Source organism: Dermacentor albipictus, chromosome 5 (genome assembly GCF_038994185.2).
Source record: "Dermacentor albipictus isolate Rhodes 1998 colony chromosome 5, USDA_Dalb.pri_finalv2, whole genome shotgun sequence".
NCBI classification, from domain to species: domain Eukaryota; kingdom Metazoa; phylum Arthropoda; class Arachnida; order Ixodida; family Ixodidae; genus Dermacentor; species Dermacentor albipictus.
Genome location: NC_091825.1, coordinates 32,945,387 through 33,082,500, shown reverse-complemented (window position 1 = coordinate 33,082,500; position 137,114 = coordinate 32,945,387). Strand labels below are relative to the sequence as shown.

At 49.6% G+C, this 137,114-nt stretch overlaps 1 protein-coding gene across 4 annotated transcripts; it reads right to left on the bottom strand.

Moving 5' to 3' along the window:
- Positions 1-15,421: 15,421 nt before the first annotated feature.
- Positions 15,422-128,723, bottom strand: wts (serine/threonine-protein kinase warts). 4 transcript variants are annotated; one of them, XM_065439822.2, is made up of 10 exons: positions 128,307-128,723; positions 113,282-113,364; positions 69,714-70,012; positions 55,554-55,671; positions 45,366-46,831; positions 43,591-43,875; positions 42,533-42,953; positions 41,334-41,507; positions 37,222-37,328; positions 15,422-26,386 (listed from the first exon to the last, which is right to left on the bottom strand). In XM_065439822.2, exons 3-10 carry the CDS (start codon positions 69,909-69,911, stop codon positions 25,928-25,930), a joined length of 3,228 nt encoding a protein of 1,075 aa, XP_065295894.1. In that variant the 5' UTR covers positions 69,912-70,012; positions 113,282-113,364; positions 128,307-128,723; the 3' UTR covers positions 15,422-25,927. The 4 variants fall into 4 exon arrangements, with proteins under 4 accessions (XP_065295894.1, XP_065295895.1, XP_065295898.1 ...); XM_065439823.2 differs by lacking the exon at positions 128,307-128,723 and adding an exon at positions 126,918-127,368; XM_065439826.2 differs by lacking the exon at positions 69,714-70,012.
- Positions 128,724-137,114: the final 8,391 nt, after the last annotated feature.

Sequence of the window (137,114 nt, the reverse complement as noted above, 5' to 3'; positions counted from 1 at the left end):
CTCAGGCACATACAGTGCGTGTCAGGATGACGTCACACCTCCCACGGAGGGTGCCCATGGACGGTTCGAGAGAGAATTCCTCGACCGTGAGTGCGACCACAGCTGCAAGCTGTGTGTTAGACTGTAGTTTCACCGGAACCTCACGCAACTGAAGAGTGTGCGTAATCCGAAACCGAAGCTCGAATCTAGCAAAACGACGACAACGAGACAAAAGACTTTTATGAAAATCGCGCGAAACACGAGTTCAAATTCGAAAAAAAAACGACCACTAGCTTCGCTGTTTTGAAAGCTCTCACTGCGTGGAACTGGCTTTACCTTTTAGTCGCTTCTTCGCACTCTCAACTTTGGTTTCACTTTTAAGTGTTCTTTAATCATGACCACGTTGTACATTGTCCATTTTTCAGACATGCCATATGGCGAAATTACGCTAAACCTGGTGTCCTGGCGGGACAGACATGGGAGCAGATGTATAACGGCCGCGGCCTCTGCTCGGACCAATTGACGGGAAGGGGCTACGCTGTCGTGGGTCGGCTGTGCCGACTGTTGCAGTGGAAGAGCGGTCCCTGATCGGTGAAGGTAAGGAAAACAAGTTATGAGTGGTTGACAATCTGTGCTTCTGTAGTTCATTATTTTCGCTCAAAAACCACTTGACGGCGCAAGTGTCATGAGCACGGCCAGCGCTGCTTTTTCCTCGTCGTCTGCTACAGCGCCGGGTGCCCTGTGATGCTACGCAGCGAAATGTGCTCCGCATGTGCCAAGAAACCGCGTGCTCGTCTGCGGTGCATGGGTGATATTCCCGATTATAGGCCAAACTAAAAGAACCGAACGGTTTTTCGCTGACAATGCGCGAATTCACGTTCCTAAAGTCGCGTCTCGCTTGGCGCAACACGGCGAAGCCAGTTCTTGCCGCGCGCTGCCTTCTTTCTCCCTGGGCTTGGTTTGCCGCTTTATAGCAGAAATTATTCCGGATCAAAAATTACAACGCTCTAAAAAAAGTTTACACCCTTTGGTGCTTATCTTGTCCCCAAACAATAATCGTCGTCAGCCTTGCTTGCGTTTCCTCTCTTGAAAACTCGGCGCTCACTACTTTCCTGTCGAGAACGCTGTGTCAAGCTGATAACGCGCAAGCCGTTCGTGACTAGGAAGTACCGGGTGAGCAGCGTTAAATAAAGGACTGCGGGCAAAACAGATGACGATTATCGTTCGGGCACAAAATAAAACCCAAAAGGTGTAAACTTTTTAAAGAGTGAACGCTCAGTTGCTCATCACCTTCAGCTATTGGAAGTTTAAAAAATTCTTGTATATATACATATATATATATATATACATATATATATATATATATATATATATATATATATATATATATATATATATATATATATATATATATATATATATGCGCCATGTCATGTACAAATTTGCACTTGCATAAAGACTGCCTTGTGGCCAGCAGAACCGATACGGTGCCACATGTTCGCTGAAATTTTTATAAAAGAGCAAGAGTAACTTCGCAGCGTCCTCTAAACGCGACTTCTTAGCATCTGGCACAATTGCGTTTACAGTAGCTGCTTTAAATACCATCGCATATATGTATGTATATATATATATATATATATATATATATATATATATATATATATATATATATATATATATATATCATCAGCATCATTAGCATGGTTACGCCCACTGCAGGGCAAAGGCCTATCCCATTCTTCTCCAACTACCCCGGTCATGTACTAATTGTGGCCATATTGTCCCTGCAAACTTCTTAATCTCATCCGCCCACCTAACTTTCTGCCGCCCCCTGCTACGCTTCCCTTCACTTGGAATCCAGTCCGTAACCCTTAATGACCATCGGTTATCTTCCCTCCTCATTACATGTCCTGCCCATGCCCATTTCTTTTTCTTGATTTCAACTACGATGTCGTCAACTCGCGTTTGTTCCCTCACCCAATCTGCTCTTTTCTTATCGCTTAACATTACACCCATCATTCTTCTTTCCATAGCTCGTTGCGTCGTTCTCAATTTAAGTAGAACCCTTTTCGTAAGCCTCCAGGTTTCTGCCCCATACGTGAGTACTGGTAAGGCACAGCTGTTATATACTTTTCTCTTGAGGGATAATGGCAACCTGCTGTTCATGATCTCAGAATGCCTGCAAAACGCACTCCAGCTCATTCTTATTCTTCTGATTATTTCAGTCTCATGATCCGGATCCACGGTCACTACCTGTCCTAAGTAGATGTATTCCCTTACCACTTTTAGTGCCTCGCTACGTATCGTATTCCGAGACTGTTAAACATTATTTAGTTTTCTGCAGATTAATTTTTAGACCCACCCTTCTGCTTTGCCTCTCCAGGTCAGTGAGCATGCGCTGCAATTGGTCCCCTGAGTTACTAAGCAAGGCACTATCATCCGTGGATCGCAAGTTACTAAGGTATTCTCCATTAACTCTTATCCCCAATTCTTCCCAATCCAGGTCCGGAATACCTCCTGCAAACACGCTGTGAATAGCATTGGAGAGATCGTATCTCCCTGCCTGACGCCTTTCTTAATTGGGATTTTGTTGCTTTCTTTGTGGAGGACTACGGTGGCTGTGAAGTCGCTACAGATATCTTTCCGTATCTTTACATAAGGCTCGTCCGCACCCTGATTCCGTAATGCCTCCATGACTGCTGAGGTTTCGACTGAATCAAACGCTTTCTCGTAATCAATGAAAGCTATATATAAGGGCTTGTTATATTCCGCACATTTCTCTATCACCTTATTGATAGTGTGAATGTGGTCTATTGTTGAGTAGCCTTTACGGAATCCTGCCTGGTCCTTTGGTTGACAGAAGTCTAAGGTGTTCCTGATTCTATTTGCGATTACCTTAGTAAATAGTTTGTAGGCAACGGAGAGTAAGCTGATCGGTCTATAATTTTTCAAGTCTTTGGCGTCCCCCTTCTTATGATTAGGATTGTGTTAGCGTTCTTCCAAGATGCCGGTACGCTCGAAGTCATGAGGCATTGCGTATACAGGGTGGCCAGTTTTTCTAGAACAATCTGCCCACCATCCTTCAACAAATCAGCTGTTACCTGATCCTCCCCAGCTGCCTTCCCCCTTTGCATAGCTCCCAAGGCTTTCTTTACATCTTCCGGCGTTACTTGTGGGATTTCAAATTCCTCTAGACTATTCTTTCTTCCATAATAGTAGTGGGTGCCACTGGTACTGTATAAGTCTTTATAGAACTCCTCAGCCACTTGAACGATCTCATCCATATTAGTAATGACATTGCCGGCTTTGTCTCTTAACGCATACATCTGATTCTTGCCTATTCCTAGTTTCTTCTTCACTGGTTTTAGGCGTCCTCCGTTTCAGAGAGCATGTTCAATTCTATGCATATTATACTTCCATATGTCAGCTGTCTTACGCTTGTTGATCAACTTCGAAAGTTCTGCCAGTTCTATTCTAGCTGTAGGGTTACAGGCTTTCATACATTGGCGTATCTTGATCAGATGTTTCGTCTCCTGCGATAGTTTACTGGCATCCTGCCTAACGGAGTTACCACCGACTTCCATTGCACACTCCTTAATGATGCCCACAAGATTGGCGTTCATTGCTTCAACACTAAGGTCCTCTTCCTGAGTTAAAGCCTAATACCTGTTCTGTAGCTTGATCTGGAATTCCTCTATCTTTCCTCTTACCACTAACTCATTGGTCGGCTTCTTATGTACCAGTTTCTTCCGTTCCCTCCTCAGGCCTAGGCTAATTCGAGTTCTTACCAGGCACGTACCCAGGGGGGGGCCCGGGGGGGCCCGGGCCCCCCCTGAAATGAAGTGGCATACCCCCCCCCCCCCCCTCCCCACCCACGCCACCTCTCCTCACACATTCCTAAAGCGCCGGCAGATCAATGTTGAGACTTCGCAGCTGATCATCGGTCAGCATTATGCTGCCTTTTTCACTCCTTCCAGATGGCGGTAGTTATCGGCATCTCTTGTAATGTGAAGGACAGTTTTCTCGTAGATTCCGCACCCGCGCGATTAACTCGAGATGCGTTCAGTTGTCACCATCTACTCAACCGTCACGCCCATAGCTGTTGCTTTTGTTAGTTCAACCTTCTTTGTTTAGGCTGATCCTGGGACCAGGAGAGGGATGCGGCTGTTACTCAGCTGGCCTGCACTCTCATGGAACGAGTTGCGGCTGGAGAAAACGCCAATTTCGTTTAACTTATCCCTTTGCTTCATTATTTCCTTGAGTTACGGCTCACCGCGACGCTGGCAGATGTCCGGAACCATACAGACGTGATATGGGTTAGATAAGGTGGGAAATAAAATAATGTGAAAGAGCGTCCATCATGGAACCCTGCAATAACCCTTAAACCCACAAGCAAGATGACTGTCGCCCGTTACCTCGTCTGCTTTTCCCTAACTGTATAGCACTTTTCCTGCAAAATTGGCAACTGGAAACAAAAATCGCAAGGAGTTGAGAAATTAAGCGATCTACTAAGGGAGAGACCCAAGGCAACAACCAAACTGCAAGCAAAAGCGAATAATAAAAAAGTTAACCGATGTTTACGAGAATATTTATGGATCAACATCTTTTTATTTAAAAAGGAAGTAGAGAAAGAACGCCGCCGGAAGTGGAGAACAATTGTTTTGAATGACGCTTCTACAGTTATCGGTCGAACTGCCTCACGTAGCCACTTCTCTGCTGTGCTTATGTGGGTGTTTTTCTAACCTTTCGCGGTGAGCGCAGTACGTCTAGAATCGCAGAGTCCTGCGCTCTACGCGGTTGTATGGAACTGGTGGCCGCACAGCGTTACGCAATTCGCGGAACTGTCAAAACTGATCAACAAGGCGAAAATAACTGATATTCGAAACTATAACATGACAAAGACTGAAGAAGCCGTAAAAAATGAATGCAGCCTGAAATCAGTAAAAAAGAAACCTGGCATAGGACAAACCATGATGTATTCACTAAAAGATAAGAAAGATAATATCATCAGCAATCTCGAAGATACAGTACAATCAGCGGAAAAATTCTAAGCTGACCTGTATACAGTACCCAGAGGAGTCACGATAGTTCACATAGAAACAGTAATGAACAGGATACAGAAACTCTCCTCTAACTAGCGATGAGGTCAGAAGGGCCCTGCAAGACATGAAACGATGAAGAGAGGGAGGATAAGGTGGGATAACAGTCGATTTAATCAAAGATGGAGGAGACATAATGCTTGGAAAACTGGCGGCTCTTTATACGAAGTGTCTATCGACTGCAAGGGTCCCAGAAAACTGGAAGAATGCAGACATTATACTAATTCACAAAAAAAGGAGACGTTAAAGAATTGAACAATTATGGGACCAATAACTTGCTCCCAGTATTATGTAAAATATTTACCAAAATAATCTCCAATAGAATAACGTTGACACTGGATTTTGTCAACCAAGGGAACAGGCTGGCTTCAGGAAGAGATACTTTACAATGGATCACACCCATGTCATCAATCAGGTTATCGCGAAATCTGCAGAGTACAATAAGCCTCTCTATGTGGCTTATATAGATTATGAAAAGGCATTTGATTCAGCAGAGATACCAGCAATCGTAGAGGCACTACGTAATCAAGGAGTACAGAACGCTTACGTAAAAAGCTTGGAAAATATTGCTACATGCGTGAGGTATTTGTTTGTTTGAACGAGGCGCGTGGGCGCCATCATTCCAGAAAAGAGGAGGAAGAACGAACTGGGCTCGCGCTGTGAATCTAACCGGTCAGCGCATCAACCGTTGTAAATATAATCTGTAAATAGTTTCTCGTCTTACTGACTCGTCTTTCGTGTTAGAATATCGATCTACAGCTACCTTAATTCTACACAAGAAAAGCAGGGAGATACCTATAGAGAAAGGGGTCAGACAGGGAGACACAATTTCTACAAAGCTATTTTCTACGTGCTTAGAAGAATTCAAGCTATTGAACTGGGAAGCCTTAGGAGTAAAGATCGACGGCAAATATCTCAGCAACCTTTGGTTTGCCGATGACATTGTTCTATTCAACAACAATGCAGACGAGATACAACAAATGATTGGAGACCTTAACAGAGAGAGTGTAAGAGTGGGGTTGAATATTATTATGCAGAAGATGAAGATAATGATAATTAGCCGGGCAAAGGAACAAGAGATCAGGATGGCCAGTCGGCCACTAGAGACCTTTAAGGAGTACGTTTACCTAGGTCAATTAATCAGAGGGAACCCTGATCATGAGAAGGAAATTCACAGAAGAATAAAAATAGGTTGGATCGCATACGGCAGACATTGCCAGCTCCTGACTGGAAGCTTACCATTATTATTGAAAAGTAAGGTGTGCAATCAGTGCATTTTGCCAGTGCAATATGTCCAGTGCCAATGCATTTGCCAGTGGATTTCCCAGTGCATTTTGCCCGTGCATATGGGGCAGAGACTGGAGAACAAGTTAAGGACCACGCAAAGAGTGACCGAACGAAGATTCCTAGGCATAACGTTAAGAGAGAAAGAGAGTGGTTTGGATCAGAGAGCGAACGGGTATAGACGATATTCTAATTGACATCAAGAGGAAAAAATGTAGCTGGGCAGGTCATGTATAGCGCCGGTTAGATAACCGTTGGACCATAAGGGTTACAAAATGGGTACCAAGAGAAGGGAAACGCAATCGAGGACGACTAGGTGGAGCGATGAAATTAGGAAATTCGCGGGCGCTAGATGAAATCGGTTGGCGCAGGACAGGGGTAATTGGAGATCGCAGGGAGAGGCCTTCGTCCTGCAGTGGACATATAACAGGCTGGTGATGATGATGATGATGGAGGTGGTGGGCCCCCACCCCGAAAAAAAATCCTGGGTACGTGCCTGGTTCTTACCATCCTATGGTCACTGCAGCGCACCTTGCCGAGCACGTCCACATCTTGTATGATGCCACGGTTAGCGCAGAGTATGAAGTCTATTTCATTTCTAGTCTCGCCGTTCGGGCTCTTCCACGTCCACTTTCGTCTATCCCGCTTGCGGAAGAAGGTATTCATTATCCGCATATTATTCTGTTCCGCAAACTCTACTAATAACTCTCCCCTGCCATTCCTAGTGCCTATGCCATATTCCCCCACTGCCTTGTCTCCAGCCTGCTTCTTGCCTACCTTAGCATTAAAGTCGCCCATTAGTATAGTGTATTTAGTTTTTACTCTACCCATCACCGATATTCCACGTCTTCATAGAAGCTTTCGACTTCCTGGTCATCATGACTGGATGTAGGGGCGCAGACCTGTACAATCTTCATTTTGTACCTCTTATTAAGTTTCACAACGAGACCTGCCACCCTCTCGTTAATGCTATAGAATTCCTGTATGTTACCAGCTATATTCTTATTAATCAGGAATCCGACTCCAAGTTCTCTTCTCTCCGATAAGCCCCGGTAGCACAGGACGTGCCCGCTTTTCAGAGCTGCATATGCTTCTTTCGTCCTCCTAACTTCACTGAGCCCTATTATATCTCATTTACTGCCATCTAATTCCTCCAATAGCGCTGCTAGACTCGGCTCACTAGATAACGTTCTAGCTTTAAACGTTGCCAGGTTCAGATTCCAACGGCGGCCTGTCCGATATATACAATACTTGAGGCAATACAAACACCATAAGAATGCACTAGAATACAGATGAAAATTACCAACTGTAATTGCACAACATTATTTGAAAATATTTTCGTTAAAGGTAAGGCAAGCAAGGACGACACCAAATAAACGTGACACTACCAAAAAAAAAAGTACAGTTCTTTATAAGCACGCTAAACATCACAAGAAGAACGAACAAGAGACGAACAACGAAGATTTGCATATCTTGAATTACACTGCTCAGCGTTTCATTGGCAACGCGGAGGCTGGGAGGCGACATAACGAACTTATTGGAACTATTTATGTATAGCGCAAACAGTGCTTTTTTTAAAATGGCATCTTTCGCGCCTTCGCTTAGGCGAAATCAGATGTAGTCTGTTCGAAGGATAGATCACGGAGGAGGTCACTTTCAATGGACATGATAGCAAGCGAGTTCACCTTGTCGTCAAGGAGGCTCGAACGAAAGCGATTTTTTATCAGCGGCAACTTGTAAAACGATCGTTCAGTCTCACAATTTGCCACGGGTATGCTTAAGTACATTCGCAAAGCAATAGAAAGGTTCAGAAACACATCAATAAGCTTTCTTTCGTGCAGCATCTTCATTATTCCCAGGGTACTCGTGTCCTGGCGCACAGAGTTGTGCAGAAAGTTCCCAAACTGAACGATTTCAGCGGAAAATGCTGGCTCCAAATCATTTTTGTAGGTTTTCACCAACTTCTCAACCTGCTGTGCCAGAGAGGCCTCGCTCCCAACTTCTGTCAGCAATTTTAAGAATCCGAACCTTTCGCAGAGTTCAGTGTAGGCAGCCTTTCGCACTCGCAAAGCAGAGCCTAGACTGTCAAGTACAACATTGTAGGTCTCTACGATAAACTTTTTTTCTATCTAGTAGCGCACTATCGCTTTTTCTGTCCGGGTGCTTACTCAAAACGATGCGTTTGTCCTCATCCTGATTACATTGATTGGTACTTAGCGTGCGTGCTCTCTCTTCGAAGGTATCAAAGAGAAGTCGCAAAGAATTAACAGAGCCTTCTAGGGAGATCAACAGGTCTACAGCAGTTGAAATGTCTAGGCCTGGTTTCTGAAGTGCTACGCTCCTTTTGTCAAAGCGCTCCAAGATTTCACTCCAGAAATTCGCCATGAGTGCGGTCTCTAGTTTTATCATTTTCTTGAAGAGAGAGTGCGCATCGTTCATAGTGTCACCGCTTTCTTCCTCGTTCTTTGATATAGCTTCAAGGCAACACAAGACTGCATTGAAATTTTTCAGAATGGCCTTACATGATTCAGCAAGTCTTGACCACCTGGTCTCAGAGAGACTTTTCAAAACAAGCTGCTGGCCAGTTCCGCCCATGCTGTCCAAAAGATACCTCCATCACTTAGGTGGGGCAGCAAAGAACACATACAGTCTCTGAATTACAGTGAAAAATTTGACTGCCTCAAGGCAACTGTCAACGCTACACGCGCCAACTAGGTTCAGTGAATGACCAGCACACGGGACGCAGTCTGCCAATTCGTTCAGGTGCTTGATTTGAGCTTGCAGTCCTTTGTAGTTTCCTGACATATTACTCGCATTATCATAAGCTTGGCCCCTACAATCATCAATTGAGATGCCATAGGTCGTCAAGAGGGACGTCACGGTATCGAAAAGATAGCCGGTATGCGATTCAATTGGAACAAATCCAAGAAAGCGTTCGTACACTTTCCCATTTGAATAGTATCGTAAAACAACTGACAGCTGATCAACGTAAGGTCTGCAGTCGAATCAAATATTAAAGAGAAGTATTTTGCGCGTTTCACTTCGTCAACGAGACGTTCCTTGACAGCCTTTACCATATGCTCGATAAATCCATCACAAATGGTATTTGACAGATACGATGGGTGACCTTTTCCTTTGTTCCCGTAGCATTTGATGTGCTCCTCTAGAAAGGGATCAATCTTGACAATGGCCTTAAGTACTCCCATATTATTGTCATTTCTCGGTGAAACAAAAATCTCCTCACTGCCCCTAAACGATAAGCTGCGCTCAGCTAGAAGCCTAACTACAACGACTACGCGCTTCAACACCTCTGTCCAGTAAGCGGTCTCAGTGACAAGATGCTTAACCAGCTCCTTGTCAACTGCGCTGCTCGTGTTAGAGCGGGCAAGCCATGCTGCGACGTAGTTCCGGTGCTCGACGCTATTTTCGAGTGCGCAAACCTTTTCTTCTGCTTTTTTCCAATCAAAAAAGCCGTCCGTGGTGAAAGCACTGGGGTTGCTTGAAATCGAAAATAGTTTGCACATGAAACAGCAAACGGAACCTTTGGACTCCGAGTACATTAACCAGTGTCGCTGGTACGCCACCCCATTTACAGCCTTTCGCACGAAAATATGAGGCGACATATAGCGTTTCTGAGTTTTGTATTGACTTTCGGAAGACGGAAAATTTTCTGCCCGATTTTGAAACTACAATGGCCCTTTCTCAAGGCATACACTCCAAAAGCTGTCAGTAATAACGTCCGGCCACTTAACAGGGTCACTTCGGAGAATCTCCCAACGTACCTCTGTGGCAGGAGCCCGGCCGAGTAGCATAGACGCTGCTGACTCAGGAACAGGACAGAGCTCGGTTAGCGTCGGTTGCTCAGAAATATGGACGACCGAGGTTGGCATCGTTTTCACAGGATCCAGACAACCAAGATGAGTCAAACCTTGCTTCTTGCCAGGAAACCGCGGTGATGGAGTTGGCAAGTCCTCCACAGAAGCACAGTCGGTACTATTGGAAGTTTGACACGGACTCTGGGTAGAGCGATCACACTGATCCGCGGAAGCTGCATTCAGTAGGTACTTTGTCATCTTTGGTAGCTTCTTTTTACGCTCTTCTCTAACTTCGCCTTTCGTTTAGACGCACCACTTTGACGCTTCTGACCGAGCATTTTCGCATGAATGGATGCTAATTGTTCACCGGGCACTTAGTCAGTCCGATGCGACCGCAAGTGTCCAGCGGTGACCGTCCCGATGACTGGCGTACGCTACCTGGATGGTCCGTGGCTGGCCGAGAGCGGTGCGTCCCCCGGGATCTCCTCAGCGGGTGGGCTTATGCAAGCTCAACCGGCGACTCGGGGCTGAATCCCAGCCTGCGATCAACTTCCTTTTATAGACGCACGCCGCGTCTGTCTGTTACTAGCGCCAAAGCAGGCGTTCACATACGCTTAGTGTTCCTTGTACAAATTCCCTCCTTCTCCGTACAAACTCACTCCTTCTCCCCTTCCGGTCTCGTCTTCCTATTGGCTAGGAGCAATCGTCTGTTCTTGGAGGTTCTCGATTTTTCTTTCGCCCCGTCGACGCCGAGCGCGAGAACGAAGGGGAGAGGGGGACTCCTAGCGCGGGCCAAGTTACGCGCCCTCCGTCGCCTCTGAGTCATCTTTTTCTACTTCTTTCTGGAAAGTTTGGCGGCCAGGTGACCCACTTTTTCCGTCGAGCTCGCGCGAGGGTGCGCAGCCACTAGGCAGGAATGGGCCCTGGAGACAGGCTTTTGTGTCCAGCTCTCCAGCTTCCCCCTTCACTCTTCCACAACCCTAGTCCGAACAGTGAACATTTCATGCCCCACGCCACGCGGACAAATGCACGTGTGACGCCTTCTTTCTTTTCCTGCCTAGACTCTGCCATCAGATTCATCATCATCTGCTACCGGACTCATACACCCCCCCCCCCCACCCAAATTACCATCACGGTAAAGAAAAGTAGAATGGCAGGCACTGTTGAATACTGCAGCACACCCTTTCTATGAGAAGGAAAGCGGCGGAACTATTTGAGAGGTGGAGGGTGGCGTGGTGGTGACGAGGGGCAAGGGAGATTTAGGTCCTCATCTCAGATTACATGTTTTAGGTGTTTCGCCCTTGCCCCTCCTCTCCGGACAGCACTGGACAGACGGATTGACAGGAAACCACGAAAACTCTTCCAAGCAAACGCACGTGCCTCGCTTCGTAAGAAAGAGGGCCCCGCCGGGGTGGCGGGGGATGCCTGTTTTTGCAGCTCGACAAGCTCTCCCCAAATGATCAGGCTAAACGCATGCTGTTACATTAGGCGGGGTGCCGCGTCTGCTCGTTCTGGTTTTCTCACTCCATACGTGTCGCTCGAGGTTCCGTTGCCCATGGTTCCATATACTAAGCAGGTTAGAATAAATGGGCCCGCTTCTCCTACTGTCCGAGGTGAGGCCCTGGGCTGCAGCACCCTTAGCGCCCCCCCCCCCCCTTAATCCATCGCTGCTCGTCTCTAGCACCGTGAAACCAACGAAACGGCGACGCGGTTGAATAGGTTGCACGCTGCGACGCCAACAATGTCCGTCGGGTTACTGCAGCATGCGACACACACAGGAAAGCGTATCCTCCGAGATTTGACCGGTGCAATCTCCGAGGCCATGCCTAGCTGCAGCAGCATGTGCGGTAACGCAGTAAGAGAAGGAATGATGGAAAAAGTAGAGGAGGAAAGGCACGGAGGTTAACCAGTCTAGCTCAACCGGTTTGCTGCCCTACACATGGATGCGGGATGGCGGGGATGAAAGATGGGGAGGTGAGAGTGTAGTGGTATCATGTATCAGTGTATTGGTGTAGTGGTATCATGCAGTGAGAGAAATTCAGATGGCGATAATGAGCCTCTGCTTAGGCGCAGGTACGCGCTGTGATGAGAAGGACCAGTGTTCGACGCCGCATTCAACGCAAATACCCAAAAGTTTTAAACATCGGCACCCTATGTGTGCTCAACCCTGCGGAAAGCGATATATTATAAGCCTGCAAGGGTGGGGCATTTCTTGTTTTGACGACAAATGAAGTTTGGTATATCTACTGGCCGAATAATTTTACTTCGTTGAAACAAGGTTTTAAAAACGTGGCTATATACGGGGACTTCAAGGGGGATTTCATTTTGTTATATCCCATATGTCGTTATGCCCCGTTTCGTTATAACGAAGTTTCACTGTAAAAAATATTCGTTAATATATGTTGTTTTACATTTAATTGCAGGTGCCAAATCTTAGGTCAAGCATCATTAGGCACAAGCTGAATTTTCTGCAGGTGCATCAGCCTGTAGAACTAAGCCAGCTCCCTGAATCGTGAAGTGACCAATGTGTCCAATGACCAGTGCTTTGTGGCTGTAACATACAGCCACAAAGCAAAACTCTTGAAGGTGCATTAGAAACATTTTGCTGATCTACTGGCGTGTTATTGATTTATAAAAAAATTCTTTGAAACCTTTGGCCAATTTAGCGCTTCATTTCTGTGATTAATCATGCTTTGTGTTAAGTGAGGCTCTCACAGGTGTTATCACTTTTGCGGTCTTGCGAATATTTCAGTGATGCTATGGAGGGTAGTAAGAAATGGGCCTTGGTGCTGTCGGTAAAGCCAAGCTCTTTGCAATAATGTGAAGATTAGGAGCATTTCCATTGATTTGTCCATTTATCAGGTGACAGGAGGCACTCAGTTCCTTTATAGCTACTGCTATAATAGAAAGGTGTTTCGTGTTTCCAAATTCAGGTGTGTGCTCATCCATGCAAGAAAACCTTTCGTGATAGTGTTGCTGGAGTCCTTGATATTATTCCATCTGCAAATCTCTATCAGTCTTCAAAAGGTAAGTAAAATGATCTTGGGTCTTCCCAGACCATCGAATATGTGCAGTGCATGCCGTTTCTAGCCAGATAACTGAAGCTAAGCAATATTTCGTTGGATACTTCATATCGGAAGGATATAGATCGTCTGGATGGCAATATGATTGAATTTCAGTGAGCAGAGAATTTTGAACATGTTATCTTTGTGCTAGTCCTTCCCCTGACAATAGAGCTCCCGCTGTAAATTGGCAGGTATCGTAAGCCTTGCTGTCATTGTTGCAACTACTCCCTGACCCAATGAACAAGTCATGCTTTTCGATTCAGTTTTATGGCGCTGACAGTTGCAATGAATGTTAAACAATCCTGACGAGACATTGTGCTGCCACTTTTTAAACAGCTTTGAAATAGCTTGTACGTATGTAACCTTGCGGCCCTAAAGGACCTGCCACACAACAAATTATAGGGCTACGGTACGTAAATGCCGACTAGGTATCATACCTCGCTCTTCAATTTGTTAAAATACGTTACAAGATGGCTATAAAATGTCTCACAAGATTTCTTATAGCTGTTTTTAAAACAACTAATACCTTGCAAAACATTATAGTCGTTATTAAAACGGCTACAAGATGTCTTGCATCCCTTATTTGGCGGTGATTAGACAGTCTTCACGACGGCTACAAGACGTCTTAAGACATCCGACAATTTTGACAAGATGTCTTGAAGCTTTAAACGTCTTGCCAGGATGTCTTAGCAAGACATTAGTAAACATTTACAAGATGTCTCAAAGACGTCTTGCAAACGTTTAAAATGATTTTCAGGACGTCTTGCTGATCTTGTCAAGACGTCTTGTAGACAGCTAATAGACAAATGTGTGTTCAATGGATACCTAGTTGCTCAAGTTGGTGTCAAATGCGTTTGCTGAAGACCGGCACACCTACTGGAATATATCCAGGAACCCAAGATGGCATCATGCAAAGAGGTTCATTGTAGAACAGCACAGGGCGAGTGGCACATACCCAGTACTCCAAGTCAGCATCAGAGATTTTTCAAACAGCGGTCCCTTCCCAGTCCAGCATTTACAGTGACCTATGTCGGTGTGATAAAGGTTGGTTGAAGAGTGACATATATGTACACATTGCCACATACTCAGTGATCCATGTTGGTCCAGTGGTTGGCTTCAAACCCTTTTACCTCTGCAATCCGACGCGCAAGCCATTCTACTGCTGACTATCCAGTGAACTAGGTAGGTGGGAAAACAGATACATAGGGACAAACACTGATACATAGCTCCCGGAAAGTGTGTGAAGTACCCCAAGAATGCTAATGCATAAGGAATCTGGCGATCGCACACCGCCAGTTTCCCAATAGGTGGGTATCTTTCCAAGCATCTGGAACTCCAGTAGTCGCCGGACACCCAACCGGGAGAACGCTTGCACCTATTTTACCTGTAGGTACCCGGCGGCAGCAGTCGTCTGTCTTCCGTTGCAGCGGTGGATTCTAGACTATTTCACCAAAGCTCTGGTGGAGACGGGGTGCGCAGAGACCCTTGCAAATCTCTATGGGCCCCCTAGAGATGAGACCCAATATAAATAACCAATCGCCAGATCGCGCTACATCTCTACCCATTAGAAAAAACTGGTGGGTTCCCGGCGGCGCCCGAATTACCAGGATTCAAACTCGGTACCTCCAGCATACGAGGCATCTGCTGTCTACCATTTCACCGCCGCTGCAGAGACATCACAAGACCATCACATCACGTGACCTCTGACACAAGGCGTGCATGAAGTGACTTGCCCAGTGCACAGGGCTTCTCAGCTCGCCCTCTGCCCTGGTCCGCTCATAAGATAACGTGATTCCCAACCCGCAGTGTGCATCTCGACACCAGCCTTCGCTGTCTTGCCCTGGCATCATGCCTTGCATGCTAGGCTGCAGTCCTGGCGCCCGTGAAGATCACGAGACCTTTAACATGCGGTGCGCTGATCCAGCAGGCTGGGCAGCTAACGCGCTGTCGAATCTTGCACTGCAGCAAATGATGTACACACAAGTGAAGAAAAGCTGAGCCTGAGCTTTTCATGCATTCTTATGTTTGGTCAAGGACTGTGTGACCACTTTTATTTTACCCGGTTGTATGAAACTCCCAGCTCTCATTCTTCCTAGCATTCTCATGGTGGCGAAAAACTGCCACACAACTTTTACACTGTGCACCACAGGCAGCATTGACAACAGACAGAAGTCGATGATTCATAGAAGAGATTTAGTTTTATTGTTACTTCTGTGCCACAGCAACACAAGAGCAGAACAAAGACTTGAAGAAAGAAAAATCTTGTGGTAAGGACAGAGGGAAGGAGCATTGTAAAAAGATGAAGGAAATTCCAAGCACTTGACAGAACGAAAGTGACACAGCAGAATGCGAATCCGGAGAGCACAGAACAAGGAACGAAAACAAAAGCCTTTAAAAAGACATCCTCGCAATAACGTGAGGCTGGAAACTGTACAAGGCTTCTTTCTTTTGACTAAAAGCCCGCCTTCCTATGTACACCATCCTAGAAAAAAAAAATTCGTATTGCCAAAAGAAATACAAAGCAAGAAGCCTATATATGTAAAAACAAGGGAAGCTACAAAGAGAACAGGGAACAACAGTCATATGTCCAACCAAAAATTTACAATATGTACACACGGCACAGAACACGGGGAGGGGGGGGGGAGGGGGAGGGTTTTGGTGCAATAGACAAGGAAAGAAAACAGCAAAATTCTCCGCTTAGCACTTTGTTTCTTTGTCGAGGGGTTGGCAAGGCAGGGCTTGAGCGGAAGGCCTGTTTTCGACACGATCCATGCTCTGGAAACCCATCACTGCACTCTGGTCAACAATGTAGGAAGCAGTGTTATCACCTTTACTTCAGTGCATAAATGGGCAAAACAGCATTTTTCATGCAGGAATTTAGCATAGGAAACAATCCACATTGACAGTGCATACAGAAGTATCGTCAAGTTCTCTGTCTATTGTACAGGCAACACCATTCACCATTCTAACATTGCAAATTATTTGCAAACTTGCATCAACCCTTTTGTACAATTGTGTGCTTACAGCATTTTTGAACATAGCAAAAGAAGTGTTTCTGTCAATGTTTAAATGTCAATGAGATATGCACAGAGCAGACACCTCATCCCCCATGCCCCAGAACAAAATAAGCATCGGTGGTTTTGATTTTTACACACTATGAGGTCTAAGGTGGAGCGGGGACCATTATCCATGGGATGATGTTCGGTGTGGAACCAATTGGATTTGCCTCACAGCAACAGACAGGCATGAATGAATAATATTTTCATGAATACAAAGGGCATGGTCTGAGCATGACTAAAGATTGCTTTGAATTCTATTACAACATTTACATATCAAATGCACTTGGTTCAGCGTGCAGCACAATTCTGTACGGCAGAATGGCCAGGGGAGGTGTTCCAGTGTCAAAATATCCCCCACCTCTCAAATCTTATCCCTATGAAAACACCCTTTTCAAGAGAGAAATAGTCTACAACTGCACTAGAAATAATTCCCTCACCACAACCCCCACAGACGACATAAAGATTTAGCATCACCACACAGTTCGAGCAATTCACATTCACCGGCACTCTGACCACACAAAGCTGTGGACTACAAGCTAACAAGGTACTTCTAGAACTAAGTGCAGCGGCATAATGCGCAAGTCCACGCCTGAATGAGTATCCATAAGTGGTTGTTCTGTAGAAACTACCAGAATTATCAGATGACATTGCCAAGGCACACTGTGTCATACTGGCAGCAACGCACCCGCGTGATTGGATAGCCCCAACATTGTGCCAAAAGACACATAAAGGAGCCCCCACAAAAGGTGAAAAATGGCAATACTACCTAATCGCAACAGTAACCTCCAACAGCTCGCAGGCAACGTCTGTCCAGCTAGCAGCAACGAGTGCGGGCTTTAACAGTAGAGTCAAGACAGAAGGAACAGCAAGACCTATACTTGTAAACTTTAAGTATTCTTCGCTATTTAGGATATCACCAAATTTACAATGTCAAGAAATCGTCATGCTCAAGAACAACATTATAAAGTTGAAGTTTTTTGTTTTTGTCACGCCAAATCTATCCTTGTCTTCCTCAAGCCAATGTTCAAATATAAGAAAGAGTAGTCAGTCCCACACATGTAAACAAGTACAGGATGGCAAAATGGTAGCAATGTACCGCCAGACACTGCTAGAAATGTGTGTGTTTAAACAGACAGATGGACACAACTACTTCAATGCTGCCTCTCTTGAAGTGTAAGGTAAACACCCTAATTAAACAGGGCATGCCCAAACGAATCTGCTTTTAACCTCAAACTGGACAAAAAAAAATTAATGCAGAGTAATAGACTACAAAATAAACCTGTAGAAAGAGTTACAAGTACAATGATCAAGGATGAATGTTCAAGCCTGAGTAAGGAGCTGTAAACAAATTACGGTCACAGCAGTTTCTTATAGTCTTACTTCCCCATTCCACAACACTCTCCTTGTAGGTATTAAGAAGGTTCTATTGTTTTGCAGATTACCAGGATAACCATCAGTCAAGAAGTGCTTTCGTTTTATTTATTGACATTTAAGAGCACTACTTTCAATTGAATTTTTCTTCACCTCGCATTCTTCAGGAGCATAAATGGGTTATACGTAAAAGACAAAAAGAATGAGAGGCCTCGCAACATGCATGAACACAATCTCCCAAGAGACAAAGAAAAAGCACATTGATATCCTGTCTGCCTTGTTTGTGTACACCTCTCCATTTATGCCCACTTTTCTGCTGTCCATGAAGATAACTATCTCAACAGCAAATTGTATTCTGGGTTTCCTGCTTTTTTTTTAAAGAAACATCTAGCCCTAGAATGATATAGTTAACAACCTGAGCCTTGCTTGAAAGAATGGCCCCAAACAGCAGTCTATAACCAGCCCTTTGATTATTTTTTAAACACTGCTGCAGGAAAAGCAGGTAGCAACGAGGTTTAAACTGGCATTTTTTCTATGAGGCACTGAGAAATGTGCAATCGGGGAGTATACTTCAAACAGCATGCTTCAGCAAAACGTTTCAAGTCAAGCATCAAGTGCGACCGTTTTAAAGACTCATTAGATTTCCGTCCATAATACATTGCGCCACAAAGCCAAGCTGACAGAAATTTAAGTCCATCTGTCAAGCTGCAGAGTACAGATATTAATCCAGAAAGCCTAAGAATATTTCAGAAAAAGAAATTGAATTGAACTGGTCGTCAATCAGCTCTCACCCACAGGCACCTTATACACCATTTCATACACAGCAGGCAACAGTGTGGAAGCCATGCAATCTCTCCTGGCTATGAAGGTCAAAGGTACACAAACAAAGAACATACACGACATTGCTGCTGAATACAGTTCCTCAATTTTGCCAACATTTTCTGTCGGGAGAAATATAAACGTGTTATAGCTCTAGTTACCGCACAATTTGAAAAGACATAATAATGATTACGGACTACCTCATTTTTTTTTTTGTTTGCTTGCTTCACAAACTTCTTACAAAAGTGGGATTGTCATATATCTGACACATCTCCCAAAAGCAAAACGGTGACAATTATTCATTCACTGGCCACTCAGCTGCTTGCCTCAGAGACTTGACAAACTTTAAGATGCGAAGCAAATGGTATGTGCAAAGTTAATGCCAATTGAACTGCAGCTGCTTTCGTGAAAGCAAACAAACTGCCCAAGAACAGAGGAACTGAAAGTAGAACCAGAGTTAACTGGATTGCATACTGTGGCATGGTAAAACTTGCATAGGAGCTCTATCCCTATACATTTGTCTTTATAACCAAAAAAATGTTGTTCTCAAGTACAATGCGACTTTCCATATTGGCGCATTTGCAATGAAATAATAGTACGTCAGATATTGGGAGCAAGAAGCATGAAAATATCCAAATGAATGCGTCACTGTCTCCACACATTATGTTTGTAACATACAAAATGTTCTTATATGAAGGAGGCCTAAACTGCACCGCGACAGAACATGCAGAGTGACACATTTTAACAGCCACGTGACCATGCCATTAAAATGTGTACTGCCTGCATTCGCGACCCGAAACCTAGTGTCACAAGAAGGGTGGAAAAACATTACACAACAGGACACAATGTTAAACTACATTCATTACAGTTGCGACAGATAAGTAAGTTGCAGCATGGAGGTAATTTCACAGCTACAAACTTTCCAAGAAAACATGCAGAGTGATAGTTTTATCATGGCACAATTTGCACACCTTCGACACTGTCGCCTACCAAGTATGAGATGGAAAACAGGCAATCTACACAGCACGGCATGAGGATGTGGCAGACGAAGCCTACACAGATTAATCACCTTGCAATTTCTTGCATGTGACCAGGTCTTCATCATAAGTTACTTGACAAAGAGCCAAGATTGGGCAGCACCAATGCTGTCATCTGCTCGTTTTTCCATTTAAATCATGGTACTATGCCTCAAAGCAACACATGGGCTGAGAGACATTGTAGTCTGGGAGTCCAGGTTAATTGTTACCACATGGGGTTGCTTAGTGCATGCCTAGATCTAACTACACAAGCAATCTTGGTGTCTGCCCTTTTTTGAAATGTGTCTGCCACAGCTGAGAACCAAACCTGTGACCTGGTGCTCAGCAGCATACCGCCATAGCTGCTGCGGTGACTTGCCTGCTCTCTTTACCTGCACTATGTTCCTTTGTTTAGAAACCCGCAAGTCATCTACAGGTACACATTCCTTAACCCATTCTTTCACAAGTCAGAGAGTGCAATGATTGACGACCAGCTACCACTCAATCTCTGTTTGGCACGTATGCACACTCACAGTAACGCACACAGGCCTGACATGTGATCGCTTTTATGACAGACGTGATCAGCCTCCACTATGCCAACTTTGCCATTTTCGCACACTGATGGAATTGAAAATGTTGAGCAAGTTCTATCATTAGAGAGATAGCAGCAGTAGGTTGGAAGCCTATAAACGGTTGCCTAACTATCGCCTAAAAATAAATGCTACGTCAGTTGAAGCAACTAATCAAATAATTCAACCAAGCATTGTTCCATTGCACCACCAATGAAATATGGCTAATGTGACTGAATCGAATGCATGACCCAATGCTGAGCATGGAGGTAGCCATAGCCACTAAGCCATCGCACCACTTAAGTTAAATCTGTCATGTCATGGCTGGCGTTGCAGGAGCTGCAGCAGCAGAAAAACAAGCAGTGAAATTTGGCAGTCAGCTCTTCTCGTCAAAAATGCAAACTAGGGTTTCAAAATACTCTACCCATTCAAATCGATTTACTGTGTCACTTTTTGACCACTAAGTTTAAAGTTATCTTCGTAATCCTAGTCACAAAAATCAAGGAACGTGAGAGGCAGAGATCTCCAAACACTGCACGTAGTTAGATTCAGCAATGCTCCTAGCAAGGCTTAGGATTTGTGGCAGCTTGCTTTACAACTTTGAATGCTCTATTCGACCCATTTGCTTTGCTACTGAATGTCTTGATGGCATCAGCTAATAATGAAGCCCATGTTGGTGCAAAGAAAAGACGTTGCGCAGAGGCTCAGCCGAGGTGTTCGCAGTTCAGCTGAAAATGGATGACAAAAATGGAAATTAAAGAGCACTTCACTGCGGTCGCAATAGATCAACTATGAAACTAGACCACCTTCTCCATCTGTGTTAAATTACAATTACTCCAGTACAGCCTGTACAGATTTCTTGAAACGCCAGAAAACCTGCACCAGACTTTTTCTCCCTTCATTGAAAACTTCTGCCAATGCTCAGTCTTTCTTAGTTTCTGTTTTGTACCTTGTCCGATGTCAACTACACTTAGTTTGTCTATTTCCCAGTCTGCGAGAGCCAAAAATCATAATTTCAGTCAAGTAAACTCATGTACTGCATTTCCCGGTGTATAAGTTGAATTTCTGTTCATGAATTTTTGTCGGTGCGTCTTATAAAAGGGTGCGAGTTATATATGCTTTTTTTTTTCTGAAAAAACTGCCGTCAAAATCGGATTGGATGCTATGGCCAGGTGAAGCATGCTGGGTTGACCTCCTCTAGCAATTGCTATGAGTTGTGCGCACACTATGGAGGTATCAGATTCTTGTCGCAATCGAGTTGCCGAGCGCCATGCAAGAAGGACGGAGCAGCAAAGCTAGCTGCAGCAGACCAATCACGAGTCAACCGACTCCAAAGTCGTCACATCTGCAGATCGCTGTCAAGATACGGCATGCGCCGCTGCACAAACTAGGCAGTTGCTACTAAAGTACAAGCCACCCCCTCCTTCTCACAATGCCTTCCTGCTCTCCTCCCTTGGACGCGATTCGGCTCACTGTTGCACGCTTTCCTTCACACATATATCATACGGTGCATGGGGTCAATGCTATCGCCCTTAGACTTTATACAGAACATCGTAGTGACCATGACAGCAGAAATGCGCCTGGAGTGTCCATATAACTGCTATCCAAATTCTAGAAGAATGGCACCGATATGCTTGCACGTGACATGTGTTTGCCAAGTGAAATGTCACTGTATTTTTTTAAATCCCTTGCCAAATGAACAGGTATGTCGTATACAACAGTGTGATTTATATTCATTTTTTTCCCTCTGAAAAAATTGCCATTTTGAGGGAGGTGCAACTGACAGACTGGAAGATACAGTAATTACAGGACCTTATTATTGTGAATCTGCGTGTTGCGAACATACGATTACAGTGAAGAATGAGCTATAGCAAAAAAAGCATTTTTCTATTATTCTGCAAGCGCGTGACTGACTGTACTAACGAAACAATAAAACTGTGAAAGAAGAGGGTAGGGGGCATATTATTAATTTCAGGGGCCGTCCTTAACGTATTCCATTCTTTTTGTCCTTCGCCACTGGATGGCATGATGGCAGCTCTTTGCTGCCGCTGCAAGTGAGGATTGAACCCACGACCCACCGATTTGAGCAAACACGGCACCACAGCCACTAAGCCATTGCACAGGGCAACCTAAATCTGCCATGTCGACGAGCGTCCCTGCTTAATGCAAGTAGGATGTAACAAGTGACCAGTACAGGCCCTTCGCCATGACGGGTGATAGGAAACGAGTAGAACCAAAGGAAAATAATCCTTGCGTAATATGACCCCATGCAAGGCAAAGGCAAGAGTTTCGAGGAACTGACACAATGAGATAGTGCAAGCTGCATCTGGGATGCTGTCAGATGACGACAGAAGCAGCAAAACTGTTACTGCTGTCACCAAAGGTGTGTTTGGTGAATGACGACAAGCCTGTGGCCACAAATAAAGCCCAGATCACCTGAGCTCACCATGCGATTAGAGACACACTAAATGCATGGGAAATGGGGACAAATCACTGCATGCTGCCTGCCTGCCTGCCTGCCTCAAGGTGGTTCTGGCAAGACTTTAACAAAACTACAAAATAACTACAGTGCTCACGATACTAATTTGGAAGTTAAGCAACAACTCTGCACTTCTTGGAAGAAGAATTCATTGAATGCATTTCAGCGGAGTTAACTGAACCGCAAATCGGCGAAATGTTGAGCCACTCTTAAACTAAAGATACTGATACAGTGTTGATTTCTTTTGGTCGCAATGAGTTCTCAACAAAGAGGTTGCACTGTAGAAGGCACACAGATTACAGCAGGCCAAACATATCAATTCAAGAAGCTGCCAGTCATTGATTTTTCACACAAGAAAATAAAGCACATCTAGCAACTGTCATACCAGCACCAACGTGTGCACCTACTACACTGAACATATCAGCTCAACACATCGTGAAATCACTGGACTAACACACAAGCATAGCTGCCCCACAAAGATTTATCGCTGCAAGCTAAATAATTTGTTCCGCACTCGGTGTGCATCTGTGACGAGTCCTACAAACTGTCTTTAATGCTGGCCTCATCTCATCAAATGATAATGGCAAACAAACACCGATTTCACCACGTTCAGAATGCATATGCAGCGACTTTGTCAGCACCACAACAGTAGCTCTCGCCACTTTCCCACAGTACTTGGGTTTGATGTAATAGTTGTGTGGAAACCCGCAAGGTGGAGAGAAGTAATTAATAAAGGGAAAATTAGACATCCACCTAACATGGCTAAGTGCTACAAAGGACACCCATACGGGTTCCCCGTTTCTTTTTTTTTTTTCGAACAACCTGTATGCGTTTCCTTTGTAGCACTTAGCTACATTTGGGTGGATGTCTCATTTTCCCTTTATTAATTATTTCTGTCCACCTTGCGGGTTTCTGCAGAACTATTACGTCAAACTCTAGCCTTTGCTTCGAGTTGTTGATAAATTCGACTTCGTCCTGCCATCTGCTAGCCACTTGGTTAGCTCAGCTGGTGAGCGGCTGCCCCGGAAAGGCGGTGGTCTCGCATTTGAGTCCCGGACCAGGACAAATTTTTCTTCAACTGCGAGGGTTTTCTTTCGAGAAACCCGTGTGGGCTTCCTTTGTAGCACTTAGCTACGTTTGGGTGGATGTCTCATTTTCCCTTGATTAGGTACTTGGGTTGAAGGCAACAATGAAGAGAATGCCGAGGACGCTGACATTGCAGATTTTTTTCAGCAACTTTTAGGTGAATGTCGGGCCCTTCTCCTACCAAATCTTTTTCTTTTCACATCTCCGCCTCTTGACCTCATATGACAAGCGGGCTTATCATGGAACCAACACAACATGCTCCCTACCATAGTTGCCCTTGAACCCACTAAAGACTACTAAAGCAACATTCTTTGCGGCAGCGGTGATGAAGTGAAACCTGTCATGAAATCGATCTATTCGGCCAGCCTGTAAGACTGCGACTCCGACAAATGCTAGAAACACTGAACTGACCATAGCGTTCAAAGGCTTGCTATGGTAATGAGTGAGCAGACAGGCCAGTCACTGTAACTATATCTCCCATAAGGCACACGATAGAGCTGGATTTCGAAAGGGAGTTTCGTTCAGGCTAGAATGCCATGTAAAGAAGGCACAATAGACCACACTGAATGACGTTTTCTGAGAAGGCACTTTGCTTGCACAATGTGTTGCTCTAAATGCTGCGTTCGTGTTTAACATTGGACACAGATGCACTACGTTGGGCGACAGAAGAAAGTGCAAAAAAAGCTGGTCTCCGCCTTGAAATTTTCTGTCCGGGTGGCATCCTCGAGACTACATTTTACTGCTGCACTGCTTAACTCCCCTTCAAAGAAACAAGGAGCTGTGGGTCGTCACATACCAAGACCAAACGCACCTCGAAAGATATTTAAAAGAAAAAAAAAAGAAGAGAAAGAATGAACAATCACACAGAACACGGGAGAGCAAACTGACAAAGGGAGATATAAAGGACAGACACTCACAGACTTCTCCAAAAATCCTTGCAGATCAAATAAATAACACAGAGGGCTTGGACTCCTCAAGAGGAGAGGTAGCTGGTGGAAGCTATGATACAAGAGGTAATAATTATAATAATTAATAATAATAGCGTTATAGAACAACAAGCAACAATCGCGCCTAAGGACGCCAGCTGGCACCCTTCTGTTGTCCCCCCTCTGCCGGGACGTGCACTGGGAAAGAAAAAAAACATTGTCCAGCCACGCCACACACGCAGCAGACGACAGTGTCCTTCACGAGCACCGCCTTGGTACGTATCACAGTCCAGCGCGTCTCCACAGCGACAAAAACAAGCCGCCCCCGTTGAAACAGCTCGGACGGGGGACGCGACGGCGAGGAGTGTGTACACCTTTTTTCTTTCTTTTTCGCGAAATTGAAACAGAGTCTCTTCTTCTCCTAGTAAAGTACCGGGACTTGGCTTTGCTTTGCTCCCAAAGCAAAAAAGGAAAACCTAAAACAAAGAATACAGTAACAGCACAGAAACAGTTGCCACAACTAGAGCTCTTCAAAAATACGGACAGAGGCTTCGACGCAACACAGCGGTGAGACTCTTGTGGCGGCGCTTTGTCAAAGGGCATTAATTTTTCTTTTTGTTCGTTTTTGGTGCAGATGGTCAAGGCACTTGTCGCCGGATCCCATTACAAGGGCTCATTTGGTCGCAGCCGGTGAAATACATCGCCTCATTGCAAGGTTGTCAGTGGCAGGGCCCTCGTATCGCTTTGAACCTATCACTTGGCTTTGGCAGATTCAACGAGCATGTCATCTCAACAGCTGGTCTGCTACGAGGTGATGGAGTAGCCGGAGATCCAAGCAAGTCAACTGATAACAATGGTGTCAAGTGCGAGTTTCTTCCGGCTGGACATTCGAAGACATCTGAAGATTTTTTGCCACCTTTTATTAGTGACAAGCGCTACTTCTGCCCTCGGCCATAAGACATCTCTGCGGCATGTTGCGATGACCAGCATCATTTTGACAGGGTCGTTCCCATGCATGGGCCGTTCCTAGAACATCCCCAGAACCTCATCCACTGCGCCTTTGCAAAGATTGCTCTTCTCGGCAGATGGAGCTGCAGACACAGACCAACCAGAGACGGCTGCGAACTGGGATGCCCACAGCAGCCACAGCAATGGCAAAGCAGCTCACCACAAGCACTTGCGCAAACACCAGGCTCTTAGTTGAATGCTATTTTCGGGCCTGGCCTCGTATACTGCACTGCCTTTCTGACTGCCAACATGAGATGCACAGCCAGACCACTGCTATTCGATGCGCATCGTAACTTCGAACACTGTCTGCCCCTCAAGTTTATCATCAAGACCACGAAGGGCAGGGCCTTGGTCACACGTAAACTGGAGACCCCTGTCCGTCCAGACCGTCCTCACTGGTTTGTGACCCCGTGACCCCCAGGGCGGCCCCCGTCCCCGCTCGGACAGGGTACGCCTGGCCGCCGTCGTCGAAGAACCGTCGGAAGGTGAACTCGAAGAAGGCGTGCTCGGGATGCCGGCCATTGGGCTCGGGCGCTGAGGCCGGGGGCTTGTCGAGAACCATGTCGTCCACGGCATCGAAGTTGGATGTGTCAGCCGGGTAGCGGATGTTGGGAATGTAGGGGGCCGGCTTGTTGCGCAGGCCTCCCTCGAAGTCTATGGAGGCGAAGAACGGGTGCGCCTTGATCTCGTCAGCCCCGTTTCGGCCGAGCCGCTGCTCTGCACCACAGCAGAGCCGCAGGATTAGGTCTGTGCTTTCAGTGGACAGCAGGGCAACCTTGGGGATCTGCAGTGTTGTCTCCCAGTTGAGCACCTGCATGACAGCACACGATTACAGACACATTACAGAATGCCACAAAAGTTATTTCTCACCGCATCACTGCACCTTATCATTTTTCCTTTTGATTTTGCATTTTCAATACAGTAGCCAACCAATTTTTCGGACTCCAAAAAATTCGGACTTGATGGATATTCCAGACTTCATAAATGCACCATCAGGGTTCCCATAAAGCTCCTGCATTTTTGCAACTGATTTTTTGGACAACATAAAGCCAGAAGTTCACAAAATGCACGAAGTGCATTGTGTGAACTTGTGTGAATGTCCGGAAAGTTGTCCTCAACACTTTCCGGACAAAATTTGCCATGACAGACCAGCGCTGAGTCAGGGAGAAAGCCATTTTGAATCTTAAGCCACCTGACTAGCTTTGCATCGGACGTAAAGTGGCTTGGATCAGTATAGTAATCTGATTAGCCAGTATAGGAGGCGTCCAAATCCATGCGGCAACGGTGGCGCCTGCTGTAAGAAACGCCTGCCTTAAAGGCCATGCTTTTGCCTATAGCCTGCAGCAGAAGTGATTTTGAGAGCCAGAAACTGGTCTTGCACAGCCAGTTTTGGACACCACCTATGAACGCCAGGTGATGCTTCTGACAACCACCATCATCATCCGTTTTGCTTTGGTGTCGTAGGTGGTATTGCACACGTTTTCGTCCAGCAGTGACCTGTCGGCTGTTATCCAGTACAGTGCAATTGAAATCATTGCCTGCTATTACTAGTCACCGTACAGCATATCATCGCTATTTCAGTGTGCTGCGGCCGTTCATTCAGCACAATGCTAACATGTTTTCGATGCCATGGCCCTTGCTCTTCACCTGCCCCCACCGAATGTGTCAAAGAACCGTGGAAAATATTCAACTCTGACGCTGGACAAGAAGGCCTACATCACAGGCTTATCGAGAAAGGACGGACCCATGTCGACGCCGCGAAGGAGTTTAATGCATTTGAACCCACTTATAACAATATTCAAGTGCCACGAAAATTCCGTCGTTATAACCAATAACTGCCATACCTGGATTGCATGGAAAAATCGAAATAGAGGGATGGCAGAGCTGATGTGAGAAAACTATAATGGCGGGGAGGCCAGTGCCTCTCCCCAGCACCTTCCTCTGTCCAGCTGCTGATTGTGTTCACTCGTTTAACTGCTTCCAGAGCACTCCAATCGCGTGTAACACGCCGCGGCTGTCGGCGTTGAAGAATGGCACTGCTATAACAACTGCAAAGAAGGGTCACAGGTGGCAAGCGATATGCGAGCACTGCCACTTTACGTCCCAAAAGGGGCCTTTTAGAAGATGCGAGAAGGTTGCCACTGCAGCCTGTCAGCTTGAGAAATCCAGAAGAAACACCGACGAGAGATCGCCACAAGCATCTCGCCCCGTACTTGCCACTGGCTTGCACGAGAAAAGCCTATGTCCGTCAGCCTTGCATGCTTTACGCGAAGCTTGCTGACATACTTCTCCAAGGCATCCAGGTGCTCCACAAGGTGCAGAGAAAGGTTCCTCGCGAGAACGAAGCACCGGAGGGACTGAATCATCTGCCGGACCTCCTGTGAGGACAACGTTGAGGCAGCCTGCCCTACTGCGTCATCGCTGCCGTCGTCGTCGTCGCTATCAGATGCACGCACATTCGTGACGATCGCCTCATCGGTTAGAAGCATTTAGGCTTTCTTTTCACTGGCAACATTGTGCATTGCTGATGATCAGTGGGCACATCAGCCATCTTCCGTTTCGGTGGCGAGTCAAACCAACTGTTGGTCAAACAAGGCTGAGAAACCGTGGCCAGGTACGATTTCGACACAACCAACAAAGACGAACGCAGAACTATGCTGAATGAGGAGCCAGCGAGCAACATGCGAGCAATCTGTGAGCAGTGCATTGGGCGCAGTCCATTCGTGCTTCGGAGGGTGAGGCGGTTTAGAACTATGGGCGCAGCCCATTAGTGTTCGGAGGGGTGAAAGGGCGATGGGAGAAAGGCGCGCGGAGATGGCTGGAAAATGAGCACGTGGCAGCTGATGATGCAGCGGCCCATCGTGTAACGGCTCGAATTTCTCGTTTTATTTTTGTCTATCTTCAAGGATTTCGCATTTCACTACTTTTCGGCTTGGACACCCTGCAGCCAGACTTCATTGTTATAACCAATAAAGCAACACGAGGGCATTGTAGTAAGCGGGTTATTTCCCAATGGAAAACATACAAAAGTTGATGGTGCAGCAGCTTCTCATTGTTATAACCTATATATTGTTAAAACCAGTATCGTTATAAGTGGGTTTGACTATCTCTAAACAGACCTTGTCTGAGTATGTGAAAAAAAAAACATCTTGTCTGCAGTCGACCAGTCGTAGTGTAAGACTACAATATATGACCGGAAAGGACAACACCCGAAGCTTGAAGTGGCCCTGAAGCTGTGGTTGAAAGGAGTCCTCGCAAAGAACCTCCCCGTTTCGTGGAACATGCTCAAGCGGAGGGCAGAGATGCTCGCTTCAAAAATGGGCATTCAGGAGTTCAAGTTCGCTGTTGGGTGGATCCGTGAGTTTAAGAAAAGGCACTAAGTTTCTTTCAAGAAAGTTTGCAGGAAGAGTGGTGCCATGGATCGACCTACTGTCACGGATTATCGGATGAGTAAGTTGAAGGCTCTGCTACAAGAGTATGCTCCTGCAGACATTTTTAATTGTGACGAGACAGGCCTATTCTTCAAAATGCTGCCAGACTGTTCACTTTCCTTTACTAATGAGGCCTGTACTGGTGGGAAGCATAGTAAGGAGAGGGTAACTGTTATGGTCAGGGCTAATGTGGTTGGCACTGAGAAGCAGCCCCTTCCAGTGATGGGGAAGGCAAAAAACCTGCATTGCTTTAAGGGTGCAAAGAACCTGCCTGTGTGGTACAGCAGCAATACAAAGGCCTGCATTACACAAAGCTTGTTCGAAGATTACGTCCGCCATCTGGACCAGATGTTCGAGCACCAGAAGAGGCAAGTGGCAATAGTCGTAAACAACAGCAGGGTGTATAGCGCCGTAAACAACCTGCAAGCTATTCGTCTTGAATTATTGCCACCGAATACCGAATGGCACCGAATGTGCCATCGAATGCCACCGAATGTGCTCCAGCCAATGGACCAAGGATTTTGCAGCTCTGAAGAGACCGTGACCGAAGAGGCAAACAGCACCGCTGAAGACATCGACACCGGCGAGCAGCTGATTGCCGACTAGCACAGCAGTGGGATGGACCTTCCCACTGCTGTTAGTTTTCAGGAGTTTGCTGCGATCAAAAACAACATAGAGTTGTGCACAGAGCTTACAGGCGACGAGATCATGCACCAGGTGACCGCATCACCGCAAAGCGATTCGGACTCTGAAGACGACACCTCTGGCCGCCCGCAACCATTCATGCAAGACGCTGTCAACGCTCTAATATTATTGTCTGGTGTGTACAACGAGAACATGACGCTTGCACAGATGCAAGCAGACGTCGTTACGAAAAGCAGGAACTTAAAACAAGAAACCATCCGCAACTTTTTCAATCCAGTTTAGCTGGAATAAAGTTCGGTTTTGTGACTCACGGATTTTCCGACTGTTCTTTTATTCTGACTATTTTTCAATCCCCTCCAGGTTCGGAAAATCAGTCGGCTACTGTAACATGCATTTTTCCATACAGTAAAACCTTGTTAATTTGAAAATTTGGATGCCCCATCTGGTACCGTCAAACTTGTACATGAATGTATGGCACGAAACTCTCGTTAATACAAACATATTTGATTGTACTTCAGCTCATTCGGACAGTCCGCGGAGCTCAGAGGCACGTGAGGCAGATAAGATCGGGTGGCAATAGGAAGCGCCTGTACAGCTTGAAGATGACCTGGAGGTGACCGACAACAACCCAGGAGACCTGTACAACCAGGAGACCTGTGGACCGAGGCTGTGGAACTGCTGCCCGCCGTCTCTTCCTTCGACGACTACGTGGAGGGCGACAGCGCAGCACTAACGGCGGCGGACCTGACAGCCGAAGAGATTGTTAACTGCGTTCGCGACATCTCCAGTGACGATGACAACCCGAAGGAAGACGACTGTGAGTCATCGAACACAGAAGATGAGATCGTGTCGAACATTGATGTTTTAGTACACGTGAACAAAGTCCGCACTTTCATCGCTCAGTGCAATGACGTACACAATGAGGTATTGCGCAAAGTAGAAGATGACGACACATCCCCAATCGGTCGTGCATGCTGCACGCGCCAGAAGAAATTCACCGATTTCTTCAAATAAGGCAGCTTTGAAGCAAGTGAAACATTTTTATTTGAGAGTATGCTTGTCTGCACGTGCGTCTTCTGCCAAGGTACGTCATTTTCATTCCTAAGTTTGTCCACTGGCTTATAACCGCAAGTTTTTCATTACAGCAATATTTCAAAATAACGAACGATTTTCGGCAGTCCCGCGCGATCCGTTGTATCGAGATTTGACTGTAATTGTTCTAGATAACTGCATCGCACATAACCATGTGTCGGGGCTAACAAACATAGAGTTGCTTTTTATTTGCCTTCGAACAAAACGGCTTCCCTGAAGCCTCTGCATTAGGGAATTATTCAGTACGTAAAAAGCCGATACAGAAGACAAGTGCTTGAGCACACGCTGCTCTGTATGGAGACACGGAAGAGATACGATGCAACTCAGTGCTAAGTACTGAGTTCACGGTGGCACATTTGCGAAGCAACACGCCGCTCACAGTAATGGCGAACTGCTTCCGACACAGTGGCTTTGTCCGTGACGCTGATGCCTTGGAAGCTGGGCATGCGGAGCGTGACGAAAATGGCGAGGAGGACGACAGTCGCTTCAATAGACTCCTGCCTCCGGACATCCCGCTGGATTATCATCATCATCATCATCATCAGCCTGGTTACGCCCACTGCAGGGCAAAGGCCTCTCCCATACTTCTCCAACTACCCCAGTCATGTACTAATTGTGGCCATGTTATCCCTGCAAACTTCTTAATCTCATCCACCATCTAACTTTCTGCCGCCCCCTGCTACACTTCCCTTCACTTGCAATCCAGTCCGTAACCCTTAATGAGCATCGGTTATCTTCCCTCCTCATTACATGTCCTGCCCAAGCCCATTTCTTTTTCTTGATTTCAACTAAGATGTCGTTAACTCGCGTTTGTTCCCTCACCCAATTTGCTCTTTTCTTATCACTTAACACTACACCCATCATTCTTCTTTCCATAGCTCGTTGCGTCGACCTCAATTTAAGTAGAACCCTTTTCGTAAGCCTCCAGGTTTCTGCCCCATACGTGAGTACTGGTAAGACACAGCTGTTATACACTTTTCTCTTGAGGGATAAAGGCAACCTGCTGTTCATGATCTGAGAATGCCTGCCAAACGCACCCCAGCCCATTCTTATTCTTCTGGTTATTTCAGTCTGATGATCCGGATCCGCAGTCACTACCTGTACTAAGTAGATGTACTCCCTTACCACTTCCAGTGCCTCACTACCTGTCGAAAACTGCTGTTTTCTTCCGAGACTGTTACACATTACTTTAGTTTCCTGCAGATAAATTTTTAGACCCACATTTCGGCTTTGCCTCTCCAGGTCAGTGAGCATGCATTGCAGTTGGTCCCCTGAGTTACTAATCAAGGCAATATCTTCAGCGAATCGCAAGTTACGATGGTATTCTCCATTAACTCTTATCCCCAATTCTCCCCAGTCCAGGTCTTTGAATACCTCCTATAAACACGCTGTGAATAGCATTGGAGAGATCGTACCTCCCTGCCTGACGCCTCTTTTTATTGGGATTTTGTTGCTTTCTTTATGGAGGACTACGGTGGCTGTGGAGCCGCTATAGATATCTTTCAGTATTCTTACATACGGCTCGTCCGCACCCTGATTCCGTAATGCCTCCATGACTGCTGAGGTTTCGACTGAATCAAACGCTTTCTCGTAATCAATGAAAGCTATATATAAGGGTTGGTTATATTCTGCACATTTCTCTATCACTTGATTGATAGTGTGAATATGGTCTATTGTTGAGTAGCCTTTACGGAATCCTGCCTGGTCCTTTGGTTGACAGAAGTCTAAGGTGTTCCTGATTCTATTTGCGATTACTTTAGTAAATACTTTGTAGGCAACGGACAGTAAGCTGATCGGTCTATAATTCTTCAAGTCTTTGGCGTCCCATTTCTTATGGATTAGGATTATGTTAGCGTTTTTCCAAGATTCGGGTACGCTCAAAGTCATGAGGCATTGCGTATACAGGGTGGCCAGTTTTTCTAGAACAATCTCCCCAACATCCTTCAGCAAATCTGCTGTTACCTGATCCTCCCCACTGCCTTCCCCCTTTGCATAGCTCCCAAGGCTTTCTTTACTTCTTCCGGCGTTACCTGTGGGATTTCGAATTCCTCTAAACTACTCCATTATTAATGGATAATCTCCATTATTATCGTGGGTGCCACTGGTACTGTATAAATCTCTATAGAACTACTCAGCCCCTTGAACTATCTCACCCATATTCGTGATGATATTGCTAGCTTTGTCTCTTAACGCATACACCTGATTCTTGCCAATTCCTAGTTTCTTCTTCACTGCTTTTAGGCTTCCTCCGTTCCTGAGAGCATGTTCAATTCTATCGATATAATACTTCCTTATGTCAGCTGTATTACACTTGTTGATTAACTTCGAAAGTTCTGCCAGTTCTATTCTAGCTGTAGGGTTAGAGGCTTTCATACATTGGCGTTTCTTGATCAGATCTTTCGTCTCCTGCAATAGCTTACTACAGTCGAACCTCGATATATCGAACAGCGCAGTGATCGCAAAATATTTCGATATAGCCAGAATTCGATATATAAGATCACGTATAAAACGCGTCAAAAACTAGCACAAATCAATCAATGAACCAATCGTGGCGCAACAGATACTCACATGAAGCTTCAAACAAAGTATTTATTTAGTTCACTGAAAGTACTGAAGCAGCGTAGCCTGCTTCATATTGGCAACCGCGTACTTGACCACGGCGTCCTCAACATAGTCCAAATGGTCCACAAGACAGTCCAGTGCCTTCTATTGCGCCGCAGTAGCGGCGTACAACCGCCAAAGCAGCTACAGTCTCAGTAGTAGTTGGGAGCGGGGCAACATCAGCGCTGGATCAGCCTCGGCAGCGTCTTCGTTTGGCCGCTCAGAAGTCACTTCTGCCGCGATCTCCACGACTGTCAACTCCGCCACTGTTCCGGTGCTGTCGTCACCGCCAACGACGTCCTCAATGCACATGCTGTGTGGCTCAGCACCGACAAAGCGCTCCAACTGGCTCCACTGCCGCCTCGATCACGCGCGCACCTATGCGCGCAAGGGCGGGTCAAGCTGCCTCAATCATGCGTGCACGGCGACGCTTGCCGTGCACGCGTGATCAAGGCAGCTTGCCCCGCCGTGCGCGCATAGGTGTGCGCGTGATCGAGGCGGCCGTGCTGGCTCCAAGCCGCCGCGTGTGCACGCCGCTACGTTCGAATGGCGCCCTCGGTGCAACCGATGTGGGCAGCTGTCGTACGCCGCGGTCTGGAACGCCCATCACGCCGCCACTATCTTCGAGAGTGTTGCAGGAAAGCTCGCCTCCTGTCAACAGAGCGCACTTGGTCTGGGACGGCGGAGTTCGATATATTCATTTTACATCCGGCCCCGTTCGAAATAAAGAATTAAAAATGCATGCAATTTTCCGTGTGATATAGAAAGTGTTCGATATACGCAATAATTCGATATATCCGTGTTCTATATATCGAGGTTTGACTGTAGTATCCTGTCTAACGGAGTTACCACCGACTTCCATTGCCCACTCCTTAATGATGCCCACAAGGTTGTCGTTCATTGCTTCGGCACTAAGGTCCTCTTCCTGAGTTAAAGCCGAATACCGGTTCTGCAGCTTGATCTGGAATTCCTCTATTTTCACTCTTACCACTAACTCACTGATCGGCTTCTTATGTACCAGTTTCTTCCGTTCCCTCCTCAGGGCTAGGCTAATTCGAGTTCTTACCATCCTATAGTCACTGCAGCGCACCTTGCTGAGCACGTCCACATCTTGTATGATGCCACGGTTAGCACAGAGTATGAAGTCTATTTCATTTCTAGTCTCGCCGTTCGGGCTCTTCCACGTCCACTTTCGTCTATCCCGCTTGCGGAAGAAGGTATTCATTATCCGCATATTATTCTGTTCTGCAAACTCTACTAATAACTCTCCCCTGCTATTCCTAGTGCCTATGCCATATTCCCCCACTGCCTTGTCTCCTGCCTGCTTCTTGCCTACCTTGGCATTGAAGTCGCCCATCAGTATAGTGTATTTTGTTTTGACTTTACCCATCGCCGATTCCACATCTTCACAGAAGCTTTCGACTTCCTACTCATCATGACTGGATGTAGGGGCGTAGACCTGTACAACCTTCATTATGTACAACCTTCTCGCTGGATGAATACATGCAGATAGACAGCGACATTGCCATTGCCGGTCACCTCAACGACGACGAAATACTTGATGGCGTACTTGGGGACGAAGACCCCGACCCTAGTGGTGAAAATGCGCCCGTCTTGGATGCATGTGAAGTGCCGCACCACACTGCTATAGAGGCCGATGACGTGCCTAAAGTTATGGAGGACATCGGTCTGGTTTCCCCCGACAGTCTATTCGGACTGCACTACCTACAAGAACTCCAAAAACTTGTGCTTTCCAGGCAAATTTCTTGCTCGAAACATGCAACAATTACCAGTTACCGTAAAAACCCGCGTTATAACACAAACCCGCATATAATATGAGGTGAAATTTTCTGGACGCAAAATGGAAAAAAATGTTTTATCCGCGTGTAATACGAGTTAGGAAAACATTTACTTAAATTGTACTCTGCACTTCAATCGCTGTCTTCCTCAGCTATGCTCTCTTAGGATAGTTCCTTGTCGGACATATCTTACCAGAGGTACTCATCCTCTGTGCCATCGAGCGCGTTTCAGATGCCGCACTTCTTGAATGCGCGACGCACAAGGTCCTTTGATATGCTGGCCCATGCGTCCACAATCCACTTGCATAGTATGGCTGGCGAAGCCCGCTTCAGCCGCCCGGTCAGTGTCACTGCAGGCTCACCTGAGCGCATCCAATCTGCGTAACACCGCTTGACCGTGTCCTTGAATGGCTTGTTCATACAGACATCTAAAGGCTGCAGCTGAGACGTCATCCCACCCGGGATAACGATGAGTTCTGTGCTGGATTCGTGCAACAGCCTCTTCACTGAGTCAGCCAAATGGCAGCATAATGCATCCAGCACAAGGATGGACGGGAACGACAATATTGCGCTGGGCCGCCTACACCAGACGGACTTGATCCAGTGAAGCACAAGATTCTTGTTCATCCAGCCTTTCTCATGACATCTCACAACCACATTTCTTGGCAATATTTTTGGCAGCTCCTCAGCTTTAGGCACTGTCTTGCGCTTGAAGACGACATAAAGCGGGAGCTTGCATCCCTCTGCCATGCACAACAACATGACGGTACCTCGCGTTTTCTCGTTGCCAGTGGAGCGGACATAAACTTGTTTAGAGCCCTTTTCGTGCTTGGTGAGGGACGATGGCATGTCCAGATAAACCGGCATTTGGTCAGCATTGCCAATTTGACCTAGCTGGAAGTTCTTGGACTTGTGCAGCAAGATAATGTGGCGCTGGAAAGCCACAAGCAGCTCTTCAAATGATTCGGGAGGCTTTTGCGAAATCGAAGTTCGGCGGCGTAAGGAAAATCCAGCACAGCACATGTAGCGATAAATCCAGTGCTTGCTTGCTTTGAAGGCAGAGCTTGGTAGCCCTTTTTCTCTTGCAAGCTCTTTAGCTTTTGCCTGCATAAGCTCCGCGCTCACCGCTAGGTGTGCGGCTCGCTGTTGGCGTACGAACTCCATCAGAGCAAGTTCAATTTACGGAAATGTCCCACTCTTCGGGCCACAAAAGCTTCATCGCGTTCCGCTGCACGCAAAGAGGGCTTCCTTCTGTCGACCTTCCTTCTCTCTCTTGAAAGCAGCCGAGTACTGTTTTCGTGGTCCAGACATCTTGGTACTTCAATGCGGAATAGAAAAGATGCACTTCGTGAAGCGTGGTTTGCATGTGTGCATGTGTTTGCACACTCAACAATAAAGAAACCAAGCTGTAGCTATGCAGCAATACGGAAGCCAAGCCATAGCCACGCAGCAATAATGAAGTCAAGCCACAGCCACGCAGCAACAACAAAACCAAAACTTGTAGCCCGAATTTCTGACTGAAATTTTTGTTCCAATCCACATATAGTACGAGGCGAAAATTTGGGACGCTAATAATAGAATGAGCGTGCGAGGGCGCCTGTTCCTGGCGGCAAGATATACAACATGGTGGCGGTGGTGGCTTCGATAGCGGTCACCGCAACAAGTCCGTAAAATCGGACTGTGAAGGGTTATTGTGTCCGAAATCATTGACTCCAAGGGGCACGTGGCGGTGCCCTGAAGGCATCCGAATCATTAAGCATGTCCGAAAAATCAGGCATTCGGAAAATCGGTCGCTGACTATTTCCAAAGAACTACATTCCTGTCTACAGCACTCAAGCTGCTGTACGAACAGGCCACATACTATGTGAATTCTATGTCAATGTAACCACTGAGGTTCTCAAGCATTAGCACTAAGCCCAGCCATTAAAATATGCCCTCTCTTCATTTTGCTACACACCTCTCAAGCACTCTGGACAAAAACGTGCAACTCCATTGTCATCCCCATCATGCTATTCTTTAAGGGAGCATTGAGGTACCAAAACAGCAACAGCCCTAAGCAGTGAAAGATTGCCACATACCTTATACTGCGTCTCACCAGGTGTGTTGGCTAAGAAAGGCGGCTGGCCAACCAGCATTTCATACAGGATGACCCCAACGCTCCACCAATCGCACGACTGTCCGTAACCTGCGAGCAAAGGGGCACACGATGTCAGGAACATGCGGTGGTCATCCTTCATAGAAATTTAGTCATACATGTGCAATTTACACAAATAAACAGACAGACACAGAGTAGGACAGGCATACTGGTGCGCTCATCCTCTTCTGCGGCTTTCGTTGCTTGCATTTCACAGGCATTGAACGTGCCATTTAGAAAGGCCCCCTTAACAGCATCCCTAAATCTTACAAAATTTTACTGACACACCTGCATAAACACAGGTCAGTTGTGAAGCATGACGTGAGGTTTCACTGCTGTGAGACTAGTGAAAGCATTTACCAAAGTGAATGTTTCTCAGACTATAGTCCACAGACACAGAAGGGTCCTTGGGAGAAAGATACAAGGGGACCTGTGGAGATGTGGAGACAAGCGGACCATTCTAGAGATGAGTGAGTGATGAGCACATTCGCATACCATAATACTTCGAGTTATTGCCACCCTTTCCTCTGCACCAAATAAAATTGATAAGCTACAGGGGGACAAGCCATATTTCATGTGTAAAAACAGAAAAGACTTATAAGGAAATGCTCAGAAGACAAGCACAAAGAAATAGCAAGAATCCCCTATACAGTCAAACCAACTTATAACAACATTCAAGTGCCACGAAAATTCCATCGTTATACCCGATAATTGTCATAACAGGATTGCATGAAAAAATAAATATAGAGGGATGGCAGAGCTGATGTGAGAAAACTATAATGGCGCGGAGGCCAGTGCTTCTCCCCAGCACCTTCCTCTATCCAGCTGCTGATTGTGTTCACTCGTTTAACTGCTTCCAAAGCACTCCAATCGCGTGTAACACGCCGCGGCTGTCGGCGTTGAAGAATGGCACTGCTATAACAACTGCAAAGAAGGGTCACGGGTGGCAAGCAATATGCGAGCACTGCCAAGGCATCGCCTTGGTGGCCCCAAAAGGGGCCTTTTACAAGATGCGAGAAGGTTGCCACTGCAGCCTGTCAGCTTGAGAAATCCAGAAGAAACACCGACGAGAAATCGCCACAAGCATCTCACCCCGTACTTGTCACTGGCTCGCACGAGAAAAGCCTATGTCCGTCAGCCTTGCATGCTTTACGCGAAGCTTGCTGACATCCTTCTCCAAGGCATCCAGGTGCTCCACATGGTGCAGCGAAAGGTTCCTCGCAAAAACGAAGCACCAGAGGGACTGAATCATCTGCCGGACCTCCTGTGAGGACAACGTTGAGGCAGCCTGCCCTACTGCGTCATCGCTGCCGTCGTCGCCGTCACTATGAGATGCACCCACATTCGTGACGATCGCCTCATTGGTTAGAAGCATTTAGGCTTTCTTTTCACCGGCAACATCGTGCATTGCCGATGACCAGCAGACGGATAAGCCATCTTTCATTTCGGTGGCAAGTCAAGCGAGGCTGAGAAACCGCGTGGCCAGGAACGACTTCAACACAACCGACAAAGACGAACGTGAGTGATTAAGATGATTGCAGAACTGCACTGAGCAACATGCAAGCGTTTTACTCGTGGCGCAGTTGACGCAGTCCATTTGTGTTTTGGAGGGTGGTGCGGAGAGAGCTATGGGCGCAGCTCATTTGTGTTCGGAGGGGTGAACGGGAATTGGGAGAGAGAGCTACGTGGAGATGGCTGGAAAATAAGGGTGCGGCAGCTGTTGGAAGCGGCCCACCGTGCAGCACCTTGAATTTCTCTTTCTTTTTTTTCAAGGATTTCTCATTTCACTACCTGTCGGCTCGGACACCCAGCAGCCAGACTTAATTGTTATAACCGATAATCTGGCATCGGGGCATTGTAGTAAACAAGTTATTTCACTATGGAAAACATACAAAAGTTGACGGTGCAGCAGCTTCACATTGCTATAACCGATATACAGTTAAAACCGGTATCTTTATAAGTACAGTCGAACCCGGATGTATCAAACCCGTTTACATAGAATTATCCTGTATATCAAACAATTCCTGAACCCTGCATATCTACAATGAGTACGTATACCAAAAATTATGCTTACATCGAATGAAAAATAGTAACGACTCCCGATATATCGAACATGCTACGGCACAAAAGTGCCCCCAAAAGTTGGCTTTTCCTCACGGCGGTGGGTTTTCCCGTCGACGCCTCCGATAAGTGGCTTAGCACGCGGTGCAGCTCCGTCCACCCGCTCTCCCTAACGTGACCACACCACGTCGGGCGAGTTGGTGACAACCTCCCAGCAAGAAAAAAATGATCCTGGCCCGCCCGCAGCGCTTGCTCAGACAGCCAATCAGAGGCTCTTGTGCCCTCGTGAAAAATGGTGCAAGTTCGAGCTGGCTCACTGCTTTTCTCGTTCGTTGCGTTTGCACCTTGTGGGCCATCTCCCGCAGTGTTGCTGTGACAACCAGCGCTTCGCAATGGAATGGCTAGCCCGGTAGCAAGTCGGATGTCACCGTAGCATGCGAGATTCTGAGGAGCGCTCTCAGCATGATCTTGAGGATTAAGAGGGAGATGAGGGAAAACGACCCGGTGCCCATGGCGCCCATGGCATACGCACAGCCGTGACGTCGAGGCGGCCGTGTACAAGTGGTTCATCCAAAACTGCTTCCGACGTGCCAGCTTCCGCATGCCCGGTGATGACTCTGAAAATGCATATGAGTGCGACAAACCCATTGCCGGTGTCGCCAAAGTTTGAAGCAAGCTGTCGAAATTTCTGGAAGCCGCTGACATATCATCCAACGGTCGACGAATTTGTGAGTACAGATGGTGGCGCGTTGACTATGGGAAAGCCCAAAAACAAGGACTACATTGCCAACATCATACCGAACACAAGTGAAAGCGGGCAAAATGAGGAAAGTAAAGGCGATCCTTTGCCCCCATCCTCCGAGGTGACCTGTGCACTCACACTACTCCGGTGCTTCTGCGCAAATGTTGTAGGTTGCAAGCTTCTCTAACTCTTTAGACAATGTGGAGAAGTGCGTGCTGTTGCAGTAAGTCAAGCTGCCCAAACGAAAGATACAAGACAGGATACAAACTAAGCTAGTTTCATCAATAAAGTGCTTTTATAAATGGTATGTGCTTTTATGACATCCAATTCTTTAGCAGGCTCATACCAAATTATGCCCTTTATGGAAATTATAGGCATCGTTCTGGTGTGTTCAATATAACCAGGTTTGACTGTAGATGTTAGTGTATGAAGGGTCTTGGAATGCTTGTTAAGATGGCCGCGCGTGACACACATCACTTGTGTGTTCTGCATTCTGCCTGCCACAGAGAGTCAGCGCAGGCTGGGGAGCCCCTCAGGCTACCCTGCGACTGAGTGTCAGTGCAAAAGAAATAAACTGCTCTCAAATCCATCGAAAGCGCTGCCCGAGCAAATCAAATGCAGATCATCTAGGACAGTCTAGGCTAACACGTTGAGGAGGCCTGATGACATACCGACAGCATTGCGATCCAATGTTCCTTTCATCCCATGCAAACGACTGGGTGCACTCATTCATCTCACAGGTCCAGCTGGTGAGAAAGTCTGATGTCATCTTCACAGATGGCAACTGCAGCGCGCTCCTTCGCCTTTATAAGAACCCCTTGTGGTTATCACTAAGTTTTGCTCAGGAGGCTGTGGGCCAGGGTAAACCTTACACCAGCTTCCTCCAGTACTTGGAACTGGGCTCACTTTCTGGTGAATGCAACATGTCCAAACTGTCCCCTTCTAATGAGAGAAGCAAACACCCGCCACTCTATGTTCACTTGTCCAGCCGGACAACAATAACACTCCCATCTGCTGCAAGTTGGCCTCCCCTACAGTACTATGTGTAGCTAGACTCGCTGAGTGCACAACAACAGATACCACAAGACACTCTGAATATGTACACGACACAAACCTTATGTTACACAACATGTACCAAACATTACACCTTAGGGAGCGTTTCCACTGAAATAAATCAATTAAAAAAAATGCAGGGTGCTCCCTCTAACCACACTGTGCATTACCATTGCTCAACCAAGCTTCGCGAAACTCACCGTGCCTCGCCAGCACCTCAGGCGCGATGTAGTTGGGTGTGCCCACCAGGGACTGTGCCAAGCACCGCTGATGTTCTCTCCTCCGCCGTCGCTCCAGTGGCTTGCTCCGGGCACACTGGCAATCCTCCGACCAGTTCTTGTCTGGCTCCATCGAGTCCTGGCGCGCATGCTCGCCTGCGAAAGGAACCTCCAGTAAGCCTCAATCACCTTCACAAAAATCGACATAGTGCAAGCTTCACGGAAGAAGCTGTGCCGATACCAAACTTCAATGCAAAGACATGTGGAACTTTCAGTGTACTAGGAGCCACAAAAAGGGAGGAGGTGTCACGAAGATGTGGCTGGGAAATTTCAATTCAATTAAATGCAGTTATTCATTTTGACATCATATATGTACATGTCAGCCAATAACACCTACTGTACAGACTCTGTCTTTCATAATTTTGGCGAGGTGTGGCCCTTGCACAGGACCAAACCTTTTCGTCAAAATGGTGCCAGCACAGCCTTAACTTGTGCACACCCCAGATGTACCATTGCGTCACAGGTCAATGCCCCCAGCTCTCGCCACCTGGTGGAGGAATGCGGGAGTATGCAGAGAGCAAACATTCGCCAATGCACACGCACAGCATCGGGACACCAGACGTGACTGCTTCTACATTGAAATTTTTCTCTCCAAATTTTGGGCTGTCATGTTGGGGGTGCGGCCCTTACACAGGTGTGGTCATTACACGAGTCTACACAGTATACAACTATAACTGCTCACATAGGTGTATTCAAAATCTTGTTAAAGAAAATCCGTAATATGACACTATATTATATACCAGATATATTCCACACCTTAAAAAATGTGTTGTGCTGCTCCTTTAAAGATACACTGAACAGAAATTTAATTTTAACCTAGATTAATGCATTCAAATGATGGAGAAGTCCGGTCAACTAGAATCAGCACAACATTGGAGTACAGCTGGTGACGCCACCTTTAAAAAGCTTTTTCAAACTATTCTAGCACAAAAAGGGCAATGCACACAAATATGCTTTGACATTAGTGCCGTCCACTGACAACCCAGCACAGCGACTCGGGCATGAAATTCAAGAAAGGGAAATAACTCACTTCTGTCTCCTCCACTATAATCAACTAAACTTAAAAAAAAAACTTTGAAAGCATGTTTTACTAGCCCAAACTGTTCTGGCCTTCTGCTCACCGTTCTTCTGGTAGTACTTGGAGTTGTGTGTCCACCGGAAACCCGTGCAGAGGCCAAAGTCAGTGAGCTTGATGTGTCCATCGCGGTCAATGAGCACGTTGTCGGGCTTGATGTCGCGATGGATGAATCCCAGCTTGTGGACGCTCTCCAGGGCCAGCACCAGCTCGGCGATGTAGAAGCGCGCTAGGTGCTCCTCAAAGACGCCCAGCCTGATGAGCAGGGACATAAGGTCCCCGCCCGGGATGTAGTCCATCACAAAGTAGAGGTTACGCTCATCCTGGAACGAGTAGTAGAGCTTGACGACCCACTCGTTGTCCGCCTCGGCCAGGATGTCCCGCTCAGCCTTGACGTGTGCCACCTGGTTGCGCTTGAGCACATCCTCCTTGCTCAGGGTCTTCATGGCGTACAGTTGGTTTGTGTCCTGCAGCAGAGCGGGAGACAGTTTGATTTGCACAGCTGTTCTTCTTTTGTGGCATTATGGTAAGGTGGGAGTGATTAAAAAGACTGATATAGGCAAGAAGAATAAAATGCAGGTTAGGACTGCTGTGCAAGCATCTTAATTCTTTGCTGCATCATTTATTTGCTTCACCACTAAAGCACGGTACATGATGGGTTTGCAAAGCATTCTTCTCTCACTGCACATCTACAGTGGTTCTAGAGAGAGGTGGCCTATGCGCACTAGGGCTAACATATCATGTCACACAGTAACATATTGCATATAAGGCAATGCTAAAATGCTGCAATTATGACATGAGCATATAGCACACAGCACCATTCCCCCTCTCTCTGGATAACCTGTGGCGCTAGTTTTTACGCTACATCCATCTTGCTAAGGGCACAAATGGCAGCTTTTGTACATGATGGCAGTTGCACACATGCTGGCACCTCTGCCTGTCTTGGTAGCATTTACATGCATATGCCAGCGCACTTGCTTTCACTTCAGTATAACCCTGTACTTAAATGTTACACATTATTTCCTGCATTAAAACAGTAAATACCAAGAGAAAATTTCAGGACACATGCAACACGCACGACTCCCACTTCCTCGTTCTCCTTACGTGCTTGCGGACGAGGGCCACCTCGCCAAAGGCTCCAACTCCAATGCGTTTGATGTGGTTGAACATGGACTTGTCCATCTTTGCACGACTGCGGCGGATGTAGTTGGACTCCTTCTGGTATAGCATGTGCCGGATTTGGCGCTGGGCCTCTTCCGACAGTCCGACCTTGGCCATCTCGGCCTCGAGCTGCTGCCGCCTGTGCTGCCTCTGCTCGTGGCTCTTCATAATGTTCTCCACGTGCTGTTCCATGAAGAACTTGTACGCCTCCGGAGAGTAGTTCCGCACCTACATGGGGGGCAGCCACAAAAGGGGCATGAGCACCAGCTGCATCGGGGTGGCCAGTCGCGGTGCCAAGGTTATAAAGGGCCCTACAATACCCTTTACAGAAACAGGAATGTGTCTGGTATTAAACGGCACAAACCGATTGTTATTTAAAGAAAAGAAAAGTGCATGCACCTATAGACATAGTCACCATTGTGTACATCGCATGCCTCGGTCACAGCAACCCCGAGTAACAGGAACTACGTAAAAACCGGAATATAGGTCGAACTTTTTTTCAAAAAACCATCGCGAAAAGGGCGGATGAAGTAAACAGCCGCCTTCGCCATCGCCATCATCAGCAGCGCGGCGTTGGTTCTTTATTCTATGGCGTGGCGACATTGTGGCACCGGCATTTTGCGTTTCCACTGTCGCAAAGTTATATTAATTAAAGGCTGCATTGTCATTTTGTTTCAAAATGAGCAGAAGCCGACGTCAATTCACCGTCGCCTTCAAGAAAAAGACGATTGAGTACGCGGAAGCCCACGGCAACCTGGCGGCACAGCGCGAACTTGGAGTATCTGAAAATAGCATTCAGTAGTGGCGGAGGTAAAAGCAACGTATTACAACTTGCAGCAACCAAAAGAAAACGTCATTTCGTGGCCGGATCGCAGCGGACTGCAGAACTGGAAGGCAAGGTTGCGGAGTCCGTCCTAGAGCTGCGTGCAAGATCACTGCCTGTTGTCGAATGCATTCGTTTGAAAGCGGTAGAGATCGCACGCGCCTATGGACTGGACAGCGAGAAGCACTCGTCATCCGACTCTGTTCAAACGTGTTGCTCTGATTCGGAGTAGCGCTTGCGGACTTCGTGCCCTTCTGTGTACTGTACACCCGACAAATTTTTAACAGTATCGCGCGACCGTCGACCCGCGTGTTTGTCAGCACCTTTTATCATCACGTCACGGAGCGGCAAAATAGCGAAAGTAAGGGCATGTGTACACATGCGCGTATCTCGTTTGTTTCGCTGCTCAGCGCCGTTAACGCGGTGTTGACAAGCACGCGGGTCGATGGTCGCGCGATACCGCTAAAAACATAGCCAGGTGCACATGCAAGCAGCATTTAAATAAATACTGTCACCATTGTGCAACCCGCTGAGTCGCATTTGTTTATAGGTAAGGGTGTAATGTCTTTTGGTACTTTTGCCACTGAAAAAGATTTTTATCATTTTTAGGATTCGTTAATTGGGGGATCGACCTATATTCCGGTCCGACTTATAGTCCGGTTTTTACGGTAATCTCAAAGGTCACGCCTTTGTGTACTGTAAGCACCTTAAAATACTACGTGGCCACCACGCTTTGGCAATAAAATGCTGGATACGGTTACTCTTATCATCAACCATTCTAACAACCAGTAAGTTTCCAGCAGCTCACGACAGTCGCGAGTCTGTCCAACGCGCCATCCAACAAACCGAAGAACATTCCGACCGGCCTCGGCCGAACGAACGCGCACGTACGCACCTTGGAGGCGCGCCTCTCCTCCTCCTTCTCGAGGGGCCAGTTCCGTCGGACTGGAATGGGCGACTGATGGGTCGTCTTGCCCCGGCCCGAGTCGTGGGTCGAGTCTGACTGGGTGGACGGCGACGAGGCAGACGTCACAGACACGAACGACACGGGCGACTCGGAACGCGAAGCTGAGCTCGCCGTATCTGTGGCCACGGGCGAAGCCTTGCGCGGCGCCGCCCCACCGCTCGGCGCCCCCAAGGCCGCGCCCCCTTGCAGGGCCGACACCTGCGAGGAGCAGATGCTGGCCACCGTGGTCACCAGGTCCGAGGACGCCGTCGTGGTGGCCACCGACGTGGTCCGCCCGCTGCTGCCGAGCAGCGAGGGGTTCTTGGAGGAGCCGTACGCGGCCGCCGCGGCGGCCCTCTGCGCCGCCAGCGCCACCACGGACGACGCGTAGCTCGGCGGCTCCGTGGTGGGCACGGTGGCCGCGGGCGGGGGCGGCGGCGGGTCCTGCCGGTGCAGCGCGTAGGGGGGCGGCGGCGCGCCGTTGTGCGCCGCGTACGGTGGGGGCTGGGGCTGCGGCGCCTGGACGGCCGTGACGGAGGCGACGCCGCCTCCGCCGCCGGCCACCTGGCTCGGGTACGGCGGCGGTTCGTGGATCCGCGACGAGGCGACGGACATGGCCGGGGGCCCCGACGACGACGAGGCGGCGTAGTTGTACGGCGCGAGCGGCGCCGTGGGCGCGATGGCCGTCTGGAGGACGGGCTTCTGGACCTGCGTGCTCTTGACGGATTGCATGATGACCGGCGACTGGGACTTGGCCTGCCGCGCCGACCACGCCTGCAGGGGTCGAGGCGGTGGCGGCGGCCCGGAGACCCCGGCGCCGGGCGACTGCGCCGCCGGCGGCGGCGTGTACGCGGGCGGGGGCGGCAGGGCGCGCGACTTGGAGCCCCCGGAGGCCACCGAGTAGTCGCTGCAGCTGCTGCTCACGGTCGTGTTCGCGGGGCTCTGGCGGCCCGAGCTCGACGAGGCGGCGTACGACGGCGCCGACGACAGGCTGCCGCCGCTGCACGGGTACGGGGGCGGCGGCGCGGCGCCGCTCGGGTACAGGAGGCGGCCGCCCCCCATCAGGGGCACCGGGCTGGGGCCCTTGAGGAGGGGCCCCGCAGAGCCCGACGAGGTGCTGCTGTAGCCGCCCACCGAGGACGGCGCCCGCGGGGGCTGCTTGAGCAGCGAGTGGTGGTGGTGGACGCCGGCCACGGGGTTGCCGGCCGTCGGCCCGACGACGACCCCGCGCGGGGGAGGCGGTGGCGGCGGCGGTTCGCTGGGCGGGAAGTCCGGCGGAGGCGGCGGCGGCGGTTGCCGCGCGCCGACCGGACTGTCCGAGCGCGTCGCCTCGAGCATGGAGCGCTCCCAGAGCGGCACGCCCGAGTCGGCCTGCAGGCTCGCCTTGCGCAGGGCCTTCATGCCGCCCGCCTTGCCTGCGAGCCACACACGGTCCGGACGCTTATAGCTACAGCAGCCTCGGCTTCACAGCGGAAGCAAGCGAGCGGGGGCTCCGGTCACACGGCCATGTTCGCACACAATCACACAGAACGGGGCCAGAGAAACGGCGGCACACATTCACTTCCCGGCACACAAGCACACTCTTCGAGACGCCCGCGGACAGCACCCGTGCCGCCACCACCTCCGCGACGGCAGCGGAACGACAAGCACCCGCGGCGACGGACCACGCGGACCGGGACGAGCCGCGGCGCGTCTTGCGCAGGGAGACCGAGCGGTGCCACTTCGCGGCGAGCAGTCGGCCGGCCTGATCGACGAGCAGCGATTCCTTGCGCGCGACGTCCCGTGACGAGCCAGCACTGACCGCGGGCGGCCGGGAACCGCGGGCCCGCGCGTTATAAATAGCGCCGCGCCGGCGCCCCGAACCGACCGCGCTCCGCCAGCCCGGGGAGCGGTCTGCGTGCGTCAGGCGGGCGCGGGGGGAGGGGGGAAACAAACGCGCAGCGAGCACCCGTGGCTGGCACGCAGCCCCGTCTGGCCCCACTTCCTCACGGCGTCTCGCACCGCTGCAGGCGGATTCCTGGTGCGCTCGCGGTTTTGTCTCTAGGCGTGACTCGGGCCCTGGCAGGGGCGCATTTGACTACGGCCGAACCTCGATATAACGAAGTTGTAGTTGCAGCGGGAAACTTCGTTAAATCGCGAATACCATTTACTCAAGGTTTAAAAGTTTCAGCATTGAAAATACCTTCCGAAATTCCTAGAGAATTCCGGGTGGATAATATCTTCTTAGTAAGCACTTATAATCAAATCGCACAACGGTCGAGCCATAACAGCACGGTTATGAACACCAGCGCTCGCGGTGCAGATCGCACCGAGAGCTGTACCTCGACGTAGTTCGCGAAGACCGAGCTTTGGGTGCGTTGCGTCGCGCGGCGCCGCACATCTTGGACGCCATATCCGACCGTGCTTAGCGCCCGCAGCCGGAGCCCCCAAATTAAAAACAAAAGTGTACAAAGACACGAACATTGGTCCCGGGGAAAAAAAATAAAGGAATAAAATGGCACGTCAGTTTGGCCACATAGGTGGAACACTGATGGCGATAGCAAGGAGACTACACGAAGTAAGGTTCCTACTTTTATCGGTGTCACGCACGCTCAGGCAAACATTAACAGGTCTCACTCGACGACCACGAACTCCCAGTCACATCGCGAGCGAGCGCTTCGTGCCGTGTCTCGGAAACTTGAGATTACGCGACCGCCAACATTGGACGCGCGGGAACACCAAATTGCGCGCGAAGGCAGCGTCCAATTCGGCTTGCCGCGGGGGGACCACCTCCAAGATCGATACGGCGCGTGGCCCGCACACGGACGCGCGCGAGGGGGAGGAGGCAGATGGGCGCGCGGTCGTCACGAAGTTACTTCGTTAAATCTAAGACGGGGAAGGCAGTTCGTGACATCGCGAATTTTGTTAAATCGAGATTCGTTATAACGAGTTCTGACTTCATAACCCCTCCCTTGCAAAGGCTAGTCGTTTCTTACTTTTCATCCCTAAACACTCCGGCGACGCAAACGGGCCCCGCCGAGAGCCCCCAACCTGGACACGTCGCGGGTTCGGTCCGTCACGCCGCATTCGGAGACGAGGCCCGAGCACCACCGACGCCCCGCGTGCTCGACAGGGTAAGACCGGCGGTGGCGAAACGACCCGAAACTCGGCACCGCCGAGCGGACCCGGCATGCGCCTTAAGCCACGTTGGCTGGCGCGTCACCACGAGCAGCCGAAGCGGGACTGGCCACTAGTCCAGAAGCTCTGACGCCAAAGGACGCTACTCACCGTTAAGTATGCCGCGCTTCCATGCACCGAGCATTTAAGAACGTACGGATCACCCGTCCAGCTAAGAAGCCGTCGGCAATTTTTCTTCCCTGAGGTCCAATCGTTTAATTAAACGTCATTGCAAAACGTCTATCCCCTAAAGACGTAAGGTGAATATTCGCGCCGGATAGCGCCGCCATCGAAGGGGGCAAGCTGTTCGCACCTCTGTTGGCGGGTCGAGCGGCGGCGATAGCAGCGCGCTCGTTCTTTCCACGTCGCGTGAACAGATCACGGCGATCTTCGCGTGTATTTTGCACCGAGGAAACACGCTGCGCCAGCCTGAGACGAGATTCCCCGCAGGGTCTGTTTGGTGGCGTGGTTACTAACAACATTTTAGTGATGCTTTCTGCGAATGTTAGACAATTACTTAAATTAACTAATAAATAATTACTGGCGGTGTCTCAGCTGCAGTGCGAACCACATGTGCTTGGTCTTGTTAACGTATGACGATCCGTCTTTTTTTTTTTTTTTGAATAACGGTGCACGATAGCTGGCCCGACAGCCTCGCGCGGTAGGGTGAGGACACACAGGCTCGAGTGATCCTTGTCGTCGCGCGTGCCACCGACGCGCTACGCCTCACGTGATGCAATTGTATACCGGCAGCCTGTCGCACTGACGATTTCCGAGTTCTGTAGTGTTCTGAATTGCGAAAAAGTTTTTTTCCGAGATGCATGCTTCCCTCACGGCATCGCCACACGTGCGTGGACCTGCGTACCTTTCTTTGCCGACTGACTGGAGTCCAGCAACAAACGGAGGAGGCCGAGATGCTCCTAACAGCACGTCGCTTCAACGGAACGCGCGCAACAAAAAGTTCGAACCCTCCTATACAGCACGTACGGGAGGCATCACCTCTTCGTAGACGCGTATTTCCCGTAACCGCGAACGCGACGGGCCGCGAGTTATCCGTCACGACGGCTCGCGGTCGCAATCTCGCGCGCCGAAACCCGGGCGCGTCGTCGCCTCCGAGCTCAGCCCGCGGCGAGCCCCGTGACGCAGCGCCGACGTCCGAGAGCGACCGCTTCGCGCACGCGGCCGTCGGGCATTTCGCGCGCGCACCGTCCGCACGAGAGGCGAGGCGGCGCGCGATGTCGTTGGCAGCGCGCCCCCCACCGACGATGAGTCAGCTGCGGGCAACGTCGCACGCGCAGACGCTGCATGCCGCCGCGCTCGCTTCCGCGTCCGCGGCGATCGAACGAGCAAATTATGCCAGATCGCAACGTGCGCGTGGCTTTCCGCTTCGTTTATAGCAGCTTCGGGGAGGAGGAGGAAAAGAAACGCGAACCTCTTGGAGAAATCTGTCGGCGATACGGAAGACTTCGCGAACTATGTACCCTAGAAACACGAAGAAAACCAATTAGAAGCATGATCGAGAGGAATGTTAAACATTTAAAGTGATCTGTGCACAATACCGCACGACAAGATTAGCACATCAACACAGGGAAAAAAATCATCGTTGAAAGTAATGATATTTAAGAATGCGTCGCACACATCTTGAAACACTTCTGATTGGAATTGCGCTGCAAGTTTGAATAACGCGTGCATAGTGATTTATAGTAAAACGAGTGGGTCAGCTGGCTGCTCTTGCTCTATGCGAGTATATGTCATTTTACGCAGTGGGTTCGCTTGTTTAACTTCTATTTTTTTTTTCTTTAATATATGATGTGTGGCAGCAGGCATACCTTTCAAGTGGTCGGACAGGTCCGTTTCAAGCCCGATAGACCCGAAACAGCTGATATACCCTCATATCTCGTGTTCCTGCAGCGAGTTTTCGCGTGCAGTCCATATTCTGTAAACTTGACAATATTCCCTACAGAATATCAAATTCTTAATCTATTCTGCAGTTGTACGCTTTTCGTATGACCCTGCATGTGCAACAAATCCAGTCAAATTAAAATCTTCTTCAACAGAATTAGTTGGCGCCTGAAAGGGGTTAAGCTGCGTTGGCGAGGCGCACTTTTGCGCCGGAGAAAGCCCGGTTAAGCCAGCTAGAAACATGGCCGCTCGATGAAAAAACATAACGGTTGCGTGTTTTCCGTCTTACGGCAGTCCTAGACACGACGCACGAAATCGTCCGCAGAGCCGCATATAAAGCGCTGGCACGTGGAAGGCCTCTCCATGCACGGTGGATGAAAATATTTCGCATCAGCGGGCCCGGTAAACAGTGGCGAATAATGAGTACGCAGTCACACCGCCCGAACTGACGTGTCTCACTACATGGACTCGTAAACCTGCGTGCCTCGAGCAATATGGCCGCCAGATGCTTCTTTCGCCTCAGTGCGCGGCTGCGAGAACTGCCATCTCGAGAAGTGTCGCATAACATCCCTGGAAGGCCGTTAGCGCCGACGCTGGTGACGTGGAACTGCGAGGCACGCACGAAGCGCGCGCGCTGAAAACAACACTCCAGCGTCGTGCGTTTCAGGCGGTAGATTCGGCAACGCGTTTGTATACCACACGGCAGGGGTGGGGGGTCTACAGAGGCGAAAAGGAACAGGCGCCGCGACCGAAGTGAAAATTACGTTAGAGAACTGACGTTGCGCCCTGGCCTTGCTCACTTCACGACCCCATACCGGATCAGACAAGATTTCGTCAGACTACACCGGGGCACGTTCTTGGGGAACGGCGGAAACCAGTCACCCGAATCTGGTGTTACGACATATTATAGCTCGTAAGAACTTTTTAAGGCGAAATCCCTAAGTGGCTCGTCGCGCGATGGCCTTGAAAAAGAAAACGCGGCGTCTAGTCGAGTGGTACAAAAAAAAAAAACACGTGCCTTCTCCGAGCAATCGCGGCGCGTGCACACAGAAAAGCAGCTGCTGCGTTGCTGACGTCACGTGGCGGCAGCCGACTGCGAAGCGAGAGAGACGGCGACGGAGGACACTCGACCGAGGTCTAGCGCGTTGCGCGGTGTCAAGAATGGCGAGTTGCGCAACAAGATTGCCACCTTGCCACCCGATTACGACAAGGGGTGCAAGACGCGCACCTCTCCCTCTCCGTCGCTGCAGCTGGGAGGCGTTCAAAGAAGCGGCCTTTGCGCTGGAATCCGCCGCCTTCCTCCAGCCCCTTCGACATTGTGACGGGACGAGTTCGGTGCGTGGACAATGATTCCAGAGTTCCCCAACGCGGAGCTGATTTGACACGCCTGGACAAGCCGCCGTGGGGACGACGTATTTTTGTGCTTCTCACGGTTCGGAGTGGCACGGAACAATGAGCGACGCTCGATCGGCAACGATAGTTTCCCGGAACGGCACCCCGCGCGGTTGCCTCTGTGTACAGAGCGCGGTTGCCTTTGTGTACGTAAACTGATCTTCAGAGCAGCTGCGAGTTGGTGATGTGTAAACGAACAGTCGCCGCGTCGTAGGAACGGCGGATCGAGTGTATAAAAACTGTGGTTGTGCGAATGCTGAGGACACACTTCTCTTGAGCAGTCATGTTAGACTGGTTCACTTCTCTCATGCAGTCCTGTTGGACTAATACTCTTTTTCTCAAGCAGTCATGTTAGACTGAGTTAATTTCTGTAAATAAACCCTTTTTCCTCGTTCTCGATGAGAAGCAGTTCTTCACTTCATCAACGATCTCAGCGTAAATAAGTTGGACGACGGCATGGGCCAGCTACCTTCGAATTCATGCCGCACTCCAATCTTTGCAAAGGACCACGGACGATGGGATTGAGCCCCCAATCCTGACAGCGGCAAGCCTCGGAAGTACGCTACGACCGATGATGCTCGCCAAGCAAGTAACGAAGTGCGACGTGCGAAGCGACGGGAGCAAGGCGTGCGATCGCGAATCCTGCTTTCCCTGGCCGAGATGATGCAACGTAATTACTTACTGGCGACGAGGATGCTGCACCTCTAGGTAGTGCATAAGGTGCTCGCGTGCGTCGTTGAGGAGATCGACCTAAAAGCGCCAAACGTGTACTTCACTACGCGGCTCGTTATGCCCTGCAAGAAGTCTGACATCTTTGATCGTATAACTAAATGCATTACCACGTGCGCACTATGCTTTCGCCTTCACGTGTTACAAGGGTGCAACGTGCTGCCGAACTTTTCAAGCGAAGCTTGTACTGGCTCACACGTTTCGGTGGCGATGTAGTCACGCAAAAAAACCCAGTTGCTCCCAGAGCAGGGCATCTGCGGGATAGCGCACACAATGGGGCAGATTGATTGGTTGCGCGCTCACGCAACACGCTTAACCAATCAGAGCCGTTTCGCTTCCGTCGGGGAGGGAAAGGGCAGGAAAGGACTTCCCGCGAACTGCGCCGTTTTCGTTTTCGTTCGGCTCATTTTCGGAAAACGGATGGGACGGCCACGCGTTGTGCGTTCCATCGAGGAACAGGCAGCCTTCGACGAACGGCGGCGAGAACTCGCTCGTGAAAGGGCTCCCCATCGGCGCGCCGTTCCAGCCGTTAAGGCCTAAATATAGCCCGACGTAGCGTAAGCGCACGCACATGTTACGTCACGTTGGCGAAAACAACAGCGTATATCGTTCGAGCGATTGTTCGACGCACTGGCGCCGCCAACGCGCGCCGATAACGTTGGACTATGCACGTGCCTTTAGAGCCGCCCGAGCCCAGGCAATCCGACAGTAACGAGGACAATCCCGAGCTGAAGGGGTGGGAGGCCGAAACAATCCGGCACCGTCATCTGTGGGTTACTTAAAGGGACATTAAAGCGAAACAATAAATCAGTTCAGACTAATGAAGCATTGTTTGAGAACCCTGCAGGCAGTCATTTAAAGAAAATAGTTTCATTATTAGATGAGAAAATGAAAGCCCAAGCATCAGTATTTTAATTTCGCACCGAAACCCTAGCGCCGGTACGTCAGCGTGACGTCAGGGATTCCAAAGTATGTTTTTGCATTTGGGCCGCGTTGGCTGAATAAAGGTTCCCGAAACTTTCCATGCTTATTATTTAGTTCCTTTAGAAGACAATGTAGTCAATCTGTACCGCTATATATAATTAGTAGGCCCTAGAAGATGCCATCAAAATCCAAGACGGCACAGCACCCAGGTGCGGGAACTTAAGTAGGCGTCGCCACCCGTATTTCGTTCTTGCGCTTTTTCTGGCTTACCAAACGTCTTAGCGTTGTAAGAGTGGTGTTTTTGGTGTTGTAGAACGGTGATTGACTGATGCAGAAGAAATCATTTTTCACTTTAGTGTCCCTTTAATGGGGCTCCGAACCACCCCACGGGCTTGTTTCGAGGGTAGCATACGCTGCTGTGCACATCTCAGCCAAGTTTGGATGTCGTACGCGATGCGTGGAGCTCGCAAGCGGATCGCGAAGTCACCTTTCTCTCTTTTCAACAGAAGGCCCTGTCCTCGCTCCCTTCTAGACGCACTATTTCGTCCATCCCTCATCCGGCTGACATCAAGCTGCGCTCGGCTACGTGGCGTAGATACCGCGGCCGCCGCAGGGTGCCGCCGCGAGTCCACTGGCCAAGTGCACTGCGGCTCGCCGAGGTCAACCGCGTTTGGCTTATGTTTAGCGCGTCGTAGGCACCAAAGGCGGAAGTCGTGGCGTCTACGTTGACATCCGAAATGAAATTTGAACAGCGCGCCACAGTGACATTAGAGACTTTTAGCGTGTCCGGTATTCGGGAAAGCGCGGGCGGTTTTCCGGTTTAGCGGGGGCGTCAACGTGAGAGGCCAGATTGGTGGCGCCAGCTGGTGGCGCAAAACTCAACCACACAAACACAGAGCTAATTACTATATTCTGCTTAACTGCTGGCGTAAATTTCCGACAGTGGCGTAATCGTGTTCACAATTACGCCGCTGCGACAAATTTGCACGAGTGGCGAAGCAGGATATGGTGAGTTACTGCAGTTTTAACTATGCGTTTGTCTGGTTGAGCTCTACAACACCAGGCGGCTTCACCGCTCACGTTTACGCCCCGGCCATCCGGTAATCCGCCCAAAGCGCTCCCGTTTACCGGAATAGCGTACAAGCTAAAAGTCTCTATTAAGAAGGCGGAGCGTTCTTGGCACGCCCCACTGCGCCGTAGCCTTCGCAGTGCAAGGAATTGAAGAAGGAACGGGAGCATAGCGGAGGCTGTGTTTGATTGCCACTAACTAACTGTGCTTCTGCCGAACGCACTAAAGTACTTTTGCGGCGAAGTATTTTTGGAATAGCCTATTTTCACTTCAAATGCATTTGTCCACTTCGATAAAAAGTGTTTCAGGGCCCCTTTAACCGTGACGAAGGTCAGGAGCACGCTGGACAACCTTCGCTTACCCCCATTTCCCGGTAGGGGAAGGGTTGGTCACTTTTGTGAACGCGGGCCCCGATTCGGATTCAAAGCCGCCTGCTCTCTCTGTTTTCGCTCTTCTTTCACGTAAACATTCCTCGATACTGTTTTATGCGCCCATAGGCTTCAAAACTAGAGAGTTCTAGCTTGTCCGAAAACTTCGTGCCGGAGGGGTGCACACGGCGGCAGCAACGCTGGTAGCGACACCTTGTGACGCTTCGTCTAGCCTCAATGCCCAACACACACGTTTTCGTGGTGCATAGGCGTTAAAAGTTTTTTTTTTAAATTTCTCTTTAAGGTGGCGAGGTAAAGTACACTCGGTTACTGCAGTAACAGCTATTTCCTTGTCTGGTTGATCTCTGCGCCAGCACGTAGCACCGCCAACACGGCCACTCATGTTTGCGGCTTTGGTAATCCACAGACTGTGATATAAGCTTGCGGACACGCTAAAGCTCTCTCTACCGTCAGCCGATGCTCCCTCGTAGATGCCCTTCCCGCGCGACTTTTCGGCGGCCTCCGTACAGCGGCCCCACGCGGGCCCACCGCACACGGCGAGCCGGGCGTGCTTATAGGCGTGCTGGGGCGTCGTACCTGGCGCGCTCCTGGACAGCCCGTTGACCATGGCGGGAGGCGGCGGCGGAGGCTCCTTCTCCTGGCCGAACTCGATGCCCTTGGAGGAACTCCACTTGGAGCTGCGAGAACTCGTGTCCTGCGACGACAAAACAGGGGCGCACGTCACTGAGCGGGAACACGGCAACTCGCGCGCGCGACAGCGGGCCACGCTTCTCGAAACACGGGCAACTCGCACAAGGAGTTCTGCCGCGCGGACAGACTTGCCCGGATAACGTACGTTGCCGCGCAGCGAGTTGTCCAGCGATGAATAGTTACGAAGTCTTACAGCGTGGGTTCAAAACACCTGGTGCGAGCCGCCCCGTGCACTAACCGGTAGAGATAAAACAAAGAACTCAATTTACGAGTGGGAAATAAATGCCCGCAGTAATAGTGCCGCTGTCCACGAAGCACTCAGATTGACCTTTTGCAAGAAATGCTGCTGTTCGTGTGCGACAAAGGCATTTTGCAACCTGAGAGCACAGATTAATAATAGAAAAATGTATCGTTCCTACTCGACAGCGTCGCCGCGGCAGGAGCCCGTTTATTCTGCAAAGGCTCCACGGTGCCCAGAATCTGATCAATTTAGGCGAACCGCACGCAAGGCGCCCCACTGGCCTCCATCGGAGCCCGCGCCACGCAGGCGCCGGCCGACCCCGACGAACCGCGGGGCCGAGCTCGGACACGGCCACCGACTGGCGCCGGAGGGGCTCCCCGGCGTGCACGCTCGCGACGACGCCGCCGGGCACGCGAGGGCGACCGCGGCGGCACGAAGCCAGCGCACGCGTCGACGGCGCCGGATGCGCGACCGGGGCGGCGAGCCTTCTCGACGGAGGTGGAGAACGCCCGGCGGCGTCGCTCGTGTCGACCACGAAACGAGGGCCGGCGTCGGGGCCCCGAGCACCGACGTAACGCGCGACGCCCGGCCGCCTCCGATGCTAACGCGGCACTCGGGTCGCTCGCGCACACCGGCCACACGGCCCAACCCCCCCCCCCTCCCGCAAGGCGTCCGATACGGCGCCGGGCAGCACGCCGACCTCGCCGCCGCGTGACCACCGGGCCCGCGCACGGTCGAGACTCGTACGACCCGGCTACTTGTACACGTGCGAACATTCTTCGTTTTCTACTCGGTGTTCGCGCTGGTTCGCGAGGCTTTTTTTGTCTGAGGCCTCGTGTGCTTCCTACGTACACATACATACACGCAAGAAGAAAGAAAGAGAAAGCGGGCAAAGGAGCCAAGTTACGAACCGACACCTCACGGGCAACAACGGTCATTCGCCGTGTCCGCGCTAGACATCGGGCTGCACGTAAAACCCTGCCTACGGTGTCTTCGAGGCATCGCCCATAAACAAATGAACCGGTGAGTTTAGATGGCCCAAGTGTTCTGTCGAAACTCCCCTTTCATTCGTTCGACTGACGACAGTCGGCTATAATACGGCATAAAATTAAAGCGAAATTTCCCTTCCCTCAAGATTGGCACCTAAATCGAAACCTTGGCACGTCTGTGTGACGTCGTGTATACCTCCAAGTATTTTCTCGTATTTGCGCCGTTTTGGGCCCAATATGCCAAGTCTTCAAAAGCGTGCTACAGTTCGCGTCCTATTTACTGTTCGGTTAGTATACTATGTGCAGCGTAATAATTCCTTACCGGCAGTAAATGGGACAAACCCAAGCATATAGGCGCTGCCAAAATGCGTGACACTATGGCGACGCGGGGATCTCACGGGCGGCGTCGCCACCATTGTTTCGCTCGAGCATCTTTCACCGCGCAACCCTGCGCTTGCCGAGGCAACGGTTCGCTACTGCAGCAGCATTATATACACAGAACGAGGATGCGAGCCAAGGGTGCGTTTATCTGCAGCTGAATTATTCACAGGGGTCACAAGAAGGAAATTTGCAGAAGAATACAAGCGGCTTGTGGCGCATACTGAAGGTATTGCCAAATAATGGCCGCAACTTTAGAGACATGCGCGCACATGGTGTGTGTGTGCCCCTTCGTTCGACGTCCTGTCTTTGTGCGCGCATAAGTCTGAAAGAAGCATGCACAACCAGCTCGCCCAAGACGTAACGCTAACGACCGCGAGCTTACCGCTATCCCTGAAAAGTGTCCAATCAGGGTTAGAAACTTTAGGGGTTAACAAAGAAGCTCGAGGGCCGCGCAACGAGGGATGGAACGAAAAATGTTAAGCACGATGCTAAGAGACCAGATGTAAGCCGTGGCGATTGGAGAGCAAACGGGCGTAGGCGATAGTGTACTCACAGAGGAAGCAATGCAATTCGAAAGGACATGTAGCGCGTATATTGGGCGGGTCACCGGTGGTCTATTATATTAGACTTGCAGAGTGGGTGCCAAGGCAAGAAAGGCCGATTCGAGGACGGCAGAGAATTGGGGTGGTGCGAAAAAGTTCGGAAATTTGCAGGCAAAGAATGGGATCAGCTGGCGCAAGACAGGGGCAACTGCAGGTGGCAGGGAGAGGCCTTCGTCCTACACGCGTTGGTCACTAAATAGGCTGACGATGGCGATGATGATTTGGCGCCGCCATCTTCGACTGCTACGCGAACACTTTCAGAGCGACGTCATGGTCACGAAACGTCGAACGCATGCGTGCGACCATCTTGTGCACACGAATCGACTTGTTACAGATCGAAAACAGCTCAAGACTGGCCCTCAAACGCTTCCGTAAAATAGCGTACATTCACCTTCGGTTTGAGGACGCCCCGTGCGAGTAAGCGGCTCTCGTTCCGTCATCCCTGCCCCTCATCACACGGGGCGATCCGGCCCAATGTCCATGCATATCGTGTTGCGGGTGAGCAAGCAGTGAACGGACATTAGACAGTTTTAGTTTGGCGTGTTTAGCGCAATAACGGGCTTCGCGGTATCGAAATGCGTATGCGCATGAACGCTAAGCGACCCATACGGTTTAGCGCAAGCTCGCTATTTCTGGCATATAACGTTGCCGTCTTTGCGTGGTTTATGTAGTTTACGTATAACATGGCGGCGGTCCCGGCCGCCCGCTTCGAACTGAATATGGGTTCGTGTTCGTAGAATTCACTTCGCTTGTAGTAAAGTATCATGCGGCGTCGATGACAGAGTATTATGGATAACCTTGAGGGGTTTTCGAGATCGCTTCACGTTTCGAACGCGCCTATGCATATATATCGAGAGAAATAATGATGATGAAGATGACATCCCATTGGAAACGGGGCAGGGACAAATGGTCCCTTAGCCTGCTTGAGTTACTGAGGTATGCTATCAATGCACTTCCCTTCAAGCATTCTTGTGTACATGTCCTTAATCTTCTCTACCTGCCGTGTACCGCTGCCTATGCCAGTAGTGTACCCGGCCGCATCAGTTTCTTCCCTGCTACTTTTGCACCAATACTCTAAACGTCACTTGCTCATCTCGACTGCTGACCGGTTTGTACTTCCGTCTACTTTAAGTCCAAGCACTTCTGGAAGGTGTACGTTGCATATTGGTCTCGCTGGATGAATCTCTTCGCATTCTATTAAGATGTTGTGCGTGGACTCCGGATTTTGCCTGCGCCGCACAGAGATGCCTCATCTAGACATGAATATTTGTTCCGGTATGTATTTGTCCTTAAGCAGCCAGCTCGATCATGAAATAATAAGGCACTTCGTTTCGTGTTATCGTAAAGATGGTTTCTTCTCATTTCTTTTTCTCATTCTTGTAAATCTCCACGGTCCTTCTTGTTTCCATTGTTTGCATCCAATTTGCCGTGTCTGTCTCTCCCAGTATTTTTAGCTCTTCCTCCACACTGTGTCCATGCTCTTTAGGCTTAGATACCTGTGCACTTTGGCAGCCCATTTATTTTCATCCGCGTTCTTGAGTTTTTCTTCAAAGCTAATCTTGCTCTGTACGTCCCCCTGCACTCCGAAATGCCGGTTCCACCTATCGATGAAGCAAGGAGATAGGCGCGACGATGGAACATGGCATCCGAGATTGGCGATTTCGGAGGCTATGGTAGGCAGCTCGTACTACTGTCACAGAACACCTACGTTCTGCTGTTTAGCCGCAGACCATCAGAAACACAACGCGCTCCTGGCTTTTACTGCGCTGTGACTCGCACTGTCCGGACGCACACACAGAGATAATCACTTAGGTGCACTATATATGCGAAATTCAAAGCGCAATGCAACGTAATGAAATTCAAAGCGTCCGGCACGTAAACTACGCCATCACGCTATACTAAAACTCGCTTTCTGCGAGCCCTTAGCACCGCTATTACGCTAACGTTAAACTAAAGCCGGCCGCTGAGCAGTTTATGCGTAGCAGCGACGCGCCTCCCACCCTCTTCGTGCTGCAGTTTGCGGCAACTTTCCTGCTCCGCGCCATCTTGTTCGTAGAGGAACGTCCCGATAATCTCCCCGCGGCGACATCACAACACGCAGCCGGCCGTGTGGTGACGGCCCGTTTCCCCATCGCGCGAAGCTCGCGCCACACATTCCGCATACCTCGGCGATGACGTCCGTGACACTGGTTCCGCCATCGCCCATTCAAAACTGCACCCAACGCGCTTCGGGCGTAGAAAGCCGCTGCGGTGATTACGTCGCCGAGCACAGGTTTGACTCCGGGCCATTCTTCTAATTAAATGCATATTTTTTCTAAAGCTTCGTTGACCACGGCTGCTGCAGCCTGCCGTCCTGCCGAATAGTTTACATGCCCGTCCGATGGCGGCGAAAATAACGTGCGACGTCTGCGGTGCATAAACGTAAACACTGCGTGAGATTACGCGTCGCATACGATGACAATTACGACAACTGTACGCATCGAATTTGCTTTTATAGCGTGTAATTGAACGCTCCCCAGAGCTGCATTTCACATATTCCGATGTGCGGTGGATTTACATCTTTTTTTTTTTTTTCGGGGTGAAGTGGGGCGAGGGCTGAAATTTGAGCACGCTTTCACATGGCCACAGCGGCCTAAACGCGAGAAAATACTTCGAAATCCGTGACGCGACACAGCTCTACCTGCGATTGGGTTTCCGCGCCAACCTTTAAGAACGTAAGTTTGTCCCTCGTTTTCGCGTGTAGTAATCATCAACCTCTAACGGCGAAATTAACGCCGCTCAGGTTCCGAGAGAACGCTTTCGTCGGTCCAGACAGATTCTGTGGTCAGCGCAGAGCGGCGCGAGTGCAGCTCGGCATTCGGTCCCACACCCGCGTCGCAAAGGACTCCCCCGGGAGAGAGAAGGCCCCATCGGCGGCGAAAGCGTCTCCCCGGCGGAGCAGCAGCGGTCGGCCCGGCCGGCGCCAGGCGACCGGTTTGCGCGCCCGGGCCGAGCCGCCCATTACTGCCCCGCCAGCGGGCCATACTGCGGGTGGGAGACGCCCGCCGTCCCCTCCTCGGTCGCCGCCAAACAACAGCCCTCGGACAGCTGCCGCCGAGGTCCACCTCGCCGAAAATTAAATTACCGGACGACGACCATAGGGGGAGGGAGAGAGAGACGGGTTGCGCCTCCACGGCGCGGCTCTGGCGACCCTCCTCCGAAGCGGGACGGCCGTCGCGAGTGCCACTGCGCCCCCCTCCTCGCCGGTGCCGCGATAAGAACGCGTGCGTGCCACGAAGTTACGCAAGCGCACGACGACTTGTCCGGGGGGCCCGCCACCGGGGTAAGGAGCAAGGGGGACGCTGCGGTGGAGAGCCCGAAATTAGAAGGCTACTCGGTGCAGCTGGGGCGACGAAACACGTGCTCTTCGGCCTCCCACTTCTCGTCGCCGACCCCCGCTCTCATCAGCCACAGGCGTAGGAGCCGTTTTTCGAGAAAGAAAGAAAAGGAAAGAAAAGCGCCGCAGTTTACCGACGATGACTTCGGCAGAGCCGTACGAGCCCCATTTAAATTGAGTAACTGCGCGACGGGGCAAACGGGACGATCGCGTACCGTCCCACACCGAGGACCGGGAGGGAAGCTCGCTACGAGGCGCTGCCAAGTTGCCTGCTTCCGACCCGATGACGCAGGACGACAGCTAACCTGTGTGCGTCTTCCCTGAGAGGGCGCGCAAAGTTAGGCCAAATTAGCACTTTTTGCAGCCGCAGGCCGATCCCCTGCCTCGTATTTACCTGCTCCGTTTTCCTGGACGTGTTATTTGCCGCAGCACCAACCACTAAATCTTCCCGTCCGGCAAAACAGATAAGGTAAATACGGGGCAGGGGATCGCAGTCTACGCCTCACACGCAAACGTGGCGCGGCAAAGGACCCGAGTTCGCGAAAGAGACGCTAGGAACTGTTCGTATACGAGCCAATCGCGGACTATGCCGCCAGCGAAGGCGGACGACACTTGGCGAACAAAAGGCTTCGCGAGTTCGGCTCGCAGCCGCGCCACTGCGAAAGCGTCAATCTTGACCGACTGCTCGTAGCGACAGTAATGCAAGGGAGACGGACTTTCTCGCTTCACCCCACGCTGCAAGAGCAGTTTCGCGTAGCGTTAAGTTCAGCGAAGCATATGCAACTAACGCTATGATGTGCCAAACACAAGGTGTAGTTTGTTCAAAGGGGTTGGGTCCCCTCGACAAGTCCTTCTCTGGGAAGGGCACCGAGGAACCCGAGAAATTAGATAAAAAGCCTCAGCCTTCTTCTCAGACATGAGAATGTGCAAGAGCAGTTTGCTATTCATTCCAGTGACAAGCCGGGCGCACACCGCTCGAGAGGCAGCCTACGTGGTCGTGCCAACGTATTCGTCGGGCTCCCGAGTAGTCCTTGCCGTCGCAAACAGTCGGGCCCGATTACTGGCGTCGGGCTCCATCACCCCAGATTCATCCGAAGCTGCAGAGGCGGCATCCATTGCGCTCGCTCTCATCTCTACGTCTGCCACTAAAATTCCTTCCGACTCAAAATCCGCCCTATAGAATTTCGCCAAAGGCCTGGCATCCCGCACCACGGCCCGGTTTCTACGCTTCTTGCCCACCCTACCCGCCCCGCGACCCTCATCTGGACCCCACTCCCTCGCCCGAGGTCTTACTTTCCGGGCCGGATTCCGGCCCGGGTGCGTCTGCTTACCTTCGCAATTCTCCTTCACGCCCGATACCCCGATCAGTGCCTGTCCTTCCGTAAGCTCTGCGGGAAACCGGGGGACTTTCCTCCCGTCAACCTCACGTGCCCTACTTTCCCGCACCCTCCACCCCCCAACCACGGCGGAGACATACTCGGAGACTATATCCAGGCCAGCTCCGCTGCTACAGACCAGCGCCGGATTATCGCCGACGCGGGTAGCCCTCCAACTTGCTCCATAAGGGCAGCCCCTCGAGCGCTGCCTCGTGCCACGTAAGATCGATCCCCCCCCCCCCCCGCTGCATTTATTTGGCAATAAATGATTGCACCACCACTGCCGCAGCGCTCGGATTACACTTGAAAGCGCAGAATGTCGAGCTGCTCGCATGTTCTTTATTGGAACGCAGCGGTACACGTTCCCGCAGATCCCGCGAAAAGGCTCTGTTTTCGCTTACTTAAAGGGACACTAAAGCGAAACAATAAATCAGTTTAGACTAATGAAGCATTGTTTGAGAACCCTGCAGGCAGCCATTTCAAAAAAATAGTTTGATTATTAGATGAGAAAATGAAGGGCCAAGTATCAGCCAAGTATCGGCCGAAACCCCAGCGCCGTTACGTCAGCGTGACGTCAGGGATTCCAAAGTATGTTTTCGCATTTGGGCCACGCTGGCTGAATAAAGGTTCTCGAAACTTGTCATGTTTAATATTTGGTTCCTTTAGAACACAATGTAGTCAATCTGTACCACTATATATAACTAGTAGGCCCTAGAAGATGTCATCAACATCCAAGACGCCACAGCCCCCTGATGCGGGAACTTAAGTAGGCGTCGCCACCCGTATTTCGTTCTTGCGCTTTTTCTGGCTTACCAATCCTCTTATCGTTGTAAGAGGGGTGTTTTCGGTGTTGTAGAACGGTAATTTACTGATGCAGAAGAAATCATTTCTCACTTTAGTGTCCCTTTAATCTCAGTAAAATGGAACATCGGCGTGTTCGCCGCGCGTGTATGCTGCAGACGCCAACTGGAATCGCTGCGGCTCGGCTTCTTCCGGGGACTCGCGTGCCCCCCCATCAACTTCTCGCGCCTACTGCGTATACGCGGCTTCCCTTAGCCCGACCTTGGCGCCACACTTAAACGGGCTCGAATTATCCCAGCACGGAAATCAAGGTCGCGCCTGCAACTTTCATCGCCTCAAGAATGTGGAAATGGCTGTCGATATACGCCGCGCGCGTTGTCGCAAACCGCGTTCTGCGAGCGCGATCTTTTGCGGAACCGACACGTATAGCTATACGGCCGTGCTTGTATGGCGGCGCCCGTGCTATATGGGGCGCGCCTCTTCCGAGGCCAGCGCCGACGCCAACCACAGGGCTCGGCCTATGCAACCCGTCGTGTGCGCGCCGCGATAGCCAAGTGGACACAAGTTGCTTCTGAATGTGTTAAATGTGGTGCGTCTTTCTTTCTTTTGTGCTTCACTATACGTGTGTTCTTTACCTGCTCACCTCCTTTTTTTAGGCGAAGCATATTACGAGAGCTCAACCCAGCTCCTCAGGCGCGGCGGTGTCGCCTTCAATACCACGTGACACCGTGACGTCACGACAGAGGAGAAACGGGGCTCCAACTCGCGCCGTCGCTCGCGGCATAGCGGCGGTATATAAGCAGCTGCGCTTGCCTCTGCTAGACACTCACGAGGTGAGATGCCTCCTGGAGACAGAGCTGCTCGTTGGAATGAGAAGCGAAGGTTGCGGCGTGCTACAGAGACTGTTTCTAGGTGGCTTTGCTACGGCGCAGCGACTACGCGCCCCGCATCGGACGCGGTGAGCGTCGAGCAACGCAGCGTTCGGCGCGACAACGAAATGTGCGCCTGAGCCGACGCCGACGACACCGGCTTTTCTGCGACACGAGCTCCTTAACGCTGTCGTGTTAAAATAAAGGCTAGTATGCTTCGCATCCTGGGCTTAACCTTAGCTAAGCCACAGCCATTTTTTTTTTTTTGCATTCCACAAGCGGTGATTTTTACATTCTCGCCAGAAGTCTTATGACATCGCATGAGGCTCTAATATTCGCTGCCGCGCTGCCACTGACTGTCTACAAGGGTACAGGGATCCCGTCAAGCTTGTCGATTGAGAAAGCTTTTTGTCCCTATTTCCTGCGTTTCTGGTGCATGAAGTGCAGGAATAAAACTTCACCAAATGCGTCACTGCGCCGATGAGCGCGAGGGTTCGATCGCGGCCGCATTTTCGTGGGGTCGAAATGAAAAAAAAAAAAACGCTCGTCTACATAGGTGCACCTTGGATAATCCCCAGCTGGTCAAGGTCATTTCAGAGTGCTTCACTACGGTGTGCCGGAAAAATGAAAAATATAGCTAGCTCCTAGGTCACGGATGTCCAAGCTCCTGGGCGTGGTCAACAAAAACTGGTGGACGGACGGCAGGAGATGAAGACGTACGGACCGAGAGTTGTCGGATAAAACGAAGAGCTGCATTTTCACGCACGAGTGGATAAGGCCAACCACTGGCACGGACTCGTCCAATAAAAATGAGGAAAGAAACACAAAGAAAATGGTGGAAGGAATCCGACCGTGTAGATAATCGCATTTACCCGTCACTAGACGCCTACGAAGACGGGGGAATTCCAAGTTGCAGAGACTGGACCGGGGCTTCCGCAGTTGCCAACCCAGAGAGGTTGCAGAACTATTCCGGTATCACTTCAGTTTCCTGTACATAATGAACGGGTTTGCAGAGGGACGATACCGATGAGACACCATGGCGAGAAATCCCCGACCTAAGACGCACCACGCGAAATTGTTCCCCGCACGCACTTCCTCCTGGCGCACCAAAAGAGGTGGCGGGGAAGGGGTGCGTGGCGGTGCAGATAGGGGGGAAAAAAACGATAAATGCAGGCACGTGCCTGCCGCGGCACGTGCCGCTCGCGCAGCGGGTGGAGGCTGCCCACACGGGCTGCGGCGGGGAAGGCCGCTCGAAAGCCACGGCTCGCACAAAAGGGCCAGAGGAACCGCGGAGGGACACCAGGAAGGTCCGCTCTGTGACTAGGCGGGGGCAAATTCGAAACGCACAACACAACAAACAAGGAGCAAACGGGTCGCGCATAGTTCTTTTTGCAATCCCCGGGATGCCTTCGCTAAATATCCACCTCCGTGCCCCCTAAAACGAGTACAACCCCCCCCCCCCCCCTCCGTCAAGGAGTGGGGAGGGGTAGCCTCTGCCCTCTTCGTCCGAAGAAGGAGCGCGAGCGGACGGAGAGACCTTTCTCCGTCCGGCTGCCAGAACGGTCGCCGGCTGTCGGAGGAGAGCGGCCACGAAGGCACGCCCGGAATGCGCCCAGCGCCGCCGCTCCCCCCCCCCCCCCCCCCCACCCGGCGCAACACCGCATCCTTTTGTTGCCGCGGTCTGCCGTGGGCGTGGTGGCCTCCCTCTTCGTAGGCCGCCGCGCAGAAACCAAGGGGGCCTGCTCGAGGCGCGCGCGCGACCTTGAGGATGGAGCGAAGAAGGAAGGGAGAAGACGACGACAGCAGCATCTCGGCAGGAGGCGACCGCAGCCGAAACGTCCCTCGCGGCACCAGCGCTGCCCCAGCGGATCGGCGGGAGAGGGGAGCCTCTCTCTTGGCGGCAGCTTCTCGCCGCCGGCTGTCGCCCGCGTCCGCACCCTTCCGCCCCGGGCGCGCGACTCGCAACGCAGCTGACACCGTTCCGCGAAAGCGCCGACACAGAAGGGCCACCGCCGAGCGCTCTCTGTGGCCGCGACGCTTCGGCCGCGGTACCGCGATTCGAGACGGGCACAAATTTTCGTACGAGGCCGTTGGCACGCTTGTCCCGCGCAACGGTCCCCGCTGCCGCGTCCGGCGCGCCGTGGAGGCCGCCGACGTCGAGGCGCTCGAACGCGACGGCGTGCGTCACCGAGCATGCCCGCGCAGCGAAAGCGGCCAGCGCTCGAAGATTTGCCAAGCATGACGTCACCCGGGCAGGCTAGGGAAATCACTGGCAACGCATTTCCTCTCGCGGACCGTGCCAGGAAGTCTCGCCGAGGCAATGTGTAACGCTCGGCGGCGTCTGGCACTAATCTCGCCCGAACCCCGAGCCGCTGGGGACGCAAAGGAGGATCGCTGTGGGGGAATTTTTTAAAAGTTTTTCGTGGTGGAAGTACGGGATGCGAACGCCGCCGGGCGCACGAAAGAAGGCAAGTAGGACTGCGGGGCTTTCCGCGCGCAACGACGCTTATGCGCGCCATTTCTAAAGCTTCGTACGAAACTAAGTTGCGTTAATACATTACGTTTGCGCCGTAGCAAAGCGGCTACTCTCTTATCGTCGGAGCAGGCTCGCTAGGCCAGGAAAGAGGCAACGACAAAACACAAATGACAACGTCGCACTAAGTACCCACCGGTTCCCGCGGTGATCTCATGAATTTCGCCAGCGCCTGGCTTGCGCTCTGGCTGACCGTTTGTCGGCAAACGATTACGGTGGACGCCGAACACGCACTCAAACTGGCAAGTGTCGAGGATTATTCGTCGCCAGAACGGCCCGAGAACGACAAAACAAAGAGCAGTCCTTGCCGCGATGCATCAACAAAAAAAAAAGTTTCACCTTCATCTTCTGCGATAATTATTATTTTCCTACTAAATATATGAAAATGTATAGACTCCCAAGAATACGCTGCCAGTTTCGATTGATTCGCTGCTATTGTTCTGTGTAACTGACGATGTTTTGCTAGTGTTTCGTGTAACTAAACGAAGGTGGCATTTCTGCATTTTCTTTTTTTTTTCTCTTGTACAACCGAATCGAGCCTACAGCAATGAAGTGAAGGAATATTAATTGCTATTTCTGTTTAAATATAGAAAATCAAAAGGAAAAGTACACAATAAGAAGCTGCCACAGGACGGAGGGGGGGCGGGGGGGTAGACGAGCCTACATCTTCAGCAATGCGCGTACAGGCAACCTGCTGTTCCCCCATCCAATTTATTGGGTATGAGTGGAGGTGTACAAGATCTAACCCTGGGAGTCGTGGACCAAGGAAATGAACTAGGAATGAGCATTACGTCACGCATCAAGTCTAGACAAGCGAGCTGTACGCGAAGCTCTCTTTTTTTTCCCCCTCGCAGAGTCGGCCCAACACGCCACCGCTGACACTCGGCTATGGGCCGAGAACGTTTAGATGCGGGGAGTTTCATTGCGACAACAATAATGGGGACACCTTAGGCAAATTTCCGCCGTCGCCGTGATGTCCCGCACTAAGACCAACTGCGACAAGGTCCTACCGCGCCCCAAGAAGCCCGCAATTGCACGCAAAATTGACGCGCGACTGGCCGCTCGAGGAACTGTGCGTGTATTCGTGGGCTTCCTTCGCGCTCGGGAAAACACTCGCATGTGTTTCGAGCAACATAAAGCAACATGTGTTATCGAGCAACATAAAGCTGTATCGGGAATTTTTCCTCTCGGTCTGCAATTTTCTCATCGACACCGTTAATCTAATTACATATTTCGGAAGTCGATCAATTAATTAAGACTAATTATCTAATTCGGAGGAATGAAAAAAAAATATATATAGTTTCAGTATCTCCAAGCGACGGCAAACAGCATTACCTTGGTTCTGTCCAGCCACCTGGCATTCGCACAATTTTAAACTCCGACTAAAGTTAGCTGGGAAACCCCGTATATGTTGCGCAAAGGTTTGACGCCAGCGTCCATTATGTGCCCACTTTATTCAGACGTTCTACCGACCAAATGTGCGTATCTCAGGGAGAGGGGGGGGGGGGGGGGCAGGCTGACGAAAAGTGCGAACGGTGTGACACGGGGTGCGCGGACACACATAACCAGCGGACGTTGTCAGGATTGGGGGCTCAATCCCATCGTCCGTGGTCCTTTGCCAAGATTGGAGTACGGCATGAATTCGGAGGTAGCTGGCCCATGCCGTCGTCCAACTTATTTACGCTGAGATCGTTGATGAAGTGAAGAACTGCTTCTCATCGAGAACGAGGAAAAGGGTTTATTTACAGAAATTAAATCAGTCTAACATGACTGCTTGAGAAAAAGAGTATTAGTCCAACAGGACTGCATGAGAGAAGTGACTCAGTCTAACATGACTGCTCAAGAGAAGTGTCCTCAGCATTCGCACAACCACAGTTTTTATACACTCGATCCGCCGGTCCTACGACGCGGCGACTGTTCGTTTACTCATCACCCATTCGCCGCTGCTCTGCATAACAGTTTACGTACACAAAGGCAACCGCGCTCTGATGCCCGACGACGGCATTGGCGGGTGCCGTTCCGGAAACTATCGTTGCCGATCGAAGGTCGCTCGTTGTTCCGTGCCACTCCGAACCGTGAGAAGCACAAAAATACGTCGTCCCCACGGCAGCTTGTCCAGGCGTGTCAAATCAGCTCCGCGTTGGGGAACTCTGGAATCATTGTCCACACACCGAACTCGTCCCGTCACAATGTCGATGGGGCTGGAGGAAGGAAGCGGGTTTTCAGCACAAAGGCCGCTTCTTTGAACGCCTCCCGGCTGCAGCGACGAAGAGGGAGAGGTGCGCGTCTTGCACCCCTTGTCGTAATCGGGTGGCAAGGTGGCAATCTTGCTTAGCGGCTCGCCATTCTTAACAACGTATAGAAGACACGGGCAGAACGATGGGTGAAATAACTATTCATTCTCACAATTCAGCATTTTTCCTCGATGACATAACTTTCACATGCGCTGTGGTCACGTAGTCGATATCTTTCGTTCTTGTCCACTCATTGTTACCGCGCTACGAACAGCAAACACCAACGGGAAAAACGTTAACCCCGATTGGAAACGAATACACAGACCACTTCTTCGTGTAAGTTTGTGTATTCGTTCCCAGTGATCTTGACCCCGCTAGTCTGTGTGCCGTATTGTACGCTAACGTGCACCAACTAGCCCAATTACATGGATACGTTTTGTGATGCGAGAGAGCAATTGCTGACGCACTCTCACACCTATCGGTACACGGATGCATTTTTCGAACGCTTCAACGGTCCCCCGCTCGGTCTGACCTTGTTCAACTGCGTCACGATTTCTTGCGTTGCCGCAGTGTGGGCTCGCCGTGCCACCTCCCCCCTTGGCGGCAGCAGCAGCGCGCGCTGAGGCGAGGAGGCGAGCACTCACCTCCGAGGAGGCGACGGACGGCGCGTACGAGCCGGACTCGCTGGCCGTGGAGGAGGCGCTCGACCGTCGGTCCCTTCCCTGGTGGGCGAAGGGCATGAGGCTGTTCCGAATCTGCTGGAGCGCCTTCTGGCGGTACTCCTTGTGTGCCGGTGCCCCCCCGGGCCCACCGCCGGGGGGCTCGCCGCAGGGCCGCATCATGCCCCCTCAGCCCTTCTCAGGGAGGTCCCCCCCCGCTAGGCCCATCGGGTCGGGGACCCCCTCCTCCTCCTCCTCCCCCCAAGGGCGACACCCCCAGAGGCCTGCGGGAAAGAAAGTACACACGTAAGCGGGTGAGGTCAGGTGACAAGACCAGCTGGTAAACACTCGCGGCAGCACAGCACGCACGATACTATCTGTCGGCCCATCACTCGTGCACTGACAAGGCCGGCGTGACGAAAGCGGCGACGTCAAAATCGCCGCGGCTTACTCGGGAGCGTCTCCATTAGATTCAGTCCGGCAAGGTGGTGGCGAGGCCGCACAAGGCCGGTGCACTTCGATTGGTGTCGTCTAGAGGGCCACGCGTCTCAGCGCTTGCCCGCGAGGTGTTCATCACGGGGGGAGAGAGAGAGAGTGCGCTCGGCGGCGTTCAACTGAACATTCATCCATTTTTCTTGAGCTAAGTACTGTAAGACGCAATGGGGACGAAACGAAACACTCGATGTGAAGCAAACACGAGGTCACGGACGGGTGTCACAAACTACCAACAATGAACCAGTTGGTACAGTAACATGGGAGTACGTGTTACTGTACTCTGGCAAAGGCTGGTCCACCAGCCGAAAACGTTAAGTAAACAGGTCTTACTTTCAAAAACTCTTCTCATTCCTCCATTTATTTATTTATTACACACACGTGTATATATTTATATGAAAAGAAGAACAACCCAGGGGCTCGATTTCGTTAACATGACCACATAAAGCCAAGAGACAATGAAGCTAAGGAAAGCATCGCGGAAATTAACAGTGATTGAAATTGGAATACAAAAAAAATGATCAAGGGAAATGGGGAAAGTGTGCGAAAAGATAACTTGCCACTGGTGGGCGCCGAACCCTTCGAATTACGCGAGCGTTGCACTACCTATTGTGTTACGGCGACCGCGCGTGCGTGTGTGTGTGTGTGTCGGTACTTCAACTACCTATGCACCGGAGTTACAGAACTTTTCCTTGAATTTATATATACATTGCCAACCTTGATGCCACTGTATGTTGGCTCTTTCGAATATAATATATACACACGCTCTTCTACAAGCCCTCTGATCCATTCTCTAGCTCTACCACGTGAACCGGCATACCATATACTTCCCACACATTCACCTTTAATGCGTAAGCGTTCTTTGCCGAGTACGCCAGCAAAATTTCTCCGTCCCGTGACGCCTTTTGTCTGCAAAATAAGTGTGTAATTCGTCAAATTAACACCTGTAATCGTTACAACAGTGTAATAGTGGATGATTGGTAGCGTTAGAAGAAGAAAAAAAAAGATTTTTGACCGGTATTCGAACCATGGACCGCAGCGTGGCAGGCAGATGTATGTGTGAGCCACATTGATGGAGAGCGTCAGAAAAAAGAAAGAAGGAGAAAAACTGGTTATTCGCCGTCGCCGCGTCAAAGTCGCAACAAAGAATGAAGCTAACACATGTAATAGTTATTGTAGTGTAATATTAGAAGATTGGTTAAGTTAGAAAAAGAAAGGGTGAGGTCGCGGCGTGAACGTCGTAACAAAAAAGGAAAGACGCCAACACATCGAAGCCATTGTAGCGCAAAGAAACACGGAGAAAGAGGACAGGACACCACGGGCGCTTTGACTCCCGGCACAACACGAGTTAAGACGTGTGATCGCCATAATAATGTAATAGTAGATGATAGGTTACGTTAGAAAAAGAAAGGAAAAAAAAGCTGGTGACGCCGCTGCCGGCGCCTCAGGGTCGTAACAAATAAGGAAAAGAAAAAGAAAGAAAGCTGTTGGGTGGCAAAAAAAGAAAAAGAAAGTTGGGACTGCGTTTCGGCTCAGATGACACGATATGTCTGCAAAATAAATGCATAATTTTTATTTATTTATTTATTCATACTGCAGGCCAACATACTGGCCCATGCAGGAGGGGTAATACAGTTTACAAGGTAATAACAATGCAACAAAGATAATAAAAAATGTATATATAACCAGTGCATGAAAATGATGCATCCCATAGCCACGTTACAAAGATCATAATGCTTCCCTTAGCACAGTAACTACAACAAAATAATCGCACATTTGAATTTATTTGTGGATCAAAACGCTGTGCCAACAACAATCGGACACTAAACATAACTAAATACTGGAAATTTCACATATGAAAACGAGAAAAATAGTGAAAAAATTTGTGTTTATGGTTGTGTTATTTTCTGTGAAAAATAGTTCTCCAACGCACTTAACCACGATAACCCACGTAATCGTTATAGTAACGTAATAGTTCATGATCGGTAGCGATGAGTAGACATGCATACGCTAGCTAAATAACTAAGCAAAAGCAAAGTAGCAGCCGAGCCAAAGAATGCTTACGCGTTAGTGCAGAATTTCTGTAGCAATATTTCCACTTTGAGATTCCTAGTGCTAACCGCTTTAAAAATTGCAATTCAAATTCATGCTTCAGCAGTGTGGAATGCCTTAATGTAAGCGCCGTAGTCCGTAAGATATTCACGTTTTTCTTTTGCACAGCTTAAACAGATTCGAATGTGACTACGAGAAAGGGTGCTGTCAACGCGTCCAGCTGCTTCGCTTACGTAAGCTTTGGTTTCGGCGCTACAGAAAAGTGCTCGCGAGCGTAACACCAGATGCGCAAGCAGCTTCCTGGAATAGGCTGACGTGGCTTTGTTTCTGCCTCGGAGTGGCTGGCGCCAAGAGATTTCCCCGAGCCGCGGCAACCCGAAGCTCCGGTCGACAATGCACAACAGTATCCCCGTTGAGGTGACTTCTCGGCACAACACGAGTACGCCGCAGTGAAAGCAGCTTCGGTTTTGCTAGGAGAGAGAGAACGGATATCCATCCTCCCAGAAAGTAAGTCAAGAACGAGGGATTCGGAGACGAAAGCGAGCAGCTTGCGCTCGTTGATTCGACCACGAGGAGACGTACTATTACGGCCGCATTCTGCGGCACCCGAAACGCAGACGGCAACGTTCGACTACGCTTTTAGCGCGTCAGATGCTCCGAATGACCTTGCCGGGAGGGCAGAACACGATGACTAGCGCGCTATCCGCGCTACGCGCCTAGAAAAGGCTGTTCCTGCGCATTTATGCTCGCTAGGCCGACGGTAAAGGAGCACTGCTATTTAAATGTCCCTCTAAGGACGCGCCTGCAGACAGTCGCGGGGGTGCAAACAAGCCAGTCACAGTACGAACAAAGGCCCCAACACAAGAAAGAAAGCTCGACGAGCGGGAAATAACGGCGGGGCGAGCGAACGCGGAAAAAAGAAATAAAAGAAGTCTAGGCAGATCAGGCCCACGGCGGAGAAGGAACGTCGGATGTTCGCGCCGCTGCTTGACCGGAAAACGACGACGGTGCGGTGGAGGCCCCCACGTGGTTGCAGCGCGAGCTCGCTGGTACGGTGCCATCTTGGAATACCGGCGAGATACGAACGAGAGAAGACGCTACGAGTACAGCCGTCGTCGGCTTAACCCGAACAATGAAGACACACCTCTAGCGTATGCAAGCTTTAACGAGGCAGGCCGTACAGGGCAAATATCGAACGCCATATTAGCCGGGGTGTTCAATGCACCCCAAATACGTATCTGCAGCAGCAGCAGCAGCATGTGCAGAACAAGCCCTGCAGCGCGGCATTTGGAAATACGTTATCGCTGCCGGAAGTTAGCGCCGTGTCGGTGCGTTCCCGGTCTATTCTCGCGTCTCGGCATGTTGTTTTGCGCCGCCCTGGTTAGTATGCCGGGGTAGCCACGGCTACCACTTGCCGTGCTTTACGAGGCTCCCGGCGCTCCTTCCGGAGACAGCAGAGAGAGAGAGAGAGACTAAAGAAGCACTTCCCCTACCTTTGTGGCGTCAACGCAACGCTTCGCACTCGCCCTCAGTCGCGCTCCCTTCACAACGATGACGGTTCGCGTCACACGGGCCTCCGGAGTGCAATCTCATCGCGACGCGCTTCGGGCGAGCCGCTGCCGCTCGAACAGCCCCACTTAAAAAAAACTCGGCGAGCGCGCGCGTGTACGCACCCACGGCGGCGGCGCGCACGTGCCAGCGTCGAATGACGGCCACGTGCTGCGTCACTGGACGCGTCGCAGGTTCGCCAGCTGCGACGAGGTGACGTCAAGACCGGGGCCTGCTATGTATAGCCAGCCGCGGTTGTATACCGGCGGCGGAGTGGACATCTGTGAATACCGCGTGACCAAAAGAAAAAGAAGTCGTCGCGCAGGACATGCCCCGCGCTACGAATTTTCGCCACCAGTTCCATCGAGCAAGCGCGTGCTTTGAGAGATTGAGGGAGAAGTAGTAAGAACTCGAGCAGCGTGCCCCTTCTGAAAAAAAAAAAAAAATTGCGCCCTCAATGATGGAATAATTGCACGAGTATAAAAACAAAGCGGGCTAGGAAACTTGAGCGATGCCGATTATCACGTTTCGAACGCAACGCAATCCGTTCCACCAAACTGGAACAGACACATCGGAGCACGTCACCGAGGCGGCCAGCACCAAAGGCTTTGCCAGCACTCACTCTGTCTTCCACCACTGCACACAGCAGACGGACGCCCCTCTTGGACAACGCGACGCGTGTTATGATGGGAGCCGTGACGTCACGGATGCTGGCCGATCATTTCAGAGCAAGACGTCGAACGACGCGTGAAGCGTTTGTATGTATGTGTGTGTGTGTGTGTGTGTGTGTGTGTGTGTGTGTGTGTGTGTGTGTGTGTGTGTGTGTGTGTGTGTGTGTGTGTGTGTCGCTTAAGCTTTTTTTTCTTTTCATGCTGAGCCTGACGATACAATATGTACTTCTCGAACTTGACGTTGCCGACGGGTAACTGGCCTCCTATTGTTCTTCAAATCGAACGAATGACGAAGCAGCGAGACAGTGTGTACGTCCGTTCGTATACACCGGCTACAATGTGCGTCATGGGGCCCCGCCGTTTACAAACACGCAGCCTTTGAACGCAGCAGCGTCGCCTTCGGGCATACAGAGACGTCGCCGTAGAAGGTGCCGGGTACTGACGGCTGCAGAGGTTCTTCCGAAGGGGGCGGGGGATCGACCCGATGCCGCCTGCAGCCACGCTTTCTCTCACCGGGACAGACACGATGTGCCTCCCCTATTCCGGCGAACCCGTCGCCCTTCCTTCCGCAGACAACGAGCCCCTCTGCCTACTTGCACGCCGGGTCGGTGCCGCTCGGCCCAGCTGACCTTTTAACTCTCAAAAAAGCTGGGTCGACGAGAGAGTAAACACGAAGCGACCCACCTCGCGACCGAGCATCCCGTCACCAAGTTGTTCCCGGTTCTATTTTACAGGCACACTCTATCAGAGACGCCACCCCCCTCCTCAGGGAGCCTATTGGCAAGCGCTGCTTTAGGGTGGTGACATCAAAATTTTGACCGCTAGTTACGGCCTAATTTAACGAGCAGCCATTTTTGTCCCGACTCTCGCTAGAAGTCCCGGCGCATTCGTGTTCTTTTTTCGTCACCCTCTGATGTACCCATGGTGGCACGCGCTCTATTAAATTTCTTTTAGTTTTACACCAATGCGCACGCGAAATCTGTATGCAACGTTATTATACAAGTTGCCCTTTCCTTTTATTTTACCTCATCAAACTTCTATTTCACGCCCTGCGACACGCATACAGCAACAGGTTATAAGGCACCGAGGCGGGCTCGTGGTGTCTTACGCCAAGAATGCGAACTGCGTTAAGCACTGTCGTTACCTTCCACTTGTACGTATAGTACATAAAGGATGCTTTTTCGAAGTGTGCTGTAATAAATACTTACCAGCCCGTTTAACTATGAACGTAGACGTGTCATCTAGTTCATTCAGGTACGCTATATCTCTGGCTGTTAAGGCCAATGCTTATCGAACAAAAAGTTTAGTTTCACGTCCCCCTGGGTGGCGGGAAACCTGGCTGGTGTTTCGCCGTTTTGTGTCCCGCATCTTATACTGTCCGGAAAGTGTGTCGGAATGTTTAGCCCGGCAATTCAGCTGGCGGCGGCACGTACGCTTACAACGCTACCCTAAAACAGCTTGCACGTAGGCTCCCCCCCTACATTCGAGCGCCTCTGCCAACGTCGGAAACAACGCGTACGCAGGGGCTTCAAACGGACACACGTCGCCAGCACGTTCCGCTGCCGGTCGACTCCCGGCAAGTGTGCAGAATGCACTCCGCTCCTCGATTCCCGTCCCGACTCTCTCGACGCCCGACGGCGTATATAGTCCATCCGACAACCCCCTCGTGACCAGCGGACGTCACTACACACGCGGCGAAAATAAATTACGTCGTCCACACGTCGTCAAACGCGGAGCGTTGTGTGTGCCCTGGAACGGCGTTCGATCGTGGTGTCGTCATCGTCAAGTTCTCCGTTCACGTTCTCATCGAAAGCACACACAAAAAAAACACCGCACAAGCGCAAGAGGCGCGTCGGTCCGACGCTACTGGCGCGCGGGCGAGCGCCGCCCGACGCGTCGTCCGTCGACTGCGTCGAACTGCAGACGTGCTCGACAGCGTACCGCAACGAGCGCGCGTGCGTCGGACTACGTCCGGCCCTTTAAAAGAGAAGCTTCAAGCTTAAGTAAAACAGCGAGACGCCGCGCGGCTCGACCGACAGGCTAGGAGCGCGTTTTTACTGCGAAGCTGCACATAGCTACCCTCCGCCGGTCGTAGATGGCCGTCCGTCTACGCGTCGCGTCGACACGAAACAATTTTCGTCTCCAGTTTCTCGCGAATGGTCTGTAGCTCTGAATCTAGTGTAGGTAGCTTGGAAAAAGATCATACTGAAGTTGGCCGCTAACATGACTCTATCATTACGCCGCGTTTCATTTACTTGCCATAATTGGTTAGTTTATAGTTGCAAACATTGCATAATTCCCGTCTGCTGTCAGTAGATGGCCGTCTGCAGAGGCAGTATGCCTACAGAAAACGGCTGTAACTCTTGTTTTATCGAAACCATCCCGAAACAAATTACATGACAATTAGCCGGGGGCAAGGAGATTCTTGATGATGGGAAGGAAAGGTTGGGGTAAAGTGCAGCGCAGTAACTGTCTCTCAGCAGAGGACGGGGACTCCACCATCACGCCGCGGGCTTCAATCTACTTTTCAAGATTACGTAGTTCCCAGTGAAATTGTAAATATTGTTACGCGAACGAAGGATTAAGAACTAGAGACTATGTACGACGTATATTTACAAAGGATAACTGCAGCGCTGGCCAGTTCAGCCAGAGAGCGTTCGTCGTCGGGGCGCCCGCGTGCATCGTCCACGAGAAACACGCGATGTGCACGCATCATTACCCCCGGCGGCGGAAGCACCGTCCCGGTGCCTCTAAATATCGCTGACAACAGGAGAGTGGTGTGGCGGGCGACATGCACAACGTCGGTTGAGTTCGGGGCAGATGCGGCACTGGCACTGACTGGAGCGATTTCGTGCGTAACTCGAGTCACGGCACGCAGCACTCGACATGGGCCTGTGTGCCGAGACAATATTGTGGAATTCCCGTCCGCCATGCGGCGGTACTTGCACACGTCACTACTTCGTAAAAGAATGAGAAGAAATCGCTCCACAATCAAAACATGTGTTCGCGGTCTGTGTCCTTCAATAATAATAATAATAATAATAATAATACCCATACATACACTGATTTGACGACTGACGTAAAACACACCACAGCTTCGCTCCTCGTCTTTCTTCACAGAGTGGATGGACTGATGAATATTTCTTTGTTCATCTCATCTGTATGTTTTACAATTACCACCGACTCTCGCCCCCTGCTTACGTTAGTGATGACGATCACGTCCCTGAAAGATGGCACATCCTTGTGATTCAAGTCGCTTCTATTAGTCACGCCTTTTTATCATCGCGGATATTTCAGTTTACCGCTAACTCTCATCGTGAAGCACGAATTTTTCTTCTTATTATTAAATATCGCCATTTGAAGAGCGGTCGACGTCCCCCACTGCGCATACCGGATGTGTCGGAGTGGGCCTGCCGATGAACAAATTAATGGCGTCAGCTGTGGGGCCACTGCTCCGTGGGGACATACAGAATACATTTCACCTACGCGAATACGTACGACTCCTCCAAACGGACAGTGGGCCCACGGTTCTCGCCCTTCATTACCAAAATGTTCTTCCGCTGACGGAGTACGCGATATTTATCGGGAGGGGGGAGGCGGCAGCTGCATCGCGGTGCCGAGTTCGGCGCCCTCGCACGTAAGGCCACATTGAGAGCCACGATGACCTTCCGCTGTATATACATAAGTTTATAATGAAGGCGCACTGCCGATACTTAAAATCAGGAACGCGTTTGCGTCGAAAGAACCTTCTCGCTTTTTTTCTTTCTTTCTTTCTTTTGCGATTCAAATTCCCGTGCCAGCAGAGAATGCGGATCTACACAATGGAGGAGCCTCAGAAGGAACGCCGAGAAGTAGCGTGGCGAAAGAGCAAGCGAGCGCCAGCTGTCGCACAATCCGCGCATATCGCGGCATTTGACTATCGAGACGGATTATACTAGCGGCAGCGACTGAATTCGCGTAAGCACCTGTCCTATTCGCACATACCGTTTAAATGCGACTCGGAATAGATTTAAAACTCGAGTTCGAGGAATGCAAGCATAGCGCCAGAACGAGGAGAACTTGGTGCATATTTTCGGTGCCCAGTCGGGGTCGTCTGCAGTATTGCGTCGCGCGGCGTCGTCTCCGAAACCAGGGCCGAATAGCGCGCCCGGAGCAATACATGCATAGTGCACGTTTCGACAGCAACCCCACGAGTCCCTTGCCAATCGACGCGGAACCCGTTGGCGCCAATTACAAACACGCACTCTTCCCTCTTCTCTCCCCCCTCTCTCACTCTTTCTCGCCATCACTCACTTTTCCTCAGTCGAGCACGTACAGTCTGCCCTCAACCTCGCGTCCTGCGCTCTCCATCTCCTCTCGCGTTGCCCGGCAGATCCTCCCCCGCGGGGCCCACAGCAGCTGGAGACGCGGGAGGACTGGGAGTCGCGCAGAGCACAGCTACCGACCACGCTGCCGGCGTCGTGGACCGAAGGTGGTGGTGGTAGAAACATTTATTGCCAATGATATGAATGGTGGGGGCGAAGCCCCCTACATGGCACTTGAGTGCTCCCTTACTATGAGGGGGCACCCTTACAAAGCAAAGGAGAGTCCTTGAAGCGCAATCCTTCTTGTTGCACTGGAGATGATCCGGCACTGGTCTTGAGCGGAAGTGCAGGTCAGAAGAGTCTCCCAGTAAGACACCGCCACGGCAGGTGATGGGGGATGAGGGAAGGTGGGGCACGTGAGGAGGGTGTGCAGGAAGTCTCCTGGTTTGCCGCAAAGTTTGCATGTTGAGGGGAATTGGTCTGGGTATGTGGCATGTAGTAGTATGGGGTATGGAGCAGTCCGAGTTTGTAGTCGACGCCAGTGTGCGGCCTGCTCTATGGTGAGGGATGGGGCTGGGGGTGTGTATTCCCTTCGTTTGTCCCGGTAGTACGAGAGAATATCACGGAAGGAGAGCAGGCACTCCCCGGCCCGTAGAGGGGGCTCGGCTCCCACTGCCCGGAATGTGAGACCTCGGGCGAAGGAGTGAGCCTCCTCGTTGCCGGGGAGGCCAGCATGTGCTGGCGTCCAGATTAGCGTTATGCGGCGCCGGGGCTGCCAGGAGCGTAGTAAGCGCGCAGCGGTGCGGGATATGTAGCCATTGGCATAGTTGAGAATGGCGGATTTGGAGTCAGTGATAATTTTGGTGGCAGATGAAGAGATGAGAGCAAGCGCGATGGCTGCCTCTTCTGCCTCTGTGGTGGAATTGGTGATGATTGAAATGGAGGTTAAAAGCTTTGCTCGATTGTCGGCTACCGCCAGGGCCATACGGGAGCCTGACGTATATTCCGCTGCGTCCACGTAGACCACCTCATGGTCCTCGCCATACTGTTTGTGTAGGGCCCGAGCCCTTGCTCTTCGGCGGTTCCCGTCTCGCTCAGGGTTCATGTTCTTGGGGACAGGGGGTATGTTGAGGTTAGAGCGGAGGATAGGAGAAAGGGGGACCCTCTCGGTAGGGTGTGTAATAGGGGTTAGGTTTAATTGGGATAACAGAGTGCGGCCAGGCTCTGAGTTAGACAGACGGGATATTTGTGCCGTAAAGGTGGCTTCTCTGAGTTCCTCAAAGGTGTTGTGGACACCGAGTTTGAGGAGTCGGTCATTGGATGTGCTGGGAGGAAGGCGTAGAGCTGCTTTCGTGCAACTCCGTAGGAGCGCGTTTACTCGATCTCTCTCCTTCTGTCGAAGGGGTAGGTAAGGAAGAGCATATGCGGTGCGGCTTATTATGTAAGCCTGGGTGAGGCGAAGCGTGTTTTCCTCGCGTAAGCCAGCCCGGCGGTTCGCTATGCGGCGAATCAGTCGGGTGGTCTGTTGAGCGTGTGTTTGGAGAGTTTTTATGACTTCTCCGTGCGCGCCATGAGAGTGGATAACTAGCCCTAGCACTCGGATTTTTGATACTAGTGGGATGGGGTGAGTACCTAGCGTAAGGGTGATGGGAGGAACGACTGAATCGTGTTGCTTGTGGCGGTATAGAAAGAGCTCCGATTTTGAGGGGGAGCAGGTCAGGCCACGCTCTTGTACATATGTGTCGATGGTGGTTAGTGCCAATTGTTGGTGTTGTTCTATTTCGGCGTTACTGCCTCGGTTTGTCCAGACAGTGATGTCGTCGGCGTAGAGGCTAAAATGGATGTCGGGGATTTCAGCTAGTTGTTGGGGTAGGTGAAGGAGTGCTATATTGAATAATATAGGGGAAAGGACGGCTCCCTGGGACGTACCTCGTGCCCCGATTGTGATACCTGGGAGGCTGTGGTCACCGAAAGTAAGTGTGGCTATGCGGTGGGTGAGGAAGTCTCGGATGTAGTTGTACATCCTGGCTCCGACTCCCAAGGTTGTAAGGTTTTGTAGGATAGCTGAGTGTGTAACGTTGTCAAATGCCTTAGTAAGATCCACACCTAGAATAGCTTTGGTGTCGTTGGTTTGAGAGTCTAGAATGTGATGTTTTAGCTGTAGGAAGACGTCCTGTGTGGAAAGTCCAGGACGAAATCCAAACATGCAGGTGGGCATCAGATCATTGCTTTCTAGGTAACGGCAGAGCCTAGTCTGGAGTACGTGTTCCATCAATTTGCCCACCGAAGATGTCAAAGAGATGGGTCAGAGGTTAGAGGTGAGCAGAGGTTTCCCTGGTTTAGGTATGAAGACGACTTTGGCCTCTTTCCATTGCGATGGGAGGGTGCCCTTTTGCCAGCACCCGTTAAAGTATTCGGTAAGGGCCGTAATGGATTCGGCGTCGAGATTCCGGAGTGCCTTGTTATGTACCCCGTCCGGACCGGGGGTTGAGCACGTGTTAAGTCTCTGGAGTTCAGCCTGAACTTCTGCTTCTGTAATGGGTTGGTCGATGAAGTCGTTAGGGGGGCCTGCATAGTCGGGGTGTGTTAAAGGAGGGTGTGTGGGGAAGTACAGGTTTCGAAGTTCTTGAAGGAGTTCCAATGGAGGTGTATCGGAAGTATGTATGAGTTTGGTGAGGTTGTGTCTTTGTGTAGTCTTAGACTGTGTGGAGTCTATTAAGTGTCTAAAGAGGTTCCAGGTCTGAGGTAAACTCATATTGCCATCTAGCTTGTTGCATAGTGATTCCCAGTTTTGTCGTGAAAGAGTCGCTGCGTGTGTCTCTATCTCTTTATTGAGACGGGCGAGGCGGCGTCTAAGTGTCCGGTTCCAACGCTGCCTTTGCCAGCGTCGTTCTAGGCTTGCTTTAGCTTCCCATAAATGTAGAAGGTGGGAGTCAACTGTGTCGCTGGGGTAGTCCTCCCATAGGGGACGAGTTGCGAGTCGGACATCACTTTGTAGTTGTTTGGACCATTCGGTGATGTCCTTGATGGGGGCGGAGGTGCGGGCTGCTCTACATGATCGGAAAGAGTCCCACTTCGTGAAAGTGGAGCCTCTGGGAGGTCTGCGGGGTAGTTGAATGTTTAAGAGAATTTCGATGATGCAATGGTCACTACCCAAATTCTCTTGTGTGTTGCACCATGTGGCGTGAGGGAGGCGATGTGCGAACGTAAGGTCTGGCGTAGTGTCTCTACAGACGCTGGTTCCCGTGCGTGTAGGAGAGGTAGGGTCGGTGAGTAGAGAGAGACCGGCTTGTTGCGCTGCTAACCACACACGACGGCCTTTCGGTGTGTCATGTGGGTAACCCCAAGCCGTATGCGGGGCATTAAAGTCTCCTACAACGAGTAAGGGGCACTTGTTTGCTATGCGCTTCGCAAGTGTAAAGAGGCGTTCGAAGTTGCTTTGTAGGCACTTTGGGTGGCTATATACATTTAGGATGAAGAGACTGTTCGCTCGAGCGTGTTGCGGCACAAGCTCAATTAGAAGGTGATCAATGTCTTGAATTGGTAGTGTATGGGAGATGGTGGTGATTGAGCGACTAACTAGAAATGCTACCCGGGAGGGTAGGGGAGATGCGGGCAAAATAGGAGTATAGCCAGGGAGGGTAAGTGGGTTGGAGGGTTCCTGCAGGGCAAGGATGTCGGGCCCCGTTGCGCAGGACAGCAGTTGGTGGACCACATGACGCTTCTGGCGAAAGCCCCGGCAGTTCCACTGCCAGAGTGTAAGATTACGGTTTGGAGCTGCCATCATGAGAATCGATAGCAGGGGAAGGAATAACGGGGGGGTGGGAGTCGTGAGCTATGACAGGCATAGGGTTGTCGTTTCCCTCCGTTGCTTTAGCCTTCTTGCGGCTATTTGGGGTGGGGTCCCGCTTCGGGAGGGCGGTTGAGTAAGAATTGAGCTGGGACTCAAGATCGCTACATCGGTCAGAGAAGCCTTGGGTTAGCACGTCTAATCGTTGGTTAAAAGAAGTATTATCTTGCGTTAAGTGGATTACCGCGTTTTTGAGCGTTGCACATTCCTGGTTGATGTGAGTAATAGCGGCCTGCAATTTTGCCTCAAAGCGAGCAGCGAAGGACTCAAGCAGGGTTGGAATGTCGTCTCGTGAGGTAGCGGTGGGGGGAGTGGGTGCTGTGCATGCAGTTGAATTTGCGGAGGGTTCGGTGTCAGCTTCCATTGCTAGCAAATCAGGAGAGGAAGTAGGGTTGGAGTGACTGGGTAAGGTATGGGCGGTGGGTGGGTTGGGGGTGGGAGGCTGGTATGCGGCAGGAGCGGGGGCAGGTGGAATGGGAGATCCAGAGGCAAGAGCACTTATCTGGGTTTCCAGTTTGGCGATATGTTGATGAAGGGCGGCGGCTTCTTTCCGGGCTGCTGTAGCTTCTGCTTTGGCCGCCGCTGCCTCCTCCTGGGATTTTGCAAGGGCGTGTTGCAGAGTGGGAGTCGCCGTCATGGATGGCATGTGCTTGTGAGAAGAGAGGGGAGTGCCCCAGGCTTGCTTCAACGGCGCTGTCCAGGCTTGCTTGTGTTGATTGGGCGACAACTGGGGAAAATTGTCCCCGGATGTGATCAATTCTTGATGCCGCGTTTGTGGGTGGCTCGGCTGTTTCCGTGTCTGGTGAAGGTTTCGTCCCTTGCAGGATCCCGTGCCGGTAAGGTGAGGGCCCTCGCACAGAATGCAATTAGGCGTGCAAGGAGGTTCTTGTTGCGGATGTTGTATCCCACAGCGGGGGCAGAGATTGGTCTTGGGGCTTGGGCATACGTCATGACGGTGACCCGGTTGTCTGCAATTTGTGCAGGCTTCCGGACTGCCGCGGTATTGGGTGCAGCGGTGGATGTCTCCCATGTATTTGATGGAGTTCGGGACTACGCTTGCGTCGAAAGTGATTAGGATGGAGTGCGTCTTTCCCATGCGTCGGGCTGCTAATATGGTGTGCTCTGGATTTCTTCTGACCAGGTCTTGGTAGAGTTGCATTGGGGTCTCGTCGTCATAGGCGTTTGTGATGACTCCTCTGGTAGCCCCCGGTGGGGGTGCCACGTAAGCTGCGCACGGGTAGGTTCGGTCTCCAATGGTGAGGGAGGTCAGCGTCTTCAGAGTCTCGGCAGTTGGGAAATGTGTTGTTGCCATGGTGAAAGTATTGTTGGTCGGGTGGATGCGAAGGCAGAAGTCGTCCGGTAGAGTGATTTGGAGCTGGGTCTGCACTGCCTTACTGAGTCGAGGTTTTGGGATGTCAAGGAGTCGCACTTCACCTCGCGGGCGAACGACCACTCTAATAGCGTTGGGTGGGAGTGGCGGCAGTTGCTTGCTGCGCTGCACTGTGAGGCGAGCCTCCTTGGTTGCAGGTGGTAGGCGGGCCGGCGTCTTGCCGCTGCTAGTTGCGGCTGCTGCGTCGGGCGCCGCGTTCCTGGCGTTCGGGTTTGCTGCCTCGGAGGTAGCGTTGTCTGAGCGTTGAGGTGGTTTCGGCGAATTGGCCGGTCGGGAGGCATAGGCTTTATATATAACTGGTGTCCAATCGTCTGACTGGAGCTCTTGTGCGGTTACGGTGTGTCCTTCAACCGTTACTTCCATGTTAACGGCTGGCGTCGCAGGCGGAGTGGCGGAGTCCGAGTGAGGCTTAGCTCGACGGCTGAGCGTCTCTCGTGGACCGAAGGAGCGCAAACGCTCGAGCGCAGCGCGGGCCCGGGAGCCGGCGTGCGCCAAACTCCACGGTCTCAATCGTACGGTTGTACGATGACGGCTTTGCGGTGGGTAGTCTCAGCTTGACGGCCGCGCTGATCCGCTCTGCTCGGACGAGTGCCTCGACCACGGTTTGGTGCGCACTCGGCTGGTCGGCAGTGAATGCGCCTGCGAGCGGCGCTCAACGAAGCCGCCAGAGGAGGAAGAAGGCCAGCCGGGCGCGCGCCCGAGCTCTCGCAGCGTCCGCATGTCAACGGCTCGCCCTGCGCTCGACGCACGGAGCAATGAACCGTTGCTCGCACCATTTTTCACCGCTCTCGAGCGTGTCAAGAATGTATACGGCGGTGTTGCCGCATACCGAAGAGCAACGATCAGGGTTACCCTACGGAAGAGCAATAAGCCGGCGCCAACATTTACTTAAACAGGAGTGATAAAGAGATGACGGTCGCGATATCGTCTCAAGCATCTCGCGCAATAACAACGCAGAGACCGTGGCTGTCAGACGGGACGGCACCGAAGAGTTTCGGCAGTAGACAGAGCCAAAGTCGTCGCGCACGCACGGTATACGGGCCGCCGCTCGCGCAAATGACGCAGCAGATCGGGCTCCTCCGCGGTGCGCGCTAAGTTGTCGGAGCGCTGAAAATGAAAACCTTCGCGATTAAAATGAACGCGTATACGCATGCAATAGCGTCTCTAAGGTCGTTCAATTCAAAGACATGCGTGCTGAATCCAAACTGCACAGCCGGACACAATTGGCTGCGGCTGGGAGGCCACGCTTACCACAGGCGTTCCTTTGTGGAGTGCCAAAGCATAATACAGACGCTGCGATTAGGGGCGGCGCTGTGGCGCGCAAATGCACTAATGTTCTTAGCATTCTCAGCCTGCTTTCCCAACTGCAGGTTGCAAAGCGTCTTCGGTAATACGCTGTCGCTACTCTGATTGAATGCTAATCGCTTTAAACGTCGACCAGTCATCATCAGATGATGCACACTTCATGCCAAGCACCCTTTATACACCAAATACATCAAACCGTCGTTTGTTTTTTTTTTACAAATTTATACGTCACATCCTTGATATGCACAAACGAGGCTTTGTTTTCGGCGAGTTCTTCTGATGGCGATAGCTGCGACACGTGACACGAATGTTCACCGAAATAAACTTTACACGCTATCGCCGTCAAACTCTCGCGTCCGATATTTAGGTGCGCACAAGGTCGCCAGAATTTTTACGCAGTTTTACGCTACGCCTCCTCCCACTGCATCTGTTGTTTGAGTTCGCTATTGTGTACGGTAAAAATGTTCATAAGTCTTCCGGGTGACGCCGTTAGCCATGGGACATAACAGTACCCTTAAGGGTGTAAACATTTTTAGATTACAATCCGTAGCCACCGAATCCGCGGCGGACAATTAATGCAGGAGGCCTTAGTGTGTGTGGTCCCCTAACTTGGTTGGCTGGCATCAGCCGACACGGAGCTGACGAGATTGAGTACGGAATTTATCGATAGATAAGCAAGTACACAAGACTCAACATCACAAGTTTTGAGAATATAGACGACCGATCACAAACGAAAATATGTACCTTTAAATTCATCACGACGTTTCCTCAAAAGATGAAAGCGTTGGAATTGGTTTCTTGCGCCCTTTCCACCAGACAAATACCGATAATACTTTTACCAGTGCAAACAGAGGCAGAGGGAAACAGCAAGGAAACACACGGCGGTTAACCGGGTTGGTGTCAGTCTCACATAGATAAGGCGATACCGACTCGTTCCCAATCGCCAATAACTTCGCATGCCATGCGCTCACTCCCACTCCCACCAACACGCTTCCACAGTCACCTTCATTCCCTCGCCGGGCACTAAATCACATGCATACGACCAAACAAGACATAAGTTCAAAGGAAGATGGAAACGTTAAATGTCGAGGAGAACGAGGAATGTTCCGGCTTTAAAGCGACCTTGCTTGTTCGACCAGCACATACGGCCACTTACACTCGGCGACAGCGTCCGCACTCACGTCCGCCAACACTCGCCACGCACGACTTTCATTCACGGTCGTGGCCTGACCGGCACTCACTCCCGTTCGTACACTCACGTCCCCGTTCATTAGTAACGGGACGCTTACTAGCTTCTCCGTCACTCCCTCACGCCTGGGGAAATGAATGCGGTGCACAAGTCACGTGCACACCGTGAGCGAGCAGGCCGACCTGCGCAAACACAGAAGCGCTGCCGCGTTCCTTCCTCGAGGGTCTTCCGAAATCAGCCCGTACGGACACGTGCACTCACGAGCACGTACACGTTGCCCCAATGCGGAGGACTCGGCGAGGCGTTCAACCAATTAGCCGCGCAGCCATTCGAGTTGTAACCTTCCCCGTGCAACACGGTTCTCGCGACGGAGGGGAACGCGTTTCGCTTCCGACAATAGCGGCCGCCGATCGAGCGCAAACCTGGCGTAGCATTTCGCACTGGCCTACAGTCGGAAATACCAGTGGACTCGAGGAGTCGCCGAATTCCCGAACAGCTTGCGCCCGCTGCCATTAAAACCGCACAACACTGCGTTATTCGCTTATACTGCCTATATGGGCTGGAAATATAAATGCAGCGTCCAGGCGGCGTAAATATCGAGCTTTTCCTCCCATCCCGTGAACTTTTCACGCCGACTGCACAGGCGCAGCGCGCACTTTCTCTGCCCCTCCTTCCCCTCTCCCTCATTTCAACAACAACAAAAAAAGAAAAACAAACAAGAGGACTAATCGGCCGAATGCCACTACACTGTAAACAGAAAGAAAGGAATGCGATCGGCAAAAAAAAAGAAGGCGGACGTGGAATGCGATACGCCGGGGCCGACGCGGACGCAGCTGCCGTGACGAGGCGGACCCACGTGCTGCTCGCCACCGGCGCCGACCGCGCGCACACGCCAGCCACGGCAGGTATACACGTCCAACGGCGAGAGAAAAACTGAGCCGCATTGTTTAGTTTCCTTTATGTTTGTTTTATTTCGTTCGTTTATTTTATTTCTATTGGTTTTTTTTTTGCAGAACACCGCCGTTACAGGCTGCGGGCAAATGAAAAAAAATAACGAAAGGAAAATAGGAATCGCGAAATTGTCAACAGGGCCCGCCATTTGATTTACGCAGAGCCCACCGCCCGGACACGACGTCCGAGAGACGGCAATTGTGCCGAGTGACGGGAATGCGTGTTGTTTAAAAAAAAAGCACGAAAGGAATGTTGGCGGCCGACTGTTGACGAATAATGGCGGTATTCGAGTACGCTGCAGTACCGCGCGTACGGAGACAGTCGTTCGCCATTTGCAGTCGGCGTCAAACCGGGCACGAGTTCCACGAAGAACAGCTGGATCTCGGTACGAATTCCGCCTGCAGCAGTGAAAAGCGCACAGCACTATGTGGTCCCCCTATCTAGTTCAGTCACTCTGTTGTATACAGTTATCTTTTTCACTCTCTCGTACATTCCCTCCCTGTGCTATACTCTCCCGAGCCAAGATTGAAAAGCACCGAAGGTAATGAGCAAAATTCGGAGGACGCTTAAGCTTCGCGTTTAAGAGTGGAATGCGATAGCAGTCAAAGATGCCAGACTGCTTCTCTCTCATGCTGAAAAATAAAGAAAGGAAGAAAGACTACTCACGATGAATTCAAATAACCAAAGTTTCTCAACCCTCATTGTGAACTTTCTTTTTGTGCGCCTCCGTTGTTTGTCATTTCCCAACTTTTCTTCCACCAGTCGCCTCTTACCTATCTCTATTGCGGACATGTTTACTTTCCCTCGCCGAGCCCAAGCGCTTCAAGGAGGCTAGTGATTCGCAAATTCGGCCACTATATCTCAGAGGCGTAAAGAGCCGCTTTGTGGCCTCGAGATTTGAGCGCGCCGGCGGGCGCCAATCTGGGAGGCCATGGCCGCTCTCTGAATGACAGAAACGCTGGGAACGGGGTGTTGTGTTTCGAGTTGCCGCGTTACGGAATTATGTTTTCTCGTATGTTCAAATTACAATCCGACGCTACCCTGTCTGTAGGCTGTGTCTAAGTCGTACTTTAAGATTTTTCTGACATGTTTCACCTTGAGAAGTTCAATTAGTTCAGTAACTCCCTTGCGCTACACGGAGGGACTGCGTGGCTGGGTATGTGTGGTTTGGGGTTGCTTCTGCCGGAACGACGGTAGACGCAGGACGCCGGTGCCAGATTTTCTGCGGCACGGAGTCTTTATCGTTGTAGCGTTCATACAACGGTGGCGGTGACAGGCGGGATTGCTCGGCGTACCTTTCCGCCATGTCCTGGATATCCGTCCACCACCACGAATCGATCGGCCCAGCCTCTCGCAGAAGTAGAAAGCGCGAGACACTTTCTTGCGCGCCATCAGCGGTCCTTCCGGGACCTGCGCGTTCGCTACCTCCCAAGGGAGCCGACAGTGGCGGCTTCGCGGCGAATCCCGAACTCCCCAACGAGACAAGTGTCCCGCTTTCAAAGGGATGCCCATGCTCCATCCCCCTGTAACCCGTCGCTTTTACGACGCGTGGGAAAGGGAAGTCTTTCTGCAAGCAGGACAACCCTTCCGCGGAAGTAAAAAAAAGAAAATAGCGCCCCAGGGTCCCGCCCTCGGCGATAGGATAACCTGGCCGCCGCCAGTGAGTGAGTGAGGTGATCGTTTGCTTTATACTGCACCAAGGAGTCGCGCCAGAATGAATACACTAGCAGAGGGTGAACACGCAGGTCCGTAAATATTCCTTTTTCTCAGAAGCAGAGCACCGGAAACTGTTACGGAGTTATAGAACTAGCGTCCCCAAGCTAATATGCGTACCGAAAAACCAGAACTCCTTCGTAAGCTTTTTATACCATTGGCCTATAACGTCCCCTAAATTGGGATTTGTTATACTCGCTATCGACGGCGACGACAAACCCTAGGGGCAACATCGCAGTACTTCCTAATCGTCTCAGAAAAAAAAAAAGAACTATTACGAGTTTTCCGATCTCTTATCGACGCTGCCTATTAAAGAATCAATATACATGGCGTGTTTCTACACTCGTGAAAGACACAAAGAGGGTCGTCATCAGCAGCAGCCAAAGCACAAATGCTAACCCCCGGCGATCTCCAGTCGCAGCCTGCAAGTTTCATCACCTCCCCCCTCCCCCCCCCCCCTACTCTCACCGCATCATCGCCACGAGGTCGCGGTTCCGACATCCGGACACGGAGGCCGCATTCCGACGGGGGCTGAATGCCAGCGCAGGTCACAGTTGCCGTGGTGGTCAAATAAATGTCGAGAGCAATTAGCTTGGCCCTGCTGAAACCGCACAGTCAGGGAGCCAGTCATTGAACGCGCGCAGCAGGGCGTCAAGAATTAAAAAAAAAAGAAAGCCAGAAAGAATGCGGCACGAACTGCTATTTCCGTACGCCTCGGTACAACAATGCCCGCGGTGCGCTTCTGGAGCAGCCGCGTGCGTGCGAGGCGTGGGTGCGCGTAGGATTTTTCGCTACGCCTGTGAGCCGCAGCAAAAGGACATGGCGTATCTTCGACGCCTCCTGGGCGTATGCACGACGAGACAGAGCGAGAACAAGAGGCGGAATGCAGAAAAGTTAACGAAAAGCTCCGGCGAATCTCCGAATCCTTCTCATCGGGCGCTTTCTCGCGGAGCCCCCCCCCCCCTTCTTTTTTCAATGCGTAAGCATTTATATGCCTACCGAACGAGGAAACCCGTCCGTCCGTCCCATAAGACGATCGCTTTCAAGACAGGGCCCGCAGCCGCGAGCGAAGACCTTCGTGATGTCTCTCGCTTCAACGCGAACCAAGCGGCGAGAACAGAACGCACACGAAGCTATCAGCACTCGGCGCACTTCGTACCCGTCGCAGATCGCCTTCAAGGTAGCGCCCGCGCTGCGCCATGCGCAGCCGCCGCCGGTGTACGGTCTATGAGGGTTCGCATCGCGAGGAGGCAGCGTCATCGACCACGTCTAAGCACGAGGTCTACCGAACGTGACGCCGTTCAATTACGTCACGTACTGCAGTACGCATCGGCCAGCGCTCATCCTCCACGAAGCAGCGGCATCATCCAAACGCACCGTGATCCAATTTGAAGATAAAGAAGAAATGCCACAAGAACCGACCAAGAGTCAGTGCATGTGATAAATGTTGTATACGTTTGCTTCATTTACAAAAAAAAAAAATCCTTCACGTCATTTCATCCCACGTCCACATCCTCTGGGAATTATCTATAACGTGAGCGAACACTGCTACTACTCGCCTCTTCTTCGTCGTCTCATGCTACACGGTTTCAGTCAATATTTCGGTGTTACAACCACGCTTCTCCGTTTCACGATTCTTTCGCGGTGTTTCTCACAATTACATCAAACACAGCAGCATACGACGACGAAACCGTAGGTGATTAGTAGCAAATGCTCACTCACATTTAGTTAACTCCCACAGGGGTCTCGGCGTGCAACTATTTTCCCCCTTCCCCGGTCCCCTTCTTTTCCGAGCTGCTGCTGTTCGGCCGACGGCGGTGCTTGGCTCACAACGCTTGATCGCAGTAGAAGGCGCACGTGCTTAGAGCTCTCAGCTTGAAAACTCATAGGCGCACGTTCCGAATCACTGGACCGCCGAGAAATTGCGTTCACCTCGGGTGAGCATCGTTCGGAATTCTCGCCAACGGAGATAGACGTTCAACCTAATGCGTTTTCATTCTCCGTTAGCGGTAAAGAAACAAAAAAAGTGCTCAAGACTCAACCGGAGTGAAAACTGGATTGCCGGTAAAACAAAGCCAATCAATAATGATGAGGGGGCAGAGAGCGAAAAGAAGGCTTGAACACAGGAGTCGTGGAGGCGCCACTGTTTCCACGCAATCGTCCTCCCCGCGTTTCCTGGCACTCTTTCTGGCACAACAGTTAAGGTATGCGCAACCGCAGATTTCCACGAGAGTTCGTTTTTATTCCGCGAATGTGGATGCCAACGAGGCGCGCGGTATTCCCGCGCTGTGTTCTCTCCGGAAATCATAGCGCGCATGTGGGCACGTGTTCAAGCGGCGCTTTCAGCTGCGAGAAAAATTTCAGAAAAAGTGTGTGTGTGTGTGTGTGTGTGTGTGTGTGTGTGTGTGTGTGTGTGTGTGTGTGTGTGTGTGTGTGTGTGTGTGTGTGTGTGTGTGTGTGTGTGTGTGTGTGTGTGAGAGAGAGAGAGAGAGAGAGAGAGAGAGAGAACCGCTGAATCACAGGATCCGGCCGTGAAATAGTTCATTGCTGGAAACAAACAGTTCATTGCAGTGAGACAGAAAAGTTTGTTTAAATTGCGTGGTCGTGCCTATGAGGTCGAGAGCGCGCATGCGTGTGACGACGACAGCCCCTCGACTACATACGGCCACGTCGAAGACGATCGTGTGTCAGCAGTGCCAGCGTTTCTATGCCGACCGTTCGACGGGAGCTCACGACGTGACGACTGCTCGGTTTAACGTGGCTAGTGGACGAGCGCAAGCGAGGAAAACACGGATCGTGACGTCATCAGCGACTAGCTATACGTGTTATAAGACCGTAAAACAGCGACGACACCTGCAGTGCGGCGAAGAAATGTTAAAACATAACTAAGTTGTGCGATCACGGAGTTTGAGAAGGTTGCACAGCTCCCACGTGGCGTAAACTACTACGAGAACGGGAGAAAGTGCGCCACTCGCGGAGATAGTATACATATCTAACAGCACGGGGACCTCAAGCGGCGAGCGTAAACTGCGAAAAGAGGCGCGGGGCGTCGCACCGCTAGCGCATTATCCCATCCACGTAAACAGCGCCAATGCGTTAGGAAATCGGATCGCACTAATGCGACGAAATTTAGAACGCTGGCGTGTCGCACTGTGGAAGCGAGAGGTAAAGCTAGAGTCGGCGGTCGCCGCGTGCTCTCCTCCGCTCAGTGGCGAAACACCCATCGCAGGAAACGGGTTACGGCTTGTTTCGCACGAAGGATGCGCCCCCGTGTTGTCGCATAGCGCTGACAAAAAATAAAATGCGATGCGCTATACTGTCGCATTCGTGCACTGCCTGGAGAGGGGGGTGGAACGCTACAAGCGCCCCCCCCCCCAGGTCCCCTCGGTGTTCGAGGTGCGATCAGCAAACTCCTTTCTCCGCATACGCCGAAGAAGCTCCGGCGGAGCTGTTTCGCAAAAGCCCTCGGGTCGGCTTCATTAACATCGCGCAGGGGCCTATATTCATCACGATCGACGCGAGGGCGCCCCATGGCGACCGTGACAAACACTGTGACGTCACAAGCGGGAAGTGCGCCGGCGCTCGCATTCCGCGCGCTTGCACGTGCGGCTCTCCCCGCTGCCGTCGGCACGTACAAGCGATGGTGTACGAACGCGAGCGCTTCACTCGAGGACGAGGCGACGTCGGCGGCACCGGGGATCGGCCCCCTACGGTTCTCCTAAGTGCAATTACAGGCCGCGGAGGGACAAACCGCGAGGATACGCGACTCGGTCGTTTTGCGAACTAGACTAGACTGGAACGCCCGCACGTACTTACTTGCATTACGTCCCATCGGCGTGCGCAAGCTGAGCTCTCCGTCAGACCGATCCGTGAGCGCCGCGACGTGGATGGAGGGGGGGGGGGGGAGGAAGAGAGAAGTTCGTTCTCGTTTCACACGCTCGTCAGTGCCATCTCGCGTACCTTTTCCACACGGATAGCAGCTGGTATCGCGACGATAATGCGCGCCGTCTTGCAAACGCTTCGTTTGACACTCTCAACGGCAACGGGATCACCCAACAAATACAATAACAACAAACAAACGTCATCCCCCTCGCCATGCACGTACTACACGATGCCGGAGACCAGCGGTAAACTGCGCGGCCGAGTTCCAGGCCGCGGCGGTCGCCTTCCGGGGGCCGGCCGCAATGCGAGTGAACGCTCGCGACATCTTGCGGGTCGCGAACGCGGCAGGGCGGTTAATGGTCCAAACATTTCAATCGGCGGTGAGATTGTGGTTCCGTTCTGGCACGTACAACCGGCGAATCTTTTTTTTTCTTGACCAGTGATAAAAGTTCAGCACAGTGACAGCTTCACAAATTCGCAGACTCCCCTTTCATTGGCAGCCTTGCAGCGACGCCGCATAGTTAACGCGAACAAACTTTTTCAGTCATCGTCACCAAAGTGGCCATTTTGGGCCAGTGAATTATGTATTGCGGAACGGTTCTTGCGGAGGGCATGAAAGGGCATAACCCAAACATGAACGAAGAAGAAGCATCAACACAGTCGTACCTCGCATAGTTTTCAGGCTGCATTTGTGGCCCATACGATTGTGTTCTTTTTTTCTTTTTTCATCTCTCGCTTTCTATATAAGGACAATAGGCTGACAGGCGCACGAAATCCTTCCCACGGGTCACACAGCCAGCAAAAAAAAAAAAAAGCACTGGCAGTTTTCCTTCAAAAGCAGCGCCCCGGACACGCCTAAAATCGCGCCGCGTTCTCGGTGCCTGCACATCGACCCGCGCACACAGGGTCGCTCAACGAAGAACCGGGCGCACAGCGCGCTGTTCTTTGCCACACGGGCCCGACAAGGTCGCTGCCACATAGGAAGGCCGCGGACGAACAATAACATGCCGTGCAAGGGAGAAAAAAAAAAGAAGCGTAGGCAGCCACGTTGCCCCCGAATGTATGCCTCCGGGACGAGCGAGCGTAACGCTACGAACGGAAGCCGCGAAGAGGCAGGCGCGCTTTTCGGAGGCGTGTGCAGTCCGTCTCCACGACAGACGAGGCGCAACCGTTGAACTGCGTTTCCATCGGGCACGACAGCGACGCAGCGCTGCCTGTTCTCCCGACAGGCACTGTGCGTCGGAAGCGAGAGGATGCGAGAACGCGATGTCGGCTGTACACTGCAAATAACAAACTAAACGGCGGGGCTCTGCGTGCCGACACCCCGATCTGGTTACGAGGCGAACGCGGCAGTGTGGCACTCCCGACTAATTTTGGTCACCACAGTTCGCGCCCGTGCGCACAGATTGGCGTTTGCCGGGTTAACCGAAGGGTGTGCGGCAGAAACAGTGCCGGTATCTTGTAACGCAACATAACCAGAAAGCACGCCAAACTAATACTGACGTGAGCCACCACATTCTACTTATCCGATTTTGTTGAGCGTCGGTAGCGACACAATCGTTAAGGTGCGGTGCTTGCAACGAGAACTCGCGCCACACAGTGAATTTTCACGCGCATTGTAGTTGCTCAAAGCGTCACAAGATGTCACTACCGGCATTGTTACCGGCTGCGGTGACACTGATCCGTAATCGTTAACTGTAAAGACGAGGGAAAAAAAGGTTGCACGGGAAAAACGGCATTCTCCTGACCGCCCTTTTGAGGTCGTTAGAAGAAAGAAAGGAGAATTCGCATGACCGCACCGTAACTGCCTAGTCGTCTGCTGAAACTTGAACGTCAACTGGCAGATCGTTGCGCAGTTGGGTGAGGAAAGTGGCCGGACAAAGAACGAGGGGGGGGGGGGATGTTTGCTACACTCGCACTGCCTGGGCTCCTCGGTTTTGAGGGCGCACTCTCTCCTGCTCCTGCACACAACCAAGAGGAGCAGGGAACACGATGACGCAATGTCCACGGAGCATGCGGCTTACGGCGAGAGGGGGGAAGCGCGAAACCGCCGGGTGAAGAGATAAAAGCCATGTCGATGGCCTTGCTGTACGAGCTCCCCACACCCGGACTTCGTTGCCGGCGGTGGCTGAGGGCTTTTTCTTGCTCCTAATCGCAGTGGGAACGGACAGACCTAGCAATCCCAGAGAAAGAAAAAAAAAGCAAGAGAGAGAGAGCGCGCTTCCGTTTGCGTACTCCCGAGAGGCGAGTCCGCTGTACCAAACTTCATCGGATGAACCCGCCGGACAATCGGAGCAACCAGCGTGGAAAGCGTGCTGTACTGAACCGAACAAAAGCTAAATGCTAAAGCAGTTTCAATTAGTTCTTTCAAGGCTCCGCTATCGCTGATTGAAAATAAAGACTGAACTTGAATTTCTTGTATTTCGCACCATAACCCCAGCACCGAAGGCTCGTCAGTGTGACGTCACAGTTCATACACACACACACACACACACACACACACACACACACACACATATATATATATATATATATATATATATATATATATATATATATATATATATATATATATTCCTCCATTTCTGGGCCGACGAACGGCGCAAAAACATTTAAAAAGTTCTCGGAACTTGCTGCTGTCGATCACTAGTTCTACTACAATGCATGGTAGCACTGACTTAGCAATGAACGGGCAAACACTCGCGTACAGGCTGTCATCACGGCCACTGTTTTGCAACGGCAGTGCAGAAGCGTAATTTACCAGGTGACTAATGAAACGTCCCTTCTTTTTGTGTCCCTCAAAAAGCGGAGCAGATGAGGTTCCGTGCTTGACGCCAGGTTCTGTTGCAAGGAAGGCGACTCGGGTTGCATGGCATGACGACCGCTGGCACACCGGCGCCCCTCGTGAGGGTCACGACTTGTTTGGGAGCTGGCACTAAAGTCCCACCTCCGTTGACCCTACCTGGGTGCTGCGCACAGAACCGGGCCGACTCCGGACAAGACGTTCGGACGTGTCCAAGAGGTCTGCAGAGCGCTTCTTCGCTGTGCGGATACCCTTACCTGGGAGGGGAGCTGTTGCTTCGGCAGCCCCCCCCCCCCTTCCCCACCCTCAACCCGAGACATGCCGCGCCGACCCTTCTATGACACGTGACTCGGTCATGACACGTGACTACGATACGTATTGCGCAGAAAAACACTCGCGGGCTGACGAATGTGCCGAGTCGAACAGCTGTGGCCTTGAGGTGTACAGGCAACGCGCACGCACGCACACCACTCCACCGCGAAGTCCCCAGATTCCTGCTCGAGCCGCCCGTCGCCGGAAGCCGCACCGCACGCGTGCGTTCGTGCGAAAACCGTACACCGTGTAAACTGAAATACGAGCAGAAGTGACCGATATGTGCAATTTTTCGCCCGACCGCACGCGTGCGGTGCGGCTTCCGGCGATGGGCGGCTCCAACAGGCCAACCGCGTCGAGCAACGCCGCTTAATTCTGCAGTGTTTGCTGGCGACCGTTTGGCATTAGTAGTTGTGAGAAGGAAAGGGAGACTTCTGCTGGCCGCACCGCAAGCCGACGGCTGACATGACATCAGAATGTTGGCCAGTAGTACAGCAGAAAAGGGGAAGGGGGGGGGAGAGGACGGCGAGGTGAAGAGATGCGGTATATATAACTCGTTTGAACAAAGCACTGACTTAAAAGCGATAAACGAAGAAACAAGACGGAAACACAGTTTGACCGAACAAAGCCCTGTCAATGTGTGTTTCCGTCTTGTTTCTGCGTGTAGTGCTTTTAAGTCGGCGCGTACTTCAAAGCTATCAAAAGGAACCAAGTATCCCCCCCCCCCACCATTCATTGCTCTGGTGACACTGTATTCACGCTAAGAGGCCAACACCGAAGCGCGGATAGGTACGTGGCCGGAGGGTTCTGGCCGGCGCGCAAAGGCCATTGCCGAGGTTCTTGTGTTCTCCGTGTCCCGCTTTCCACCTACGACGCTTCTCCTGCAGCTGCACAAGACGCGAGATTTCACAAAGGGTCACTCGAACAATTGTCGCTGACGAATAAGTCACGTGACATGTGCATCGGATCATTGCGCGGTTACGCTCGTGACAGACGGTGACAGCGCGGGCGGAACAACTCCCTTCTCGCTCCGACGGCACAAACGCGGCGGAGCCGAAAGTTTTCACCGTATACCGCGAAACACTTCGCGCGGACAAAGAGTGCACCGCGGAAACGTGTGATCGATCTATGATCACGTGATACGCAAGTCGCAAGCTCAAATCGCGATTTGCTCCGCCCTGAGAATAGGATCCACCACTCCCATCACCAATGCATGCAACGATGGAGAAGAAGGGAAAGGCGTTGAACAACGCATAAAGATATTGCACAGCGGCAGCACGGGGATATCAAGGAAATAAGGGAGAAAACTTTATTGCAACAAGGACGTCACGTTTACACGCACACAGGATGGGCCACGGAATAGACGGCGAGGACATATGGCCTCCGAGATCAGAAAGCAAGCGCGGTCTCTCAAGCTATGTTAGCGCCATAGAGTTTCCTACAAAAATTGTTAGAGAAAACTCTGATACTGCAACAAAAGCCAGGAAAGGACTCGGAACATCGTAATGGAATGCCAACATATTCCCTTAGCGAGACACATAGCGAAGGTCCACATTCGAGAAGATGGAAGAATTAACTGGTCAGCAGGCGAGATTAGGGACGTTTGGAGCAATGGTGGGAAAGATCAGGGAGGAGACTGATAGAACCGCAGTCATTGCAAGTGTGCGTGACGGTACAATATAGCGATAGAGGTTTTAAACCCGAAAGTTAAGATTTAGATCAGATGGACAAAAGGCTAGATAGCGGTAAATTTACTCTTAAAAAAGTTCGCAGCCCTTGGGGCTTCTCTTGTCCCACAACAGTAATCGTCATCTATCTCGCCCGCATTTTAACGCTGTGCACCCGGTACTTCCAGGTCGCGAACGGCATGCACGATATCAGCATGACATTACATTCCTGACAGGAAAGTAGCCAGCGCTTGAGTTTTCAAGAAAGGAAACGCAAGCACGCCGGACGACGATTATCGTTGTGTGACATGCCCCAAAGAGTGGGAACATTTTTAAGAGTGTAGCAAAAGCTGACTAAATCACGCATACAATTTTTTGACGCCCCGTTTCTAAGGGGAGACCGATGTTTAGTCAGAAGCGGTGGGATGGGTAGCAGCACATGAATTTGTCCAATCTAAGTATTTGTGGCTTCGGACGTTCTCGCAGTGTGATTCAGGCATTGCGTTCGAAACATGGCGTCCATGACGTGTTTCTGGCTCCTAAAATTTCCGTCAGAGCATGCAGCCATCACACGTGTGGTATACAAGATGGGTTTCTGCTACAGTCGTTGCTGGAGCGTGCATCTGGACACGACGATCTGTGGTTCACGTTTATAAATCAATTTTTCTTTTTTCTCAGCGAATTAAAGGCAACAAGCCTGCGCAGACGTGCATAATCATTGCGACGAGTTGTATTTACACGCAATGTTTCGTTGAAAACGATCAATCTGAAAAGTCATTTGTAGCCAAGCGGAGGAAGTTTATAAAGACAACGTACGCGAGGCGCTATTATGGACAATTCCGCCATAATGTCGAATTCGACATCTTGTCGGTTCCGGTCAACCCAGAGGGCTGCTACGACGTCTCTGATTGGCTCGAAACGACGCCATTGCAGACTACGACATTACTGGCGGATTTTAACAACATCCATAACAGCAGCCCTGCACAGCATTCCCACGCTGGCTGAACCATGACACTTGAATCTCCCGTAGACACACTAGAACCAGCGTCCCAGCGAGTAACATTATCTCGCTTTCTTTCTTTCTTTCAAAGTTATAGAGAGAACCCTGCAGTGGGAAACTGTCATCGGGGCTCTAGTGTTTCTTCTTGAAACACGGGCCACTGCAGAGGAGAGGCCTCGTCCGAAGCGGCGACGAGGTCGGAATGCCGAGAGCGCCGTGCACACAAAGCGCAGCCCCGGGCGGAGGCGTCTCGGCGATTGACGCAAGCGCGACCTCGCCGTCATCGCGCCAGCTGGTGACCCACGTCCGGCCGGCACGGAATGCGCCGCTCGCCTTTCTGCGCACCCCCCCAGGCCTTGCTCTTCCCTCGTCTCTTTCTCGCTCGTTCGTCTACGCATGAACGGCGGATACGAGAAGAGACGACAAAATGCTCGTAACTCCGGCACGATTCGTCACACGTCGCTGACGGCAGCGCACGGGCCGATGGAAATGTGCGAAAGGGACAGACACACACGAGCCCCTCTCGGCATCGTCGGAGGAATCGGTGCCGTTTGCGATCACCGCGATCGTCTGCGCACGGATACAAAGCGTTTGCGCTAACTTGCGCCGAGCTTTAAAAAAAAAAAAAGAAAAATACACGTGTGTGCTACGAGATTGCAACCACTGTGTTGTTGCCCATTACTTCGCATCAGTTAAATTTCAGAGTGATAATTAAACGCAAGATATTCAATGGAAAAGTTGTAGAGCCCCCTAGGGAGAAATACCCAAAGAATTTCTTTCGGCGAAGATACCTGCTGTGTTCTTGATTTTTCCTGGCTGGAAAGAAAGGGCCGGACATTCCGAAAAATTGCCACGTGACTAGGCGCTTGTGCGCACCGACATTAGTGCCCTCAAACACGCTACCGACGAATGAACGACACTTCACGATAAATTTATCCATTTTTTTATGCATATACTTCAGAGGTTCCAGGGTCTGGAACTTGCGTCCGGGGGGGTTATACAATGCAAAATAGTTCCAGAACAGAAAGACGGTAGGATTATTTTACTTGATATAGCACTCAATATACGAGAAGTCTATTACGAAAATAATAAAGTTAGCTCATTTCTGAAAATTATTCGGTCACGTATGTTAACAATAGAATCAGGAAGCCCGTTTCAAGTTTTAATTCCACGACGCAAAGCGAGCTCATCGCCGATGCACTCGGCAACGACAACTTTCGGCAATACCATCGCTTTGGCTACGCCTTCGTCATCGGCGCGCGCTGATTGGCTGTTCTAGCGAAATCGCACGAGCTGATTGGCTGGTTGAGCACCAAGTCATTCGATTTTGCTCAACCAGCCAATCAGCGCGCGCTTGACGGACATACTATTGCCGAGACGACAATGTCGCCGAAAGTAATGGTCGCAGAACACAATCCCAAAACCAGCGTCCTCCAATTTTTTTTCTTTTTTTTTTTTCAGTTCCAGCCAGATGCGGCCGATCCGACCGTTCATCACCCTCTCCTATCGCGCTTTCGTACTCTCCTCCGTCGGCTAGCGTTCGCGCCTGCTTTAAGGCACATTCACACCGGCGACTTGAGGAGGTCGCGCGACCAAGTTCGTCGCTTCGCGACCAGTCGCAAATGGTCGCAAACGGTCGCCTTTCTCGAAAAGCGACAATTTTGGGCGAGTCGCTCCCTGCGCGATTTTTCAGTCGCGCGACCGTGGTCGCAAAACTGATAAACCAATCAGCGGCGCACCGGAAGTGATCTTTCGTGTGTCTACATCCGGCCTCCTCCGGCGTCGCATTCAAATTCCGCGTAGATTCCGAGAGTTCTCGCTGAGAACGATAATCTCCGGGATTGCGACTTGCGGGTCGCGTTCAGCCGGGCTTGCCGGTGTGAACATCAGTCGCCTTCGGTCGCTTTTTGATTGCGAGTCGCAAATGGTCGCGCGACCTCCTCAAGTCGCCGGTGTGAATGTGCCCTTACGGTCGTGGGGGGAGAGTAGTGGCGCCTCACAGCGGAAGTCGGAGGAAGACTGACAGACACCGCTTCTCAACGAGAAGGGCAGCGGCGGGCGCTCAGGCGCCCGCGTTACGCAGGTGTACGTACCTACATTAGTCGTGTCATTTGAGTAGCGTCGCATCGCGGCAACTCACGTACCTAAGGCGCGCCAACAGCTCCCCGAGCGACTGCGCTGACATTGAAAAAATTTAGGAGGCCTTGCCAGGACAGATAGCAGAGAAACTCTAGGCGGCCGCCCACCGAAACGTCCGCGATTACAGACAACACGAGGCACACATCATCTATCAGCTTGGCCAGCCACAACCGCCGCGCCGACGCTGTACCCTAATCGAGGTCGCGTGGTTTGTTTCCCTCTCTCGTAGACCGCGCAACGACACGCCAGCCGGAGGAGGACCCCGCCAACTGCGCCGGTGCACGCTGTAGAACATCGTGCCACGCGGCGACCACGCTACAATGCGCACGGCCGACAAAGCACGGAAAGCGCGAAACCGTGCACGCGGCGCCAACTGAGCCCCGAGCAGCTGCGAGGACGCCGTCGGGTGTGTGCCACCGAATCGGTCTCCTTTCGCCGCCGAAGCCCGAAGAACAGCTCGAGCTGAACGACGGAGCTAGCAAGATGGCAAAGGCTCCAGGGGCCCTGGACCGAGGGCTCCACCTTCGCCGGGCTACCTCCTTTGTAAAAAAAAAAAAAAAAAATTCATTCATTCGCCGGCGACGACGGGGCACCGCAAACGCGAGCACAGGCAGCAACGCGCTGCTCCACGAAACCGCTGCCCCCGAAGGAGCGACGCTGGCCTGCTCCCTCCTAGTGGCTGCCCTTCGCACCCTCGACCAGTGTTGCCAGATGGCCAGAAGAAAAGCCACTAGCCAGAACCCCTTCAAACCAGCACATTTGCCAAAAAGCCCATAGTTCTAAGAAAGCCACTTTTGTGTCACAGAATGTAGTGTTTAAATAATAAGCACGTACTGTTGCTTCGATTTAATAAAAAGAATGTTAAAGCACAACAAGACTGCCGAGATGTCAACGCAAGGCAGACGATTACGTGCCCTCTTCTCTTCACCGCACAGCCAGAGATGAATGACTGATGACATGGCAATTTTGGTGCACCACCTACCCTCTTCGTGAAATACGAGTGGGCACTCTACTATTTCCTTCCGCGATTAAAAATGCGACAAGCTGCCACATCTCCGCACGCTTCAAATCTCACAGACCACGATTCTCCTCGCATGGAAGCAGCACGATGCTTACACCTCCAATCTTAGCAGAACAGCTGTCGAAGGTCCGTCCTGGCGACCCTTAGTTACGGCACCAAAAATTACCGAGATCTTGCTTTAAACCATGCAAATAGGTCGATTTTTCATTTGATCCGGGAATCAGCAGAGCATGAAGAAGATCCGTAGATCTACTGACAAATCGGCAGGTATGGCAACACTGCCCCCGACAGAAACAATCGAACGGGACACCGCGCAGGTTGTGCGAGTGCGCAGGGAACACACCTGTTGCATTCTGGATACTACGTGGGTCACCCCTTTTTTGTTGCTACTTCAGAAGAGCGGTTGTCTCGAATTTTTACATGCGACAACCCGTCAACTGAAGGAAGATTTATACTGGCCCCTTGAGAAACTTCGCTTCGTTTAACGGAAATCTGACCACAAAAAATGGATGCCAAAAAGAAAGGAAGTCTGAAAGAATCAAAGCCTGAAATCAATGGCAATATTATAAAAATTAAATCCTGGAATTTTACGTGCCAAAACCAAGACCACATATGAGGCAAGCCATAGTCGGGGATTCCAAAGTACTTTCGACAACATGGGGTTCTTCAACGTGCAATTAAACTTAAGTACAGAACTCCTTTTTTTTGCATTTTGTCCCCATTGATACGTGGCCTCCGTTGCAGCGATCAAACCTCTGACACCGAGTTCAGCAGCGAATGACCATAACAAATTATCACTGCATTGTAAGAAAGCCAATGTTACATGTCTAGCTCAATACTTTTGCTCACAGCCCCAACTGGCAACAAACATGAGCTTGAGCGAGACACCCCCAATAGTGCAGTCAAACTAAAATACGATTATCTCAGATTGCATCCTCCCAGCACCCCACATATTCTTATGCAGCCATCATCCCCACAAACACAAACCCATTTTTCCACAACCACTGATATACCGTAAACGTCTCCCTCGTTGCCTTATCAGGGAATGCCTTGAAATGCCCTTCTGAATTCACAACCTTTTAATACAGAGGCACACACATATCTTTCACTATCGGAAATTTCTTGCTTGAAATTTGAAATTGAAATCACTTGAAATTTCTTGCAACACAGCAGTCTGTGGGCCCACCCTGGATGCTGACGGAGCAGCGCTGGCTGCTGCCACCAACGCAGTGGATGAGTTTCTACAGGGCCACTAAACGTGACCCCTGTAGGCACCTCAAACCTTTATCCCTCTGCCGCGCCACATTGGCATAACTCATTTGAGGTAAGTGAGAGAGTTTCTTTCTTGCTTCATGGAAGGAGATCTTCTCTTCCACCGTGAGTTCAACAAAATTCTTTCTCTTTCCTCCAGAAAAGAAAACATCACGAATAAGCTGCATGATCTCCTATGCAGTTCGCGCAATGTGGAGCAGCATTACAGTTGTCCATAGGGTGATCACTGGCACTACACTTTGTGCATGTTCCTTTACTTCTCTCTACACAATTGTCACGCATGCCCAAACCTGTGGCACTTGAAGCACTGTGTCGGGTTTGGCACGTATGGGCTGACGTTGACCTGCTTTAAGTGAAATAGGAAGAATACTGGTGCCAAAAGTAAGTATCGCATGTTTGGTTGGGATTTGTTTGTCGTTTCCCCTGATTGCTATTTTCTAAACTTTGATCATGTTTTGCTGTTGGAACGCCTCGAAGAGTTTGTCACTTAAGTTAAAGAAGTCTTCTTCCGAGATCATGCCCATGCTTGTGTTTAGTGACTGGCGTGGTGAGATCATGACTTTGACATCACCAATGGTGGTGAGATTGGAGAGTTTTTGCAACTGTTCTTTCTTCTTCAGTTCGAGGAGAATGTCTCCACTTGTCATTTTATAGGCTTTGTAGTCTTCTCCGATTTTTTTTTTTTTGATGAATTTCACCACCAAGAAAGGAGACAGCTGCTGCATTGGAGTGTTTCCTTCGCTATGCAAGGAATGATAATGTACGACTATGCATTGATTTACTCGGAATGTGAATTGGAAAGGTGGAAGTACCTCTCATGCAGCCTCTTTTCAGAGACCGACCTTGAAGGCAGGGGAAAGCTTCTACCACAACATGATATCAAAATTCGGCAGCAGTGGTAACCCCTACCACCAAGCCCAACAAGGGGATGCTACAAGGTTTGGAGGATACCTGCAGATGCCAGCTATGCACCGGCCCTATAACATAACATATATACCCGAGACTGGATATACTACACAAGGTTAACCCTTGCCACCGGAAAATTCAGAAATGTTGAGAAGCGAACAGGAGACAAGAAAGATGTAAGAAAGATGTAAAAGTAAGAGAAAGAACAAGGTTGCAGAAGGGGACAGGAAAATGCGACTGCCGATCTCCCCCGGGTTGGTCAGTCCGGGAGTGCTGACTACGTGAAGCGGAAGCCAAAGACGTGTGTTGCCTCCGCCGAGGGGCCATAAAGGTCAACGCACTCGGCATTGGCTCAACCCAGGACCCTCTTTTCCCTGGACACGACAAAGCTGCTGAGCACTACCTACCAAGCAGACTGTACGACTTTTTATTCAGCCCGTCCTTCCTGACTGACCCACGAAATGAGCGTCATTTCAAATCACCTTTAGGCGGTCTGCGTATAAGCAAACACCGTAACACTTATACACAACATTCACAATGCGTTGTATAGCACAAAACGGTTTTTATTTTCTTGTAGCCAAGTTCGAATTATGCCACCAAAAACACCCACACTCAAAAGACGCCAATGCTGAAGCGGATTGCTTAGGCTTGGATTGCAAGTCTAAACTCTAGCCAGCACATGACTACGGCTGTGTGGTTGCCAGTGAACACTCACATCCAGCTAAATTTGGTGACTTCATTAAAAATTAGTGTTTTGGCACAACTTCGAACAATGGGCACAGCATTTCCATCCCTGCAATAATGTCTATCATAACTGTCATTGTCACGTCTATTGGATCTCGAGGGCATTTGTGAGAAATAGATATAAATTAGTGAACATTTGATGCTCAATTGAGTTTGGATTCCTTGGGTGTATTAGGCAAAGAAATCTGTAAACTATAACACACCTGATGCATTTTCCTTTTCTTTTATGTGCATATCTTTGGGCAACATCTCTGCAATGCTAAGCAATAGATATGCGCATTCATTTCGGCAAACATCAGCTGGTTTGCATCATTTTCTGTCAGAAGCAGGTTAACATCACTTCGAAAAGTGCCATACCATTACAGCTATTCTAAGAGATGACCTGCCACTTTTGCCTTGCGAGTTCTTGCAACTGACAATCAAACCAATAAACAGTCGGAGTAATTTATCCATGAAATATTTCCGACTATTGCAAGATGAAAGTCAGAGAGTATTACTTACAAATGTTACACGAGTTACATCACGATCTCGCTGAACTTGTGTCAAAAGGTGCCATAATGTTTTCAGATGCCAAGTGTTAAAAGCAAGCTTGGTTGGCCTACTATATACCTTTTGAGTGCGTTGATTTAACTGTCTGTGGACACCGCCATTATTTCCAAAACGACACTGACTTTATTGCTCCTTTTTAGTCTTGCCTTACTGCTGGCTCCTGCGGTGTCTTTGCCCGCTACATCTAGGGTACTGCATGTACAATTGCAACACATAAAAGTGGACTCACTGATAAAATATTTACAGTAGAACCAATCTGTCTATGAACATCAATGTGAGAGTATTTCGTTAAAGACTGTACAATAACACCATCATCGTGGAAACCATTGCAGAAGCACCACCACGAAATGTTTTTTAGGCACGCACAATACGCACACGTAAGACAACATTTTGGCACAATCTACGAGGCCCTAGCTACAGTGCACTAGAAGGAGCAGTGCAGCGGGCAGCACTTTCCGCGTGGCTCTGGCGGCATCACTGGATCAACCACTCTTGAAAAAAAAGTAGACGAAACACTTGCATTTACTGCGATGCATGTATATGCTAGGCATGCATAGGAAATTTGGTTTAGATTTTTGCCCAAAGCACTTTGTTTATTTAGTTTGTATTCTATGCTTAGGGTCAGAAAATAAAATGTGTATTGTTTTTTGTCATAGATGCACAAGCGGCATCTGAAATAACTATAGCGTGTCTGTTCTCTGGCCGCGCTGTCGAGCACATGGGCACTTTCAATCACAAATTAATCCCATCCGAATGAACTTTCTTGAACACTATAGAAAATGAACACTCCTACACGTTAAGCAATCAGGATCAAGTTTGTTTAGCTTATAGAGCTTGAGGGCGCAGACAACAGTATGCGCAATCGCAAGTTAGCAGATTCAGATCGTACACAATCGCAATCAAGTGACACGGTAATTAAACTCAGCTAGTCCTCACAACATCAAAATTAAGTTTAAATGAAACAGTCACATTATATGTGCGTTCTCCTCATTGGCACACCCTTCAACAGCACATTATAGGCGACGCCTTGGAAGATGACAGAATCAGCCATACTCGTCGCTGCTCACGCTAGCTGAAATGAATTGAAAAGCAGCAGAGAAAATGCGCATGCCAAGAAAATGAGCAAGCAGCACTAGAATTCTGGATAAGTCACTGAAATTCAGCTCCAGAAATCATGTTGCACCCTCAAATTAAGTAGAATAAACAGAATGAGAGTACTAGATGAACAGTGATGCCAGAAGCCAAATGGCAGCTTAGGTGAAACTGCAAAGCAGCTAATCGTGGTATTTATGGTGACCATGCTTTGGCAAGCAGCTTACGAGGTAATGTTTATTCCTCCTCACAAAAGGGGCAGAAGCTCATGGTCTGCACAATCTGTAACTAGATGCTCACTATACAGGAATCATTGACTATGGGGGCACAAACAAGAACCGGTAGGGCGCAAGTTTAAATTAGGCAGTTAGTTACATTGTATGCTTGTTCTCTCCTTGGCACACCTTTCAATAGCACATTAGGTAATGCCATGGAGAGAAAAAACTGCACAAACAAATAATGTTGCACAGAATCAACTGTTCTCGTTGCTGCTGACGCTAGTTGAAATGTTCACAAGTTGAAAAGCAGCAGACATTCAGAGTATGAACCACCAAAAGTTAAGCTAGATGGTAGGGGATCATAATGAAAGAAAGTAAGGCATACAGAAACAAACACAAGATAAGAGAACCAGACAACACAAACACCAACTGAGTTGCTGTTAGAGTTGTCTGGTTCTCTTCCCTTGTGTCAGTGTCTGTACGCCTAAAGCCCAGACCACACGTACGCTTGTGAATGTGCGCAAGCTCGCATCCGGGACCCACTGCAACCATAGACAGTGCGGTACGCTTCGTACGCATCGAAACATGGTGTGATCTCAGTGAACAGCTCCTCTATTATCGTGCGCTTAGGCTGCCTCGCATCGGTGCACCTGGCTACGCAGCTACGGCACGGTACATTCAGCTCTCAGCGAAGCAGATTTATATCATGCAAAAAAGTGCTTGATCGTTCCTTTTTGTACTGGTCTAACTGCTCTAAATATATAACAATTATGCTTATAGATACTGAAGCGTTTTGAAACACTGTCAATAACAAGGTACGGAGTGGCATCTTCCAAGGCGTCTATGGGTGAGCCCAATGAGCGCACGCTGTCGCGCGTCTTTGCGGGTGCAAACCACCAATACTTGCCAGGGGCACAGACAGGAGCTTTCGTGAGTCTGCAAGCACACATGTGGTCTGGGCATTACCTTCTGTCACAGTAATTCAGAGAAAGCGGGCAAAACAGCACCTAAAAAGCGCTTTCAAGCCAGGCAATAGGCAACCGCATGCAAGAAGGAGCCACTGCAGTGCTGCTCTGCGCCCTCCTAAGTCACTGTACCTTAGCACTGTCCAGAGGCCGCAAACTCTCAGATCCAGCTAAGTAGGTAGGTGGAGGCAAAAAAAAAATGCTCCTGCATTTAATAATGTGGTTGAAAACATTTTGCATATATTTTGAGGTGTTTCTGATTACATCTGCACCCTTAATTCTTTGCCCGCAGTGCCAGTATGCATCCATGTTGTGGATTGATATTTTTTGTTTGTAACAGTAATTATTTACATCCAAACAAATACCTGAGGGTATTAGATGTCCACAAAGTATAGAACACATGAAATGCATGGTTTTGTGCCCATTTAAGACATTGCTTTTGACAGGTTTCAGGTGTGCAGTCCAAAAAGTGTGAACTCAATAAAACCGAAAAATAAGAACTGTTAATCTGTTCTGTGCACATTTATTGGTGCTGAACATGTAAGCAATGTGCGAAACTTTTCAACAAATAAAATTAACTGGTGCCACAAGGCGACATCTAAACTATCCCACACCTAAAGTGAGCATTAAATGTTGCTTGTATGCAGAACATGCAAAGCAACAAGAACACAATTTCTTTTTTTATACTGTAACAAATTGGTGATATTCTAAAGCGGATGTCTAATCAGCTAGAAATCAAAGCTGTTGAACTTTCCGCAAATTTAATTCAATGATCACCGCCACTCTAATTACCTTCCAAGCTGCAAGCATTTGTTTCTCAGCAGAACATGCAACAGCAGCGTGCACTTTGAATTGTTCCTAAAGCTGCAACTCGATGAGACACACCATTTTCCTCACATCAATAAGAAACAAACACACTATAAGGACAGTTATCAGGCGATGGAATGCAAGGAACTCAAACATTTTTCTCAGAGAAAAAGATAACAAATGAAGACACAAGCCACCTTGAGGAAAGCATAAGATTTACTCTGGAAAGTTCATGGCATAAGTTTTTCAAAATAGAATGTCTTCCCTGCAGACGCATCTGCAAATAGCGCATGTTCCTTCAGAATGATTGACGATTTGTGAATGCGATTACTGTTGTCCTTGCATTTACACCACATCGAGCCAATTGTGAAACTATTTTGGTTGCTTTTTTCTTACACAGTATGTGTAATTGCGCATGTTTTAGAGCCGTCCCCTTCCTTAAAGTAACGGCTTTATTCATTCATTCATTCATTCTTCTGTATTCCAATGTGCCTTGTCTTTTCCTGCAACCACTCTGCACTGTGGGGCATATTGAGAAGAAGGTATATTTACTGACTGCTCCACAGAACAATAAGAAAGCATGTAAACGTTGAAAACGGCACACAGATAATCCATATGTGCACTATTATGCATCAATATTGAGTTGTACATCTACTGTTGGAAAGAACCTGGCAACGATTGAGCATGCAATTCAAGGACATGTCCTTGCTTGTACATTAACGAGATTCATTTGCTCTTGACTAAAATTTTTGCTGATGCATATTAACTCAATAAATAGCACAGGTGAGAGTTACACAACAGCCCTTCTCAATTCAGATGTCGCATATGCAGAAACAACACCCGGTTATATGTAGGCGCTACCTGATTCGAACCAGAATGTATGGAAGCATTGTTTTGTTTTGTGAAATGTCTTTGCAGCAAAACATGTGGAACTAGAATATCCAAATCACTGCAGAAACCTTTATAAGAGTAGAGCACACAGCTGAGCATGGTGTCCCAACAGGTGGCCACAAGTGCTGCTTTTCCCTGGTACATCCCAGTACTCTGCTAAAATGGTTAAGCTAACACGTACACACAGTGGCAGAAGTTCTCAAACATGCTTATGGTCAGTCTCAAAAGTATTGAAACCACGGGATCTGAGAAAATGCTGAATTTCCAAGCAGCTTTGCGACTGTAGCCAGTGATACCGTATAATACAATGCTGTTCACGTGTACCAGCACAAGCAGAAATACTAAGAAAGATTCGGTATGTACCTGAACATTGTAACCTCAGGATATATTGCATCATAACTCTTGTTTTTCTTTGAGTACTAAGAGCTGAACCTTAGCTTAGCAGTACTACAAACTGACAAAAGCTGAACAGGCAGTAGTGCTACATTCCCTTCCCCCTCCTCACTCGCATGCCAACATTTCACTGAAAGTAATGGAAGCCAACGGGACATAAGAAACGGAAAAAAAAATCATTGTAGTAGAAAGAAATCAGGAAGTGAATATATAAGCACTGTTTTTATTAAGAGATGTCATACTCCTTAACACAGCAGCAAAGTTATCAGGTTTTTCAAGGCCTGTTAACCCTTTGAGGGTCAATGACGTAAATATACGGTGCCATGAACAAGTTCAAAAGTGGTCGATGCCGTATATTTATGGCACCGTCTGTATGTTTAAAAAGCGCACCAATTTAACTTTTTCTTTTCTATCATGTGCTCCCACTATGTGGGAATACAGGGAATTTTTTTCTCATGCCTCCCTCTCTCGGTTTTCGTTGCATAGTTTGTTTTAGAGCTAGTTTGCTCCTGCGGGTCTATATACTGCCGCTCGCGCATTGGCACGTGCACGTTGTAGGCAGTCAGAGTTTTGTTCCGCACGCAGTTTTGGCTTCTTGCACTTGCAAAACTGATGGCTATCTCGTTACTAATTGCTCAAAGGGCTACCGCTTGTTTCTCGCTCTTTTGGTGCTCAGAAGGATGCGCATAGGAAGGATGCTGCCACTGCTTTTTTTTGGGGGGGGGTCCCTCGCAAGAACTAATCGCCTGTGGTTGGCGATAAGATGAAGATTAGTGGACGTTTATCACACGTTTTACTTTTTTGACGGGCACACAACCACACAGTTTTCTTGAGTGCACACACCTACGCAGTTTGATTACGCTATGGACGTAAATATTGGTGCAAGAACAGGAACAGGTGAGAGTTGCGAAATATTCTCGTGAGCGCATTTTCAAAGCCTTGAACTATGTGTATAAAAATGACTCAAATTTTTCATTCTAATGAGTTTATTTCCTTTTTTTATTGTTGTTATTCATAAATGAGGAGTACATATATACCAACGCAAAATATTTTTTCTCACTTTACGGTCACCCTAGAAAAATGACGGTAAATGTTTTTCGAAATAAGTCCCTAAGAAGAATTGGAATCTGCAATAAAAAAAAATCGACCCTGGGCGGATGCATATGGCAAAAGAAATCGACCTTCAATGGGTTAATACCCCTGCAGTGCAACAGTGTGGCACACATGATCTCAAAGGCCATGCTTCGGGTGTACTGCAATATCGCCGCCTAACCTCACAAGCAAAAAATCCTGCGCACAAGCCTTGATCCATGAGGAAGGCCAAGTTCATTCTGCTTAATTGAACACAGAGCAACATAGGCATGGGTCCTGTCAACAGCCAAGTGCAAGACACCCATTAAAATCAAAGCTGTGATAAAGACGACAGATGCTAGAAGCAGCGGGTTATGAAATTTCTCGTGTTCTTGACACTACCTCAGTGACATCCTTTGACGCACTATCACCATTATGAAATGGTGCTTAATGTGAGGCACTGAACCACTAAGCCATCATGTTTTCTGTTGAGAACTAATATGCTTGCTGAATGAGACGGGACAAGCTTATTTTGTTAAATGCACTCAAGCAGCAAACTAGTGGGGCTTAGCATGCCTCACTAAAAATAATCAAATTTGGGGACGGTGCATATAGAGAAGACATTGAATGGTGTTTTTGTTTAATATTAACTTTGACGACATGGGAAGTTTGGCTATTGAAGAGGCCGCTATCTCAAAAACAAATGGCACAGCTGAACCAAGATGATCCAAAACATTTAGGTGTTTGAATTAGTCAATTAAGATCTCTGAAGATTCATAGAATTAGCTTGAATATGTGGTTTGTCACTAACTGCCAATGCAATGTACCCCTATAAAACCATAATTTTCAAGCACCCTTAGGTGTATTTTGCAACTGCAAAATGTCACAAAATTGAAGGGCACGCGAAGTTTTCTGGGAAGAAATATGTGCACTATAATGAAAACTAAATATTCATTTTGTTGGCTATCTTTGCTGGCACATTCAAATGACTCGACTGCAAGACTTTGTGGCATGCCAGAAAGAAGATTTTATGCGAAAGAAACAAGATTTTGTGTGCACGCGCGCCAACCAATTTTGCACAAGCTAGCTGATGGTTCCCTTGGACGGGAAGTGGCACATAAGAAGCCATGCATGAAAGTGCATGTGGCTGAACTGCCACATACAAGGCTAAATAGACTGCACTGCTTCGAAAAAGTAAGCCATACAGCACAAGCGCAAAATTGCAAGGTTTAGTAGCTGTGATCATGACCAAAGTCCCCAATTCCCAAACAATTGGCGCAGCGAAATTATAGAGCTCAAACACACATGCTCTCTGAGCCTGCCGCTGGCCTCCTGGTTATCATGAATGGCTAGTAGCTGATCAGGACAGGCAGAGTTGCAAATACAATCTACAGGTTAGGACAAACATTTCCCTAAATGCTAAGTTTTCTTTATTTTCGTACACCCAATATGGGTTCCTTAGTAGCATTTCACCAGTCACATGGATTTTCATAAGCCAGGCAGTTACTGGATGACAGTGTCCCCTTAACTTTGGAGCATCAGCTGTTGTTCAGTGTTCCTTATCATGACTACACCACGAAGAAACCAGCACGACACTTAACAGTCCTACTGACCCTCAGAGGCGGTGGAGATCACCCAAGTTGCCACGTGATAAGTGCCAGATTCTCCATCTCCTCAGACAGCCGGCTTTTATCAGCTCCCTCCCTTGACATATTGGGGGTAACGTGGCACAGACTCTTGTCGAGTTCCAGTCTAGCGAGCCTCAGAGAGGCACCCCATGGAAGCAGTCCCATAACCACAAACACGGGCACGTGGTACACATTTTAAAGCGGCACTTGTGCCACAAGCATGATAGCACTAAAGGCACACTTCCACGTGACTTTTTCTAATGAATGAAGCATTCAGTACTCATTTGAATCGAAAATAATGGCACGCATTTTTGCCTTTACATTACCTAACAAGGCACAGCTGTGCGGATGTACAGCCTAGGCAGATTACAATGTTTACCTTAAAGTGTACTCTGATGCCTGTAAAATCATGGTGTGCCTGAAAGTCATGTAAATTGTACAATGGTAACACATTTGGTAGCCCTGGCCCCCTGCTGCTGAGCACAAGGTCGTGTTAAACTCCCTGCCACTACTGCATTCCATCGGGGGGGGGAAAATAATACTATAATTTATGTTGTGCCAAGTTTCGACAGCACATTACCCGGAGGTGGTCAAAATTAATATGAAGCCTTTTATTAAAGCATCTCTCATAACTGCTGCTTTACTCTGGGATGCCGAACACCCAACACTCAATCAATCAGCATATACCAAGGCAGACTGAAATGATAATGGAAAAGGGAATCTCTTACATGCGATTACTTGAAAGTGCAATGTGGCATCACTGCGTAGCTGGCTGCTCAACATCCGTGGCCCCAAACCTTTGCCTCCGAACCTGGACCACAGCAATCCCACACAGTGGGGGAAACACAAAACTGATGTTAAGCTTAGACTCTCAATTGCCTGTATTTCAATACATGAAATAGCACAAGTACAACACGGCCAAGTGAAAAGCTCCGACACCTGCTGCGGTGGTTCATTTCCTACAGCTTTTATTTGCTCAGCACGAGGTCACAGGTGTGGGTCCATTATCGGCCAAAACGATCACATGTCGATGGGGGTGAAATGCAAACATGCAAGCATGCACTGTACTTGCATGTTAACGGACCTTAAGAGGTCAAAACTAATCTACAGGCATCCAGTATGGCTTCACTCACAACCCCAACGTTACTCTACAATGTCAAACTCCATCAATTAATAAAAGCTCCGATCTACTGCTGCAAGCCCAGCATATCATTTGTTTCTCAGAACCTTCTTGATTCAAAACTATGATGACAGCAATGATCATGAGCCCTTTTCTTGTAAGTCATGCAAATCTGTCGGGCCACATTAAAGGAACATTTGGCTTCTACAACTAACAGTATACACTAAGTTTGTAAGATAGCTGACTCAATGAAAAAAAAGAAAGCATTCCACAAATGCTACACGCAAAATTTGAGGATTGTGAAGTAAGCTTTCTTTACATACTTAAGAGTTCTTTTTTGTTGTTGTTAAAGGCCTCTTGCTGTGTGACATTACATGCAGGGAAGTTCTTTCTACAAACTGACTACCAGTACTTCTTAATTTGATCAAAATCCATTTTCAGCATCTGTTAAATTGTGTATCCAAGCTAAAAGCAATTTGCACACACTACGGTGACTGCAACGATGGCAATGCAGCCATACTCTATTTAACATGCAATCACAGTGCTGCATGGTTATGGTTAACATGGTCACTCTGGAAAAGAGAAAATAATAAAAAAAATGCAACAGTAAGTAGTCTTGACAAATATAAAACAAAAATTCCCCAGATGTCAGTAATTCATTGGTCCTCGTAACTAAATTAGAATGAACTGCTCTCATAAGCACTCTATCGAGTTCCAATTTGTTGATATGTTTAGAAGATATTGGGAAGAAACTTGTGGAACACGTATAATAAAACTTAATGTCCAGACAACGCTCTCCTGCGCACTCTGAAGCATGCAGCTTTCACAAATCAGCAGACACCTTATGCACTGTCCACAGTGCGTCCACTGGCAAGTAGTACAGCAGTGAACAATAGAAATATAAATGAGTTGAACCTAATTAAAAGCACTTTATAATTCCTGCTTTAGCCAATTCACATAAAGTCGGCGTGATTACAGCCTGTACACTTAGTGCGACAACTATATAATCTCTGGCAACCAAATAAGTAGTCGTGCGAGATGTGCCCTTGAGTTATTGCTAGTGAAAGATGTACTTTGAAATTTGTTGTTCACACTTCATTTCTCCATTACTAAACCCTTGCAATTGTTTTAATAAAAATGCGTGAGTGTTGATAGCACAACATATCAGCACCTTTTAGGGCGAGAAGCGGCAACATCAGTGACAATATGTGCGAGCATGCAAAGCAATTATCTCTCAGTTCAAATGCCACGTGCTGCACTGTGCATCTTGGGAATTCAGCCTTTGTTATCCACGAGGCCCCACCGACATCGGCTAGGCCACGCAGCTTCAGGTATTTGCAATAATCGCTGCTGCTTCTTTTTTTTTAATGATAATGGTTTGCACAGACTCGGAAGTTTCCTTTCTAATTTTTATTCCCTGGTGCATGCGTGGATTCCAGTAAATCGAAAAAATAAAAGGCGTTAAGCAGATCATACATAAAAAATTTTAACCTCCACCTATTCCACACTAGACCTAACATGCCATACCATAGTCTCCGACTCCTGCTCCGCTATTATCAACTATATCAACGGCCGTAAGTCACACCAAGCCTCGCGCATCTTGCAACAAGCACCCCGCCCAACCGACCATCAGATTACACTGGTCTGGTTCCCAGCTCATGTAGGCGCCATCCACCCACGCCTCCCCAACCATAACGAGGTTACCCACTCTCTAGCACGAGGGCTAGTTAACTGCGTGGGAGACGGGGAGGCTGTCCCCTTCGGTAGGGATCGCCTGACACGCTACAATGACCTTGTTGTGAAATCCTTCTACTTAGAGCATAGAGCCTTCCGCAGACCACACAACAAACTATCCCGAGCGCAGGCTACAACTTTCCGCCTGCTACAAACCAATACTTACCCCTCGCTACACCACTGCAACAAGATCAACCCAGACAACTACCTCAATCCCACGTGCTATATGTGCAAGACACAGCCAGCGACATGTCCACACGTGCTTTGGGACTGTACACAACAATACCCCGACATCAACCCCACGACCAACTCCACGTGACCCAGCAAGCCTGCAAGGTGGTGGAGAGGCAACCCCTCGACGTTTCTACGTGGGAGGTCTAGGCCCAGCCATCACCTCTTGCTGGTTTCAATAAAGTTTATTCACTTAGTCACCTAATCTTACACCAGTATTTCGCAAACAGGCCTGCGAAGATAATCCTGGCAAGTCATCTGTGCTCCTGACGTGAACAGCATAGCAGACGACGCTCGCACCGGAGAGCACTTTGTGGGCTTGTGCATACTGCCACAGATTATGTCTCTTCTCGCTATTATAAGCCGCTAATATGCCATGCGGCCAACGCTCACACAATATTATGCAAAAATTGCGAGGGTGTGCCTGCAAGGTGCACCAAATTAGCAAGTCCAATACAAAGTGGGCGCTTGATAGAGTTCATCATTACCTCCTGGATCACTTCTCTCTTTCTTTTTTTTTTTTATATATCCGTCATGAACTTTCAATTATTCCAAAAAGCTCATGCATCACCAAGTGAATGCCAGAGGAATTAATGAATTCACAACAGTGCAGACACCCCTCATCTTGCTCAGTGCTGTGTTATGGTACCATGCCTGAAGCATTAGCATCTGTCAGCACCGACAGCACATATTATGTTTTCGATTGTGCAAAGCAACCCGTTGTGATAAAACATGCTTGGAAGACGGGGCATGTTTCACTTCCAGTTGATTTGAACAGACTGCTCCTGCGTCTCTTTCCAATGCAGTTTTTCTCGTTGCTGTAGTGATGGTGGCCTCAAAATGAAGTTCCCGTGCAGCATGCAGTCACTGCAGTAGCTCACAGCTGCACTGCACGATGAGTGTGGTACAGCACTGGTAGTGTTCATGTGTTCATGCAAGTGCTCCATGTTCAATTGGCTGCCGTCACCACTGAACTATTGCTAACTTTTGTTGCGTTCTTTCTCACCCCAAGTCTTCCTCCAAAGCGCATCTTTTCCAAAGAAAGTCTCTACTCCTTCCCACGCATGCGTGCACAATATGCATGTGCACAGACAACAGCTTTAGCAGACGATATGCATTCTCGACAGAAGTGCACCATTGCTTTGAAGAAAGGTACACATTTACTGCATCTGTGTATTTCTTTTTAGAAGTACGCAGATTGCTATGCGTATACGAATGCTCATATATGCTATTATAAATACAGTTAATAAAGTGGCATGCTTCAAGTATTCCTGATGGCGTCATATGGGATGCCAATCAAATCGCTCGCCCGAATGGCATCCTTACTAAGTACAGCCAAAGGAAGCCAAGCAAAGCACAAGGGACAACCTTTGCTGTTTTCATTGAAATATAGACGTGACAAGTCAGAGGGAAATGAAAATGGACAAAGCGCAACTTGCTGCTGGGAGGAGCTGGACCAACAAAAAACAGCGGCCTGAGGTTTACTTTCCAGCTCAGTCTTGTACTTTGACTCCTACCAGTGCAGGAGTTCCATTATTGCACAAAATGCGCTCGCAATCAAGTCACTGTAATGTGTACATGCTGTAGCATCATTCAGAAACACTGCCTTATCATGCTGCATGCAATATGTACAGTAATTCCCAACATTATCACGGTCACTACTGGTTGACTCCAATGCTCAATGATACTCTAAGTAGGGCCCAATTATAAGACTAATTAATCATATAATGTGACAAATACGAGTTATGCTGCAACTTCCACCTGAGTGCAGTTACCATTCCAATGGGTGTAGAATAGAAAAAAGCTCATATATCATGCTTTTAATGCACGCTAAAGGGCCCTGCACCATGTACCCTCCCCCCCCCCAACACCCCCCCCAAAAAATGATGTTTTACATACACCAGAAGATGTAAAGCATCATTAAGAGAGCATTACATTGCAATAATTGCTCAAAAGCATTTAGTAATAGTGGACATAGAAGCAATCGAACTGCAGCAAAACAATGGAAAGAAAAGGCATCCTGCCGCACAGGCCCTCTCCCATTGCCTCGACCAGCACATACAAGCAACGTTCCTCCCCTTTCTTATCGCATATCTGAGCCATGACATTTCAGTCACAATATGCACATCTTTTCCTTTTGGCCCTTCTTCTTTAGTGTTGTGTGGCACTCTTTTGGTGGTTATTTGACATTCTCCACTTAATAGGAACTGCCCGGCTCACGTTGCTGCTAACTATTAGTGGGTTGCAGGCAGTGCATGCGACTGGAAGGCAACAGCCTCTAAAATCATTGCCACTGGAAAGTAGTGAGGCCCTCCGAAAAGGACGATCATAACTACAATCATATCTCCAAGTTCTAATGACAACCATGTCTGCGGATTGGAAGAAACTACAAGCCAATGATGACACTGTTTTGTCATGTCTGTTACATTGAAAAACAACTTGGTAAGCAGCAAGGATTTCTGTCTCCAGCAATTTTATATCAGAAGGCCGCAAGTACAATGAAGGCCAGTGAACAAAACAACCCCTGCCTGCACACAGCTCCCAACATAAAAAAAAATCTGAATGCTGATCATGCCAATCTCATCTTATCGTGACGCCATCGCTCACACGATGTTAGCACATTGGATGCATCAACCATGCCCTACATTACTGCTCCAAATAACCAGTTCACTGTTAATCAGGGGCCAGACAAGCAAGCTGAAAGTGTCACTGTGCGATCGACTTATTGTACAGCATACACCCGAGAGTTTCTATACAAGATTGGGCAACTAAGTAGACCAGTGTTTAAATTAATTACTTAATACTCAGGGGTTTTACAGGTCGCAATCTTTATCTGATTATGAGGCCCGCCGTAGTGGAGGAGTCCATATTAATTATGGTCACCTGGGGTTCTTTAACATACGCTTAAACCTAAGGACGAGAGCATTTTTACATTTTGCCTCCATCGAAATGCAGTGCCACGGCTTGGATAGAGCATGTGACCTCGATCTCAGCTGTGCATCGCCATAGCAACTGCAGCAGGTAAGTTGACCAATGTGCCCTAGTGGAAAGTATCAGAGGGAATGAAACACGTGCTGTGCTAATGTCAAACCTATGATGCTCCGAATTATGACGCAAAAAAAAAAAATAGAGCAAGCACACCTTGCTAAACATCGCTTCAACGAAGTTATGTTCTTGTTTGACTTAACGTGCGAAAAAACACAAGGGCACAGGAAAGCAAGAAAAGACAGGGTGAGTGCTTTATTTGTCCTTTGTTTTGTTGTTTAAAGCAATCTGGAATACTTACGACATTTATGACTTATGTTGATGTGTGCTTGACTTCCGTTACCCATTTCTTTTTCTTATTCTTCTTTTCATTTCATTCCAATTGTTCTTAGCCGCAGTAGCAAGCTCTGTTATTAATAGCCCTGACCTCTTCTCAGTAGATATGAAGCAAAAATTCCTTTTGCTTAGTTCAGCTGTCTTATCAACCACTGCCCACAACCGGCCAATCCTGGTGATAACAAGGGCAGAGTGTTGCTCAAACCACTGATAAAGCACAAAAAAGAAAAAAATTGCAACAAAATGGCCACACTAAGCCCCGGCCCAGCTTTCACTAAATTGAGCCACTCTGTCCAAAGGGAGAAATTGAATTATTTTGTGTGCTGCAACTTAGGTTCTAGAACATTCCTTGCATTTCCAGCATACTAAGCAAATGCAGCAGCGGAACAGAGTCAAAATCCTGCAGGTTTTCAGTTAAGTTTTGCTGCGGACAGCAGTATGAACTCAACCCATGAATGCACATTTAAACGCTTAAGCTGAGGAAACAGAACTAACTCTTTTGTGCATGATGTGCTTGGAAAATGATGAAAGTATACCAAGAACAAATCACTGTAAAAAAAAAAACAATTAAGTAGGAGAATATGCTACATGAAAACATACTAGCATTCACTGAAAAAACACCAGACATGTTCTATAGTAACTATTTTCTGTAACATGCTTGGCACATATTAAGAAATCTTGGATCCCAGGGCCAATCAGAGGTGCCATAAGACATATGTAGCGCATTTCAAATGTAATTATTTTCAATTGCACTTCTCATCCCAAAGCAGTCTCTTGGTATGTACGATAGCACAGTACCCATCAAATGTTTAGAGAATGCTGGATCAGAGGAAACGTTGAGTTTGCAAGCAGTCTGTGACCACTGCCAGTAAATCACACAGCCCTACGTTGTTCCAATTGGCAGGCTGTGGAAAATATCTAGCCTTTTACTAAGGTGCATTAACCTTTTGTGCCAATTGTAGCATCACTCTCAATATGAGCCACAACAGCGGTGCTCGTGGCCCAAGGAGCTCCAAGACCGTGCAGTGCTGCCGACATATGAAAAATTGGAAAATTAAGTGTCATCCCAATTACCAGCATTTAAGTTCAATTTCTCATGCGTGGGGTGCCAGTGTGCCGTCTTGGAGCCCCTTAGGCCATGGGCTCCCGTGATGTAGCTCCCATTGCAAGTGATGGTACAGTCGGCATCTGAAGGAGGTTTACTGGCCGATTTCAGTTCCGCAAAAGGTCTCCCCAACTTGCACCAACAGTTGAGGCAAGGCAGACAAGAAAGTCAGTTCTGCGTGCCTACATGCAGATGCCACAAACAACAGGCCTGCAATCTGCCAGTCCTTCGTCATCTGCACTATAGATTCTTCCTACAAAATTTACTCCAGGGAACTTTGGTGATAGTGTCTATGAGAGTATGGTGGTTGAGGCAGCTCAGTTCAGTTTTCAGTTCAGTTTTATTCCTTAAAGGCCCCCATTTCAGGGGGTGTTACATAAGGGGTGGGATTACATTTGTAGTGAGAAAAACAAACAGCGATGGTGATTTAACATTGAAGGTGATCTGTTACGCGTTCTTGAAAAGCAGGAGTTGAAGCGATGGCGACGATGTCATGGGGTAGGCCGTTCCAGTCCGTGGCTGCTCGAAGAAATAATGAAGCTGAAAACGTAGTAGTACGTGATAGTGGGCGGGCAACTTGAAGGGGATGACTGGTGCGGTGAGATATGCGTGATGCGGCGGCGATATACGGTTCTTGATTGAGAGGAGAATAAAAGAATTTGTGATAAAGGGTGAGGCTAGCAATGCGACGACGAAAAGAGAGGGGTGGCAGTGCGGATGTAGCTTTCAAGGATGAAACACTGACGTCATATGAGTATGAGGAATGAATGAATCGGGCAGCACGATTCTGCACAGCTTCCAATGCGGTGATTAGATATGCTTGATGTGGGCTCCAGATGGGGGATGCATATTCTAATTTGGGTCTTATAAGTGATTTATACGCGAGCAATTTAACATGTGGTGGGGCAAGACGAAGGTGGCGTTTTAGAAAACCGAGTGTTTTGTTTGATGCTGAAATGATGTTACCAACGTGAACCTGCCATGATAGATTAGAAGAGAGGGTGACTCCTAGATATTTATATGATTGTACTTGCTCAATCTGTGTGTTAGAAATTAAATATTGAAAGAGATATGGATTGGGACGACGAGTGAAGGACATGAGTTTACATTTACTAGGATTGAGGGACATTAGCCAGTTATTACACCAATTTAGTACGCTGTTAAGCTCTGTCTGAAGAGTGTATTGATCGTGACAGTTATTAATGGTGCGGTAAATAACACAATCATCTGCGAAAATTCGAATACTACAGGAAACATGCAGGGGCAAGTCGTTAATATATATTAGGAATAGGAGGGGACCGAGGACAGAACCTTGTGGGACGCCTGAAGTAACCGGGAGAGATGTAGAGAGATGGCCGTTAAGATAGACAGACTGAGAACGGTTAGTTAGGAATTCTTCAATCCATTTGAGAATATTAGGGGGTAGGTTCAGCTTTGAGAGTTTTAGTAATAGCCGGCGGTGGGGAACCTTGTCAAAAGCTTTAGCGAAATCAAGAAAGATGGTGTCGGTCTGCATATTACGGTCTAGATTAGTGTGCAAGTCGTGAAGGAAAAGCGCTAGTTGGGTTTCGCAAGAGAGGCCCTTACGAAACCCATGTTGTGAAGGGTGAAAAAAATGGTTTCGGTCCAAGAAGTTTATGATTTGTGAGTAAATGACATGTTCCATGATTTTACAGGGCACACTAGTCAATGAAATGGGGCGGTAATTCAACGGCGAGTCTCTGTTACCTGATTTGTAGACTGGAACGACCTTCCCCGTTTTCCAATCAAGAGGCAAAATTCCTGAGGAAAGTGACTGTGAAAAAATGAGACATAAATATGATGCGCAAATTGATTCCACATTTTTCAATAGTTTTGAATTAATCAGGTCCATACCAGCTGATGATGGAAGTTTCATATTATGAATTATGGATGAAATGCCTTCTTCGACGAACGTGACTGCCGGCATGGGGGTATCTAAGTTAAAGGGTGATAATTGTGAAGGTGCGTCGAGTTCGGTAGTGAACACAGATGCGAATGCATGGTTAAATATTTCTGCGCAGTCGTGGTCAGTCATCGCTTCATGTGAATAATTCATTAGTTTAATATCGGGAGGATGTGTTGGGTTTAAAACTTGCCAGAATTGCTTGGGGTTTCTTATAAGTAAGTTAGGTAAGTCATTATGATAAAATGAGTACTTGGCGTTACGAACAGAAAGTAGGTATGATTTTTCGGCCTCGAAGTATTTTCCCCATGCGGCAGGCGTGTCGTTTCGTTTGGCGGTACGAAACAATCGTTTCTTTTTGTTTTCGAGTCGTTTTAAGTGCTGGGTAAACCATGGTTTATTGCGATTAGTATGAAAGGTAATCCTTGGTACGAACATATTAGTGAGATTATTTAATTTGTTCTTGAATATCAGCCAGTTTTCATGAATTAAGCGAGTGTGAAATGCGGATACGTATTCAGGAAAAAAGGTGTTAAGTTCTTCAGTTATTGCATTATAGTTACCCTTATCGTAGAGTTGTATCGTTTTATCGGATGTCTGTTTTTGAGTCGAGGTAAATGAGAATAAAGCATGCATGACTTTGTGATCGCTGATTTCAGGAAGGTAACTGATGGATGATACATTCTCGGGGCTGCTTGTTAGTATCAGGTCAAGCGTGTTTGCTGATTCTCGTGAGACACGGGTTGGTTGGGAAATTAATTGAGTGAGGTTAAAATTTAAACAGACATCGATGAAGTTCTTCTCCTCTGCATGACACGTTATTGTGGAACTAGCTATGTTCTGCCAATCAATATCCGGGTAATTAAAATCACCAAAAAGAAGAATACGGGCATTTGGATATGTGCGGACAAGTTTATGAAGGATGTTGTTCAGATGACGTGGGAAGTCTGGATTAGTCTGGGGGGGCCTGTAGCAAACGCCAAGCAGAACTGTTACGAGCGTGCGAATAATGGGTGGTACACGTAGTAACAGAACCTCAACCCTGCTGGCTTCAATACAGCTTTGTCCCATTCCAAATTGATTATTTTCCACACAATATTGTACTATAAGCGCAACAATTTGAACTAATTATATATCTGTGCAGAAACATACTGTCTGGATGCACGATTGTGTGGAAATTTAAAGCAAAATTGCAGAGCCCTGAGCAAAACATGATGGCGCCTCATTAAAATTTCCACAGCGTTGACGTGCCCTAGGCGTAACTTGAGGCACAAACAGAAAAGGTATACAGACACCACGCACTGCGGGAACCAGTGTAAGCGAAGCATTAACGAGCCAGCCAGGCAAAACGGTGCATTACGACCAGGGACGCACTAGGAGGTTTGAGTGACAAGCACGTCCCTCAGCCAGTATGGTTGATCTTAGAGAGAAAGTGGAACCTCTATTTAGCATTAAAACGTGCTGAATCATCAGATGCAACACGCTTAACCTTGTAAAAACGTGCCACAGTACGACGAGAGATGTGCAGCAAATTTCGTGGTCAAATGTGCGAAACTCTCGGCGATAAAAGACCGACGATGGCAGGGTTCCGCTTAGCCACCTCAGTACAATGCCCCGGTATAGCACAGGCCAGCTACAGTGTTTTAGGCGCCCTGGCGCCTTAGGCAAGAGACCTCCGAGTGATGCCCCAGTCCGAAAACCAATACTGGATCATAAGACACAAACTGCAAAGTTGCGGGAAGAGCCAAACAAAGGGATCACCTAAAAAATGAACAGATAACACCGTCCGTTAAACATATTTACATGGGAGTGCGGCTTGCCATCATCCTGCAACCAGTTTCTAAGCACAGCATAGTCTGAAATGCAGCAGAACCTAAAAATTCAAAGAAGCACCCTAGTCATTTTTTACTCATTTACACTCCAATTTATGCAAATACAGTGCAAAAATGTGCAAGGGAACGTGTCAAAGCTCTTCAAACAACCACTTTTGTATACATGCAAGTTAGCAGCTCACTCACTGCCATTTGCTCTGTGGTAACTCTGATCTTTATGAATCCTTGTTATGGAACTTTTTGTTCCAGTGCAGGAAGAAAGGGAACCACTGGCTTTAAACTTACCAGGACGAGTCTATAGTTCCCTTAGAATATTCTGCAATATTTGTCTCAATCAAGTCATTTAAATAATCTGAAGACACTGCCAAAATATGTCACAAAGTGCTGGCGCAAGGACTTCAAGGTAGCACAGCCAGCTGGTTTTTATTCGTGCATCTTTCTCTTTCATATGAAGACTCGCCCCTCAATAAAACCAACCTTTTTAATGCGACAGCATCATACGTGGACCTCACACACTTTGTAGGTATCCAGCTGAAGAAAGCTATGGGCCCCTATCAAAGTCAGTACAGTCAAACACAGCATCTCAAAGCACTAGCAGCCATGAGCCAAGAATGCAAGAAAGTGGGATATGAAGCGCATGCCAGCTGTTTTGTAAGTGGGACTTTGGTGCGAGAGAAGCATATGTGCGATTGTGGCCTAATCCTCAGAGTATTGGGCTGCTGTCATGGAATACAGAGGTCCAATTCCATATTCATCAATGTATTTCTTTTCTTTTAGCATTACCGGCAGACTTCACTAGTCACTTGAGGTGTGTTCAGCAAGTGCATCTCATTGTTCACGAAATCGCAAGCTTGTATGAGGTATAGAAGTGTCCCTTTGATAAATGATTACGTGCAAGGTCACCCATGACGTGTGCATGTGCAGCTGTCGAGATGGCGTAAGAGAGAACTAGCAGTGATAAATTCTGGCCTAGCTTTTTTTTTTGTAACTCTAGAAGTGTAACTTAGCAATACAACTTAACATTCCTCTTCCTAGTACCTTTATGCAAAACAGTAATTTATTTTCCCCCACTATGTATACAATACTACTTTCTAAAAAAGAGAATTCATATTTTGCCAGCCAAACTGAAACACTGCCATTTAAACTTGTGAGGCTTCGCATCTCGAGCTTATGTGGTCTACAAAGGACATGTTGTGGAGAGCTTCCGATTAATTACGACCACTTATGGTTCCTGAAGGTATTCCTGATATGCAGGAGTTTCATGCATACCTGCCTAATCGGAACACGACTCCCACCACCGGAAATCGAACCTGTGATGATATGCTAAGCAGCAGAACGTCATAACCAATAGGTGGTCATGTGTGCATTGCATACAATTTGTCTACAGCTCTAATGTTCAACTCTCTGATGATGCTACTTGTCACGCCTTACAGCAATAAGCATGAAAAGGAAAATTTGACGTACACCCAAGAGCAGATATAAGGCTACAAATTAAACCTCCGATGAGGATCTATTGCGCAATTCGTCTGCTCCAAGGATTCAATCCGGGGCCAATGCCATTCTGATATGGTCACTCTACCATCCAAGTTAAACAGGAGGCCAGCAGATTGCCTGGCGACGACGTTTTAATCAACTCAAAGCACAGGAACATAGAATATGGCAAATCAGTTCCTCAGAAGTCCATCAACGCCTGGGCGACCATTTTTCCTCTCAAGAAAATTTCTCCACATTGCAGGAACTGATTTGTCAGCACCAATCATGTAACCAGGCAATTCTACCTGCCTGCAAAGACGTCCAGTCTTCACTGCACCATAATACTGCAGGCGCTCAATAAGAAAGTACAAACAAAAAATCATGCAATAACAAAAGCTGTTGTCATCAGTGGCTGCAGACTCAATGTTAAAACTTCCAAGCTAAAGCCAAGGAACAAAAAGCCAGCAAGGATTGTATGAATGATGTTAGCAACAGGACTTTAATAGTTAACCCCTTCCGTGCCATGTTATTCTGATCAAAAATGGCCACATCATTTTCAAGAACTGCAGAAAGAATAAATTTGCGTTTGCACTATGCCATGGATTTGGTGCTGCCATCTACCAAAAGCACAACTAAGCACTGAGCGAGAGAGAAACGAGCTTTAATGGTATGCTGGAGATGTTAGCCTGACTTTCTGTTCACTGACCTTCTTGCAGGCCACGAGCTTTAACGAAACTTTGTAAATATCTTTACAGTGTATCTATGTGTGCATGGGCGACTGTACATGCTGTTGAGTGTTTATCACTGTATATGTGATAATCGCCACCCAGCCCCAAGACGACACTAGGCTCGCCTATGGCACAGCTAGAAAATACAAAGTACCATTGATGAGCATAGCTCATCCTTCACTGTTTTTACCAGAAACATGCAGATGGACACAGCTTGAACAAGGCATGGATGGGATTAATCATACAGCTCCGGATATCAGGCAAGCAGACGACACGCAGCATCATGCATGTTGTCTGCTCTGCCTATTTTCATCTAGTATGAAGGCATATTCAGTCAAGAGTACTTTTACAGTATAATCTAATGGTCCTACAGTGCACACTCAATCAGGAATATGCAAAGTACTTGGCAAGCTTAAATGACAGGAGTTGAAAAAAATACTGTAATGTAATTGCACAACAGCTAGCAGCATTTTCTCTGTACCAGCGAACAATCAAGCAATACCTGCTTTCTCAGAGTACTACTGTGTGCAGGGAATACAGAATGCGCTCTTTTCTGATGCAAAGCATTACGATTCACCAGTAACAGCCACATATGTCCCAACCCGTTGAACAAATGTTACGTGCTGTAACAAACACAGATCCCCCGAAACTCTCCCATTTTATGACGCGTCTAGTACACCAATACAATCTTCCTATTCCGCCCCAGTTTACTAGGAGAGCTTGATCACGTCGTTTGCGAGTACACATCCTTTACTGTGACAAGCGCCGCTTACGTTCTATCACCGTAAATAAATTTTGGGCACATGTAACTCTGACGAATGCTGAAATGCCGAGCTCAAGTGGCAAAGCTTACAAAGCCGAGACAACCGTACGGTTTGTTCAATCGTGGCGCATACCGAGGGCAAATACAGCGGCTGTATCGCAGACACTCCGTTGATGAGTCGCTGACACGCGCCGATAGAACGAAAGACGAGAACGACCGCGTAGTTCGCTGTTTTCCCGCATTCTCTGGGCCCAGAGAGAGCCAGCCGTTGATATGCGATGTCGTTCCAGGCGGAGCGTGATTGCTTCTTTTCCCGTGGCCCCGCAACGCACCGCAGCTTTCCATCGCTTTGAAGCACACCCATTTAGTACACGCTGCCGTTCACTCGAAGTGCACGCGATAATTCTCGACGAGGTTATTAAAAGGCTGACGACGCCAGCTTCACTTTTGACGGTGCGCGACCGACAGCCGACCGCGATGTAAACAACCCTCTCATGCGCTGCTGCTGGCAACAGTAAAAACTGACGATAAAACGAGAAAAGAAAAATTACGGAAAGCGCGCACAAACAAAGCAAGGCGCGTCAACCGACCGAGCCAACTGCGTGACTCACGGACAGTGGAGCCAGTGCGCGTGCTCAAGCCAGCCTGCTGTTGTTGACAGTTCGCACACCGGGCGCGAGTATCGATGATCCGGGTGCGGGCGCTAACTGCCGTTGAGCTCGTTTGATGTGACGCTCGCATCGGCACGCCGCGTGAAATAGCTTCCGCGAATGCGGCGCAACGCGGAAAAAGCCACTCGGCGGCGGTCAAGCCAAGCGCTCTGTTGCGAGGACGCGACTTCTTTTTGTTTCGTCTGCGTTTTTCCTGGCGTCTGCTTCTTGCGTACACCGCACACTCGGTACATGGCGATCTGGGTCGTGGCACGCTGCAATCGCAACTGCGGCGAAGACACGGTGTCAAGAAACCAACAATCCGCGGCATGCCACGAGCCCCGAAGCGGCCGAATCGAGCGCGTCCCGAGCGAAACCGAGTCGTCGTTAGGCTTAGCATGAATAAACTTTCTGCCGGTCGGCAGCGAGTGCCCCGGGGCCGCGTTCGAGTCGAAGGAAACGCGGCATGCCAACTCGAAACAACACCGCACTTACAAAAACCGTGGTTTGCGGAAACGTTTAACGGCTCGATTCAGCATCGCAGCGCGCAAAAAGCGCGCTGCAGTAATGTGATATCCCGAAGCAGACCGCGGCACGCACCACCACCGCGTCGTTCGTGCTCGCGCTTACGGGCAGAGATCGGATCGCACGGCGTCGCTCGGCGCCTTGGTCATCGAGCGTGCCGACGTGAGCCGTGCATTCCCAGAGCTGTCCCCAGCATGCCCTGGCCGTAAGCGCGTAGAGGCAAGCAACCCCAATTTGCTGCCTCGGCAGTCGCCATGTTGGCTAGCCCTCGCCGCTCGGGACGGCACCAAGAAAGCGCGTTCGCCAGCGGTGGCAGCGCGCAGGAGCGTGAAAACGCGAACACCTACCTACGTGGTTACCGGGACACGTGTAATCCAGAGCAGCGACCGTCACCACAATGTGCACTAGTCACAACGATCCGCGGCACTGCACTTCCAAACATGGTCTCCGAAGGACCACGGCGCAGATCATTTACACGTAGGACCGAGAGCTGCTGGCACGGTATCCTGCGAGAGCGTCGGTCGGCCGGCCCCGCCGCGCGAGCACTTCAAGCACAGCAACACTGCACGGCCGTCGGCCGAAAACATCGCGACATGTTGTCACCGCATTCGTCGTCGTTTTCAGAAACAGTTTCCTTGGGGATCCATGAAACAGGCGCCCGGGAGCCGACGGAGTTTGAGTGGCGTACAAGCTCCTCCCACCTTCCACATTGTTGACATTCCAGTGCGGTCACGTGACACACTTGATTGACGCACGCTCCGCCTCCCGCGTGCCTCGCATTCCTGAGGCCGACACGTGACTCGCCAAGGGGGGGACACTGCGCTGCTGCGGCGAGCGTTCGCCCGAGCGGCGGATTTGCACGATTTTATCCCCTCGCCCGGAGATAAAAGGAGAGGTCGCTTTCTTTAGTCGGCGCACATTTTCGCTCGCTCGAGTCCGCGGCGACGCCACCGAACGCGTGGGGGTGCGACGGCGTATATCAAAAGCAGCAGCTCGCGCAAATGCCGACACGCGTCCGCTCCGATAGTCTCACGTCCGCCACGAGAAGGCACTTCCTCGTTGCTGACTGCGCGCACTTTCTTCCCGCGTCGCTTTTCTTCCTCCTTTTTTTTTCATCTGCGCCCTCCCAGCGCGCTGCTAAGCGCACACGAACGTCGTCCGATGCGTCGATCACATACTGCAGCGCGGGCGAAATAAGAAACCTCCCGTTTACTTTCTTTCCAGCTGCCACACGCGAAGCGTTCCTGCGTGGAGTTCGTTGCGAACTCGTATCTTCCTCTTGTAGTTCACAAATATAGCTTTCGCGAGAGCGATCCCGCACGCCATGCTAGCTTGACGATTCCTTTCCTGCAAGCGCACGAATCGGTGTGTTCCTCTCACGATGGTATAATCCATTGTTACACTCGGGTTGACAGTTTACCCCGTATTACATCATGTATCAGACGGGTGCACCAATAACGTGAATGAATTTCACTACAAGCGCTTTCTTCGCCCCGTGACCGGCAGTCACCATCAGCTCCTTTCAACAATCAGAGCGAGTTGAAGGTCATAACGGAGAAAATTGCTCTCTCTAGGCGCTTCTTTTTCTTTCTGATGTTGACTGCGAGAAGGGCCTGCTCGGAAAGAAAAAGAAATTTCATAATTGCCTCGAGACAAGTTTGTTCGGCAGCCTAGGATGTTTCAAACTTGAATATGCAGTAGTTTTGTATATGTAAGAATTATGGAGTTATACGTTATGGAGTTTTGCGTGGCAGAACTATGATATGAATATAAGGCACGCTGGGGTGGGGGGCTCCGGTTTAATTTTGACCACCTGGGATTCTTTATCGAGCACCTAAATCTAATAGTACACGGGCGTTTTAGAGCTCAGCTCTTCGGCGCCCGTTCCTGTAGCGAGCGTCGGGGATGACCGACGGCGTAACCAAGCGGCCAGTGCCGCAGAGAATCGAACGCGGAGCGCAGGGGGCGACGAAAGAAAGGCGATAGCGCAGGAGGAGGGTGCAGCGGAAACCATGAGGCGAGAAGTGGCGTGGGGAGACGGCCTGCGCATCCGCAGCTGCGTGGACGTTCTCATCTGCGCTTCCGAAAGGGGTGGGGAGGGTTGCGCTCGTCCACAATATCACTTGCTTTTAGGTCGGTCGGTGACTGTCAGTCCGCGGTATCGGCGTGTGTAACGGGGATCACTGCTCCTGCAACGGGCGGTGGCGAGAGGCTACGAGTAAGGCTTGATTGACGATGACGCTCCCTTGGGTGTTGTCGCTGCTAACACTGGTGGCGTTTGTTCCCCACGACGAAGGACCGCTCTAGTGGTTAGTGGAACGAAAGCGTGAGAAATGTAGTGCCACGCAAGACGGGCTATGCGGAAACTATGGCTACGATATGGCGCCAGCGTAGCGCGCGTCGTCTCTATGGAAACAAAGCACTGCGTGAGCGGAGGTCTGTCTGCGGCGGCTGCTGTGAATCGCACTCACGCGTAACCCACGCGCTGCCTCTCGCGATATGCCGATTAGCGAGGCAGACACACTACACATCGCTCCATTTGGAACATGCGGCACGAGAAAGATTGCTCGCGCCAGCCAATATAGACAAGAACGGCACCGAGAGCGGCGCTGCTGCGCCGGCGTTGAGAGCGCCGCATGCGGAGCAAAATTCTATTAGCCGGTGGTACCCCTCTCCCATCTCTCGCTCGCGCCGCCTTGATTGCCTCCTGCACTGCGCGTGTTTGGGCACGTTTCGCGCCGCGCGCGGTGTGTGCGCGTGGACATTTCTTTCGAAGGGCGGTGTACAGTCTCTCTCACATTTAGGGGAAAACTCGAAGCGCATTGCATCGCGATGCGGCGAGCGCTTGAGTCAGGCGGCGGCAGCAGCTCGCGCAGATGCTCGAGGGGCGGGATCTTGAACGGCGTCGTCTGCTACGGCGACGCACGCTGGCCGCATTGTCGAGAAACGTTCTACTGTCAGGTGCAGGGCTCTGATCACATCATTACTGCGTGAAAGGAGCCGGTATTCTTTGCTAAGCGTTGCGCGACGCCCACTGATACGCCTCGAATGTAAGTTCATCGCTGCATGGCAGTCATAGACGACGTACTGATTCCATACATTCTTGACGGCCCGTTTCTGGAAGGCGACTATATATTCTAACGCGATAGGACGCCGATCCACACTGCTCGTGCTGTGCAAGAACTGCTAGAAGAGCGCGCAGTCACTCTCTTGGAGCGGCCGCCTCAATCCCCGGGCGCCAACATCATTTAAAATGTCTGGGGCTCGTTGAAAGTATCGCTGGCGCAACATCCCCTCTATCAGTCGCCCGAGGATAGGCTTCGATCCACCATCGTCAGTGACTGAGACGTGCAGCGAATGAACACATCCCTGATCATGTCATTCTACACTTCACTGCCTTCCAAGATGAGCGCTGTCATCGCTGCCGCTGGGGACATGACGAGATACTAACTGAAGTTCCGAGCGTGACGTGTCCAATTCCCCACCGGCGGGCAGGGTCTGTCTGGTGTAGCGAAAGATTATCGAGAAAAATCACTTCCAGCTCATTGTCTGAACCTAAAACGTTCATTTAATCGTGTGCGTTTGTTTCACCGTGTTCGACTCCCATTGTTGAGTGCTTTGTTTTCCTTTCGAGTCAAACAAAGACTGAGCACGTTGCGCGCACATCTTGGTGCGTTTTGTCGCTGCTCATTACGGTAGCACACACAGTGAAGAAATATACGTGCACACGCTCAGTACTCCGGCCTTTCGAAAGAACAAATGAACCATGTTGTCAAAAGAAGTTTGCGGAACTCCATTATTGCCAATGAAGGATCAGAGTGTGGCGACGCACAACGTTTAGTAAAGAATATCAGCTCAGTTCCCGCAGTACCGATGAAATCGGTGCATTGCCCCTGACAGTACCACGCTTCCCGAAAATGCGGCCAGCGCGCGCCGCCGTAGCAGACGACGCAGATCACGACACTGCCCCTCAAGCGTGTGCGCCTGCTCGAGCTGCTGCCGCCGCACGACTCCATTGCTTGCCGCATCGAGACGCAGTACGTTCCGAGTTTTCCCCTTAGTGTGAAACAAACTGCACACGCTATATTTGCCTTTAAGAAGATCGGTACGCTTGACGATTATTTTTATGGCTGCAATGCGGCGAAACGGCAGCGTCTGCTTAACCATGTAACGGACGCTGAGCAGGTAATTGGAAACGACATCGTATGTGCCGCCGGAAAAATCGTCAGCACATACGATGCGCAGTGGCGTAGCTAGGTCGTCTGGCACCCGGGGCCCATTGGTCTTCTGTCACCCCCCCCCCCCCCCTCACCGTTTGTAGTTGAGGAAGGCGAGGATATTGACAATTTCCGGGTTTCAGCACCAGTACAGCCGCCGAATTCCGAATCAAGCTACAGAACAGGTATTCGGCTTTAACACAGGAAGAGGACCTTAGTGTTGAAGCAATGAACGACAATCTTATGGGCATCATTAAGGAGTCTGCAATAGAAGTCGGTGGCAACTCCGTTAGACAGGATACCAGTAAGCTATCGCAGGAGACGAAAGATCTGATCAAGAAACGCCAATGTATGAAAGCCTCTAACCCTACAGCTAGAATGGAACTGGCAGAACTTTTCAAGTTAATCAACAAGCGTAAGACAGCTGACATAAGCAAGTATTATATGGATAGAATAGAACGTGCACTCAGGAACGGAGGAAGCCTAAAAGCGGTGAAGAAGAAACTAGAAATAGGCAAGAATCAGATGTATGCGTTAAGAGACAAAGCCGCCAATATCATTACTAATACGGATGAAATCGTTGAAGTGGCTTTAGAGTTATATAGAGATTTATACAGTACCAGTGGCAACCACGACGATAATGGGGGAGAGAATAGTCTAGAGAAATTTGAAATCCCACAAGTAACGCCGGAAGAAGTAAAGAAAGCCTTGGGAGCTATGCAAAGGGAGAAGGCAGCTGGGGAGGATAAGGTAACAGCAGATTTGTTGAAGGATGGTGGGCAGATTATTCTAGAAAAACTGGCCGCCCTGTACACGCAATGCCTCATGACTTCGAGCGTACCGGAATCTTGGAAAAACGCTAACATAATATTATCCATAAGAAAGGGGACGCCATAGCCTGATCAGCTTACTGTCCGTTGCCTACAAAGTATTTACTAAGGTAATTGCAAATAGAAACAGGAACACCTTAGACTCCCGTCAACCAAAGGGCCAGGCAGGATTCCGTAAAGGCAAATAAACAATAGATCATATTCACACTATCAATCAGGTGATAGAGCAATGTGCGGAATATAACCAACCCCTATATATAACTTTCATTGATTACGAGGAAGCGTTTGATTCAGTCGAAACCTCAGTAGTCCTGGAGGCATTGCGGAATTAGGGTGTAGACGAGCCGTATGTAAAAATACTGAAAGATATCTATAGCGGCTCCACAGCCACCGAAGTCCTCCATAAAGAAAGCAACAAAATCCCAATACAGAAAGGCCTCAGGCAGGGAGATACGATCTCTCCAATGCTATTCACAGCGTGTTTACAGGAGGTATTCAGAGACCTGGATTGGGAAGAATTGGGGATAAGAGTTAATGGAGAATACCTTAGTAACTTGCGATTCGCTGATGACATTGCCTTGCTTAGTAACTCAGGGGACCAATTGCAATGCATGCTCACTGACCTGGAGAGGCAAAGCCGAAGGGTGGGTCTAAAAATTAATCTGAAGAAAACTAAAGTAATGTTTAACAGTCTCGGAAGAGAACAGCAGTTTACAATAGGTAGCGAGGCACTGGAAGAGGTAAGGGAATACATCTACTTGGGACAGGTAGCGACTGCGGATCCGGATCATGAGAATAAAAATAATCAGAAGAATAAGAATGGGCTGGGGTGCGTTTGGCAGGCATTCTCAGATTATGAACAGCAGGTTGCCATTATCCCTCAAGAGAAAAGTATATAACAGCTGTGTCTTACCAGTACTCACGTACGGGGCAGAAACCTGGACGCTTACGAAAGGGTTCTACTTAAATTGAGGACGACGCAACGAGCTATGGAAAGAAGAATCATAGGTGTAACGTTAAGGGTTAAGAAAAGAGCAGATTGGGTGAGGGAACAAGCGCGAGTTGATGATATCTTAGTTGAAATCAAGAAAAATAAATGGGCATGGGCAGGACATGTAAGGAGGAGGGAAGATAACCGTTGGTCATTAAGGGTTACGGACTAGATTCCAAGGGATGTGAAGCGTAGCAGGGCGCGGCAGAAAGTTAGGTGGGCGGATGAGATTAAGAAGTTTGCAGGGACGACATGGCCACAATTAGTACATGACCGGGGTAGTTGGAGAAGTATGGGAGAGGGCTTTGCCCTGCAGTAGGCGTAACCTGGCTGATGATGATGATGATGACAGCCGCCGTGGATACCGCGCACGTCCCCCGGGTCCCCCTCTCTTTCGCTTTCTTTCCCATGAGATCGCGAATGCAGCTGGTATTAGCGGCGAGGAGTTACGGAGTCGCCATCTATCGGAAGCGCCTCGCTGGCATAGTATGAGGGATCACGCGGCGCGCTCGTCATAGGTTTTGCTGTCAGCGCTGACTGAAAACACCACGCGGGAGCTCTCCCGAACATTTCTGTGGGTACTTTCGAAACGAGAGAAGGTTTTTACAGTCTAAATAATAAACTTGGGCAAATTGAAAGCACAGAATTGTTTACAGGCGCTATCTCTTTACCGAATACGTACAGTGAACGCGACTGTGCGCGGTCGTAGGGATGGAGTCTCCCAAACCGGCTTCTTACGTGAAAGGTGGGCAAACGCTGAAAGCAAACTATGTGGAATATGTTGTTATAGTGTTTGTATAGCTAAATGGAGCGTAATAGAATGAAGCCTCAATGCAGCGATAGCACAGCTTCGCAGCGACTGACTGCGCGTCTGCATGCTTGTCCGCCATCGTTTCGCTTTCCCCGCGCGCGCGTTTTCGCACCGTGCCATGAGCTTTAGGTCGCAGAATATGAGCATTTGACAGTATACAAGCAACCATTGTTGCATGGGCGCTATTAGAGCTGTTCAAAAATAATTTCGTTGTAGAGACTTCGACGCCTACTGGGACTGTGATGTGACGTCGCCATGATTCATCCTTTTTTTTTTCTAAATTCTTAGACGTTTCAATATTATTCCTCGAGTTGCGCCGCACTATATGTTTATCGGTGTTCTCAGCGTGCGATTTCTCGCTGCTTCTTTTTTGTAATCCAGTGCACTATTTCATAACACAAGCATGACCATATGCCATGCTTTTTTTTTATGTGCTTCTTACCACTCCCTTTCCATTGGAGTGAACTTGCCAGTATCTATAGCATCGAAAAGTTCATAGACCAAACCGTCATGATATCAGTCGGGCAGCGGACTCGGGCGAGCGTCTCAGTGCGCGTTTTTCGAACATCGCAGACCCGGCGCCGTAGCAGAAATCTTCCTCGCCCTGTGCTTGCTGCATACCCGAGTTGTAACCGATGACTGTTTGCCGGTTTTATGTTTCGCGAGCCAAGCTTCACGCAGCTTCTTGTCCTGCGGCTACGTATGAATAAGGCTGATACCGGGCTCCGTTCCGTACGTCCGGCACTGCGGCACCGAGCAGTAGTCTACCATGTTGCGCGCCTTCAAAGGCAGCCACTACCTAATGTAGTGCTTTCAATCGTTGTAAGGGAGACACCCGAAGCTGGAAAATCTCGCCACTAAATGAGGACCTTAGCGTACGAGGGAACTTAAACGATCGTTTCCAGCTCGCTTCGGCGCTCCCGAAGCAGCCGACGCGGCCGCTATGTCCACGTGATCCCTAATAGCACGTCACGCCGACGGTGGCGCCAGCTTTTCCAGTGTGCACGCAGTGTGCTACACTGATAACTTGTGATAAGCGCATGTGCACATCTTCTATCAGACCGTAAGGCTTGGCAACCAATACAAATGCGGCATCGTGGCTAATACGGCTCACGTCACAAATAGAAAAAAAAACACATTTTATAAAGATTTAACTATCAATTTTAGCGGCAACATTGCATTTGCAAAACTGAAGGCCGACATTCATATCTTGCCCAACAGCAACTTCACAAAAATCGTCGTAGGTACTATGGCCCGCAGTATTTTGGCTGTGGGCAGCCCTGAAGGAAAACGAAAATTAAATTGTGTCTCAGTGGCGCTGATCTCCCCACCATATTAGAGAAACGGAAAACGCCACCTGCCTCCCTGCTGCGCGGGCGCCAATGCTATGACAATTACGAGTTCTCTTCATTCTGATCAATAAAGCCTGTTTTTATTTGCTGCTATGCGGACAAGCGTGGTTATCCGAGCTGCGGTACCACCAACAGATTGGGAGCAGAATAGAGCACGCTTCGCGTCGATTCTTGGCGTCACCATGAAGCCCGTGCCAGCGAAACCTGTTCATTTGCACTCGCAATGGTGAGGGTTGAGGGATCAACGCCACTGGTCTACTATTTCATATTTCTTTCGCTACTGCCATACTGGGCGCCGGCCGCAGTGCCAAAGTACTGTAGGCTGCAGCACCCAAAACGATTTTGTTTAGGAAGTTTTTGTTGACTTAATAATATGACTTTGAATTCTCAATTCTTGGAATTGAAGTGCTTCCTCCTTAAGCACTAATTAAGGGATTATTAAGGATATGGTTATTACTTATCTGCCATATTTTTCACGCTACCGAGTACCTAGTAATCACAGACACATAACTTCATAGAATATCAGGAAATATCCTTACAAGATTCTCGTTCTTTTTTTTTTGTAAAATTTGGTGCAGCAGACACAGACGCTGTACTTGTGACATGAAGTCACACAACAACAACAGTTTTCTGAAACTTTCGAGGGTAAGAAGGAAAGCGTGAAACATAACGGCAGGTTTCGCAGGGGCTTCTCGGAGCGAGCGGGAGAGGGGAAGTAAAAGCGAGCTGAACATCGCGGCACCCGCGACTGTATACAGCCTGTCGAGTCATACGCCGCCAAACACTTCGGCCCCACCGAGTCTGAAGACAATCCAGAGAATCCCATTCGCGACTTTTGAGGCCCGCACTTATGCAACGTCGCTTTCAACGAACGCTTCGCCATAAACGCGAGCGCCGGGCGCGCTGGTTGAACGCCCTCTTTCTGCCGTCTTTGTCTTCGCTGCGCGTTCTGAA

Bases quoted from the DNA above. Each gene is read 5' to 3' on its own strand.
- wts (XM_065439822.2), bottom strand. From the start codon at position 69,911: ATGATGCGGCCCTGCGGCGAGCCCCCCGGCGGTGGGCCCGGGGGGGCA. The intron at 42,954-43,590 runs GTAAGGAGAACG...GCTCTGCTGCAG, and splicing joins TGGCCCTCGTCCGCAAGCAC to GACACAAACCAACTGTACGC. The intron at 41,508-42,532 runs GTGAGCAGAAGG...TTCCTTTCGCAG, and splicing joins CAAGTACTACCAGAAGAACG to GCGAGCATGCGCGCCAGGAC.